This window comes from Melospiza georgiana, chromosome 22 (genome assembly GCF_028018845.1).
Source record: "Melospiza georgiana isolate bMelGeo1 chromosome 22, bMelGeo1.pri, whole genome shotgun sequence".
NCBI classification, from domain to species: domain Eukaryota; kingdom Metazoa; phylum Chordata; class Aves; order Passeriformes; family Passerellidae; genus Melospiza; species Melospiza georgiana.
In genome coordinates, this window is record NC_080451.1 from 3,862,265 (window position 1) to 3,999,996 (window position 137,732).

General features: G+C 49.4%; 8 protein-coding genes across 13 annotated transcripts; 4 read left to right on the forward strand and 4 right to left on the reverse strand.

Moving 5' to 3' along the window:
* Window positions 1-598: 598 nt before the first annotated feature.
* PPIH (peptidylprolyl isomerase H) lies at window positions 599-11,422 on the forward strand. The gene is made up of 10 exons (XM_058039483.1): window positions 599-708; window positions 1,057-1,121; window positions 1,721-1,744; window positions 2,250-2,294; window positions 2,622-2,664; window positions 4,121-4,213; window positions 6,359-6,446; window positions 7,686-7,726; window positions 9,525-9,613; window positions 11,190-11,422. Exons 1-9 carry the CDS (start codon window positions 643-645, stop codon window positions 9,591-9,593), a joined length of 534 nt encoding a protein of 177 aa, XP_057895466.1. The 5' UTR covers window positions 599-642; the 3' UTR covers window positions 9,594-9,613; window positions 11,190-11,422.
* A 3,907-nt stretch (window positions 11,423-15,329) lies between these two features.
* YBX1 (Y-box binding protein 1) lies at window positions 15,330-24,492 on the forward strand. 2 transcript variants are annotated; one of them, XM_058039484.1, is made up of 8 exons: window positions 15,330-15,636; window positions 15,979-16,042; window positions 19,316-19,349; window positions 21,370-21,459; window positions 21,677-21,979; window positions 22,309-22,388; window positions 22,479-22,756; window positions 24,122-24,492. In XM_058039484.1, the coding sequence occupies exons 1-7, from the start codon at window positions 15,480-15,482 to the stop codon at window positions 22,723-22,725; spliced, it is 975 nt and encodes a 324-aa protein (XP_057895467.1). In that variant the 5' UTR covers window positions 15,330-15,479; the 3' UTR covers window positions 22,726-22,756; window positions 24,122-24,492. The 2 variants fall into 2 exon arrangements, with proteins under 2 accessions (XP_057895467.1, XP_057895468.1); XM_058039485.1 differs by having other exon boundaries at window positions 15,331-15,636; window positions 22,491-22,756.
* A 2,008-nt stretch (window positions 24,493-26,500) lies between these two features.
* LOC131092463 (claudin-16-like) lies at window positions 26,501-32,213 on the reverse strand. The gene is made up of 7 exons (XM_058039142.1): window positions 32,057-32,213; window positions 30,564-30,685; window positions 29,734-29,781; window positions 28,609-28,711; window positions 27,503-27,667; window positions 27,162-27,353; window positions 26,501-26,592 (listed from the first exon to the last, which is right to left on the reverse strand). The coding sequence occupies exons 2-7, from the start codon at window positions 30,675-30,677 to the stop codon at window positions 26,501-26,503; spliced, it is 714 nt and encodes a 237-aa protein (XP_057895125.1). The 5' UTR covers window positions 30,678-30,685; window positions 32,057-32,213.
* Window positions 32,214-37,886: 5,673 nt separating this feature from the next.
* On the reverse strand, window positions 37,887-41,254 carry CLDN19 (claudin 19). The gene is made up of 4 exons (XM_058039486.1): window positions 41,032-41,254; window positions 39,947-40,111; window positions 39,627-39,714; window positions 37,887-38,605 (listed from the first exon to the last, which is right to left on the reverse strand). The coding sequence occupies exons 1-4, from the start codon at window positions 41,252-41,254 to the stop codon at window positions 38,449-38,451; spliced, it is 633 nt and encodes a 210-aa protein (XP_057895469.1). The 3' UTR covers window positions 37,887-38,448.
* Window positions 41,255-42,600: 1,346 nt separating this feature from the next.
* On the reverse strand, window positions 42,601-50,569 carry P3H1 (prolyl 3-hydroxylase 1). 3 transcript variants are annotated; one of them, XM_058039487.1, is made up of 15 exons: window positions 50,087-50,569; window positions 49,536-49,688; window positions 49,178-49,367; window positions 48,578-48,709; window positions 46,517-46,656; window positions 45,734-45,823; window positions 45,571-45,623; window positions 45,088-45,209; window positions 44,784-44,911; window positions 44,572-44,667; window positions 44,307-44,457; window positions 43,714-43,831; window positions 43,449-43,524; window positions 43,143-43,283; window positions 42,601-43,065 (listed from the first exon to the last, which is right to left on the reverse strand). In XM_058039487.1, the coding sequence occupies exons 1-15, from the start codon at window positions 50,567-50,569 to the stop codon at window positions 42,952-42,954; spliced, it is 2,187 nt and encodes a 728-aa protein (XP_057895470.1). In that variant the 3' UTR covers window positions 42,601-42,951. The 3 variants fall into 3 exon arrangements, with proteins under 3 accessions (XP_057895470.1, XP_057895471.1, XP_057895472.1); XM_058039488.1 differs by lacking the exons at window positions 42,601-43,065; window positions 43,143-43,283; window positions 43,449-43,524 and having other exon boundaries at window positions 43,742-43,831; window positions 44,532-44,667; XM_058039489.1 differs by lacking the exons at window positions 42,601-43,065; window positions 43,143-43,283; window positions 43,449-43,524 and having other exon boundaries at window positions 43,742-43,831; window positions 44,768-44,911.
* On the forward strand, window positions 50,568-56,235 carry C22H1orf50 (chromosome 22 C1orf50 homolog). The gene is given in 5 exon segments (XM_058039490.1): window positions 50,568-50,628; window positions 50,631-50,917; window positions 51,806-51,892; window positions 54,178-54,309; window positions 54,961-56,235. Coding segments are annotated over 5 exon segments (759 nt in total). The 3' UTR covers window positions 55,153-56,235.
* On the forward strand, window positions 54,289-86,692 carry CDC42 (cell division cycle 42). 3 transcript variants are annotated; one of them, XM_058039493.1, is made up of 6 exons: window positions 54,289-54,309; window positions 71,619-71,759; window positions 76,309-76,381; window positions 79,245-79,354; window positions 79,450-79,647; window positions 83,822-85,234. In XM_058039493.1, the coding sequence occupies exons 2-6, from the start codon at window positions 71,655-71,657 to the stop codon at window positions 83,909-83,911; spliced, it is 576 nt and encodes a 191-aa protein (XP_057895476.1). In that variant the 5' UTR covers window positions 54,289-54,309; window positions 71,619-71,654; the 3' UTR covers window positions 83,912-85,234. The 3 variants fall into 3 exon arrangements, with proteins under 3 accessions (XP_057895476.1, XP_057895475.1, XP_057895474.1); XM_058039492.1 differs by lacking the exons at window positions 54,289-54,309; window positions 83,822-85,234 and adding exons at window positions 58,353-58,435; window positions 85,286-86,692; XM_058039491.1 differs by lacking the exon at window positions 54,289-54,309 and adding an exon at window positions 58,353-58,435.
* A 28,459-nt stretch (window positions 86,693-115,151) lies between these two features.
* On the reverse strand, window positions 115,152-130,619 carry WNT4 (Wnt family member 4). The gene is made up of 5 exons (XM_058039495.1): window positions 130,483-130,619; window positions 118,658-118,893; window positions 116,518-116,649; window positions 116,007-116,149; window positions 115,152-115,802 (listed from the first exon to the last, which is right to left on the reverse strand). The coding sequence occupies exons 1-5, from the start codon at window positions 130,557-130,559 to the stop codon at window positions 115,335-115,337; spliced, it is 1,056 nt and encodes a 351-aa protein (XP_057895478.1). The 5' UTR covers window positions 130,560-130,619; the 3' UTR covers window positions 115,152-115,334.
* Window positions 130,620-137,732: the final 7,113 nt, after the last annotated feature.

A 137,732-nucleotide genomic window follows, 5' to 3' on the forward strand; every position in this document is an offset into this window, starting at 1 on the left:
TTCCACAGAGATTCTTACTGATGTCCAACCTGAACCTCCCCTGCAACAACTTGAGGCCAGTGCCTCTTGTCCTGTCCTTTGTTCCCTGGGAGCAGAGCCTGACCTTCACATGACTGCATCCTCCTGCCAGAGGGTTGTGGAAAGCAAGAAAGTCCTCTCAACCCTCCTTTTCTCCAGGCTGAGTCCTCCCAGCTCCCTCAGCTGCTCCTTGTGCTCCAGACCCTTCCACAGTTCCATTCTCTTTTCCAGACATACTCCTGCCCCGCGATGTCTTTTTTTGTAGAGAAGCACCAAGAACTGACCCCAGGACTAGAGGTGCCTCACCACAGCTGGGGGCTGACTGCCCTGGTTGCACTGGCCGCGCTGTGGCTGGTACACCCCATGTGCTTTTGGCCTCCTTGCCCGTCTGGGCTCATGTTCACGGGCAAGCCTTCCCAACCGAGCAGCGGTCTACTCTGGGCAGTCCGAGCTGCCCCAGCAGGATGGAGCTCCGGACGCCACCCGGGTACCACGGACGCGGTCCGGACACACAGCACACACCCCACACGTCCCGGCCAACCTCAGCCCGTCTCCCGCCCGTCCCGCCTTCCGTCGCCGTTTCCACTTCCGCCGCCATTTCCGCTTCCTGCAGCGGCGGTCGCGATGTCGGCGCTGGCCGCGAATCCCAACAACCCCGTGGTTTTCTTCGATGTAACCATCGGCGGGCAGGTGGGGGTGCTCCAGGACGGGGAGCGGCCCGGGGAGGGGCTGTGGGGATAACTGGGGATGTCGGAGCGCTGTGGGGATGAGAGAGCACGGGCGGGGTTCAGCGTGGGGCGTGCGGGGCCGCGCCTGGAAGCGCTGGCAGGGGCGGTACCGGGAGCCGGGTGCGGCCCTGTCGGTCACCGGGCCCGTCGGGCCGGGGAGAGGGGAAGGACTGCGTCAGGGGGAGCCTGCAGGGCTGGGGGTGAATGGGGGTGAATGAGGTGACCGGATTTGTGGGAGTGCCTGGGGTCGGGCGGCGGGCGTCTGTGTGTGAGGGAACCTGGAAGACTCACCTGGCCCTCCTCTCCTCAGGAGGTCGGCCGCATGAAGATTGAGCTGTTCGCAGATGTTGTACCCAAAACAGCAGAGAACTTCAGGTAACAAGCAGCTGCCGTTCCTGCAGCTCAGCCTGCACTGGAACTGCAAAGGCTTTCTGGTGCAAGAATAGCTTTTTGTGGCAAACTGATTAGCTGACACCCACCCCAAACTGCTTCACCTACTTTCCGTCTGTCTATTCTCAGAGATGCTGTGTGGCATCCTGGTCTCTCAGGGGACCCTGTCTGGCTGGAAGGGGTCCTCCTCTGCTTCTTCTGTGAAGCCTCCTGATTTGCTCCGTGCGAGGCAGTGCCTTGTGCCGTGCTGGAGGTCTCCTGGCCACCCAGTTCTCCTGCCAGCAACTGAGGGATGCACCATGTGAAATCCCACTTCCATTGGAGGCATGGACATACCCTGGTCTCTGTCAAACACAGTGCCTGCCCCACATTCAGTTTCTTACAACCTTGGTGTTAACTCTCTGACTTCCTCGCTACAAAGAGTACAGAATATCTTTTGAAATGTCAGGGGGAAGGAGTTACCATTTCCTGTTCCTGTTTCTCTGGGAACATCTCTGATGCAATAAGGAAAATTCTGTGCACCTGTTGGTGCAGCCCTCAGAGTTCATATGCACCTAACACTCTGCTCTCTTTTTGTTTGCCAGGCAGTTTTGTACAGGTGAATTCAGGTAAGTAGATTAAGTGTCCCGCTTTAAGTGTCCTTTAAGTGTCCCACTGGAGAAACAGGGCTGGGTGAGGTAGGAAGCGTTTCTTTTGAACTTCTTCATGTTGTACTAGTACAAAATGGAAGAGAAATCTGCTCTGAGGAAATTGTGAGGGGCTGGAAACTCACAGAGATGGCAGGTTTCTCTTTCTGATATGACTTTTTGTGCTCAGGTGGCTCTAAAAAGCCCTATCTGCGAAGGCCACCTGCTCATGCTGCACATTGCAGTGGGATCCTGTGAAGGTGATGGTGTGGGTGTTGCAGGGAACAGAGTCATTTCATGTGCAGAGCTCACTTGAGGGTTTTTTTTTTGCCTCCAACAGCAGCAGCTGAGAGGCTGCAGTACTTGGCTGTATTTCAAGGCAGCTGCTAATGTGTACAGCAACCCTTTGGGACTCTGAATTGCTGAGACAATTTTGTGTTGGGATATCTAGCAGGTTGCAATAATTCTCCTTTTCACTTCCCCGCAGGAAAGATGGTGTCCCTATAGGTTATAAAGGAAGCACTTTCCACAGGTAAATCATCTACTCTTGTTTTGGCACTGAATGGCAGCCTGAGACATACGGGGTTTTGTGACCTGCCACGAGCTATTTGGTGGTGTTGGAGGCATCTGTGGATCATGGCTAATGTAATTGTGTGGCTTTGGGGACCTGGGGGTGCTGGGAGGAATCCCCTGCTTCTCGTGTGCCACGTCAGGTACGGCGTCTGTGACGTAACCACTGTCCCTGTTCCAAAGCCATGAGTCCTAAATAACCTCGTACCAACCATTCATTGATATTTGTTGTAGATTTTAGGCTGCAGCATTCACAGACTGTTAACTAAGTGTTGTTTTACTTCTTTAGGGTAATAAAGGATTTCATGATCCAAGGAGGTGACTTCGTAAATGTATGTACTCCTGTGCTCTTTTTGTGCTTTTCCTCTGTGGTGTAACATGCTACTGTTTCCAAGGGTCTGTGCTGATTTGTGGGCTCTCTTTCTTTTTTGAGTAGTAACTGGAGGTATCCTCATAGCATTGCTGCCATCCTGCTGCAACGGACAATAATCCGCTTCAAAACAAATCTGGAGCCTTGGGTGAACACACATTCTTCCCAAAATATTTTCTCTCTGCAATAACCTGCCAAAACCCTGGAAGCTTTCAAAACTTGGAAAATTTTGTTTGCCCTGTTTTCCTTCCCCTTTCTGTGGACCTCCTCCAGACAAAACACCTCTGTGAATTTCAATTCACATTGTTGATAAACCCTAAGTACAAAACCCAGTGCGTAATGTAAGAGGTCATTTAAATCAAAACTAGCCTTTTCTTACTAAATTTTCTCAAAATAGAAAAGTCTTTGCACCCACAATGGTGGTCGTGCTCTGACATGGGGATAAGCAGAACATATGAGTAAGGCTGATGGGCCACAGGATCTCTTCACTGTTCTAGGATCCAGTAAAATGATTTTATTTTTGGAAGTGTTTCAAAATATGAGGGAAGTAATAAAACTTTTTTAATGTAAAACTTGGTGGTATGAAAGTCTCTTAGAGAAATGACCACACAGCAGGTGTTTCAGCAACACCAGACTCTGTGGTAGTTGCTTCACACTGCTCAGGTGTCCCAGTGCACTGTATTACTTCCACTACATCTCAACAAGCTTTACACATTGTTCCAAATATAAATTTGGAATTTATATGTTATATTTATTACAAAGCCACCTGGGGAGCAAGCACAGTCACACTGACCCCTGAAACAGGGTGCAGGTTTCTTTCTCAGAGCCAAAAGTTTAAGTAAACTGCAGAGAGCAGGAGGGAAGCAAACAAGGGCTGGGCAAGTAGAGCAAAAGGACTTAGTAGAAAGTACAACATAAACAGAAGATCTTTATTTTAGAAACTGTCCTTGTGGAACAGAAAGATTGCTTTCCTATTTCCAATCAAGTCACAGAAAATAAGGTGAAATATATAAAACCACTGTAAGCCAACTTTTGCCATGCAACCACTTCTGCTTTCTTTGTCACACCATCCCATACTTCTGTGTCTCCTGCTTTTTCCCTTCCAAGTCCTGATGGGTCTGTACCAAGCAATCTGTAGCCTCCACTTCACTCTGGGAGGCTTAAACTTACCATCTGCATGGGCTTCTGCCAATATATGAATGATGAACAATGAACTGTGTAGTTAGAAACTGGTTCCTGTTCTTGTTCTGAAATGAAACACTGAACGTGTTCACTGCTGGTGTGTGTAAATGGCAATACAAAGTCCATTTTGTCCTTTCCTCTTGCTTAGAGATTTTAAATTAATTTTAATTTGAATTGTTCTGTAGCAGTTGCTACGGAACAAATGCTGTAGCTGACTGCGTGCCTCTGTCGTGCAGGGAGATGGCACTGGAGTAGCCAGCATATACAGAGGTCCTTTTGCAGACGAGAACTTCAAGCTGAAACATTCTGCTCCTGGCCTGCTTTCTATGGTGAGTATAAAATAATGACCTTACAGACTAAAATCTTTTGGAACTTTCTCTGTGCCCTTTTCCTAAGTGTATATAGTATTTGCTTGGCAGCAGAATCTCTGCCGTTGGGTACAAGGTCTGCTTTGTAGCTGCTAGTCAAGCAGCTACTTTTAGGTCAATATGTTGAGTAACACAACAGTCCTGTTCCTGCATCATCTTTCTTTGCTGCCTGTTGGAGCGCTGGGACAGGCTCAGCTTGATTGCTTTCAGAAGAGCTTAATTCTTGCAGTTTTCATACAGTGGTGAGTTGGTGGTGTTTCCTTCTTTCCTGATACTGCTATCAAACACTGACCTTGGTAAGGATGAAGCAGAGACATTTGGGAGTTCCAAAGCCACAGCAGTGTTACCATGGTATCTTTTAAAACAGACCTTCCTATTCAACATAGTAGGAGAAACTGCAACCATTGCACATTGTCTGGTAGGAACAATACCCGGACTTTTGGAATAGAAAGCAAATGGAGTCAGTGCTTCAGTGTTCCTATCCACAACTGCTTCTTCCTCAGCTCTTTCAGCTGCTCTGCCCTTAGAACCACTTGCTTAGGACATTGAGTAGTTTGGGTTAGTTATTCATCCACGTTGAAAACATGGCCCAAAAAGATGTCATGGCACAGCTAAGCAGCTAGTGTGCTGTGGTGTGAGAGAAGGGATTCACTCCAGTATTGCCAGTTTTGTGTTAAAGTGGCATGGCTCTGAAGTCATTATACTGGGTCAAACCTGGGATCCCAGGAACCGTGGATCCCAGCTGGATTCTTTTGAAGCTGGCTAGCATTAACTAGAAAGCCAAAATGACCCTGTCCTTTGCAGTCCTGCAACTGGAGAACTTGACCAGGTCACTCATCAGGACAGAAAGTTGCTTTAGTAGCTCCTGGTTGTCAATATGACAAGTGGCATTCAGTGTTCCAGAGATGTTTTCTTAACAGAGTGCAAATGCTCTGGGGTTTTGTACTTGGGTGAGAATAAAATTTCACATCTGCATCCCAAGGTTCCTGTGAGTCCTGTGCCAATACAGTTGTTACTTTTCTCATCATGATCATTGAAAGTTTTTTATTTGTATTCTGAGGAAACCTCACAAAAACCAGAAATCAGCTGGGTTCTTTTCTTGCCCTGGTTTCTGGTGTTCAGTTTTCCTCAGGGTAATGCTGCAGCCAATAAATACTCGTCACCAAAACGTTCAGCCTTTTTTCAGGAGTCTGCTCTAAAGCCTGGACTTGGGCACAGTTTTGTATTGAACACGCCTTTATAGAAGTATAATAAATAGTTAGTGACATGGCGCTTGTGCGCTCTGGTGTGACCGGGTGTGGTGACGTGCTGCATCCCAGCACAGGGTCTCCTGCAGATATGTGTTGTTTCCTTTGGTTTGTCTAGCAATAAGCTAAAAATAATACATACTTAAATAACACCTTGTTGGTTTCTCGGCTGTTTAGGTGGCCTGGAAAGGCCTGGGGTGGCCTTGGACAGCCCGCGCTTCAAAGGACGAGAAGAGCCTTCAGGTTTTTTCTCGATCTTCAGTGTTTATTAATTTTTTATCTAAAAGATTTTCTCTCGGCCCGACAGAGGTCTGCACAGCAGCCAGCCATGAGCACACTGAGAGCCCCCGGGGCGGTCACCTATCTTTATACTCAAAATTACGTATACAATATTTATCATTTTTCCCCAATACCTTTTACCCTTATTAACCAGTGCACTTTTAGTAATAACCAATCCCAAAGTGCCACCACCACCACAGAAGATGGAGGCCAAGAAGAAGAAGAAGAAGAAGAAGGACAGGACACGCCCCAATTCCTCCATCTTACTTCTTTAGACCCCCCTGTACAGAAATCTTAAACCCTGTGTCTTACACTCTAATTAACTTATCCCTTCACCATTCACCCCAGTGAAATCCTCCCATCCTCATACAGGTGTTGTCTCCTGTGCAGGATCAAAGTCCAGCCACCAGACACTTCTGGCAACATTCCAGGACTCCCGAGCCCCCAAGGGTGGTCTCGGTCACTCTCCACATCAGTCCTGAGGTGCTGAGATCCCACAACACCTCTTCCTTATGTGTCTGCCTTCAGTTTTGTTCAGTCTGAAATAGCACACTTGTATTTTGCTGTTCTCAACCCCCAGGCAAACAGCGGCCCGAGTACCAACGGCTGCCAGTTCTTCATCACGTGCTCCAAGTGTGACTGGTTGGATGGGAAACATGTTGTGTTCGGTGAGTACCTGCAGTAACAGTCCTGGAGTGGCAGCACACAGACATCCCTGCAGGGAAGCTGTTAAAAGAAATACTGAGAATCACAATCTTCTGAATTGGGAGGAACCCAGAGGGATCATCAAGACCAACTCCTGACCCTGCATAGGTCACCCAAAAAATCCCAGTCTGTGCCTAAGAACTCTGTCAAAATTCTCCTGGAGCTCTGGCAGCCTTGGGACTGTAATCATTCCCTGGGGTGCCTGTTCAGTGCCCAGCCACCTCTGGGTATCGACTGCTCATTCTTCCCTCCTCTCTTGTGCTGTCTGAGGGATCTGTGCTACCTGTTGGATCACTGTTGAAATGAATCCCTTTTTCACAGGTTAGCCTTTATCCAGATCAGTGTTCAGTGTACTATATTTGGGCACAAATCATTGTGCATGTGCTGAGGGCACAGATTGTTAGCCTTCAAAAACACATAATCACGGAGCAATTATATGCAGTGCTTTTTATTAAGAGCTCTGGGAATCGGGGTATATTCAACCCAAATCTGACTCCGACCATACATCCCAAATGATCGTGTTTTATACTCTATCGTTACATAACTTTCATGTTAATTATTAAACTTATATTGTTCTATTGTATACATAAATTTAGCACCTCTCTGAATTTCCAACATAGTTTCTCACTATTCTTAATGGTTATATAATAATTACATTTAATTACTAAACAATCATCACATCTAACAATTATATAATTTATCATACTGCTTGCGCAGGTGCAGTTGATCTGGGAAAGTACAAAGCCTAACATTTTAGATTCTATCTTTAACTTTTTCCAGGGTTCCACTATCAAGATGAGCGGAAGGATTCCTTTCTTCTCCACTATCAGAGAGGGCTGAGCTTTCCCCAGAGTTTTGGACAGTAATTCTGTGAAACCGTAACTGCTAACTTGCATTTACTGCTGGTTGAACTGTAGGAGTTCCAGACCAGTCTTAAGCTGGTGGTCTCAACCCCCAAATTTCTAGACACACTACCCCTGTGATGGGAAGAGGCACTTAATCTGTGCTGAATGTGGAGAATGTTTGAAGAGGGATTGTTTCCTTTATGAGTTTAGAGATCAGTAACAAATCCTGAAGTGCCCAGTAGCTACACACTGCCCAGGGCTTTTCAGGAAGGACAAAAATTTGTGTACCTGTGAGGAGTGGTGGGGAACAAAGGTAAAAATTAGCCATATTGAAGTGGATACATTTTCTCATTCTAGGTAAAATTGTCGATGGGCTGTTGGTCATGAGAAAAATTGAAGTAAGTTTGAATATGGCTACTTCCTTGTGAATGTCTGCATTGGAAAGTTATGTACATGATTAAGTAGAGTTGTCCTGCTGTCTGTTTACAGGATACCAGTGAATACCAGTGTTGATAACTGGCATTATTGGTTGTCATCATTATAATGTAGCAGGAAATCTGTTGAAGCACAGGCTGTCATATGAGTTGGCTTTGAAAATGCTAGGATCTTGTGACTGTGATAGTCTTTGAGCGGGGATTGTGCCCTTGGCTTTATTTGCTTTGCATTTGTTCAGAGGCTGAATTAAAAAGTTGTTCCATCAGCAGCTCAGACAAGAGCGTAAAGCATCTCACTTCTTTGCCATTGACTGGGATTATTCAGTGGATGCAAAATCATCAGTTCTGCTGATCTATGATCATGTTTCATGAGAAAAATTTAAGCTAATCTCCTGGTAGGCTTCCCGGAGCTGAAGATAAATACAGTCCAGGTGATGATTGCTGCCAACATCAGGCCTGGGTGTCACGGCAGGATAATGAGTAGATTTAACAAACAGCAGCAAGTTCTCTGAGACAGCCAGCATTGACTCCATGACACGTGTGGGATAATGTGCATAAGGGTCTCTAATCTAGAAAATGGGGCAGAACACAGAGCTGTTGGGTGTGGGATCTCAGCACCTCAGGACTGATGTGCAGAGTGACTGAGACCACCCTTGGGGGGCTCGGAGGTCCTGGAATGTTGCCAGAAGTGTCTGGTGGCTGGACTTTGATCCTGCACAGGAGACAACACCTGTATGAGGATGGGAGGATTTCACTGGGTGAATGGTGAAGGGATAAGTTAATTAGAGTGTGAAACACAGGGTTTAGGATTTCTGTACAGGGGGGTCTAAAGAAGTAAGATGGAGGAATTGGGGCGTGTCCTGTCCTTCTTCTTCTTCTTGGCCTCCATCTTCTGTGGTGATGTTGGCACTTTGGGATTGGTTATTACTAAAAGTGCACTGGTTAATAAGGATAAAAGGTATTGGGGAAAAATGATAAATATTGTATACGTAGTTTTGAGTATAAAGATAGGTGACCGCCCCGGGGGCTCTCAGTGTGCTCATGTCTGGCTGCTGTGCAGACCTCTGTTGGGCCAAGAGAAAATCTTTTAGATAAACAATTAATAAACACCGAGACCGAGAAAAGATCTGAAGCCTCTTCTCGTCCTTTGAAGCGCGGGCTGTCCAAGGCCACCCCGGGCCTTTCCAGGTCACCAAACAGCCGAGAAACTGACAGTTGGGCTTTGAGACAAGGTTACACAGAAGGAGTAGTACCCTGGTATAATCTGCTGGAGCACTGTGGTGAGCCTGCTTTGGCTATCGGTACAGTGAGACCAAAGTAAAGAAAATTAGAGATTCAGAGAACAGCTGAGTCCAGCACATCAGGAGGTTCAGAATGAGGGTTTCTTTGCCACGGTCTCTTTCGTTTCTGTGTGAGCACAGGTTTGTTTTGCTTGTGGCAGCTGCTTTTAGTATCAAAGCCAGAGCAGCCTCAAGTATGTCCATGAGGGGCTCTCCAATTCTTACTCTATTCCTCCCCTCAATTCAAAGGACCAGCATCTGGTCTACGTTCCAAACCTCTGCTTACAGAGGGAATTCACCAGCTTATGGCTGGGCCTGTTGCCAAATGTGTAATGGTGCTTTTCTGCTCCTCAGAGCTGTGTCTGGAATTCCCTGTTCCTCGTGTTACAGAGATCTCTCTTAGCCAATCTTCCAGTACCTGTCACTGCCTGAGTTTGCTGTGCTTTTATAAGTTTTAATGTTCTGTATTTGTTTGTCCCCAGAACGTGCCTACAGGTCCCAATAACAAACCCAAGTTGCCAGTTGTGATCTCTCAGTGTGGGGAAATGTGAAGCGATGAAGAAGCAATGTGGTAAGTCTCAATCTTCGCAGGCACAGTGCCATGAACTCTGGGCTGCTCTGCTTCTTACTTTTCTCTTGATTTATTTTCACATTTCTTTGAACCTGCAGAGAGCTGTGTCAGCTCGTTGAAAGACCAAGAAAGTGCTTCTCTAACAGCATTTGTTTTTTGTCAGCTGAAGTCCCAGAACTGGCTTCCCTCCAAGCTGCACAAACACCAGAGGCAGCACAGCAGGGATAAGATTTTGCAGCTGCAGTTGAGGAGAAGATGGGTTTGTGGGAGCTTTTTCTTGGATTGGGCTAGGCTGCCTTGTAGAAGGTGGATGAAAGGGAATTACAGCAGTAATCCCTCTGGCATTACCCAGGCAGTCTAGCTGGTGGGAAGCCTCACTTTGACCTGCATATTGGAGAACTTTCCAACAGCTACAAAAAGCAGATTATCCATGGGTGGGACAGGCAGGGATCAAGAAAAGGAGAAGAGAAAGGGAGGACTTAAGCCTCCTTGCTCAATATAGCTGTAGGACCAACATTACTGAAGGACCAAGGAATACCATTTTGCATAGTCTAACCATGACTTGAAAAGAGTACCACTGTCTTTATCTGAAGAGAGATGTTCCCACTATTTACTGTTATTCAGGCTTCATTTTGGTTAAACCAATAGTCTCAGGCTAACATACAGTAAGTATTCTGTTTCCATTTGTCTGCTCGATTTACTGTAAAAACTACAGGTATTTAAACAAATCTGTCTAGATTTCAGTGTGTTGGGCTTCAGCTTGTCAAAAATCTGCTGTATTAGCCTTTTGGTTGCTGATTTTTTCCACATTTCAGGAGGCTGTTTGGACAAAAGCACATACTCACAGTTTTTGACCTTCCATTAAATGATATCTAAAGGCAACTGGAATTGCCCACAATATTCCTTCTTTTGTAATAATGTCTTAGAGACCTGCAGCACTTCAAACTCTTTGGAGCTCTTGCTAATTGTTGAAGTGACAACAGGGAATGTAATCATTCTTCCATTCCCCTGGTACTTCTGGTGGCATTTACAGGCTTTTGAAAAACGCCTGCTAGCAAGGCTGTTCCTTTTCTTGCAGAGCTGTGCTGAGGGGTCGGGTTCCCTTTAGGGCTGTACTCAGTCCCAGACTTTCTTGTCATTTTGGTTTGGAGTACCCAATCTCTGGCCAATGTCCAGCTTGAGCCTGGACGCTTTTCACTCACAGGTGCAAGGCTGGTGCCACCTTGCTTACTTGCAGCCTTGCTGTGCTCTCCTGTCTCTCATCTGACTGGAGATGAGAACAGCTTTTGCATTGCCTGATGTCACACAGCTACATCAGCTACTTGTCAGGATCCTTGAAAATCAGCTGGGAGAAACAGGCACTGTTGCTTTTAACTTCAGAAGTAGATGGGTTGCCTAGCAGGCAGACTTAGGAGAGCTCCTGAGTTCTCTGGATGATGGAAGCTGGTGTGTGTAGCAGCTGGCATGCACTGAAATCACTGTGTGGCCCCAGCGTCACTGCACAGCCTGGCTGCTGTAGGATCTGTTGGGAATGGCTGTCCAGCATTTACACTTACCTGTTTCTTCTTCTTTTCAGTGTTCCTTTACTGGTGATCAGACCTGTGCTGGCTCTGTGCAATTCTAATTCCAGCCAGCTCACCTACTGCCCCAGACTTCTGCACAGGCCAGATCCATCCTCTTGAGGTTCTCCTGAAATTATTTAATAATGGGCATTTTTTTTTTCTTTTTTTTTTCCTTTTCTTTTTGTTTTTTTTTTTACATTTTGAAATGTAAATAAAGAATTGTTTAAACATGTGCAGTGCACATCAATTAACATTAGTGGGAATGGATTCCTTTCTGGGTGAGAAGGCTGTAACATCTTCAGCAACCTGTATTATCCCTGGCTGGTTCAGTCAGGAACATTTACTGCGTGGAATTGAGAGAAAGAAGGGGTGAAAGGAGCTTGTCAGAGCTGTGATGCACCAGCTCTTTCACTCGGCAGGTAACTACAGGTGCCTGGCTGGCAGAAAGGTGTGGGATCTCAGCCCCTCAGGACTGATGTGCAGAGAGACCGAGACCACCCTTGGGGGGCTCGGGAGTCCTGGAATGTTGCCAGAAGTGTCTGGTGGCTGGACTTTGATCCTACACAGGGGACGACACCGTATGAGGATGGGAGGATTTCACTGGGTGAATGGTGAAGGGATAAGTTAATTAGAGTGTGAAACACAGGGTTTAAGATTTCTGTACAGGGGGGTCTAAAGAAGTAAGATGGAGGAATTGGGGTGTGTCCTGTCCTTCTTCTTCTTCTTGGCCTCCATCTTCTGTGGTGACGTTGGCACTTTGGGATTGGTTATTACTAAAAGTGCACTGGTTAATAAGGGTAAAAGGTATTGGGGAAAAATGATAAATATTGTATACGTAATTTTGAGTATAAAGATAGGTGACCGCCCCGGGGGCTCTCAGTGTGCTCATGGCTGGCTGCTGTGCAGACCTCTGTCAGGCCAAGAGAAAATCTTTTAGATAAACAACTAATAAATACTGAAGATCGAGAAAAAACCTGAAGCCTCTTCTCGTCCTTTGAGGCACGGGCTGTCCAAGGCTATCTTCGGCCATAAATCAGCCGGGAGGAATCCGGCAGAAAGGTTCTTGGCATCTTGTGAATCTCCAGAACCTTTGTGTGTACAGCCCTTCTGAGTCCTGAGGAATTGGTATGGCACAGATTCCACCACCACGAGTGCTGTGCTCTGAGGACAGTTCTGATGTACGCGGGTGTCTTTCAGCCTGCCCCCAGCACGGGGTAGCACCAGGCCATTGAGGTGTTGGAGGAGGGCTTCACCTGGGTGCTTACAGAGGTGTTGGAGCAGGCTTGTCATATGGGAAAAGCAGAATGGTGATGCTATAGGAATGGAACTGGGGCTGCTTGTCCTGTGTGTCGAGGAGAGTGCAGCTGAGGCTGCCTTTCTGCTCCCAGAACAGGGCTGAGAGCTCGCCCTCCTGGCAGGGGACAGGCCAGCACCCTGCCCAGGGCTGGGCTCCAGCAGGAGCTTTTCATCCAGCTGTTTAAAGGTGAAGCACCTGATGAGAGTTAGGACAGAGCCTGTTCTGGCACATGAGGGTGCTTCCACAGGCTTGGCTGTGCTCTTTTCTCTCATGGCTCTTTGGAATCGTGGCAGCAGGCTCTGGCTGTCAGGATTCCCATGTCCTCATTGCTAGGATTGCACAGCAGCTGGGAACACTCACTTCTCTCCAGCCTGAGGCATATCACTGTGTACCTGCAGCACATCAGGTGATAAAAGAGACACAGACACCCCAGTCCTTTCTTCCCCAGCCCCACACATGCTTTGCAGAAGGCTCTCCTGTGAGAGGAGGGTTGAAGATTCTCAGCAGGCTGGCTCAGGTGCCTCAGAGAGCTAGGCCTGGCAGTGCTGTGCTGGGGTTTGCACTGGCTGCTGGTACCCCAATTCACCATTTTTTCACCAGGGGAACCAGTTTATTTCTGATCCAGGCTTAGCAGCACTTTTTCAGCCTGATATATTTATACCACTGCCATCAGCTGGACTCACTTCCTGCATACAGGGGTCACAGAGCTTCCCCAGATTAATTAAGAGTGGCAAATCCATTACCATCTCTTTGTTGTTACAATGGCTAATTACATCCCATTATATTTCCCTTCAGCATGGAGTGTGCAGGATTCCAGCTTCTGTGCCATGTTCCTTACCTGCTGGCTGAAAGTCTTCTCAAAAACCACATTTTCTGTTTGAATTCTCCCATGAAGATGTCGCCCTTGTGTTGTACGTAGCAAATCCTGGAATGTCCTGCAGAGGAGATGATGGACCTCCTCTCAGCTCCAGCATCTTCCTGCAGCTGTGGATGCTGCAGCTGGAGATGGTGTTTCTGATGGCCTGTGCATTTCCCTGAGGGTCTGAGGTGCCTCTGGATCCCACAGTGTTACCCCCCAAAGACATTGTTGGGGTTTCAGCTGGAGGTGCACGGCCCTGAGACATCCCCACAGATTTCCCCCCTCATGGGGGACTGCCTGGTGGATTCCCTAATTCTGATTCTATAGTAAGACTATTTTTCAGGTGATTCACTGTACTGGTTTTGGTTTGTTAATTTAAGATTTAATGTTGAAATTTTTTTAATTAACATGTTGGTGAGTGTGATGGGTTTTAGTGTTGGCTAATTACTTACATACTTATTTCTTGTGACATAGGAAGATAGGATTAGGAGAAGGGTAAAGTAGGCTTAAAATTTTAAAAGGGTATAAAGAAAATTTTAGTAACAGTAATTAAGAGAAAAAAAGTAGTAAGAATTAAAACAAACTCTTTAGAATATTCTTTCATAACTTTTTTTTTTACTGATAATGTAAAGAAATGAAATTTAAATTTTTTCTTAGTTTATTACTTTTAAAAGAGTGTTTAGTTGTTTGGTTTTTTTTTCTCATACAAAACTGTGACAGTCACCAAGCAGCATCCAATTTTTACATCATTCTAGCTTCTTTATCCAGGTCATCATCCTGGCGCAGATCCTTGTGGGATTGTGTTATTGTTTTCAAGCCCTTCTCTTCATTAACTGATTTGAAGATGAGGTGAAAGAGTTCCCAAGAGAGCGGGATGAGGTTGATGTAGTGGGTTGAGCTTGGAGAGCCTCCCCTGGCTAGGGTGGAATGTGGGGAACGGGGATGGCCACCGGCAGTGATTTGTGTGCAGTGCTGAGAGCGCTGGTCCCAAGGGGACACACGTTGGTGGCAGAAATGCTGGAGTGGTGGCTCATCTCCCGGAGATACTCTGGGTGGTTGCTGATGACCTTTCCCTCCTGCCATGTTAGACCAATGATATAGCCAAAGCAGGGCTAGCAATCTGGCCACCAACCACATTCTTCAACTGCCTAAGAAAAATTTAATTGGTGGACAAGGACAGGGTTTTCCTCTCGGCCTTCCCTCTGGGGAATGCAGCAAGAGATGTCGCGCATCTCCGGTGCGCTGTAAGGTGAAGACACAGGGGTAAGGAGGCAAAGAGGAGCTGGGAGGTGGTGGTTGGAGAAAGGCTCCGGCAGAGCAAAGCACCCAGCGGTAATGCTTTCCCGACAGCTGGGTGGGTACGAGGGCTCAGGGTGAGGAGCTGCCCCCGCCCCTCCGGGAAGTGAAGCAGGGCATGCTTAGGGACAAGCTGAATCCGCGCGGGTCAGCTCAGTGCTGTAACCGCATGTCCGTACGTGGATTGGGGAGCTCTGACACGGCTCCAAATCCGTCATTTTCCGCTGGAATTTAACGTTCCCGGGCCCTTTGTGGCAATCACTAACGGGAGCGGGCGCCCCTGGAGCGCTGGGGCCGGAGCCGCCCGCAGGATCGCTGCCCTGGCTCTTGGCGGCGAGCGGAAGCGGGCTCGGAGCCGCCGGGGGACGGGAGCCGCCGCCACATGGGCGCGCGCACTTCCCCGTTCGTGCCCGTTGAGGGCGGGAGCGGCGGCCGGAACGGCCAATCGGGGGCGGGGGCGGGGAGCCCGGCTCGGCCGGTGAGAAAAGCTAGCTTGGCTGCCGCGGGCGAAGCAGCCAATGGGCGCGCGCTCTTGAGGAAAGGCAGGTGTCATCGCCAATAGGTTTTCGGTGGGGGGCGGGGGCGGGTTGAGGAAAGGCCAATAGGGTCGCTCTCCGTTTAACGGGCGGCCCGGGTGGCGAATTGCGGCGCGTGCGGGCGGGGCGCGCGGGGTGGCTAGCCGGTGCGCGCCGCCATTGTGGCCAGTTCGATCGGTATCGGGAGCGGAGAGCGGAGCTCAGCGAGCCCGGAGCAGGGAGCAGCCCCCCCACGGCCGGCCTCAGTCACCATCACACCGCGGGAGGCGGCGCAAACAGCAGTCACCACCACCGTCCGCACCGAACAGCCGCCGCCATGAGCAGCGAGGCCGAGACCCAGCCGCCCGCCGCCCCCGTCCCCGCGACGGCCCCCGCCGCCCCCGCCGACTCCAAGCCAAACGGTGGGACCGGGAACGGGAGCAGCGGCCTGGCCTCGGCGGCGCCTCCCGCTGGCGGGGACAAGAAGGTCATCGGTGAGGGCAGCCTGGGGTCCCGGAGCGGGGTGGGAAGCCCCGATCCCCTGCCCCTCCCCCGCCACGGCTGAGGGTGGCGCGCGCTCCCTTCCCCCCCGAGGGGCGGCGCGCGCCCCCTCCCCGCCCCCGGCGCGTGTCCCCGCTCGCTCCCCCGCGCGCGCGGGGCCGTTGCTCGCCCCCCTCTCCCTCGCTCCCCGCGCGCCGCCGGCCCCGCGTGCCGGGTGGGGGCGGGGCGGCGCAAGATGTCCGCCACGCGGGGCCTTTGTGCGCGCGCCCCGCCACGTGCCCCTGACGCGCCGCTCCCCCCCCTCCTTCCCCGCTTCACTCTGCCCCTTCCCGCAGCAACGAAGGTTTTGGGAACAGTGAAATGGTTCAACGTGAGGAACGGTTACGGCTTCATCAACAGGTGAGCGCCTGGACGCGGGGGCCTCGTTACGGGGAGGCCCGGGGAGGGGGCGCGGCCGTGACAGCGGGGCGGGGGGCGGCGGTGCCTTTGCCGCCTCTCGCCCTTGTTGGTAGAAGGAGCCGGTGAGATGCGCCCTTTCTCCACCCCGCGGGTTCTGACCTGCTCGGGGCTTGCCTGGCTGGCTTTTGACTTCTTTAACCTAGGCAAGGGCTGCGCTCTCGAAGCAAGTCTGTTTTCACGGCGATGTGTCTTACATTATGGTCCATCCTTTTATGATGTTTGGGTTTTTTTTTTTTTCCCTTAAGGATATAAAAGTACACTGACTGTCAGCACACACAGTATTTGTTTAAACTGCTGCATGAAGTTCAGTCAATGCAAGCAAAAATTGCTTTTAGCACTTGGTAGTTAAAACACGCTCTAATGAGGACACCCCCAGCAAGCAGGAAAATGAGCGAAAGGAGCACAGTTCACACAGTCTACTGCCACACTCGAGTGTATGGGCTGGTCTCATGAAACAAGTGCCTAGAAGATTCTTTTTATGACAGTGGTTGATGTGAAAGAATAATTTGAACGCTGTGGGAATTAAATAAGTACCTGAAGTAGGCCTGTCAAGGAGAGGAAGTGCTCTGCAAACAAGTTTCTTAAAAATGGGCAATTCTTGGCCCCATTAGTTGGGGGGGCCTGCCCAGAGTGTTGCCAGAGCTGTTTCCCTTAATTCGTGGTACTTAAACTTCCCAGTCTCAGAATGAGGCTGCATACTGGAAAATCTCCCTTTAGGCAAGTAAGTATAGTGTTATTATTGGAACTTTAATTTACGTTTGGTTTAAACACTGCCTTTTTGAACTGCCTGTTACTTTATGAACTAGCCTAAATTGTCTGTCGAGCTCCTGAATTGGTGTTGTGTCTGCAGCTTTACAAACTTGCCTCCCAGTCTGCCCAGTTGGCATTGTTCATCGTGCCATGCTTCAGCTCCTAGCGTTGAGGAGTCCCCAGTGCTGAGAGCTGCTGTGTCGCTGGCCTTGGGAACGCCTCCCACATCCCAGCCACAAACCCCACCTCGAGGGAAGGCTTTTCCTGTTTCCTCGGCAGGGAAAATGTTCTGTGATGTCGGTCAAGCAAGGAAGCAGCAGCAGCTAGTTGAGACATCCGAGCAGCTTCCCCAGTCATTACTTTGGCAGCTGTTTAATCCCTGAGGTTGCCATTTGTAATGAGAAACCCAGCATGATCTGGTATTATCAAGAGATTAGAGCCTGGTAACTGAAGGGGAGGACATTTCCTCAGCTCTGGAATCTTTGCTTGGCCGTAGGGAAGCTGTGGGGAGCTCCTGCCCTTGCATGGCTCTGTTTGAGCCAGGTCTGCTTTCAGATAAAATGAGGCTGTGGAACTGAAATGAGCTTTGATGTAGTTGCATGCTCACTTCAGGTGTTTCCTGTGTGTTCTTAGTGTTAGAGGTGTGATCCTGTTTCAAAATAGGAAGGAGTTTGAATTCTGGGTCTCTGGTCGTTTCTTGTGTTTGCCAAAGTAACAGGTGGATGTGCAAAGGCTTGGTCTGTGCCATAGCTGGGGCTGCACAGTCTGGCACGGTGTTTGGTGCTGGGCTTGGCATCTTCTTAGTCTGTCTGCTTGCCTGTTTCCCTTTTTCTAATACATTTTAGTGGATAAAAGATGTGAATGGAAGAGTGGCATAGTTTTAAAGATCAGTTAAATTATTTGTTTGCCCTTCAAAATGGATGTTTCTCTTGTACCCTTCCAAATTGTCTTTGAAAAAGTGGTGGTCCTGTTGTTCCATCATCCACCTGTGACAGCATGCTTGCTGGAAACAGCACTGGGACTGATGTTGCCAGTGGCATGAGGCTGTAAAAATGACATGGTGTATGTTTCACTTGATTCACCGAGCTCTGTGTGACCTTGTTAGTTGTCCAGCCAAAACTCCGATGTCCTCTTGAATGGAAACTGCTTTGCAAATGGATTTTAAAAACAAGTATTTGGTCTGGTTGTCCAAAATTGAACCTGTACAAAAGTACAAGGCGTCCATGTTGTGGATGAGCACTTGCTACCACCGTTTTTCAGCTGAGGATGAAAGGAGGTGCTCAGCATTTTTACTAGAAGCATGTTACCATTCTCTTGTGAAGGTTTTCAGTATTTTGGGCATTTTATTTTGAAGAAGAGTCATTCAGCTGTGGGTTTGCAAGGGCTTCTTAGTGCTGCTTTCTTGGGGCTTTGGAGATGACAGAGGAATGGCTGTGCTTTTTGGCTGCCTTTTCCCAGTAACCTTTTTGGTCTGTAGGCATCAATTTCAAGAGGAAACAAGGGGACTTATTTTTACTGGTGATGTCTGATGGAAAAGCTGTAGCTTGGATGGAGTTTCTGGAAGGAGTTTAATTGTCAAATCTCACTTTTTAAAGCCAGGGGTAAGGAGCACCTGGCTTTATCTCACTAAAAACCATCCCGAGTATTCTGTTACCACTAGCCATGAGCACTTCAGAGCATGTTTTCACACAAGCTTACTTGTGTCTTTACCTAGGAAATAAAAACCACTTTGCTGTTGGTTCAGGCTGTTCCATGCTGTAATGAAACTTAACCCTGCAGCGAGGGTGGGTTGGTGTGGTGGGAGCTGGAATGCTTTGGGAGTGGGGGAGATGGCTTGTGCAGCCCTCACCAGCGCAGGGTTGTCTCTGTTGTAGCTCTGCAGAGCAGAAAAGAAACTTCTGAGTGAAGCTGGCACTGAGCTGTGGCAGGGTCACGCTGAGGGATGGGTGCTCTTGGGTCCTTATAGACAGAGACCTGAGCTCTTTTCTGTTCATTGAGAGGGGAGACTGAGGCTTGACCAAGTGTGCTGCCTGCACGGGCAGCTGGTGTTGCTGCTCCTCAGGTAAGTGGAACGCTGAGGCTGAGGGGTTGCAAGTGAGGCTGCAGTGGCAAGGGCAGAGCTGCTGCCAAAAGCTGCAGCAGGCAGTCTCTGTCCAGAGAGCACTGCTGGAAGGAGTGAGTGGTCACTGTCAGGTGTTAAGACATGTCTGGTGATGGGATGTGAAGGATGGAGGGGTGCAGCAGTGAGGAGGAGTGTGCCTTCAGCATGTGCTCCGTGCTTTGTGTAAGCTGATCTCTTTCCTACACACAGGAAGCTCATAGGAACTAGTGGAGAGCAGGTTGAGGAGTAATGCTGAAAGCCTGTTACGATAGATCTGCATATTTTGCCTTTGTACCAAACAACTGAATTTTTAATTTACTGTGCATTTTATTAATGAAGTTCAATTTCCTGTTGTCTTGCAGGAACGACACCAAGGAAGATGTGTTTGTCCATCAGGTAAGATTTCCTTGAAACTGAAAGATATTCTCTCTCAGAAGTTGCCTGTTCCTGACCCATTTCAGTAGGATTGAAGCTGTGGAAGAGCCTTGCCTTTTCACTGTCACTTGAACACAAACAGCTGATTCTTGGTTGCATTGCAAGAAGAGCCTGCTTGCACTTTGGGGTTTTGCACATCAGCCAAGTGGGCTGAGGTTGTACAGTGATGAGAATTGCACTCAGTGCTAGTATGGGCTTGGGGGGGTAACTGCTTGGAGCTCAGTCACCTTGTGGATTCATACAGTGGTTAAGTAAGCACCTGGAGATAAAGTTAAATGAATAGCTTGCAGCAGGGAGAGAATTGAACTTAGGGATGAAGTGACAATGAAACTTTTTTTTTCCTAGGCAGAATTACAGATTTTATTGCTCTAGGCTTTCCGTGGAAGTCTACCAACATTTTAGTACAGGCTTTTCAATTTAACTGATATGTATCTGTAGATATAATGTGTGGCAAATAGGTAAGCTTCTGGAAAATAGAGCAGGAGTGCACACACCACACCTGTGTCTTACTTTATGGAGCAGGTTTGCCTTGGTTTAGTTCTTTGTCTAATTGAGAGGCTGTGATCAGCAATTTGCTTTTTGCCCTTTCTGGCTCAGGGTCTCCTTGGTAAGCAGACCACAAAGAATTCTTAGTGGAGCCTGCTTTACTCTGGCATTTAGGAATCATTCTTTTGTCTCAAGGATGTGCTGCTGATGTTAACACAAAGGAAGGGAAAAACAATGCCTGGAAAGTGTTTTGTTTTTTAATCTCTCAGCTTCATGCTTGTTGTTTGTATGAATTAGTAGCTTTTGGAGGCACTGGTTTGTGAGAGGTTATACATACCCTGAGCGGAGGCTTTCAGACCCAATGGGCAAGTAGGGCCACCTGTAAGTGACCTTGACTTACTAGTTGTGTTACAGGGCTTGTCATGTAGCTGGTATCTATGTTTCTGAAATAACAGTTTGGTAATGATTTGTTTTAGTGTAATATTTTTACAATTAAACCATTATAGGGCTCTAATCAGAAGGAAATCAGGTTGTTTGAGAAGTCTAGCTGTGTATGCTTTTCTCCATCCCTGTTACATACTTCAGGTGTCACAGAAAGCTGTTGGATTGACTGCTTATTGTAATAAGGCTTTCCTTAAAGTTACTGAGACTTGTGGGCATGTTTTTCCATTGATTTTGTACAATTTGGGCAGAAGAAATCCAATCAAATTGTGTGGCAGGTGTTTATATTAAAGTTGTTACACTGTTAGTGCCCTTCATTTAAAGTGTTTGATAAGCAGGACATTCCTGAGCAAGGTGTGCATTAAGGATTAACCTGTCTGCTGGAGATGTCATCCAGTGCAGCAGAGCACTGAAAACTGAGTCTGTTCTAGTAATGTTGTACAGAGCATATCTGGTGCTGGTGCATGGAAAAGAACAATCCTTGCTGTGCAATACACAACTGGAGTAGATTTAGGATTAATTGGTTAGACCTGTAGTAGAAACTATGGTGTTGGAATCTCTTGATACCTGGCCATTTTTATGTTTACAGAGTATGGAACACAGAAGCTGCTGTGTCCTGTGATGTGTAGGAAATAATGGAGGGCTGGAAATCCAAGAGGGTGATTGGAAGGGTTGTGATATATTGATGTATAGGCATCAGAGGAATGTATAACTATCATACTGGTATTGAATTTTAAACTCTGATTATAGGAGTGCTTTAGCCAGTGTGTGGTGTGAGAGTTCTCCTCTTTGTTTTCAAACTGTCTTTTTAGCCAGCAGACAGCATGTTGACAGGTGCTTCCAGTTAATGGTAAAACTGTTGCACATTTCAAATAGTCCAGAGCATAATACAGGTACATTTTATGACTTCCTGGATTTTCCCAATTATTCAATTCCTTTTTCAGAAGTACAGGTCTTTCTCCTCAGATAAAGAAACTTGAATATTTAGTAATCTAAAAAAAAAAAAAGTCTTCCTTTGTATTCTTATGCTGTGCCTGCACTGTTGTGTTGTTAGACTGCCATAAAGAAGAATAACCCCAGGAAGTACCTCCGCAGCGTAGGAGATGGAGAGACCGTGGAGTTTGATGTGGTTGAGGGAGAAAAGGTAAACACATCTCTCGGGGGTCAGAGCACATGGCAAACTCAGGCTGCAGGCTTGGTGTGGTGCCTGTGGTTTGAGTCGATGCCTGATGACATCCAAGGAGGTGAATGGTTTTTCATTTCTTCACACTGTGGATGTAATAAATCTTTGCTCAGTTCTAGATTTATGCTGTAGCTGGTGGGATGGTGACTGTTTCCCTAACGCTGTTTCCACTCTTCAGGGTGCGGAGGCAGCCAATGTCACAGGACCTGGTGGAGTTCCAGTGCAGGGCAGTAAATACGCAGCAGACCGTAACCATTACAGACGATATCCACGTCGTAGGGGTCCTCCACGCAACTATCAGCAGAACTACCAGAACAGTGAGAGTGGGGAAAAGAATGAAGGAGGAGAGAACATACCAGAAGGCCAAGCCCAGCAACGCCGTCCCTATCGCAGGCGGCGGTACCCACCTTACTACATGCGTAGGCCCTACGGGCGTCGTCCACAGTACACCAACCCTCCCGTGCAGGGAGAGATAGTGGAGGTAAACGGGCTTGGTTGCTTTGGAGCAGGGTGATGGGAGGCAGCATTTGACACTTCTTGTAGGTACTCCAGCTGATTTTGGTAAGGTTTGGCAGTAGCGTGAGATGAAGTAGCTGAAGGTCTTCATGTTATAGCTACTAAAAACCAGAGTGTTCCAGTTTGTGTGATTAAGTGGAGGATTCTCCATCATGTGTGCACCTCTTCCCTAGAACTGCTGTCCACCTTGACTGAACTGACGACCTTCCAGCTCCTTTCTCACAAAGTGACAAGCTGTGGAGTTAGCACAGTTCTGGTTGGGGCTGAGGAGGTCTGTGGCCTGATGTCTTGCAGGGTGCTGACAACCAGGGTGCAGGAGACGGCAGACCAGTCAGGCAAAACATGTACCGGGGTTACAGACCGAGATTTCGCAGGTATGCTGCAGATCAGCTGCTGGCTTTAGCCTTGCTCAGCCACAGAGCCGGGACACGGCGATGCTCAGGTGCTGCATAGTTAAAGCCTAGCTTGACTTTCAGGGGTCCTCCTCGTCAAAGACAGCCTAGAGAGGATGGAAACGAAGAAGATAAAGAGAACCAAGGGGATGAAACCCAAAGTCAGCAGCCACCTCAACGTCGGTACCGCCGTAATTTCAACTACCGACGCAGACGCCCAGAGAACCCTAAACCACAAGATGGCAAAGAGACGAAGACAGCCGAGCCACCAGCTGAGAACACGTCCGCTCCCGAGGCTGAGCAGGGCGGGGCTGAGTAAATACCGGCTTAACATCTCTACCATCATCCGGGTGCGTGGCAGGGGCCTGGGGGTGCCGTTTGTTGACTTCTTTTCATTTGTGCCTTACGGTGTTTGGACTCTTCTTGCTCACGCGTGCTGTAACTGATCTGTGATTGTGTCTGCAGAACTGAATTGCGAGGCTTTGTTGCATCAATGCTGACTAATTAGGAAGACTTAGTTACAAGCTTCAATTGTTATTGATGGAATACTGTTACGCTTAAAATCTTAGCTGTGTGCAGTAGTTCAGGTGTACAGCAGTCTCTGCTTGCCCAGAAATTCAAGCAGTGCAAATGTAAAGACTTGAAAGTAGTCAGGAGAAGCTGGGAATTACATGCTGGGATTTACCTAGCTCCACCAGTGCCTGAGCTGAGTCCCTACAGGGAGATGGATGGCATTGAGACCTTGGCATCCATTTCTACAAAGGTGATGCAGAATTAGCAGGAGTGTCTCAGGAGCAGCTTTTTATCTAATCAAAGTGCTGAAAAAACTGGTAGAGATTGTGGCTTTGTCAGAGCATGTGGGAGTTGTGTTGCAGTACTGAGATGTGGACTCTGGAAGGGTTGTGTGCAGGGCAGGGGCCAGAGGCTGGGTCAGTTGCAAGGGAACCTGTTTGTGTTTGAGGCTTGTTTGGTGCTGACTCCTGAGAGACAGTTCTGCTAATTTGGGAATATTTTCATTGCCAAGACTCTACTTGTTCTGCATTTCTTGTCACCCATGTGTGTATCCTGTTCGTTTTGTTCCTTGCTTATTGGAGGGCGGGAAAGTGAAAGAAGCATTTGGGCTGTAGTGGGAGCAGTCTGGGTGGTCACACTGATGGGATGGACAGGGCTGGAGGAGCTGGGCTGCGAGGTGGCTCAGTGTTGGGAGCTCGGGGGCTTGATCTGCATGGGCTCTACTGCTTCATGGTCTGCTTGCAGATGGGTCATTCCCTCACTGTCCAGACTGTGCTGCAGTGATCTCTGTGCACTTCTGGTGAACATTTGTTGTATCCTAGTATTCATCTTTGTGGTCAGCACCTCCTGGATGAATTCTTAAATGTAGGCTTCAGAAGAATATGACAAAGTCACCTTTGTTCCTCTTGCTTTCTGGTATCATTGGAGAACATTGGGTTTAGTTTCTTGCTTTGAGCAGTGGCTGAGTGTTGGCAGAGCCTGGGGGAAGCAGCGTTCCCCGTGAGTCGTTGGCATTGTTCCTTTGCAAAGGTGGCTGCTGTGGCTGTGGGGGATAAGGAGTTGCAGTGAGTGTTGGCTGTGAGCTCGTGTCAGGCAGCTTAGGGTGAATGTTTGAGTTGCAGGTGAGCCTTGGTATAAAAAGCACCCCTTTAACCCTTTGACACCTGTCTGATCAGCCTTTCTTTCCCTCTTTTTCAGTTTAGTCATCAAAGAAAAGACTTCAAGAAATGAAGAAGAAAATGAAATTCCAGCAATAAGAAATGAACAAAAGAATTGGAACTGAAGACCTTAAGTGCTTGCTTTTTGCTGTTGACCAGATTACTAGAACTATCTGCATTATCTATGCAGCATGGGGTTTTTATTATTTTTACCTAAAGAATTCTCTTTTTGGAAATGATAAACGCGTTTTTTAAAAGCCTGGTTTTTCTCAATATACCTTTAAAAGTTTGTAAATTGTTTCATATCTGGTCACGTTGAGATTTTTAAGAACCTCATTTTTAATTTGTATGAAATATACGCCTGATTTTTTCAAGTCAAACTGCAAGCATCTGTTAATAAAGGTCTTAAAGAGTTACCATACGTGCTTAGGTGTTTTAAAGGTTTTCAGTATTCGTAGAAGGTTTGGCAAAAAAATGACTGCTTTACTCTTTGGGCATACAGGCTGGTGGGGTAAAGCCAGAAAAGTTGAAGTAAAAAAACCAGTGAGGGTGCAGTTGAGTCACATTGGAGAACGATGGGCAGCCTCAGAGGGGTGGGAGTTTCTAGTGCTGGCCCAGTGTGTTTCCAGGAGCTGTTTGCTGGTACAGCTTGGCTGTGCCCTTGCTGGAATACAGCACTTACAGACCTGACTTGGTGTGATGGTGCTTAAAAAAAAAGGGGGAATCCCTCCCCCAAAAATGGTAAAATCACACGTTGGTTTGGGTTGGAGGAATGAGGAGCTTAAAGCTCGCCCCATCCCGTACCTTGTCAGTGGGGCAGGGACACCTTCTGCTTGCAGCTTGGGTTGCTCCAATCCCTGTCCGAGCTGGCCTTGAATACTTGGAGGGATGGGACAGCCATGGTTTCTCTGGGCAGCCTGTGCCAGGTTCTGGATACCAAAAACGTCCCAGCCTTGCCCCTGGGGCTGTGCTATAGCGCTGTTGCTCCATGAATGCACTGCAGAGCCCCGGGTGCAGGAGCAGGGAGATGAGGCTGTGCCTTGTGACAAAGCTTTGGCTGCACCCCACTGCCATGGTGAGAACTGGGTGAATGGGGGCTGCTCCCTCAGCATGGAGCTCACACTGTGCCATGGTGAGAGCTCGGTGAGTGGGGGCTGCTCCCTCAGCATGGAGCTCTCACAGCTCCATGCTCACACAGCTCCACACTGTGCCGTGGTCTGACAGCACCCGTCAGAGCCACTGCAGAGACCTGCACGAGGGGGTCCCTGTCCAGTGGCAGTTTTTGGGACCCTTCTGCACACCAGTGAGCTCTGTGCCCTTAATAATTTTCTTGTGGGCTCCAGTGTCCCACTCATGCCAGGTGTCCCAACAATCCTAGTGCTCCAGGCTCTGCTCTCTACCCCTGCTAATGCTTACACGTGCTCATCCCCTGGCTGTGCCATTTGTGAGCATCCTGCCCTCCAGACACTGCTGTTTGACTGCACAATCTCATCTCTGCTCTTTCCTGCCACTCAGCGTTTGGATTTTCTCCTTTCCCTGGTTCCTGGGGTCCTGGGAAACAGGACAGACTTGCCCCAGACTTGAAGAAGTGTGAGAAGCAGCACTAAAAAACAGCTTTGCTGCTTTTTGACTTCATGTGAGGGGGCAGATGGCTCAAGAAGACCCTTGCAGCTCTCTAGGTTTTGGATGCCGGTGCTTTGCAGCCTGGCGGGGCTGCGGGAGTGGGACTGCGAGTCTTCACACCCATCTGCTTTGGGGGCTGACTGTGTCCCTGCAGCACCATCTGCTTGGGCCTGGAGCTTGACTTTCCTCCTCTCAGGGTGACAATGCCAAGGAGATTCTGCTTGGTTTTCCTGTGCTGCAGAGGTGTCTGTGTGCTTAGCTTGGCGTGAGAAATACTTCAGACTGACTCACCTCCTTGTGTGTATGGCTTCGGTGTTCCTTCATGATTCCCCATGAAAACATGGGTAACTAAGTATTCCAGACTCCTGGTTTTACCCAGTTTTTGAGCCCAAGCCTCATACTGCCCTGAGTCCGAGCCCAGGGAAGGTTTCCAGTGGGGCCTGTGTGGGAAGGCTGCCAGCCACATGGAGTCAGTGCTGCTCCGTGTGGAAAAGACTTCCCAAAGCATGGGCTGAGCAATGTCAGAGGAGCTACTCTGCCCTCAGTGTCCTGACAGCTTTCCCAGGAACAGGGGCATCTCTCCTTAAAGCAATACTTTTCTGGGATTCATCTTCATGAAACCTGGCTGGAAGTGGGGAAAAAACCCTTCCCTGGCTGACTGCTGCAGTGCCTTTGCTTTTAGCAGTCAGCCAGCTACATCATTACCTGGAAGCAGCTGCAGAAATGTCTCAGTACAGGTGCCAGTGCTTTAATGGGGTCGGATTGGCAGGGAGGAGGTCCCGTATCAGGGAGGTGCTGCCATCACACGCGGGAGTCCATGGAGTACATCTTGCTGGTGGCTGCTCGGCCCCGGGGCCGGGGATGCCTCTGGGGTTGACAGCGGCTGCTGGGGGCTACCAGGAAAGAGTTGGGCTTGTGTCATGGCTGGCAGTTGCAGGGTGACTTGGGACTGCCACAGCATGGGGACACAGCAGGAGAAATTAACTGAGACAGCCAGCAGGGTTAACTTCCACCCCATGGGACCGGGCATAAAGATTGGAGATGACGTCTGGAGAAGCATCATCTGCCCAATGTCCCTGGTGGGAGGGCTGAATTTCAACCAGCACATCCCTGCAGCCATTGTCTCAGGCTTTGGCTGATGACAGGGATTCAACTTCAGCACAGCTACTGCTTTGAGTAAACATCAGCACACCTTCATCAGGACCTGCAGGCCCACAGGTGTGGATGGATCCCTGCACCCTCTTCACGCCCTTATAGGGTTTATGGGGCCCCTCACTCAGCCCTGTTCTGCCTTGTGTAGCCTTCCCAGCCAAGGGGCACAGGTTGGGCACAGAGGAGTCCCCCTTGGTTAGGCTGGGCCCTGCAAGAAGCCTCTGTGCTCTCTGAGCTGGTCCTTTACCCCTTGGATCTGCCGGGCAAAAAGCTGCTTGAGATAGGATGGGGTGGAATGAGACAGACTGACCTGTGCAGGCATAGAGGCAGCAGGTCAGCAGGACAGATGCCACAAAGCAGCCCATGGAGCCAGCCATCCCCAGCCAGCATGACCACCCAAAGTCATAGTGGACTCCCAGGAATATATTGTGTGACACCAGCATGGCCCTCTCCACGTAGACATCCACTGCATACCACACAGAGCCTATGAGACCCAGGATGCCTAGGAGAAAAGGGGCTTGTTAAAAACAACCATACAACACCCCACGCTCCCCAAGCCCCGCTGAGCGGGTGCCACCAGCTCCCAGCATGGTCCCCAGCTCCCTGTGGGACACGAAGTCTGTTTGCTCCAAAGCTCTCCCAGCCACGCACTCCCAGCGCAGAGTATGACTCCAGCTCCATAGCACAGCTTCAGTTTGACACAAGGATCTTCCTTGAGGAAGGTGATGCAGTCAAGCCCAAGGAGCAGTGTGGCCAAAGCCAGGCCAGCCAGGAGATCTGCTGTGATCATCAGGGTCCGTGTCACCACAATCTTCACTGGGTAGAAAAGTTAAAAACAACCAGAATCAGGAATGAGGAATTACCAGAGGAACAGGGGTCTCCAGATTTCTGCCCATGTCCTTTTTGAGTCACCCAGCTCACCAGTGGCCATCACACTGGAATCCACCAACTCCATCCCTGCCATAGGCCAAGGGAAGGTGCTCAAAAAGCTCATCAGAAACTTAATAAGGACTTAAACCCATGATTAGACCACCTCAAGAAACCAAACAACTCAAGGTATACCCATCACCACCTGGTATGTAGTTGCCTGCTCAAGCCATTCTTGAGCAGAAGACACTGCCTCTCACACTGTTTTTTCCTCCAAGTTGTGTAGCAGGTGTTTTAAACAGCAAATGTCAATATACCAGTGAAAAACTAGAGCTGGCATGGATCATATCAGTAGCTGTGATGGGACTGCCCTGCAAAGCTCGCTTCTCCCCCAGAGCACGGTGGCAGTCCCCCTTAGTCCATACCAACATCTTTCCTTCTCCACTGCCTGAATCTGTGTTGTTCCATGTCACGACCCAGTACAAAGGTTCTCTCTCTTGGTAGGCCCTGTGCAGGCCAGAAGAAATGTCCCTACCCTGATGTGACTGTCCCTGAGCTGTGGGCATGAGTCCTTGGCCAGTGGGAATGGTCCTTGCTCTGCCTGCAGCACAGTGGGTAGCAAACCCTAGGCTCTACATGCTGGAGCATGTTTGTCGTGAGGTGGCACAGCTTCACAGCATCTTTCCTGCCTGATGACCCCATGGCAGGTCTAACTGCTGAGTTTCTGCCAAGACCAGGCTATTGGGGCAGGAGATCAAGAGATCAAGACAGGCTGGTGTGGCTGACTGACAAAGGGCAGCTTGGTGCAATGAAAATCACTTTCCCTCTTGCCTTTCAAGAAGACTCTGAGCTGTGAACTTAATAAATGCCTCCAGGGCAGGTCAGCTCACCTGGGTGGTCAGCCAGAATTGAGTCATACTGGTCGCAGGTCCTGACCCCGTCCTGCATGTTGGTGACACACTCCCTCCAAAGGCCCCGGCATCTGTGACTTACCTGGAAGCAGGAGAAAGGCATTCACGCAAAAAGCACCAGAGTCTCCCCAGCTTCCCATGGATCCCCCAACCCAGCAAGGCAGATTTCAGGCTCCCACTACTACACCTGGATATGTCCTGGTGACTCCCTGCCCATACCTGCTCTCTGTTTTCTCCTGCTCCATTCCTCTGCCTCCATAATCATCTAATCCTTCCATTTACAAAGCAGTGGCTTTGCCCCATCATGTCCCTTTTCCAAGCCTGTGGAGCCATCGTGCAACCTCATGTGTTGGGGAGGATGAAACAAGAAAGCCTTTTAAATATGACTGCCTGGCAAAAGATTTTGAGAATATAGAAACTATAAGTGAGATTGAAATGAAAGCAACCTTTGAGACACCTTAGTTGTGACCAGTTGAATGTATTCCCCCCTGGAGGAAACAATTCCCTCTGCAAGCAGGCAGGCCTAAGAGTCAGAGCAGGCCTTGCAGTTTGGCAGATGGGACCCAAAGAATAAGATTTAGGGTTTAACACGTAAACATAGTACGGTAATGTAGTGATTCTTATAGGTTGTGTGGAAATGTTATAAGATATGCATGCTGTAGTAGATTGGTTAATGAGAATCTGCATATTCAACACTGAAGACGATTTATTGTATTGTAACGGGAACTTTGCTCTCTTTTGGCGTTTTCTTATCTCTCTTCTCCCTTATCTCTTTGCCCACTCTCATGCTCCTCTTCGCGCCCTTTTCTTTCTTTGTCTCTTTGTCTCCCCTCTGCACTCCTTCACCCCCTCCTTTCCACATGCTCTCCGCTCTTAAACCTTTGCCGTTGACTCTCTTCACTTTAGGCCGTTCTTCTCTCGGCCCTGCTCCGAGCTGCGGCTGGCAGCTCCCAGCAGGGCCCTGCACCCAGGCCTGTTGTAATAAACAAGTTATACGGCTTGGCTTCAAAGAGATCTTGTCTCTGTCCGTCCCTACCGTGCGTGACCCCCGTCACTCCTACACTCACAGATGGCAAGGCACCCACCTTGCTCTCAGCTGCTCACCTTGAGGATGATGGTTGCTTTGCTCACCTTAAAGGTGGCTGAGGGCTTCTAAATGGTAGACTTCAGGATGGGGAGATGAGCTTGAAATTAACTTGAGCACCATGTGTTTGATTAGTCCAAAAACAATGCTAAAAACTACAATAACTATAACTAAAATAAACAGCACTAAAAACACAGTTTTCAGAATAGATCCCAACCAGCCCGAGAGTCCCCAGCCTTTGAACAGTCCCTCAGCCCAAACCACATATGGACTACCTTGACAAAGGCTCTCGGACATCAACAGAGAAACTGACAACTGACTGGATGGACTGTTCAAAGGCTGGGGACTCTCGGGCTGGTTGGGATCTATTCTGAAAACTGTGTTTTTAGTGCTGTTTATTTTAGTTATAGTTATTGTAGTTTTTAGCATTGTTTTTGGACTAATCAAACACATGGTGCTCAAGTTAATTTCAAGCTCATCTCCCCATCCTGAAGTCTACCATTTAGAAGCCCTCAGTGCTCCAACAGAATCCCGACCGCATGGTCTGATCACCTTTTAAGCTCAGGGACAGGGGGAGGGGAGGTACAGGTGAGCCACCAACCAGGTGAGAGGGGCAGAGTCTCAGGGGAAGATGACACCCAGACAGGCCAATGACCTCTGGGCACAGGGGCATCCTTTGAACTTGACCAACCACACGACACCTTGCTGGAATGTTCAGCCTGATTGACAGGACTCACTCAGCATGGGGGCAAGGGGGAAGGGAGAGAGGTATAGGCACACCTGGGGGAATGACCTGGAAGGCCAAAATGGGACATTACAGCACACCACAACAGGTGGCTACTCTGCTCACCTCCAAGCTGTCATCAGCATTGACCATCCAGCAGTCGGTGCATGTGGCCAGGAGTAGGAAGAGTGTTGAGAGAAGAGCAAGCCCGAATGCTGTCACCTGTAGGGCTGCACTCATGGGGAGACCTGCAAGGGCACAGAGATGTTCACCAGCTCTGCTCTGGCTACTGCCAGACACCCAATCTTACAAGGACAAGGTGCCACCGAGGCCAGGCATCCTCTGGATACCTAAGAGTCATCTGGGTCCTGTCTCACAGTGCTCACTTGCTGTCAAAACGCTCTAATATCCTCAGCCAAGGTTGGGCCACAAGGTTTACATGTAGAGAGAGCTTTTAGACACACAGTAATTTTGTAGTGGATACATTCCCACATCGGTTCCCTTTCTTCCAAATGGAAAATGCCAACCATCATTACTTGCCCTTTGGCAATCAATCGATGCTGGAAACCACTGTCAAATAACTGCTGCTAGGAAAACCTGTGACCTAAAGCATGTTTCCAGAGAACCTCTAGAGACCCATCCCTGCCATGTGACTTGGTGGGTACATCTTCTGCCTTTTCTTGCTTTTGCTTTTCACTCCAAGAAAAGCTATGAGGTGTTAAACATCCAGATTGGAGTACAAACAAGTGTCCCATGGAGGTGTTCTAATCTTAAGCACAAGCCCAAAGACACATCTCCCATTCCAAGGGGGACAAAGGCTGCTGGGGCATGATGTGGGTGTCCTGAGGAGCTGCCAAGACTTTCCACAGAGGAGAAGGGAGGGCACCATTTGTTTTCCATCCTAGATGGATGTTTTCCATGCCTAGGTGAAGGGACTCTGGAGAGAAGAGAGCTGTGCCCAGGGTATGAGCTGGGGACATTGTGTCTGCAAACCCGGGACAGGAACCCTATTTTGTCATGTTTTGCAACCCAAAAAGCCAAATATTTTACTGCCTGAATTTGCAACCACTGCAACAACCCTTTGGACAGGGATTCATACAAATGAGTTAATTAGCAGCACCAGATGAGTTTCTGAGCTACATGAGTTAATTACCATGAAATGATAACCCATCCTTGTTGAGTACCTCCAGCCAGAGGGCGCCCACCCTGGCATGGCACAGGCTCCCTGAGGGGCAAAGACGGAGGGAGGGTTGTCCCCACACCCAATGTGCCCCACGTCCCCCCACATCCCCTCTTGGCATCTCACTGGCAGTAAATGCATCACTCTCCCATCATCTCTGAGCATGGCCATCAGCTTCACTCCGAGTGGGCAGTCTCTTAGACCCCAATTTACAGTAAGTTTTTTTAATTCCCCAGGCTCTCTTCTGAGCTCATTCCCCAGAGCATTATTTGTTTCTGCTAGAGCCTAGCTGTTTTGGAGCCTTTGAAGAAAATCTGTTCAACCACTTCAGTTATATAATCAAGAAAAAGGAAGAGAAAGAAAATCTCCATGCTAGGAAAAATCAGCTCTAAACCTTGTTAATGATAAAAGGTGTTCATGGAGAGCATGAACTATTTACCTTCACTGCAGGCTCATCCTTGTTGCAGAGGGGATGATGACAGAATCTCTTTGTTGCTGATGATTTGGGATAAGGGATGTAAGTCTGGAAGGCTCTTAAGTGCTGGTGGGATTGGATCCTGACTTATCTAACGGAGTCAGGGACACGCAGCAACAGCTGGAGCTTGTGCTGGGCTCTTTAGGGTTTGTCCAAGGTATGTCAGCTGGGTTTTGTGCTCTGAGACATGATGGGCATCCCTGCAGTGAGAGCAGCCATAGGCTGGGAATGGAGCCTCCCCAAAAATGTCACATGAGGAAACCAGTGGAAACCTGCTGGGAACTCTCCCCAGGTGGGGGACTATGTGTGCTGGACAAATTATTGTTTTTTTATTAGACCTTTCAATTACTGCCTAAGAATGAGCGGCCTAAGATGCTGGAATGGAGTAAGATCCAGGAGCGACACCTGAGTTCAGAGGGTTGGAAGTGGCCAAAGAAAGGAGCTGGAATGCCAGGGTGGTAATGAACCTCTTTGGTAATTAAGACCTTTCTTTTTTTCCCATTAAGCAGAAAACAAGTGAAAACCCCTGCAGCAGCGATGGCTCAGGTGCCTGTCTGGTCAGCCCCCAGGGAGGTGCCTGTGAACCTGAGCAGCAGCACCCAACCCGTCGGGCACTTGGAGCGGCCCTAAAAGCTTCAGGTTTGTTCTCTAATCCCCTCCTGTTTGGGGATTACACAGGATCTGTGCCACAGCATCCTCCGAGCATCCCTGGGCTCAGCTGCGCCTCATGGCTCTGCCACCGCTCACCCTCATCTCTCATTTCCATTCGTCGGTCATAGGTGAGGTGCGTTTGGGTTTTTAGGGTGGGTTTTGCTTTCTTTTGTTGTGTGGGTTTTGTGGGTTTTTTGGGGTTTTTTTGGTTTTTTTTTTTTTTTTTTTTTTTTGGGGGGGGGGGTTTTTTGGTTTTTTTTTCCCTCTAGATAATCCTCTGCAGCATTTTACTGTGGGCATTTCGGCAAAACACCAATCTTGGCAAATCCTTCAGCCCTGCAGAGATGCCCAGGTGCCTGATGTGTGACATTCCTGGGGCTTTGAGTTATTCTATTTTCCCAGAATTCTGGCACATGGCAAGCCTAATGCTTTGGAATGCAGCAGTGAATTAAGGCCAAAAATGTTCAGAAGGGTTTGTGAACCTTCATTTTCCAACCTTTACAGATCAAGAATGGTTCTTGGACATCTATGACGCATGAAATACTGTGTGACCCCAAGTGATACAAAACTGTACCTCCATGGTCTTGGCAACACCTATAGAATAGGTGTATTTGTATTTTCTGCTCTGTCTAAACACTCAGTTTATGTTATATCAAACTAATCCACTTTGTTAATCCCCAACTGAAACCTTACTGGGGGTGAAAAGAGGCAGGTGGAGGAGCAGAACTAGGAGCAGTCTGTCACAGCACAGCTAGTCTGTGGCTGAACAAGGTAAATCTGGCCATAACAAATCCAATTCGTCTGGCCGGGCTCATTCTAGAAAAGAGATTACAAAGGCCTCAGCCAACCCTGTTCAAGCTCAGATGCAGATATACCCTATTGGAAAAAGGCTCCCAATATTACCAGTTAGATTGTGCCTGGGCCAGTCTGACCCTCGCTGCCGGGCCAAAGGCAGCAACTGCGGTGTATCACCCCAGAGATACCTTGGCTTGCTGGAGATTGCAGCTGGGCACTGAACAAGTCCAGGCTTGTTAGGACCCCGTTTACCTCAGGAGGAATAGCTTCAGGCGATGGTGAAGAGAAAAAGGAGAGGATTCTGCTGGAGGGTTTAATGTCCAGAGGTTTATTCCATGGTTACAGAGCTCTGAACGTGAGCAACTGCTCCAACAGAACCTGACCGCATGGTGTGATCACCTTTTTAAGCTCAGGGACAGGGGGAGGGGAGGGACAGGTGAGCCACCAACCAGGTGAGAGGGGCAGGGTCTCAGGGGAAGATGACACCCAGACAGGCCAATGACCCCTGGGCACAGGGGCATCCTTTGAACTTGACCAACCACACGACGCCTTGCTGGAATGTTCAGCCTGATTGACAGGACTCACTCAGCATGGGGGCAAGGGGGAAGGGAGAGAGGTACAGGCACACCTGGGGAAGGAAGTTTACAACACACTGCAACAATACCCCTGGCCAGAGAGCTGGGGGAGAGGTCCCATCCAGTCAGCTCTCTAAGCTGGGAGGTTCAGACGCCCCACAGAAAGGGCAGCGCATTCAGCTCAATGCTCAATGACTCTGCCTTGTGTCCTGTGTCTGTCTCCCACCCACGACTCCACATAACAGTGGTCCAATGATTAAGCTCCTTTCCCGGGTTAATGGCAGTGAAAATCGGATCTTGGGTTTGTCAAAAAAAATTTCGGCTTGTCAAAACGATGAGGTTTGTCGCAACCACGTGTTAAAAGCGTGCTGGCAAGACCCAAACCTTGAACTTCAGCAAATATTTTACTAAAAAAACCTGCTGTGGCTGGAAGGGGGAAAAAAAAGAAAGATGTTTTCTGAGATGGGATGATCTCAGAGGACTAGAGAGGACTCAGCAGATGTTGTAGGGGCAGGACAGTGAATAAGAATTATTAAAATCACCACCAAATTCAAACAACCATGTCTCAGATGTGTGAGAAAAGCCCTTCTGCATGCCTATGTGTGGGGGTAATTTTCCCTTTTCCCTCATTTCTGCCTATTTAAAAAATGACTGTTATTTCACAGGGCTTTGGCTGAAAGCAAGAGGTATGACCCAAAACCTCAATACTACTCATTAATTGGGTGTGTTTGTTTGAAAGACAGGTGTCTGCCAGGGAAGGCAGGAGCCTCCCTTGGAATGGAGAATGTAAACCCCCGACCCCTGGATTATTATAATTTTGAAATCAAGGGGCTCTCAGGCAGATATGAGGACAGGAATAACAATTCTTTACTAGTATGTATAACAAGGCAAACAAAACAATAACATTAACAACAAGCAGAACCAGGGACGCAGCAAAAGCCTTCTGGGCTGCTGGCACTTTCCACTTCGGTGCAGTTACCGTCACAGCTGGCAGAAATGAGCAAAAAAAATCTGGGGGTGGTGGACTAGATGTATTAGGAGTTCCACAGCGGTAGCTGGAACTCAGGGTTGGCCACAGCGTGGAGAAACCGAAAAAGCAGCGGGGCCAGGGCAGCGGGGCCCAGAGGTGAGGCTCGGGACTGCCAGGGCACACGGGCAGATGGTGATCGGTTCCTCGGTGCCGGCAATTCTCTCTTGCAGGAAGGGAGAGCCCGGCTGTCCTCCTCCGATGCCAATGAGCGAGCGCACCCAGCTGCCTCCAACCCCGTCTGTTTTACCTGGCGGCATCTCCGTCCCCCGGAGAGAAACTCCCCGAGGGAAAAAAGCTACACCCAGATGCTCCACTCCTCACCCGACTTCAGACACAGTCTTTTGTCTTTCTTAAGCACCCCTAAGTGTCCGTAAGTCCCCAGTAGTTAGTTTCCTAGCAATTTATGGGAAAAGAAAAATCTGTAAGTAAAAGAAAAAGGAAAAAAAATCCCAACTCCCAACAACTGGTTTAATGACTAAGTGCGTTGGAGGGGGGGAAAGTGCTTCAGCCTGCCTGTGCTGTGAGCAAAGGCAGATCCCTGTCGCAGACATTTCTCTACAGAAATCTTTTCTTTCGGATTTCTGTGTCTTCTGGAGGCCAGAGGCTTCAGAAGACAAGGTAAATAATTATTATTAGTTGCTGTGGAATGCAACAGGGATACTTTGATTGGCTCATTTCTTATGTTTATAATTAAGGGCCAATCACTAGTGCAAGCTAGGGGACTGAGTTTTTAGCTACAACTTTGTTATAGATTCTTTCTTTCTATTCTTAGCTTAGCTTAGCTGCTTTGCAAATTTCTCTCTATATTCTATTAGTATAGTCATAATGTATTATATGTAATATCTTAATAAATCAAGCCTTCTGATCAAAATACAAGATTCACCGTCTCTCTATCACCAGCTGCGACCCACTCAGGCGCAGTAATAGATCCCCCTCTCTGATGTGCTTCCAGCCTGGGTGTCCATCCCCAGGAAGCCTTCAGGTGACTACTGGAGATGTCGCAGCAGCCCCCAAGGACAGCAAATCCCTGGGTCTGAGGTGGGATGGGATGTATTTCTGGACTAGATGCAGGAGGCAAGACGAGGATGCTAAGACGACACAGCAGCCATGCAAAAAACTGGATGGAAAACATGACCTCTAAAGAAAAACATGCACAGCAGGGGCCACGTCCCACATAGGGGAATAAAAATCGGCTTAAATTAGTAAATACCCAATTAGGCACAAGTCAGCTCTGAATTAATGGCAAAAGGGAGAAAACAGGAAGACTTCAGCTATGAGGGTTCCTAAGAGGGCCTGTAAGTGGAAGATGCTGGTGGCGTTTCAGCCTTGGGAAGAGACTTGTGGAGGGGTCAAGCTGGATTCCCAAGGATTTAATCTGAAGAAATTTGTAAGAGCACATCCCCACCTTTGAGAGCAACACGTGGCAAAAGATGCAATATATTTAGCCAGGAGGGCAAGAACTGTTGAGGATGGGGGAAAGGCTCCTGCCACGCTGCAGAAGTGGCTCTGAACCAGCACTGGAGGGGACTGGTCCAGATGGGGAGTGAGGGGAGGTCAAAGAGACAGTTCCAGAAAGATGCTCATGATTTAAAGTATTGTAATACCACCAAGTCACAATTTTAAGTACAAAAAATCCAAGGCCATGCATCCCAAGGGAAAGTTAATGAAATTTATATTAATAGAATAAAAAACATTCTTTACACTGAAATATAAAAAGGCCTTTTTGATGTGTGGGGTTGTTTGTTTTTGCTTTCTTTTTTTTTTTTTTGGGGGGGGGGGGTTGTTTGTTTCTTTTAAAGCATAAGATTCCTTTTCAATCCTTACTGCAGTGGCTTTGGTTGTTGTTTTTCGAACCCCAAAATCTGGGTTCAGCACCTGATGGGTGATGCCAGCCTAGAAGCACTGCTCTCCCATGAGGTGTGCAGGATAGCTTTGCAGGGGGACTGCAGCTTAAAAGAGACAAAGGCAGTTCATGCCAGGGAGAAAGAGAGAAATCACGCGCCCCCTCGGGGAAAAAACAGCATTGTTTCTCCTCCAGCACAGCCAGGGACCCAGACCCGAGCGTGGGCATAACATCAAATAGAGGGAAAGGAAATAAAACAGAAGGAAAGAAAATAAAAAATGAGAAAAGTAGAATAAAACAAAATAGAGCAAAATAAAATAAACAAAATAAAATAGAGCAACCCAAAATTTTTTAAAAATCAGCTTTCTCTTCATATTTGGGTTTAAAGATAAAATTAAAAAATAGATTATGAAGCTGTTTGGATAATTTTCAGTGTCCTTCCCTGTGGGTTGGTTGGTACAACACCTGCAGCAGGGCTGGAGGGATGGAGTACAGAGAGTTTGGAGGATTTACAGATGAAATTGGAGCTTTGGCAGTTGCAAAACAATTAGTAGCAGTAGAATAGAGGTACAAAGTGGTGGAGGCAATTAGCAGGTTGTATTTGGAACCTTCACTGTCTGCTCTAGGGGATCTTGGCAGGGGAAGAGGGATTTGGACCCAGCAGGGAGGCACCAAAATTCAGGGCTCTGTCCATCTGTAACCAAAAACAAGTAATTTATGTTCAGACCCTCTTTTTGCTGCTTTAATTTGCCCAAACCGATTCATTGTTTAACAAGGCACAGCCTGGTCCTGGACAGGAATGAGTCCAAGGCAGGTTTGGGCTGGCAGAGCTCAGCTGGAGCAACTGGCCTCCAGGAAGGAATCAATAATAATTAATAATAATTTTAAACTGTTGCTTTTCAGTAGCAATGAGGAAGGGCAATGCTGCATCCTAAAAGCATCCCTCTGCCAAGAACGGGGCTTAGGGATGCTTGAACCCCAAGCTGGGCTGGTGCTGTTAGAAGTAAAAACCTCATCCAAGGAAAACCAAACACTGGCTTTCCTCCCCACTTGCTCCTGAAAACAGGATGTGAGAAAGGGGTGGCCATGGTACAAACCCCTTCTGTGTGGCACACCCCTGTGGGATTGGCCAATTGGCTCTGTGCCCCTTTGCCACTGGCATCAGCCTCCCTGCAGCACCCCCAGAGAATCCCTGTGACACACAGAGATGGTGTGGCCACAATGTGGGGCTGGGGGCAGCACCCCCCCCAGCTGAGAACACAGCAATGATGGATATGACAGGTGTGACACTTAAAACCTCTGCTTTGGAGGCTGGCACTGAAAATGGTGCTGAAACCCGGAAGATAAGAAGGAGAAAGGTCTCACAGGGCATTCAGGGTCCAGGCAGGGTGGGAACACCAGGGTCTTGCCTCTTTTTGGGAGGGCAGAGAGGCACTGGGCAGCAGGAGCGTAGGGCAAGGGCTCAGACATAGTCCTGGGCTGCGGAGGGCTGTGACTGCTGCTGGTACCGCTGTCCTCGGCGCTCCTTGGCGGGGCAGGAGCAGCACAGGAGGGACCCCCCCAGCATGGAGAGGCTGGCAGCCCCCCAGCCCACGAAGAGAGCAGAGCCGAACTCGTACCTGTGACGAAAGGGGTAAGGGCGCATCAGGGAGGGGCAGAGAGGCACAGGTGCAAACTTGTTGTGGTGTGCTGTAATGTCCCATTTTAGACTTCCAGGTCATTCCCCCAGGTGTGCCTATACCTCTCTCCCTTCCCCCTTGCCCCCATGCTGAGTGAGTCCTTTCAATCAGGCTGAACATTCCAGCAAGGCGTCGTGTGGTTGGTCAAGTTCAAAGGATGCCCCTATGCCCAGAGGTCATTGGCCTGACTGGGTGTCATCTTCCCCTGAGACCCTGCCCCTCTCACCTGGTTGGTGGCTCACCTGTACCTCCCCTCCCCCTGTCCCTGAGCTTAAAAGGTGATCAGACCATGCAGTCGATTATTCTGTTGGAGCAGTTGCTCACGTTCAGACCTCTGTAACCATGGAATAAACCTCTGGACATTAAACCCTCCAGCAGAATCCATCTCCTTTTTCTCTTCACCATCGCCTGAAGCTATTCCTCCTGAGGTAAACGGGGTTCCTAACAAGCCTGGACTTGTTCAGTGCCCAGCTGCAACCACCAGCAAGCCAAGGTATCTCTGGGGTGATACACCGCAGTTGCTGCCTTTGGCCCGGCAGCGAGGGTCAGACTGGCCCAGGCACAATTTAACTGGTAATATTGGGAGCCTTTTTCCAATACAAACTGAGATGGGCAACAGGATGCTTGAAGCTCCGATGAGGTGATCAAGGTGATGTCAAGGCAGATTTTAGTTCTTCCCTCTCCATCCTCATCTTTCCTGTTGGCTGTATCCAGCTACCACATGTCCCCAGCTTCTAATCCTCCCCTGGGCTGAAATTCCACACGTGCACCACTACCCAGTCCCAGCTTTAGCATCAGCGACATCTTCTGCAAGGTGGCAGCGAGGGCTGGCAGAGGTCCCACCCGTGGGGCACACTGGGCCACAATGCTGTGCCCCACCAAAACCAGAAAGGAAAGGTCCAATGGGAAGTGCAGGGACAAGACAGGATTCAGAAGGGCACCTCCTGAGCCAGGGTCTTACCTGGTGTTGATGGGGATGGTGCTCTCTCTGAAGAACTCATAGGTCACCTGTGTTGCATACAACGACACGGCAGCCAGTGTGCACAGACCTGGGCACAGAATCGTGGAATCACAGAATGTTTTGGGTTGGAAGGGACCTTTAAAGATCACCTAGTCCAAAGCCCATGCAGTGAGATGGTTGCCTAGCTGTTCCACTAGACATCAAACGTTGGCTGTCAATGACATCCAGCCCTCACCAAACTGCTCCCCTTCCTCTATCAGCGTTGAAAGGTGTTTGAGGATTTCTGCACTAGTGATGTATGAAGGCTAGAGCTGCCTTACCAGAGAGAACGAAGAGAACACCTCCAGCAACAGCTATGCGGCTTTTGGTGACAGGATCCTCCTCCCCAACTTTAGTGCATTTCATGCCCACCACGCTCACGATGATGCCAAAGAAGCCCAGGAGGAGAGAAATGACCATGAGAGCCCGGCATGTCTGGATGTGAACTGCAAGGGGGGAAGAAAAACTGCTCCCAGCAGGTGCCTTTGACCACAGCCGGGCACTGGAAGCAAGGTCACTGTGTTCCATGCTGGTGATGGATCTGTCCTTAACCCTGACCTTGCTGTGTAGCTCCTGTGTCATATCCTCCCCACTTGGTAGATATGGGGACCTCAGCTCAGCTCAAGGCACTGCTCCCAATGCCTTCCCTGACCTTCCTCCCTTCCACCCTCATCCTGGTCATGACTGTGCTGGGCTAGGAAACTACCTTGCCAGGAGCAGCACCACAGTCACCAAATGCCAAAAGGGTGATGCACGGTCGTGGAGCAGGGGTGGGGGGGAGTGTTCGATGTCCCCATGGGGCACTGTTGGTATCTAAATGTGACGCCCACATTGGGGCTCAGACCTGCTGGGGCCAGGAGCATCCCAGCCACACAAATGGGCTCAAACCCACAGCGCCAAGAGAGGCTCAGTCCTGAGAGGGGGCCCAAGATTCACAGATGGAGAGGGAAGCTTGGACCCACATCAAGGCTCAGCTCAGTGGATGAGTGGACTCAGACCCTTCTGAGGGGGGGTCAGATCTACAATAGGAGTGGGGGCAAGAAGGACTTGGACCTGAAGGTGACTCAGGCTCCAGGAAGAGCCAGGGGAGCTCAGATGCATAGGAGAAGGAGGCATCCAGACGTGAAGAGGGTACAGACCTGTTCGGGATGTGTGTTCAAACTCATACAGGTGGGTTCAAACACAGAGAAGGGCTCGGAGCCATATGGGGGAGGGTCAAACCCACAGCGGGACTCAGACTTACAAAGGGGCAAGGGCATCTCAGGATCCCAGGGGAGCTCAGACCAAGGCAGAGTCGGGGAGCGGAGACTGCACCCAGGAAAGGAAGCGGGGCTCATCCTACGGGGCCCCGGGCCCCCATACGCACCTTCGAGGGAGAGCAGCGAGTCGTGCAGGCGGCACTGCACCTGCCCGGTGCTCTGGGCGGCGCAACTCATCCACAGCCCCTCGTGGAGACCCACGGCCGTGATGATGGCGTCCCCGGCGTACGAGCTCTGCCGCCACTGCGGCAGCACGGCGGCCGCCAGCCCCGCCACCCAGCCGGCCAGCGCCGCCAGGAACCCGGCCAGCTCCCGCGCCCCGCCGCCCATCGCCGCCGCCGCGCCCGGGCCCGCCCCGGCGGACGGAGAGCGGCCGCGGGAGGAGGGACAAGGCCCGAGGGGCGGCTCTGAGGGGGAACACGGGTCGGGGCGGGGGGAGGAGGGCAATGTCGGGGAGGATTTGAGGTGAAGGGAGAGACGTGGGTCTTGCGCGGGGAGATTTAGGTCCCAGAGGGGATTTTTTGAGTTTCGAGTGGGAGAGTTGGGGCCAAGGGGGTGGGTTACTTGGAGCTTAGGGGGAATTGGGTACCGGGAAGCGGGAATTAGAGGCCTGGAGGGGCACTGGGGCCCAGGGAAGAGCATTAGGTCTGAGGGGGAGAGATTTGAATCTGAGGAGAGTGATTTGGGGTTGGAGGCAAGGGATTTGAATCCTAGACGGAAGAATGTGGTCTTAGAGGAAAGATTTGGGGCATGGAAGATATTTGGGTCCTACAAAAGAGATTTGGGTCTGGAGAGAGATGGAAACCACTCAATGACAGTGTTGGGACATGCGAAAATGGGGCTCCCTGACAGGAGGAGCAAGGGGGTGAGTGGGAAATTTCCATCCTTGACCCCCTGCCGTGGACGGGGAGCCCCCAGAGGCCCCAGGGGTCACTCCAGGAATTCAGCAGGGAGCAGGGAAACAGTTCATTCAGTGAGGGAATTCAGGCACACCATGCCACCATGGCACCAACAAGAGAAGCCATTGTCAGTGGTGTTTGCCTGCGGGGGTGTGGGGAACATGTGTCACCACCCTGGTGACACCAAGCCCATTGCAGCCCCAGGACCTGGCAATCGTTAACTGCCATGGCCTCATCAGCAGTCTGCTCACGAACTCAGGCAGCTGGGGGTGGACACTGGGACGGTGGGCAGCCTACACTGGGACTGTATGTTCATCCTGGAGAAAACATCCTCCAGATCCCCCCTTGCCCACCCCAATGCTGAATGGCCCTCCAAATGAAATAGGGGTGCTGGGTGGCTGCACATGGGGCAGGATTTTTTTGCCCACATTCCCGGGATGGTTATGGTAATGGCGAGACATCTGCAGGAACAATTGAATGCCCTGTCCGGGAGTGCCAGGGTGCTCAATGTCCTTCTTGTTCAAGGACGGTTCCCTCCTCACTGGAATGGTGGGTTCCTTCCCACGTTATGGGAGCGAGGTCCAGGGGATGCTCAGCCAGAGATTGCATTGCTGCTACTGCCCCTGGGACACCTTGTCTCCCATAAACACCTTTGTGAGGCTTACAGGGCTACAATGCTCCTGGGTAGATACTTGCCAGGAGGGAAGGTTGTACCCCAACACTGACAACAGCCAAAGGGTGACACCAGCCTTCAGTCCCCACCTGGAAAGCAACAGCTTAGAAAAAAAATACCTTTATTCACCCATTTTCTGCAGAAGGCACTTACATACCTCCAAGTTCAGGAAAGGCACACATCTGCACCCATTGGCACCAGGACCCCACCCCTAACAGAGCATCCCTCCCCTGTCCCCATGTCACCCACCCCTGAGCCTCCATCACACACCCCAGGTCAGCTCCACAGGGGAATACTGGATGCTGCAGGGGTAGTACACAGCACTCCCCAAAGCCCCACTCCAACTGGGTTGGGGGCAGAGGGGATCCCCTATGTTACCCTTGTGACTATGCAGCTTGAAGCCACAATGCTGACATGACTAGACCCAGCAAAGACGTCCTGGTCCCTGTAGGATGTCACAGCTCATCCTTCCCGACCGCAATGGCAGCTGGCGATTCCTTCTCTGGCTCCAAATCCCCCTCTTCCACACTGAAAAGCATCTTCACCAGGTCATCTGCCTGCACACGCTCCTGTGGGCAGACCCATAGTGGTAAGCACAGCCACCGTCCCAGCCAAAACCCCTACGCACTGCTGGCAGGGAGCTTACCCGCTCACTGTGCCGAGGGTCCAGGGTGAACCAGAGGGCAATAGCGCAGCGCTGACCCTTGGTCACAGCTTTCACCCCGTGGGGGTTCTCTGAGCCAGAGGAGAAGCCCACAGCACGGCCACACTGCGGCTGGACCTCTGCCTGTCAAGGGTGCGAGACCAGGAGACCCCAGTCAGGGGTGAGTTGGTTCCCCTCAACCCAAGCTCATCTTTTGCAGTGGCTCAGGGGATGTTCCCAGGGCACCGGGCCAACAGGCAGGGGCTAGATTTGGTGCTGCACATGGATCCTTGGAGCTGAGCTACTCACGGTCTCAGTCTTGGCATCCAGCTCGGTGAAGTAGAAAGCTCCTCCTTCAAAGTCCCCATTGAGGTAGAGGATTGCACTAAAGGGAGCAGGGGACAAGTGGAGGTGACAAGTAACCATCACCAGAGCTCTCCAGCACCATGGCAAGAGCCAGAGGCAAGAAAGCCCAGGTCTGGTGTACCTCCTACCTTGCTCCTCCCAACTCAGGTGCCACCAAATCGTGGTACCCTTAGGTGGGGAAGCTGCAGCTGACAGCCACCACCAGTACCTGTAATCCCGGAAAGTGTAGGCGGGGGGTTCCTTCACGCACAACAGTGCCTCTGCATTGAGAATGCAGTTGTCCACATGCACCTCATGGCTGTTGTCACTCCGGCCTTCTTGCTTCTCTAGGGTAGAACAGGGCACGTCAGGAGCCCTCTGTGCAAGAACAGGGTCCATCCCCAAGTATCCCGTGCTTGTAGATGACAAGAAAGTCATGTGTTAGCCTACAGCACTTCCACTTGCTGGAGCGTGGATCGTGCAAGGCCATTTGGGTGGCATAAAACACTGTTGACTGTCCCATGGCACTTCCATGGCCCTCCAGGTACAACCTCTCTCAGCGCCCATCCCAAAATGCCTCAGAATGATGAAATCCTGTATGGCATGAGGCCATCTGCCCTGTTAGAGGCAACCAGCAGAGCTGCTGCTCATCTTCCCAAACTGGGCTTAGGGACAAGCTTCCTACACCCTCCTGGGAAGAAGAGTGGGTTAGGGAGCAGCAAGGAGGTCTCCAAAGAAAGGTCCAAGACTACACCACTCCAGCTGTTAGAGGAGATCCAGACAGGAAAAGACAAAAGACTCGTTCCTCTGGGCCACACTCACCATCAATGGCTGTGCGGCACACCAGGTGGGAGTAGGAGAAGTGGAGTGGGACCTCCAGGCGGAAGTAGGACGCAATCATGTGCCGCACCTTCTCTGTCACGTTGTAGTACAAGTAGGCACTGTGCAGGGGCACCTTCCCCTCCTGCCCCAGCTGTGGAGGACAGACAGGACAGGGACTCAGCCCCATATGGGCATGGGCAACCATCTCGCCCAGAACTACCCTACCGTGTCCCCACAGCCTGTTTCTCCACACAGCCACCCCAACCTTGAGGGCCTTGAGGACAGTCACGCCATAGAAGGTCTCGCTGGGAGTGTGAGGAGAGGTCTTCCCCCGATAGCCATCTCCAGCCGAGGCAGCTGCCTGTAAAACCCGATTCGTGTTACTGGTCTGATGTGTGAGCTGCAGGATGGGACCCCTTGATGGACAGATGGGATCATCTATCCATCCCTGCCTTCTCTACCTGTTCTTGCACTCACGTTAGTGAGTCTCTGCAGTTCTCGGCACTCCTCAGCAGACAGGATTCCATCCACCACGACACGCTGGGAGCCATTCAGGGCCTTGGAGTTCATGGTGACACTGGCTCCTTCGTACACCAAAGGGCCACCTGTGGCACAAGTGGCATTGGTGGATGTGGGGAGAGATGCCACCAGCTCTGGTAGGGCTGGGGGAAGCTGTGGTCCCTCCACCTGCTCCTGCTGCCACCCATGTGTAGAGGGACTGTGAACTAGCAGCAGGGGTCACAAAGGTCTCCATCCCACCTCCCCTCCTGGCCTTCTCCACCTTCTCGGATGAACTTGCTCATGTCGGCAGACTCTTTGGCCTTCTCCTCCACCAGTGTCTCAATCTCCTTCATGAGGTTGCCGATTTCCTCAGAGATGCGTGCTGCAGTCTCCCGCTCCACCCTGGGCATGCGGCAGCCATCAGCACCACCACCCCACTGTCCCCACACCAGAAATGAGGGCCACTAAGACAAGGGCAGGGCAAGCTGTCTCAGGTGCTCGTAACAAAGCTCGCACCTAGACTGGAGAGTCACCTCAATGCATCCCTCACTCTGAGGTGTCTGGGGTGACCTACACATGCCCATCATCCCATGGGCTGATGGCAAATACAGTTCTGCCCTCCAGCAGCCTCTTCCAGTCCCAGCATCAAAACATCCCCTGCCAGGAGCTCTATGCTATGTCCTTTGGCCCTCAGCCCACACTGGAAGAAAGGTTTGTCCTGTCAGACCCCCATTGGGTGAGCTTGGCTGGGGACAGCACTCACTTCTGTTTCTCTCGCAGTCTTTTTGGTATCACCTCTTCAGGTGTCCATGTGTCCTGCCACCAGAAGAACAACATCAGGAGCTGGACAAAGATCTGGCCAGGACACAGATCCCTCATCTGCATTCCATCTGGCCACTGCATCACCCTGGTCTCACATCACCCACCGGGTCCACAAAAGGGATGCCAAAGACGTCATAGCTGAAGAAGAGCAGCTCCTTCTCCATCAGACTCTGCTGGTAATATGCCTGGATCTCCTGTGGCAAGGGGCAGAGGGATGGGGTGAGGTAGAGCAGGAGGATTCTGAAAAACCCCGAATGTGGACAGGAAGATGCAGGTTTACACCATTCCTGTGGTCCTTGCTCCAGACCCGCAGCCTTGTTTCCTGCTCTGTCTGGCAGCTGGGCAGCAAGTGGCATTCCCCATCCTGTCTGAACTTCCCTGTGGACAAGCCCTGGGGAGATGACAGTTGAGCAGAGGCACATGTGTGTCCCTTATGCAGGAAGCTCTTTAGGAGCAGTTTCCCTTCCCCTACTCCAACTGGTGTGGGGCAGATACTCCCATCCATGCCTATCACATCCCAGGCAGGACCTGGCCATCCAGATTTGGCCATTTTGAAGCCAAATCCTCTCCTTTTTAAGCAATTTCACTTCAGCTGTGGAAAAGTGCAACAGAGGTAGCCTCAGATCCTCCTAAAAAGATTGTCCACCTGCCTCTCACAGCCCCCTCTACCAAGAAAGGGTCCATGTGTGCCTGTCATCCAACTTCACTTGGCCTAAGACATTTTGCCAGTGATGTTTTTCAGCTACTTTCCAGGCTGTCTGACCTTAAATCCACCCATTCCTGTCCACCTTAGGTATCTGGTACGGAAGAGAACCTACAGCTTCTGCAAAGGTCCCCAGTGAGAGGAGAAGATGTCCCTGCAATCATTCCTCCTTCTGACTGCTCACCTTCCGCGGCTGGATGGGTCTGGCCAGGTTTTCCCCCAGGACAGCAGTGTAATAGGCCAAATTCTGGTTCATCACCTCGTCATGTGGGAAGAAGAGCAAATAGGTCTTGGCGCATTCAATGGCTTTTTCATAATTCCCATCTGCAATGAGAAATGGGCTGTTAATGGCACGTCCAAGGACACTGGAGGCAGAACAAAGACAGATATGGAGGAGAGATGAAAGACATAGTCCTTGTGTTCCAAACTGTGTCACAAGTAGGGCAGATCCCCTGGGGCAAGGATAACTGCTGCCACAAAGGCAAAATTCAGACTCTGTGGTGCTCTCCTCTCTCCAGAAACCATCACAGCAGAAACCAGGGGTACTTGTACAGCTTGGGTACTTTTCTCACTTGGAAAACATGACAAAGCCTTTTAGAGGAGCCAGACCCAACCATTTACTGGCAAACCTGCAGTTTCTAGCCACTGAAACATCCTACCCCAATTTCATGTGGTCTTTTGCAGCATCACAAAATCACAGAATGAGTCAGATTGGAAGGGACCACAGTGGGTCATCTGGCCCAACCTCTCTGCTCAAGCAGGGTCCTCCGAGAGCATACAGCACAGGACTGTGTCCAGATTGCCTGGAATATCCCCAGTGAGAGAGATGTAACACCCTCTCTGGACAAGCTCTTCAGTGCTCAGTCGCTGCAAACATCCTCATATCCAGATGGAACTTCCTAGCCATGAGTTTCTGGCTCTTGTCCTATTGCTCAGCACCACGGAGCAGAGCCTGATCACATCCTCCAGCGTTACCCTGCAGATACTGACAAACATTGATGAGGTCCCCTCACAGCTGTCTCTTCTTGAGGATTTGTATTTTCTTGGACTTCGTATTTTTCCCCTCCTTTTGGAGAAATTCACACAGAAACATCTTATACTTTTCTAAAGAAGTATAAAATATGAAATATTTTATATTTCGTATATAAAAATGAATATATATGAAATAAAATGATATCAAATCAGGTGTATTTTCCTGGGTTGTAACTCTTCTGCAGTGGGAGTGTGCTGCTGTGATTTGAGGCAAGAGGTGGACAGCTGGCAAGGAGGAAAAAAAATGTTTCTCTCGGCTGTTGTTTCACTTGAAAAGTGAAGCTGCCCAGTAATAAAGCAACGTGGACAGGGACTGCAGCCAAGCACAGAGTGATCTAATCTCCTGGAAAATGTTTCAGGCAGGAGGAACATGCCTGTTGAACCTCATGAAGTACAAGGCCTAGTGGAAGGCTCTCCAGCAGTGTCAGTGAAGATGGGGGTATGGATGGGATTAGAGCACCCAGAGGAGAAGGACATGGAGTTAATAGTGGATGAAAAATTGCACAGGACCCATCCATGTGCACTAGCAGCTCAGAAGCCCCCCCTCCCCAGGCTGATCCCTGGCAGCATGGGCAACAGGTGAGGGAAGGATTCTGCCCCTCTGCTCCACTCTGGTGACATGCCACTTGCAGTGCTGCGTCCCAGCAGCTCTGGGTTCCCCAGCATAAGGATATGGACTCATTAGTGCGGGTCCAGAGGAGGCCACCACAACGCTCAGAGGACTGGAGCCTCTCTGTGAAGAAAGGCTGAGAGAATTTGGCTTGTTGAACCTGGACATGAGAAGGCTCCTGAGAGGTCTTGATGGCCTTCCCGTACCAAGAGTGGCCACAAGAGAGATGAAGACAACTTTTGTAGTTTATAAGGTTTATAGTGACTGGACAAGGGGAATTGTCTTAAACTGAACAAGGGCAGCATGAGGTTGGCCATAAAGAAGGAATTTTAGGTCTGGGCAGTCTGTGCCAGGGAAGGAATCAGGTTGGCCATAAGGAAGGAATTTTAGTCTGGGCAGTCTGTGCCCAGAGTGTTAGAGACTGGGTTGGATGGGGCTCTGGGAGATTTGAGTGACCAGTGCTGGATGTCCCTTCATCTTCAGTTGTACTGATGAGATCATCTTTGAAGGCCCTTTCCCCACCAAACCACTCTAAGGATCTATGATTTCAGGCAGAGTGCTGAGTGCTGACAACCACAGAGGATGAGGTGAGGAGCTGCTTACTGTTGTAGTAGGCAAACTGCAGATAGTTGAAGTGCGAGGGCAGGAAATCCTCCAGAGGCTTCTCCTGGCCGGGCTGGGAGGCCAGCTCTGTGACACAGCCCTGCTTGCAGCTTAGCACTTGCATGGAGTGATCTGGAAGAGAAAAACACCATGCTCACAGTCACCCACGGGCTGATGGGCAGGACCCTGAGGGGTATTCAATCTCCTGCTCATACTGGGGTTGTTGCAAGCTTTTTGGTAGTGGAAAACCCTCAGGGATGGGGGTCGTCCACCTCAGAGTTGACCAGTGTGGGGTTGTGGTGCTCTCTCAAGACGGACTAGCCATCATCAGCCTCCCTTCACATCCTGGTGACCCTCTACTGGTCTCTCTTCTGTCTTTCCATGTTCCTCTGGAATTAGGAGAATTCCTGGGCATCAGTCCCAGTGCTAAGTGCAGGTAAACACCTCCTGCCATTTACTAGCCACACCTTCCCTAGTGAAAGCTAGGATGGGGTTTCCACTCTTCAGGGACCCCCTACCCCCACCCCAGGTCTTTGTGGACCAACCTCCTGAGAATTGTACTCAACTCTTGTGACAGGACACAGAAGGCATGGCTCCCACCTGTAATGGCCTGGAAAAGGTCTGCATTGTACTCAAGGTAGTTGTAACCCTCGTAGTCATAGGGTCCCTCGCAGAGAGCGCGGCATTCAGCGTCTGCCACAAAATACTCCTCCAGCGCCTTCTCCAGGTGCAGGATGGCAGCAGCTGGCTGCTCCTCTGTGTAAAACCGGACGCCCAGCTGAAATTCGCTCTGCGGAAGGATGAGAAACGATGAGGGGATCTCAGTGCTTCACCCCCCTGTGATGGGTCGTCTCATCCCCTCCACAGTGGCACCTCACGAGCTCTCTGAGCTAGCAGCTGTGGTGGGATTGCCCCGGGTTGCACAGCGGACAGGGACTTTGGGAAGGGAGGTTCTCACCAGGTGGGGTTTGGCCTCCAGGTCAGTGAAGTCATCCTCGTGGACTCCCACCATGGCCTGGTAGTACTCCAGGTTTTGCCTCATCTCCTGGTGCCCGGGGTTGGCCACGAAGAAAGTGTGAGCGGCCGCCGCCGCCTGCGCCGGCCGGTTCATCTGGGTGGGACGAGGGTGAGACAGCGCGGCTCCCGTGCAGAGCGGAGCGGACACCCGTCCCCGGGGCATCCCGGCAGCCGGGCCGGAGGGCGGTGACGGGGGCGGCTCCGGCGAGCTCCGACGTGGCACTGGTGGGGGGGCGCGAAGGCGGGGGGCAAGGCCGAGACTGCCAGCCGGCAACCTCACTCCGCCGGGGCAGACACCGAACCCTCCCGGCGGCCCGGGACCGGGATCGCCACTGGCCGGTTCACCCGCTCCCACCCATCCATCCTCCCGCCCGATTCCGGGATCCTCCGCGCATCCCGTCCGTCCCAAAACCCGTCGTAGCGGGACACCCCTTTCCTTTCCTTCCCTTCCCCTCCCCCTTTCGCTTTCCTTCCCCGCCGCCGGTGCCGCACCTTGAAATAGGCGACCTGGAGGTAGTTGTAGGGGCTGCGCCGGCTGAACTCCCGGTCCAGCTCCTCGCTCAGGCGGTATCGGGAGGGCGCAGCGGGCCCGCAGTCCCGCAGGCAGGCGGCGCGGCGAAGCAGCGCACGAAAGAACCACAAGTCCCGGAGCACCGGGTCGGGCTGGGACTCGGTCGCCTCCGCCGGCCCCGCTGTGGCGTTGGCGCAGCGCAGGCGGCACCGCATCAGACGGGAGCGCACGGCGGCCCGCGCCCGCAGCGCCCGCTCCATCTGCAGCACCACGGTGGGCCAGTCCCCCCGCGCGTACGCCTCGGCACCGGCGGCGAACAGCGCGTCCGGGGACTGGGCGGGCAACGGCGGGTCGCCCGGTGCTAGGGTCGGCACCGGGACCAGGACCGGTTCCGGTGGCGTGGCCGCCCGCGCCAGCAGCACCATCAGCAGCGGCAGCAGCAGAAGCGGCGGCGACAGCGCCATGTCCGAACGCCGGCCGAACCGCGGCACCAGCCAGGCCGGGCGCCGGAGCGATCCTAACTCCGCCCCTCCGCCCCGCCGCCGGCCAGTCAGCGCCAGCAGAGCCCCGCCATGGTCGCGCCTCTCACGGTGCGTGCTGACGCCTCGGCGGAAGCCTCTCCACCGGGCGGAAGCGGTGGGTCGTGGCTGTGCATGGCGGAGGGCGGCTCGGAGCCTGGGGATGACGGCCCCGGCCCCGGCCCCGGCCCGGGTCCCGGCCCCGAGCTGGCCCTGGTCGAGGGCAGCGCAGGCCGCGCCGGCCGCGTCGGGGACCCCGGTGACCTAGTGGCCCTGGCCCAGCAGGTGCAGCAGGTGAGGGCCGGGTCCCAGCGACGGGGCTGCGGGGGCAGGGCTGGGCTCGCTGTCCGCTGCTTCCCGGACGTCTCCGGGCCTTCTCAGGCGGCGGCGGCGGCCTTGGCGACTCCCAGCACGTCCCACTGCTTTCCGGTGACCCCGGCGGCCTCCTGGTGTGTCCTGTGCTGATTCCCACAATCTCCCACTGTCCCCTCCCAGTATGCTGCAGGGCCCCGCCGGCATCGTCCCGACTTCCCACCTTGTTGGTGTCTCCAGAACCTCTCATTGCACTTCAGTGCTTCCCACTGTGCCTTGCTGCCCCACAGTGACTCAGAGCATCCCACTGAAGTCCCATTCCAGTATGCCCTGCTGCCTCCCAGTATGTCCCCCTATATATAGTTCACAGCAGCATGTACAGATGCCTCCCACTACCATGCTGCCAGTCCATCCTAGCACCCCTGATGTGTTCTATGACTGCTTCAGTGATTCTCAGTCCATCCTGCCTCTCAGTCCTCCCCAGGTTTTCCTGATATGTTCTACTGGTCCTCCCAGTGCGCTCCAGTATGTTACACTATTTCTCCAGTGCCTCATAGTACATCCTACTGATCTCTGGTGATGTTCCTCAGAGCTTCACCTTAAAGCTCAGTGTATGTCCTACTGCCTGCTCCCTGTGTAGCCCACTACCTCCCAGTCCAACCCATTGCCTCCCAGTATGTCCTGCTGCTCCCTCTCACTGCCCCTCAGCCTATGCAGACAGCTCCTGGTCCTTGCTCCTGCCCAGGGGTGCCAGGACAGCTCCTGCACCCCCCAACTCTGTGGATGCCTTGAGCTTGACCACAGCTGGCTCAGCACAGTCCAGAGGGCTGTCGTTCTTCCTGTTCTCACCTGCCCAATTTTCTCTCCCAGGCCGATGACTTTGTCCGAGCAAATGCCTGCAGCAAACTGACAGTCATCGCTGAGCAGATCCGGCACCTGCAGGAGCAGGCGCGGAAGGTGAGCAAGGATGGGCAGAAGGCTCATTGCCTTGGGAGATGAGCATCTGCTGCCGCTGCTGGGCGTTTGGGAAGGGCTGTGGCCTACATGTGAATTGGAGCTAGGAGCTGAGCAGAGAAGATTTAGTGGAAAAATAAGGAGATTTATTGTCCAGTGTCAAGGGGGATGGGGGAGGGTTGATTTTTGTGCTTTCCCTGTGTCCTCACCAAACCAGGAAGGACATTATGAATAAAGTAGGGGGGCAAGGGCAGGTGGTCCAAAACAGCTCGCGGGTATCAGGACAGAAAGAGATGAGTGGTTTTGGAACTGGCGATTTGTGTGTGCACTATGCTCTTGGAAGGATCTGCTGAAGCGATGATGTGGCCCTAGCTGGATCTGAGGCCCTGGGGTAAAGTGTTGCACTTCAGTGGATTCCTCTGTGAGCGACTAGCGCTTCCAGGGCCTGGAGCACGCTCGCTGTGAGAGCTGACAACAGATGCAAAGGACAGGTCTTTGTATGGAAGTTCAGGGACAGTCTACGGAGCCTGAAAGGGAATCCAGGGACAAGGATAAACTTGGACTGAGGGCACAGGGTTTCATATGGTGAAAAAGGGGTGGCTCTGAGGGTTAAGGTCCGATGGGAACAAGTGAAAATGGTGCAGAGGAGGGGCAGCCAACCAGGGGAACCAATAGGGTAACAGGGGTGGAACACTGAATCAAACTGAGACCAATGGGGATCAGGAGAGGGAAGAACTTTCTAGGGAACATACAAATATGGTGAATAGGGACTGAACTGGGTGGAGCAACTGTATGAACCAATGGAACTTAAGATATTAACATGTGCCTGCAAAGGCTTATGGGAGTGAGGTACTTCTCACCCTAACCTCGGAAGGGTGTTTCTCCTTGCCTGCTTCTACCTCCCACCTGCTTCCAGGGTGATAGTTCTAGTGGTTTCTCAGGCCTCCCTACTGGGAAAGATGAGTTCTCTATCTAGTGATAAGCTTGGTTTCCTGTTTATCTGGATGGGTTTGCTGGAGTGGGTGGTCCCAGGAGTACACAGCAGCGCTTGGCTGTGTTCATCAGTCTAGCTTTCCATTCTTCATAGTAAAATCAGGAGCCCGAGTGAGGAAGGATCTGCCAGTCATTGCAACTGGCCCACTGCCATTGAGGCCATTGCATCATGTAATCATTAACTGGTGGAGCTGGAGCAGTCAGGTGGTGGAACTGGGGAGATGAATTCTCCTTTGTTTGCTGCCCCTTCCCTTTCGGGGCACAGCAGGAAGGCCTGTCTTTGGTTGCAAATGCAAGTTGTGGCTGAGGGTGTGTGTTCTATTACCATCTGTTAGAGGTGGGGCACTTATCGTCTGTTAATTGGGCCACCTGTTAAAACCAGGTGGGGCAGTTTTCCTTATCTCTGCCATGACCCATCCTCCTTCCCCGGAGATATCTTCTGTCAATGGGCATTGAGTGTCGCTGCATGACTGATAAAGTTATCATCATCCCATTGGGAGATGCTCTGCCCAGGGGGAGGAGCCAAGCATTCCTACCTGAATATAATCTGAGATTTGGAACACCACAGTCAGCCTTTTCCCACTTGATTCCCAGAGGAGCAGCTTTCTTTTCCACTGGATTTCCAGAGAAATACCAGGCCCATTTACATCACCCCTGGACCTTCAGAGGAAAACTCCACCCTTCTACAGGATCACTGCTTCAACAGAACCACAGCTGGCACTGCAGGAGGACTGCAGCTATTATTTAATCAGACTGCTACCAACAGCCTGACCAACAGGGCGTGAGGTCATATTTCTGACTCTGTCAGTGTTGTTTTGTATTACTGCATTTTTGTTTTTATTTTTTTTTTCTTAATAAAGAACTGTTATTCCTACTTCCGTATCTTTGCCTCAGAGCCCCCTTAATTTCAAAACTATAACAGTTTGGAGGGAGGAGGTTTACATTTTCGATTTCAAGAGAGGCTCCTGCCTTCCTTAGCAGACACCGGTCTTTTCAAACCAAGACAAGGCCCCAGTCCAGCAGCTGTGTGTGGAGATGAGGAATAAGCCCAACATGTGGTGGCATCAAGTATAGAGATGAATCTGGGGTGAGATGCAGAGGTATCTCCACCTCTGTGGAGGTGTTCTCTGAAGTCCTACTGACAGGGCAGAATTGGAAAAAACTTTATCTCTGGAAAACGTCTCCTTCCTGTGTGGCAGGGAGATCAAGGCCTTGTGATGTGTCTTGGGCTATGGCTGGGAGGCAATGGCATGTTGTTATTTTATTTCAAGTGTAAAGATGTTTTGTTATTCCAGGTCTTAGATGAAGCTAACAGGGATGCTGATCTGCACCACGTAGCCTGCAACATTGTGAAGAAGCCGGGAAACGTTTACTACATGTACAGGCGGGAGAGTGGGCAGCGGTATTTCTCCATTCTGTCTCCTAAGGTGGGTGGTTACAGGCCATGAAAAAGTAGGGAGGGGAAAAAAGTGGTGTTTCTGGTGCTTGGGAACATATGAAGCTCAGGCAAAAGCACCAGCTGGATGGGGGCATTTGTTTGTCCCTACTCAGGTTTGGTGTTTGCCGTTGCTCTGGGTTAGTCTGCTGGAGCCAGAGTCATCTTACAGAGTTCTCTGGCTCTTGATGAAGAGTGGCAAGAAGCCCTTTGGAGCATGGATCTGAATTTTGTCTTTTGGTACCTGTGGTTCTTTGTCTGGGAGGGAAGAGCTGCCAACGTGCCCTGAGCCTTCGCTGGCTGGTAGGACAGTCTCTTAGGAACTTCAGCCCAGGAACTGACTTTGCCTGCAGCTGAGGTGATGCTCTTAGAGATCTCCTCCTTCCAGACTACCCATATTCTTACATACAGGGTGAAGGCTTCAGGGCAGGTCAGGGAGATCTTGTGTCCACAAGCCTTCCTCTGTCAGTAGTGCTGGAGCTCAGCACTGATCTTAGACTTGGGGTAGCTGAGCTTATTTTTAGGTTAGGGAATGGTATGGTTGTGTAGCTGGGACTGCTTCAAAGGTAGTAGGGCTTAAGGACAGCACAGCCCACCTCCAAGGGAAACTGAACACTGATGGAATCTCTCTTTTCTCCACCAGGAATGGGGTACCACTCCCCATGAATTTCTTGGTGCCTATAAGCTCCAGCATGACATGTCCTGGACTCCGTTTGAGGACATAGAGAGACGAGATGCTGAAATAACTGTCCTGGAGAAGCTGCTGAACCAGCAGGCAGCACTGCCCCTGTGCACGGAGCCCAACTTCCAGGGCCTGACCAAGCCACACAAGTGACCCCACAGGATCCCCTGAGCAGAGTCCCTGAGTGAGGGGACACAGTGCCTGTATGCTGCCAAAGGCAAGGTGCAAAGAGACCAAGAAACAAAAATACTGATTGTTTTTGTGCTTTAAGGAGACTAATTCTGCATTCAGTCTTACTGGATTTTATAGTAATTGAATAATTTACTTTATTGACCTATGCCAATAATTTACTTTATTGACCTGTACCAGGAGTTGTCAGTTCCAAGAGTGCTTGGAGCAAAAAGCAGAAATGCTTGGGGTAGATGTGCTAATGCTGTAAAATAATATCTCCTATCTGCCTGGCTCTGGTGTACCTCACTGTGAGTGCGTCAGGTAACAATCTCAGGGCTGGATTTTCCCCCTTAATAAAATCCACGTTTAAAGAGCTCTGTGGCCTGGGAAGAGTAGTCAAAAGCCTGTGCAAAGGGTCTGCTGTGGTGAGTCTCTGTCCTAGCTGGTCTGAATCCCTGAGCTGGGAACACAGGGTGACCCGAAGCTCTTTTCTCTGCAAAGAGCATTCTCAAAAGCGCCATGCAGGCTTCAGGTGCTCTTCAGATGATGTGTGTTTGACATCTGTGACCGTGTTCACAGGGGTTTTCAGGGTGAGGGAAGAGACGTAGATCTGACTCTATATTTCAGAAGGCTTGATTTATTATTTTATGATATATATATTACATTATAACTATACTAAAGAATAGAAGGAAGTTTCTTCTCAGAAGGCTAGCTAAGCTAAGAATAGAAAGGAATGAATAACAAAAGTTTGTGGCTCAGACAGAGAGTCCAAGCTAACTGGTCTGTGGTTGGGCATTAATTGCAAACATTCAAGATGGGCCAATCACAGTCACACCTGATGCGTTCCACAGCAGCAGATAACTTGTTTACATTTTGTTGCTGTAGCTTCTCAGCAGGAAAAAATCCTAAGAAAAGGATTTTCATAAAAAGATGTCTGCGACACACATCCTCATGCACTCCCCTTGGATGCGAGTGCATGAGCTGCCAGGTAGAGGCAGGATACTGGATGACTTTATGCCAGAGCAGTGGGGAGAGTAAAATAAATCAACTGTTATCTCACAGGTACCACCAAGACGGGCCCGGTGTTTTTCCTGCGTGGCAGAAATACCTTTAGCTTTGTCAGGAGGACTTAGTGGCACGTGGAGCTGGTAGGACACTTCCAGCATGTTTTTTCCACCTAGGAAAACCAAGGAGAAGTAAAGATCAGAGCTGCTGAGGAGATATCCTCTCTCTGCTCAGCCACACGGGGCTTCTTCAGGAAGTTGCCTGCTTTTCTGTGAGGAGCCAAAGTTGTAATTTACTGACAGAGAGGATGTCCAGGTTGGATCCTGGTATGTAACATTAGATCTGGTTGGATTCTCCCATGACTTGCTCACTTTCCTGACATTACAAGATGATCTTACATGCTGCTCCAGGCATTACATGTACACAACCGCCTTGCCATCTCTGTGGGCAACGTGGGAGGGTTGGTGTCCCCTTGTAGGAGCTGAATTCTGACCTTCGGGTCCGGGCTGGCTATGGATGGAGTTGGTGCTTCCTGGTGGAGCCCAGCTGTGAGGGCATCTGCAGAAACGAGACCCTTGGGGACCAGCACTGTCACTGTGTTTTGTCACTGCTGGAGTTTATCCCCCTTTGCAGGACACAGCCGCACCTCAAGTGTCCCTCTGTCCTCATCCCACGCACTGGGAGATGCTCGAGGCTGCTGGCAGTGACAGTTCATCATGGGAAGAGCTGTTCCCTGCTGGTGTTACAGAGGATTGGGAGGTTTGGGGCAGCTCCCTAGCAGCCCAGGATTTTTTTTTGTCCCAGATTTTCTTCTAGCTGTGTCCAGTGCAGTAGCTCACCTACATCCCACCATGGCATCCCACCTCTGTTTGACAGAAACCTGTTCCTTGGATTCAATATGGGACGTTTTTCTCAATATCTTTCCTCACTTGGAGCACAAGGGCATATTAACACCAATTTATTATTATTATTATTAGTAGTAGTAGTATTAGACCAGGCTATAATTAATTCCTTATCAAGTTACAGGTGCCAAATTTGACAGGGTTTTTCTCTGCTTGTTTCATTGCCTTGGGTTTGATTTTACTGCATGCTATTATATCTTGATTTGGAAGGGAGAAAGTTAATTACTGCATGGACTTTGTGTGCTGCTAATTATAGCAACAGCAGATTTTCATGTGTGCTGATTTATGCTCCTCTGAGAAGTGGGGATTCCTGCCCTGGTCTCATCTGTTTCCATCATTAATATCTGTACCATGGCGTGCACAAGAGGACGGGGGTGGTGGCTGTGAGCCTCTGTAGCCTTGAAATTCATCTGGAAGAGACACTGAGACACTGATACCTATTCATGATTTCATCTTGAAAATTCTTTTGAAAAGATTCCTCTTCCTTTGCTCTTTTGTGAGTGCTCAGGGCAGCAATGAGCATATTCAGAAGGAATGGCTCTTTCCAAAATCCCCCGTGATGTCCCATATTTGCAGAAGGCACAGATGTGCTTCTGACACCATTACATTGGGCAGAGTGGGTTTTGTTTTGTTTTTGGCCATGCAGATGAACCAGGGCTCATTTAAGAGGTCCACCACAAAGATGCTCTGAGGGTTTGACCCATTCCAGGTGATTCTCAGAGCCAATGTTTGGTAACTTGAGGCTGCCGGCACTGGTACTTGCAGCTCTTCCCAGCTTTTAAAATTTGAATTAGCCTGGAGTTTTCTGTTTCAGGCCAGATTTTTGCTTTGCTTCTGAAAGTAGCCATGCCTGGAGATTTTCTTTCTAGCCTCTTATTCCTGAACGATGTGGGTGGTTAGGGGGATTGAACCTGCCATGAGTGCCCTCTGCTCTGGGGTGTCATCTCTCAGCCACCAAGTGTCCCAGCAGGAGGAATTGTGGGTCTCTGGCCCTTCTTATGTCAGCCTCGGGTCCAGGGGGAAAAGACAAAAGTAAAAAACAAACCCAAACAAAACAAAACGACAAACCAAACTAAAAAACAACAACAACAACAAAACTAAAAAACCACAAAAAAAAACAAAAAAAAAAAAAAAAACCAAAAAACAAACAAAAAAACCCTCATGGGGCAGGCCGTGCCCGCGCGCGCCCCCTGGCGGTGCGGGCAGCGCCCTGCGAGCGGCGGCGCGTGGCCGCCAGGGGGCGCTGTAGCGGGCACGCCCCTCGCCAGCGCGCTGCGCGGTGACGTCAATCGGCTGCCCCTGTGCCTTCGCCGAGGAGACCCCGCAGCGAGCTGCCAACGCCCGGCGGAGCGTCCGAGGTGAGAGTGGGGGGGGGGGAGGGGGGCGGAGACGGGACCGGGACCCCCGGCCGAGCGCGGGGACCCCCGGCACCACCGACTGCTCCCGATCCCCGCGCAGCACCCGCCGGCGCGGCCCCGGCCTTCACCGCGGGCGGAGCGCCCGCTGTGTGGGAGCCGCCCTGCCGGGCCCGCTGTGTGTGCGGAACCTCCCCGGCAGCCGCCTGCCGGGGGGAAGGGCGGCCTCGTCCCGGCGGGTCTCGGTGGCTGCTGGCGGGCGCTTGCCTTTGTGGGCCTGGTCTGTTGAGACGGTGGGCATGGCCGCCGCTTCTCCTGCCCACCCCCCCTCCTGGCGGCGGACGGGCTGGACCCTCGGAGCGGCGCAGGAAGCGTTTCCGCGGCCATGGCGGGGCCCGCCCGTGCTCCCTTGGCCCTGCCCGTCCCGGCCCCGCCCTGCCCGTCCCGGTTTCAGCCGCGGCCCTCCGCGCTTGGTGCCGCCCGGCTGCGCCCGGGGCTGTGCGAGAAGCCCCAGGGGGCTGCGGGTTGAGCGAGGTGTGCCGTGCCGCAGGAGCCCTGAACCGCAGCAGGGTGCGGGCATGGTGAGGGATGGAGCTCCAGCTACGTGCCCTGCACAGACAGCGCTCAGGCGAGAAGTCGCAGACTCTTCTGGGCATCTGCCTCACGAGCTCCGGTGCTGTGGGTTACCCAGAGCCGTCCCGCAGCTCTCGTTACAGCGTGATGCCCCTGGCTGTAGCTAGGGCAGCAGCTAACACTGCTTCGAGGGTTCGTGTTGTCATGTGTTCTTCATTCTCCTTGGGAATCTCATAAAATGTATGTACTGCAGCAACATAACACTTGCCTGTGTTTTAAAGGTCTGTTTTAGTGATCTAGACTTCAGTTGTGTGTTTTTAAGTAGATAGAACTTGCCGCTGGTGACAGCAGTAGGAGACAGTCACAGGTAGCTGTGAACGCAACAGCCAGCCTTGGAAACCTGTGCTTAACAAAGAACATTCTCGTGCTCAGGATTCCTGGTGTCCTTTCTGTGTGGATGCTGTGGCCGGGGCAGCCAGAGATCCCATCTTGGCAGCAGCATGAGGATGAAAAGCTCTGGCGAAGAGGCCATGTTAGATGGCAACTGGGCGATCAGAAGTGGATTGCTTGGTCTGGCCATCTGTGATTGTCTTTGTCTCGTATTCATCTGTGCTTCTCTCCCAGGAAGGAGGTGTGGGTTGCTCAAAGTATTGAGTTGCAGTGCCCCAAACACTTTTTTTTTTTTTTTTTTTTTTTTTTTGGAAGGGGGCATTTAAAACCTGGATCAAGCTCTTTGTATTGCTGATTGGGATAACTCAGTAAAGCATTACAGCTTCTCTTTTTCAGTAAGCAAATTATATTCAGCTGGTTGTATGTGGGGAAGCTGTTGTAAACTTCCCTTCTGTTGTAAACTTCTGCTTTGTAAACTCCTGTTGTTAATGTAAGGTTCTGAGGAAGATAGTATAGGCAAGTGTTATTTGAGTCGGGTCTTAGACATGCATGTAAGGTTTGAATGAGTATATTGCTGACTGTAAAAATGATTTGGTGTTTAAACAGTTCTCATTTATGCTTCAGTAACAAAAAAAAAAAAAAAAAAGTCTTGGCAAGGAATAAAAAATTACTGGGGTGCAAGATAAAACATGTTTTCACTTCGGTAACATATCCTAGGCAGAAATTTTAATCACTAGATTTGCATACTTTGAACTTGGTTATTCATGACCTGCAACTGATGCTCTGAATTCATTAACTGCTCTGCTTTAGAATTGTTTGTTTGCCCAAAACTGATGGTCGGGCTGGGGAGTTCGTGATGTTTTTACTGTTTAAATAGAAAAGCTCTGGAAGCTCTAGAGCGTGAAGTACCTAAAAGGGAAATTGTCGGAAACTGTCGTTCTGCTTAAAACCAACAGTAAACAGAAATGGAGCCCCTGTGAAACTCCCAGGGATTTCTCTTGTAAGTGTGCAGTGGGCTTTCCTTGCTCTAAACCGTGTGTGTGGCTGATGGAAGGTGTAGCATGAAGCTGGCCACTAATCTTGATGTAAAGTTTGACTTTTTGGTTAAAATGGTGCTGTAGTACTAAAATAATTTTCCATGTCTTGCGAGCATAAATAGCTTTTTTTACAATTAAAACCTTTCCAGCCACTCTTGTTACCAGGGAGGGGTTGGTGTAGCTGGGTTCCAGCTCTGCTGTTAGCTCCAGAAGACTTGGACAATGAACAAACGTGCAGCACTGCAGCTGGAGTTCATGTAAGGTGTTGCAGGTGAGGTGTGTGTGTAATCTGCTCAGTGCCCGTGTGAGGCTCTCAGCTTTGGAAGTTGTCTGTGGGCTTGTGTGTGCTCGTTCCTCTGCCTGCCCTTTGTGGCCAGCCGAGCTCTCCTGCTGGCCTTTGACACCATCATGAATTTATCATACTGGTTTCTGGAACAAGGGACAGGAGGAATTGTAGGGGGTGTAGTTATCTTTGTCCTTTAGGAAAATATTCTTTGCTAAGAAAAGAATGACATCTTTTTAATTTCAGAAGATGAAAGTTGTGTCAAATCAAATGGAGGTAAAATTGGTTTCTGGTGCTTCAGGTAGCAAGAGCCCTCTTTAACCACTTAGTCTTCTTCCTTGGCTCCTTTCACTCCCTTACATTAAATGTAGGTGAAAGCACCTTTGTTAATATATGACAACTTATTGACCAGATAAGCTTTTATGCAAAATTTTAAAAGAAATTCTAAGTATCTTTGCATTTCTGCAGCCTGTCACCATTTAATTATCTGGCTTCCCCCAGACCCTACACTTTACACTTTATTACACTGTACAAACTAAGTGTATATCCATCAGGAAGGACTGCCATTAGGAGTGGGAGGTAAAGAAATCCCTTTCTCCAGAGTTTGTGCAGGGGTTGAAGGCTGGCACAAACGCTCTCCCTCCCTGAGGGTGCTGGGCCACCCCAGCACAGTGTGTGTCAGTGCTTGAGGTGAGTGACAGGAATGGCATCAAGGCAGGTAATTTCCAGCTTCTTGGGGGGGATCCTTCAGGTTGCTTTTGAGTGGATGAACTGGGTTTGGTCACCTGGTCCTGGGTGTGCAGAAAACTGCAAACAGTGAGAACAAGAAGCAGAGTTTGTGTAATTAATCTTTGTAATCTCCCCTTGGAGTTTCAGAGAATGACTCTGACCTAAAGAGTTGTAAAACTTCAAAATACTAATTGGCCTGTTTTCAGTAGAGCAGCTGTTCTTTCCTTGAAAATGTTGATTTTTCTTCCAAACAAGTGATATTTTATAAAGAGAAAACAAAGAATTTGTTTTGAAAAGCTTTTAAAAGCTGTTATTATGTTTTAAGCTCTTGTGCTGCCAGTTCACCCCATTACTTTAGAGTGTTATGGCATAATTCCTACCAGGAGAGTTGGTCCATGCACCATTTTCTTGTCTCATGAGAAAATACAGAAGCTTTTTTAGTGAAGTGACATGGGGGCTTCCTTGGGGCCTTTGTCTGGCGAGATACTGCCTGTATCTTGTAGGTGCTTCCAGCTACATTTTTGCCAAGTTGTCCATGGCTGTGATGAGATTGCATGGGAAGACACATCCGCGTGTGTTTTCCAGCATAGACCAGACTCTGGCAGGTGAAGGTTTTCTCCAAGGTGAGGTGGTGTTAGAGCAAGCCTTAGGCTGCTGTGGGTTGGGGAGCTGCAGAGGATTGCTGTGGCGTGTGTTGCTGGACTCACAGCAGTAGCTGAGACTGCCAGAACTGTCTTGCTTTGGAGCAAGCTGGTTTGAGTTGCTCCTCAGCTCGTCACAAGTTGAAGGATGCTGTGCTGTGTTTCTGGCCAATGATGAGTGTTCACTTTGGGGAAATAATGACAAAAATGCTCCTGCAGCTTTGCATGCAGGTCAGGAAGGCCTCTGCCACTCCATGAGCTGGATGACTGTGTGCACCAAAGAGCAGCTGGGGAACAGCTGAATGCTGGGGGGCTTGTGTGGGGCCTGGATGTGACTGCATCAGTGTGGTGGAGCAGTTACCTTGAATTCAGTGGTACTTTGGGGTTTAGTGCATGGGAATGTTGCTGAGTCTCCCGTGTCTGGAGCACTGTTACTTTGAGCCACTTGTGCATCTGGTGATAGCTGAATAAGTGCCAGCTGCCCAGCAGGTCCTGAGTGAGGACAGGGCTGCTGGGGCTCATCTTGGTGAAGTGGGCTGGTTCCAGCTGCTCTGGTTCCTTCTGTTGGTTAGGTGAAGGAAGGGCAGCTCCCCTGCTGCTGTCATGGTGTTGGTGAGCCTTCCAGCTACTTTATTTTAACAGCCATCCAGGATAGCTCAGTATCTGGATAAAGTTGCTTTTGCAGTGTTTTTTAACCAGGCTTTATCTTTGGAGTCTTCAAGCAGCATGTTGGTACACAGCCTGAGCTGTTCTCCCTGAACACAGTGTGTCTTCCTGGGAACTGTCTGTTTGTGTGCAGGAGGAGCTGCAGCTGTCCTGTTCCCTGAGCATAGCAGGCGTGAGCAGGATCTGCTGCAGTGTGCAAGACAGGGTGCTTCTCATGAAGGAAAACGTGCCTCAAAATACAGGAACTTCTCCCAGTATCTTTTCCAACTCTGTTGAATGTAGCTGGCCACGGGAAAGTGGGGAGAACCATCAGGGCCACGTGGGCCTTGGTTGGATGCTGTGTTCAAATAAGAGTGTAGGTGCAGTTTGTATTTTTAAATAGTATCAGTATGCAACAAAGTTAGTGAAAATAGGGGGTTTTAAGTGGTAATAAAATACTGAACGGGATTTTGTTGCCTGGTTGATGAATACAGCTTCCTGTAGAGTGTGGAAGTGAAGAGTAATAAGATAAGATTAAAATGCCTTTGGCAGAAAAGGACTTAATGTAACCCCACACACATCCCAGTGCTTAATCTGGGGCAGATTTTTCCTGTGGTGATGCTGCTTTTGACAGCGTAACCGTAACCAGAGTGATAATGGGAAAGTTGTCACTTTTTTTCTGTGGAGTTTATGTTGAGTTGAAGGTGGTTGCTTGGAGCCTTGAAGTGGGATAATGGGCAGAACCTGTGGCTGAGGAGGTGCAGGCACAGCTGCGCTGCAGTGTAACTGATACAGCAGCAGAGCCTGCTGAGTCACACTATCTAGCTGGTCAGCTTTCTGGTTTTGAATTTAGGGCTAAAATGGGATTACATGTTTTTCCTCTTCTTTTTTTTTGAAGTTGCAAAACTTGGAATGTGTGTTACAGTGCTGCTGGTAGTTTGGGCTCAGGCTATTCAAATTCCCCTGCCCAACTGTCTTCACTTCCTGTTTTGTGTGTGTGTACCAGGCGGTTGGGAGGAGTCTTTAGGAAGATGTGCAAAGTAGCTCTCAAATATTGCAGAATTAGAGAGAGAAAATTGCATTAAGTATAGAAAATATCAATTGACCTCAAACAGTGAAGTCCCTTCCAACTCAGCATATTCTGTTCTGTTCTATGATAGCTCTATGATAGTTGCCTTTTGAGAAGAGATCTCTTAATGCTTCTTTGGCAATTCACAGTAATTTATCCAGAAAGGGGACTTCAAACCTGCAGAGGTGCTGGGGTATTCAGGCTCTGTTGAGTCCATTAATCTGCAGATGAAGGGATGCTCGAGGACCTCAGACACATGATTTATGTTCCAACAGGGATTCCTGTGAGGATAGCAAACTTTGTGGGTTTCAAGACCACCAGGAAATTGTGAGATAAACCAGGGCTGTCATGGTATTGATCCAGCTCTGTTGGTGATGGTGATCCTGTGGCTCTTCCCACTGCTTGCTTTTGTGTGCCTGCCCACAAATTTCTCATGCTGACATCCAACACCAGGTTGAGACTGTTGATGTGAGCAGGCATGTAGATGGAGCCATGCAGTATGCCCTGCTGCTGTTGTTCTCTTCAACTTCAGATAAAAACCCACCCGCTGCAGATCCAGGTCTTCACCTGAATTCTTGTGTTTATCTTGACAAAGCTTCTAGTGCAACTGAACTTTTGTGCCTCTGTCTTGTAATTAGACACACTTATAAGGTAAACAGCAGCACTGGTTTTTGGAGACAGAGTTTGTACTCTGCAAGGAGAACTGGTAGTATTTAAAGGATTGTGTCTGATCTGTTAGCGATAGTTAATCCCAAAACAGTGCTTAAAGCAGGATAGCCTTTTCAAGATCCTGCAGTAATGGAGTACAAGATTGTGTCTCAAGTCCGTCCCTTGTGCTTTTGCAGGTTTTAGCTTGGATTTCATGATTCCCTTGTTCTAGAGGAGTGGAACTCCAGTTCTGTGCTGGTTTGTAGTTCAACAAGCTGCCTTAAGCCTCACCTAAGAAACTAAAGACCCAGGTGATAAGCTTGACTTGGAACCCCTGGTAACAAGTGTGTTTGTGTATAGAGATTGTGTGCAGCAGCCTAAGCTCTGGGCAGGATGGGCAGTTGAGCTTGGGCACCAGGTAGTTTAGAACCTAATATATTCCTTTATGTGTCATTTTACTAGCATTGACCACTTTACTAGCATAAAAGTGGCAGATGTGTTTAGTTCTGGGGTGAGATCTTCATGAAGAAGATGATTCCTAGCAAGCTGGAAGGGGTGGGCTTTGGGTTGGAGGATTTTCATTGTGTCTGTAGATAGATGTTGCTGCACATGTGCACATGTGCAGAGGAGAATTCTGGCCATGGTGATACTACTCTTAAAACTGTGCCCAGTTCATCCTTCTATAGTTAACTCTTGAACAGAGTGTGGCTTCTGTTTGTGTTTTACATCACAGGTTTGTGACTGTACCAAGAGGTCCAAGGTCTTCTCCCTGTGTGGTTGGCAGCTGAGCTCATGTGGTCCCTTCGTTAATGGCTTGGGATCTCTGCAGGGAAGCAGTGTGTTGTTCATGGTAACCTTTGTCATGTAGTGTTTGTGATATAGGCATAGAGTGCCTCTTCCGTGTCATGCTGGTAGGTATCTCTGGTGAGGCAAATCAGGTTGCTGGGATTGTAGCAGCCAAGTATTGGAAAAATGCTCCCAATATTACCAGTTAGATTGTGCCTGGGCCGGTCTGACCCTCGCTGCTGGGCCAAAGGCAGCAACTGCGGTGTGTCACCCCAGAGATACCTTGGCTTGCTGGTGGTTGCAGCTGGGCACTGAATAAGTCCAGGCTTGTTAGGACCCCGTTTACCTCAGGAGGAATAGCTTCAGGCGATGGTGAAGAGAAAAAGGAGAGGATTCTGCTGGAGGGTTTAATGTCCAGAGGTTTATTCCATGGTTACAGAGGTCTGAACGTGAGGAACTGCTCCAACAGAACCCGGCCGCATGGTCTGATCACCTTTTTAAGCTCAGGGACAGGGGGAGGGGAGGCACAGGTGAGCCACCAACCAGGTGAGAGGGGCAGGGTCTCAGGGGAAGATGACACCCAGTCAGGCCAATGACCTCTGGGCATAGGGGCATCCTTTGAACTTGACCAACCACACGACGCCTTGCTGGAATGTTCAGCCTGATTGACAGGACTCACTCAGCATGGGGGCAAGGGGGAAGGGAGAGAGGTATAGGCACACCTGGGGAAGTGACCTGGAAGGCCAAAATGGGACATGACAGCACACCACAACAGCCAAGTACCTCTCCTTGGTGCCCCTGTGACTGCAGAGATTTGTCACTTTGAAAAGCAAAAGTGTTTGTAGTAGGGCTAGAAGAAGTGGCTGAGGGTAAGGACCTTGAAATGGATTAGATGGATTTGGGAAGAAATTATCAAGTACAAAGGAGGACTTTGTTTAGAACTGTGTGGTTTTACAGGATATGAAATGAAACTACCATGGAAGGGCAAAAGTAGTTACCTGAGATCATGAATAAAATCCTGTGAATATTGTTCCTGTCATTGTGGACTCCTTGAGTGCTTTGAGTTGGATGAATAAACTGTTAACTGTAAAATGACATTGGATGGGGGAAAAAAAAAATCTTAGTTTTCATAAATGGCTGCTTGTTTTCTTTGAATGAGGAGCAGGTGCTCAAACAGGATCTGGAAGCTGTGATTGACTGGTTAAGGTTCAACTCTTATGCTAATGGTCTATCCCAGAGGGCACCACAGATTGGTTCTTAGTTGGCAGCAGCTTGCAGTGAGCCAAGGTAGCCAGTCCTGGTGGTGAAATGGCAGCAGTTTCAGTCCTGCCTGGTAGAGGAAGTGGTGGTGCTGCCCAGGCAGGAAGTGAGTTCAGTGTCAGATCTGACAGCACAGTTTCCTTTAGCTGGGAGAATGTGCACATTTTAACCTGAGAACAAACTTCAGTAGCTTAAAAGTTAGAGAAATTTTAACACGCTTGAAGGCTTGTGATTTCTTCTTCAGATTACATGGGAAGCAAGAGTGAAGGTGAGATCGTGGGAATTCTGAGTTTAGTTGGGAACACTGATTGTGTACAAAACTTCACTTAATTCTCCAGTTAATAGTGCACATAGGTGCTGGAACAGATTGGAGCTACTCTTAAGTTACAGAAAGTTTGTGAAAGCCAAGTGCTCCCATAGTACCGCCATGTTTCATATGCTTGCCTTTAGGATGGGAAAGTCAGGCTTGCACAGGAGATGCAAGTGTGTTTGGGAAGGTATGGCTAGTGCTTAGTCAGGGGGAACCTGCCTTAGGTACCATGGATTTCTTCAGCCTCTTGTGATCGGTCAGTGTCTTGGTGCTTGAAGGCCTGTGTGACCAAAGTGCGTCCCTCCTGGATTTCCTTTGCTCCAGGAAGGATTACCGGGCTCCAGAATGTCCCCCTGGAGACTTCCGTTCCTTGTTTGCTGTATTACTCACATCTCTGTGAACACTTCTGGAATTAATCCTAAATGCAGATCAGCTGTCTTCCACAAAAGTGTAATTGAGCTTTAAAGCAAAATTGTGTAAAACGTGCCTATGAATTTGACAGAGTTTACATGGCTGTGTAATCCACAGTTTCCAGATGCCAGGTCTCCGTTCTCTAGGACAGTGTTGAGTTCTCTGAAATCCTGCTGTTGTGGTCACATGCTGAGCAGGTTAAAATCCAGCAAATACTGCAAGTGTCATTAGTTAACATGTACTTTACTGAATTGCTGAAGGTTTTGATTACACTACAGAGAGATCAAATCAGTGCAATGCTCTGTTTCTTTTTTTAAATTTTTTTTTTATGTTTTTAAGAAGTCTTTAGAGCTCCTTGAACAGAACTAAGTCATATTGACCTGCATTGCATTCCTGGTCTTTATCAGCTCTTCTCTCTGGGCTTGACCAGATGGCACACAATTACATGGCTCAAAATCCACTCACTGCCCTCAGGCTGGGATGACTTCAATGCTTTCCAGTCTCTTTCAATTCTTTCAGATATTTAAAACTGCTTGGAGTGCTCTCTCTGCTGGGTGTTGTACATACAGACTGTGGTGACTTCTGGGGGGCAGCAAGCCCAAAGCCTCTGTAACTTCTTTGTTTCTATTGCCCTTGTCGTTGCACTCTGGGGATGAGTTATTCTGTGGTTAATCTTAAATTGGATTAAATTACTTTTATACCACAAGTCAATGATGTATGTATCCTTAAAGCTATTCCTGTGGAAGAGGAGGTCCCAGGATTGTGAATCTAAGCTCCTTAGAAATGAGCTTGTTTTCAGCTGTGGACTTCTTACAAGTGCAAAACATTAGCTCATCCAGCTACTTTGCCACTGCTAAGACTTTGGAGGCCTGTGCTGAACACTCTAATCTATTTAAAACTTACACCATTTTATTTCAGTATTTAAGCATAAAGTTATGCATCCATTTAAAAAATGTAGGGGGATCTCTTTACCTAAGGGATGTGCCCAAATTTTTGTTTCTTTTAATGTGTAATTTTGAAGCGTCTTATTGTGGTGGGGGCAATCAGAATTGAACAACTTGTGTGAGAGCAGTGGTACTTGCTTGTTTCATAGAGAATTTCCAATGATCCAGTTCAATTGTTTTCATGGTAAATGCTATTAGTTTTGTGTTTTAGAAAGGAGGAAAAAACAAAAAAAGAAAGAAAACAGCCCTGCCTGGGCTTTTCCAGACCCCTGTAGTGCCATTCCGAGTCTACTTTAGGCTCCAGAGCAAGGCTTTGGGTTATAAGGATCAGGTCAGCTGGTAGAAAACAGTAGTGCCTGCTGCCTCAGCCCGTGCAGTGGCTTGTGTGTTTGAGTGGTTGATGTGCACCACACCAGTGCTGTGCTTCAGGAGGGCATTGGGGGTGCAGAGAGAATGAATGAGCAGCTCCTGCAGATGCTTTTGATTTGCAGTGCTGGTGTTTGTTGGAGAGGAGCTGTGTGGGATAGGGCTGACAGCTCGCTGCCGTATCGGAGCTGCAGGCATGATGTGAGATGCGTGCAGCTGGTGCTGTGTCAGCCCCAGACTCTGACCTGAGCCCTTGCCAGAGAACAGCATCTTCTCTCCCAGTGTCACTGTGGGGGACTTGCCTGTGTCCAAGGACAGGGAAGAAGTAGAGGCTTGCAGCACACTCTGTGACCTGAGACACTTTCTGGTACTGTGGCTTGCTTGATGCTCTCTGGAGTAATGAGCTGTAAAATGCTTTTTCTTTTTACAAAGGTGTATATGAGGTTTTTTGGTAATACACAATATCTGAGTTTATGGAGAGTCATGGATTGGTCTGTTGCAGTGAGCACAGGGAATGCTTCAGAGTCAGGATTTTACCTCTTGGGTGTTTTCTGGGCTCTGGACAGATGGTCTGAAGCAGATGTGTAACCTGCAAATTACAGGTAGAACAGGAAGGGAGGATTGCAGCATGGAGGAGTTCTGGTCTGCCAAGGAGAGAGCTGCTTGGAAAGAGTGCTTCTCTAGAGGTTTGACTGTAAGTGCTGTTTTGTGAGAGGGAAACTGAGAGAGGGAAACAGAGAGAAACATCTCCTCTTGTGCCAGCCCTGGGGTGAGGAAGGACAGCTGGAGCAGGGGTTCCGGGGAGTGGCTGGGCAGTGTAACAAATTCGAGTGGAAATTGGAAAAACATATGAGAAGTGGCTGGGAAACCCAGTCTGGAGATTTGTTTTGTACTTCATTTACTAACTCTGAGAGGAATTCTTGGAGGCAGCAGCTTACCTGCATTGAGCAGCGGCAGAGCTGAATGCTTTGGGCTTTGCCCAAACCCAAAGGTGGATGGATGGTAGAATTGTACTGCGTGTGTGAGCAGGGCACACTGCTGCCTGTGTCTGGATGAGCTGCAATGCTTTTGGGTTCGTTTGCTCTGCCTGAGTTTTGGCATGTTTTCCTTTTGAAATCACCTTAATGAGTGGCTCATCCCTTTGCACTTTTTCTCTGAGCATGAAACCTTTCTTAATATGGGCCTGAGCTGTGCTGCTCCACTGCCTGCTTTCTGTCTGGTTGTTTTTGTTTTTTTTTTTTTTCTTCTGAAATGGGACTTTCTCTGGGGTCAGTCAGTGCTGACAGCACGGCAAGGCAGAACTGTGGGAGCCCTTTGCAACGGAGGCAATATTGAATAATAGTATTTGGGTGTAAACAGTTGAACTGGCCTGAACACAGAAGATGTCTTTTGAAATGTAAATAGTTACTTTTTCCTTCTGAGTAAATATGTGCTTGCTTCAGGGCCAAATTGCAGAGCTTTTTGTTGTATTAATGAAGGGCCTGTTGATACGTCTGCACAGTGCATCCTTCTGGATGTCTGCTGGGAAACTGAGATCTGCATAAATCAATAGATTCTGTTGATATTGAAATGGGGTACTGGTGGCAACACCTGATGCTTACACATATAATTTATTATCTCTGTGCTTGCTGAAAGAAGAATTACAGGTGAGGATGGCAATGTGAGTGCCTGGTGTACCAGGTGCTCACTAATGGCCTGCCCTGAGAATCTTTGCTGCCATTTCCTAAAACTGCTTATGGTTTTGTCCAGGTCTTGTGGGAATGGCTGTAGCTAGTATTCCCCTACAAGCACTGTTCTTAGGAACTTTTGAGGATGTTTATTATGAAGGTAGCTGTCTTTCTTGAAACTAGAGCAACCCTGTGGTGTCTAAAGAAGAGCTGGGGGTGGTATGTGTCTTTTGAGTCCCTAGCAATGTTCCTTTCCTTGCAGGCACGATGGTATGATACACAGTATCAAATCATGTTGCTGGCTGTGACTAAAGCCTCAAAAATTTGGATTTGCATATTTACATTACTGTAAGAAGTGAAATCTTCAGGAAGTGACTGAATGAATAGTTCAGGAGGGATTGATTTGGATTTTTTAATGCAGTTACCCAGACCTGAGAACCGTGGCAACATCCTTGCTTGCTAAAGCTTTGCTGTTCCTGTGATGGCAAATTTGCTGCTTGCAACACCTCCTGCTCCCCTCAGGACTTTACAGAGACTTTGCGGCAAGTCTTTGTTGCTGTAAATAAAAGTGCTTTGGATGATATTATGCTGACAGTCAGTGAGAGCTTTGCCACTAATTTCCTGGGGTCAGGATTTCACACATCTATGTGAAGGCATGACCAGAGGCCTGGTACACCTCTAATTAAAGTAATACACAAATGAAAGTAATACACAGCTGTACAACACTGGAGATAGCCAGCAAGTGTTTGGAGGAGATATTGGTGATGCATACTGGTTTAGTTCATGTACTAAAGTTTTTGCTGAGACTGTGTTGGAGTAACTGGGTGCATTTAGATTTTGTGATGTCAGAAGTCCCCTTGGGATCTGAATGCCCTGCTGAGCTCTCAGTGCTGTAAACACTTCACAGTGGGCATAAAGGTATGTGTTAACTAGCAACTTTAACCAGAAAATTGTAAAATGATGCTTAGGTCCTAAAAAAGGCAGGGAGAGAAGAAAAGAATCATGTTTATTTCTGTCTGTATGTGTTAATTTCTATTCCACAAACACTTCTGGTGTGTCTTACGCTGAGCTGCTCTCCGGCGGGCGCTCTCTGGAAGGCAGGTGTGTTCCTGAGCAGATCTCCAGACCAGAGCTTACGCTTCCAGCTTCCACTGCATGTGAGGCTACATACTTCCATGCATAAAAATCGAGTCTGGAAAAGCCAAAAGATGTTTTTGCCCATCTCTAGGCAAAAATTCTTCTGCTTATGAATGTGAGCTGCTTTGTGTGTGTGGTGGAGGGAAAGGATCTACCAACTCATTTAGGAATGTCATGTTTTCATATCTCACATGTGCTATAGTGGTTTGGGCTCATGTCAAAGGGGATATGCATGGCTGTCTAGTGCATCTGGGAACCATCTAAATATATGTATCTTTTTTTTCTTCTAGGTTCTCTTTGGATTGATATTCTAGTAGATTTCAGCAATGCAGACGATCAAGTGTGTAGTAGTGGGTGATGGTGCTGTTGGTAAAACCTGTCTCTTAATTTCTTATACAACAAATAAATTCCCATCGGAATACGTACCAACGGTAAGTGTGAGAATGGCTCAAACTCTTCTTTGGGCTTGCTGGGGCGGGGTAGCATGAGTTCCTTTTTGAGCTAACCTTGATGGCTTGCATTCCCTGATACGTGTTCTTACAGCCTCTTGGAGACTGACTAATAGAGCATGGAAGAGTGAGAATCAGTCTGACACCATGCTGTTCCCTTCCATGTCACCTGGTAGTGCTAGTCAGTTCACCTGTGTACGGTCAGTTCTTGCTACTTGACTGCTGTGCAGATTCTGTGTTTTCTTTGTGGATGGACTCTGTGAGTGAGATAAGCAGTGTGAGCAACTGCAGATCAGTGGAGAGTAAGCAGTAGGAACACCTGCTCTCCTGGTTGTGCTCTCACTTCCTGCTACATCTTTGTTTTTAGGGAAGGGAGTGTTTCATGTTGCTAGAATAGTCAGTGACAACAGTTAACATTTTCTGAAGCGCATTTTCTCACCCTCACTATGGAGGGTGATTTGTCAACTTCAGCTAAGTATGAGGAGCGTGTTTGGATGCAGACACATTCTTTTGTACTTCCAAATGTATGCATAGTCCTTAACTACGTTGAAGTAACTGTTTTGAGTTTCACAGGCTCAGTTTTCTGAAATACCAAATCCCTTGACTTATCCAAAGTTCAGAGTGAGAGCGGTTTGACTGCCTGTGAGGCACGTGCACAGTCTTCCTGTTAGAAAAGTGCTTTTCCACTTGATATTGTGCATGCAAGATCGCTGTACAGCCACTGAGGTGGGTCAGTTTTTAGTGAGGTTGCTGCAAGAGACTGGCAGCTGGATGTTGTAACCATATTGTTGTTATAATATTTCTGGAGTCCGTACCTTCTGGGTGGTTTCCTCACGTGCAGCTCTTCTCAGCAGTGCCGTTCCTTGTGGCTTCATCAGGGCTCCTTCCAGGGCTCTCAGCCCACCCCCTTTTATCCCAGTAACCTTCACGAGCCACAGCTGCTGCCCAACTAAGGACTTGACAGCTGTGGCTCATTTAGAATAACTAGAACTGGGGCAAGGCCACTTATACAGTACCTAGATTTTACAGGGACTCCTACTACACTACTATAGCTGGATGCTCTTTTTACTAATTTTCTCTGTTATGGTCTGAAAAGGCCATCTTCTGTTAATATACAAGTTGAAGAGTTTATCTATGTATCCCAAACAAATTTGGATGTGGAAATGCATCACAGAGAACATCTGCCAGTAAAAGCGTTGGTAATGTTCTCTGTGTTACAAAGTCATTCAGAAGACGAGGTAGCTCCTCTGAGGTGGCCAGTGGCTCAGCCTGATAGCTCTTTTGGAATAGGACTTCATGAAAATGTCTTCTCTTTGTGGGAAAGAAGTTGCAGTAGACATCATCATGTCTCTTTGAGATACTGGCTTTATATGCTATCCAGAATTTTTCAACTTAACCAGATACGAGGTTTGTTCTGGGTAGGACAGACTTCCACAAAATAAAAATGTTTGTCTTTAGTTGTAGATCAGGAGCTGATCATGAAAGGACTCCCAAACCTCCTAGTGTTCAGGGCAGATGCAGTGGTCACTAGTGGGAACTTGTGGATTGTGCTGTAGGCACAGACCCAGGATCAGCCTCTCTTATGGGCTCTGTTATGGATTGGTAGAGAAGTGGCATTTGAAACTGTTTCGCCATTCTTAAGTTTTTCAGTGGTGTCAGATATCCTGATGTGATGCTTGTAGGGCAGCTACATTCTGTGCTGAACCTGTGAAAGGCTGCTTGTCCTATTTAAGCTCTTCTTTATAGTCAAGGCAAAATGAAATTGATCAGTGAATTCAGCAGTGAGTGTTTCTATACATATCCCTTAAGGGAAGTGATAGAGCTGAAAAATGTTATAATCTTAAAATGTATGTTTTGAAAGCCTTCAAGTTGGCATCCTGTCCTGCACACAGTAGTGCTGCCTGTAAATCTCTGCTAGAAAGGAATGTGGAAAACATGCAAAAAGGTTAGTTGCCAGTGAATTGTGTTCAAGGTGTGCTAAGGCTTCTCTATAGTGCCTTTTAAATCTGTCTCATGTTTCCAAAATATTATTTACCTCTGAACTTCATGGCTTGAGGAACTCACTGTTCTGGAGATACCAGAGGCCCATTCCTAATTCTGTGAACAGCCTAGAGGCATACTTCAGACTCTGGAAACTGGTACATCACCTCTGATATTCCACCTAATGCTTCTGATAATAAATGGACAGAGAAAGAGAACGGACACTTCAGTTCCTGTTGCAGTGGCCTGGCTGCAGTATGGATGGAGAGCACACCATTTCAGTCCTGCAGATAGTTCTGTTCAGTCGGTGCTGTGTTTTGCAATCCTTTCTCTTCATGGAGGATGTTTCCCAGTGGAGGATGGATTTCATGGTGGTACTGCACATAGTTTGTTACCTGTATGTTTTTGATTTTGTTGCCATTCTCAAAAATCAAGGCAGTGAAGGGCACGTCTTTGGAAAGGCACTGGCAATGTTTGGGTTGTGACAGCTCAAGTGAGAGCTCATGCCAGTTGCTGTAGTGAGCTGCCTGGCATTGGCAGGAACTGCTTTGGGCTCTGTTTTTTAGCCATTTTGGCACAACTGAGGATGAAATTGTCTGTGAATTGTACTATGAGACTATAGTTGCCTGGTTTCTGTGAAGGCCAGCCTCATAACCCTGGCCTTCTTAGGGCTCTACCCCAAACATTTCAATAGAAACTATACCTTAACACAAAAATTGAAATTAAAAAATCCCATTTTGCAGATAGGGAGCTTTAAAAACAAAAAACAAGATGAGAAAGGAGACGTGCTAATTGCCCCGAAAGGGCAGCTGCAGGTGGTAGCTGAACAAAAATGGGGGGATATTGCTGGGGGATTGAGCTGCCGACCATCTTCTGACATGTGGAAGAGGAAATGCTCTGACCTTCATCACTCTGGCTCCTTGTTCTGTTCCTAGGAACAGAGGAGTTTCATCCTGATAAGTCTTTTGGGGTCTTGAAGTAGTACAGTCCTGGAATGTTGAATGTGCCCTGTGAAAATACTTTCAACCATCCCTCAACCTCACGGTGTGATTTGGAGCTAGACCCTTTCTTGTGTGTTCAGTAAGGTAAACCCAGTGCAGTGTTTGATGGATTGAGTTGCAGGTAGTGGGGACGAGTGGTGATGTCTCTTGCAGTTCTTTAAAATCCTGAATGTGCTAATTCAAAATAGTGTGAGAAGTGGATTTCTGCTTCTGGATGATGTTCTGGGGATATGCAGTGTGCAGTGGCCATAGTTGCTTTCTCAGTCATTGTAAGTTTTGAAAAGCTGAAAAAAATAGGATAGTGTTGGGTGTGTCTTTAACCAGGGCAGTCAGGTGGGAAGGAGACATTTGAACTCTGGGGAGTACAGCTTTGAAGTGCAGTTTCACTGCTCTTCAATTTTTGTTGTTTTTTTCTTTTTCCAAGGACCTAAGCTCTTACTGTATTGACAACAGATGCATGTGACTACTTGTTTCCCACATCCCTCCCTGCTCACTTCCGTGAAAAGCCTTTGAGGTGGCTGCTGACATCTTTCCTGTTGGGATTTACTGTGAGAGCTGCTCAGGCTGCAGTTCTGTGAGGAAGCAGAATTTCCTCATCATTCTTTGGAGATCCTGACTTGCCCCAAGTGACCATGCAGCACCTTGCAGGGGCAGGTGGTGGGTTTTTGGTTTTCTTTATGCAGTGGGGAGGATCTTTTGCCATAGGTTGTTTCTGCAGTATTGTCTGTTGTGGTTCTGAAGATAACATCATTATTGAAATGAAGGATGCTGACCTCAGACAGTGCTCTCCTGAGTGGATGGGTGGAGGAGTTGAGCATTTGGGTAGGTTGTTGTGCTCAGTTGTACTGTAAGTCACTTTGTGGGTGAAACACTCGTGGGTAGTGCTGGTTTTGATCTGGAGGGCAGTACTGTTGTACCAGGTTCTGTTGCAGAGGCAGTAGAGCTTGGTATCTGGAACCAGACTCTCCTTTCAGATTGGATTTGACACAGATTGATTTTTTTACCAGATACTGCTTCCTTCAAAGATGGAGGATAAATCTCTCTTGAAAGGATGGACTCTATAATAGAGTTCCCTAGATACTCAGAAATTTGGACTTGAGAGGATTTAGGTACTGTGAGATACAGCCCCATCACTCCGTGCCCTTGAATGGCAGGGCTGACTTTACCTGTTCTGTCCTTGTGAGGATGTGTTTACTGTGTCTAAGACTAAGGTTGAAGTTTAGAATTCCTTTGGCAGCGTGGGAAACCTCCTTGCAGTAGTAACAGGCAAACACTGTTGTAGGTGTTTGCTCAGTGGTTTTTACTGTGTGTTAGTCAGTGGTGTACCTTGTATGCCTTTGCTTGACTGTGTTGTGGAAACAGTTGGGGTATCACTATTACATGTGGAATTGTTCTGTTAATAGTATTAGTGGTAATAGCACTGTAAGCCTGATGGTTCTGTTTTCCTCTAGAGGTGTCTCTTATTCAAATTAGATGTGCTCTGGCAAGGTGGGTGGGATGATGGTTTGAGAATCATGTCTCCTTGAAACATGTGTCTCTTTTCTTGCCAGGTTTTCGATAACTATGCTGTAACAGTGATGATTGGAGGAGAGCCTTACACCCTTGGCCTCTTTGATACTGCAGGTGAGAAACCAAGTGTGTCATTGTACTTGACCAAGATTTACCTGAGGTGATGTTGAACATGAAGACACACAGTTGGGGTTTTTTTGTTGAGATTTTCTTCTAATAGAAGGGGAGAATCTCTCTTGATTCTGGCAAGACAGAATGACTAATATTAGAACCTCTTAAATGTGTTGTATGTCTCTGCATCCTTAATGTGGATGAAGTCAGGGTGTGGATTTCATAAGCCCTCTCACTGCTTGCTTTTAAAAATTAAAAATCTGCTGGCCTCTTGTTTAAGCTGCATCTCAGTTTTAGGCTGGAGAAATGTGCAGTGATGAAACAGCTAAACATGGCTTTGCATGTGTGAAAAGAAATGGTAGAAACTGGTTCAGCTGCTGGATACTTGTCCCTACCACCTAATAATACTGAAGTGATGTGGCAACAACTGGTGTTGTAAACTCTTCTTCAAAAGAGCCCTTCTGGAGAGCTTAGTCCATAAGCATTCATGTAAAATTGTCTGATAAAATTTAATCTGTTTCCAGCTGTGTTCTTACATGCATCATTAATGTCTAATTTTATTAGTGAAACAATCTTAGGTTTCCAGTTAAACACTATAGCTGTTAGAGGAACTTTCCTTTTTGGCCATCCAGTCACACTTCAACCCCTGAGCTGGGACTGGAGCCTGTTCACAGTGGCAGCTCCAGTGAGGCAGTGGGGCCTCGCTTGATTCTCAGCGTGCCCCACACTCCACAGTCAGACAAGGTCTCCTTACTGCCTCAGCCCCAGATTCCCCATAGATGTCTCAGGCAGCCAGGGCCTTCAAATTTAATTGCGGTGCAAAACCAAAATAACAGCTTGAGCTAGTGCCTCTGGGAAGAGATACTGAACAAAGCAAACCATGGGCTTTTATGTCCCTCACAGCATGTGTTTGAAAGTCTGGGAGCTTCCAGCTGAGTCCTTGGTTCCTGCTGTATCTCTGATAATGTGCATCAGCTGGCTGTGCCACAGGTCCCTGGGCCCTTCATTGTGCAGAGGGTCAGTGCCAGCTCCTCTGGAGCTGCTGGACACCCAGAGCTCAACCTGCAGCTAGCACTGCATCTGTACCTTGAGCTGTCTGCACTGAATGTATTCTTCAGCGTGGCTTCACTTAGCTCTCCATGTTCTCCTCCCAAATGTGATTTGTGTTCCCATTGTGGTAAGCTCCCTAGTTCATGGATGAGGAGTTAGGTGGAGAAGAGAGACTCTTTCCTGACATATGTTGTGTGGTCTGCTGTAGGCATCTTGGTGGTCCTACAGCAGTTCTGGTATTGCATGGTCCCTGTGTGGGTGATTGTGTTGGTCCTTCTCTGCCTATTTTCTGGCTGAGGGTTCAGAGAAGTGTGTGTAGTTACGCACATTTTCTGTTATCAACATGAGCAGTGATCCAGCTAGTAATTTTGAGAAGTTACCAAATTACTTTAATGCATGTTAGGTGACTCTGTGCACTTGTGAATGTAAAGGCTTTCTTTCCTGAGCAGGACTGCTGAGGGGAAAGTATGTGTTCTTAATGGTTGCCTGCTTTTTCTAAGCACCAGCCAGCACAGGTGACAAAATTTAACGATGCATGAAGCCCCTATTGCTGGTTCTCAGATTAAAATCCAAGTGTTTGTTTTGAGCGTGTTTGTTTGGAAGATAGACTTTTGGAGCAGTTTGTTAATTGCAACATGTTATTTTAGATTTAGATTAGATGCTCGGAAGAAATTCTTCCCTATGAGGATGATGAGGCCCTGGCACAGGTTGCCCAGAGAAGCTGTGGCTGCCCCTGGATCCCTGGAAGTGTCCAAGGCCAGATTGACTGGGGCTTGGAGCAACCTGATCCTAGTGGAAGGTGTCCCTGCCCATGGCAGGTGGTTGGAATGAGCTTCAGGATTCTTTTCACCCCAAACCATGAGACTATGATTCTGGTCAGTGCTCACTCCTCTCTGTCCAGCCAAGCACAGTAGACAGGACGAGATGTCTAGATTTCCATCTTCAAACTGTAGGTCTTCTCCATTGAGGTGTCCCAGCTGCTGTGTTGACTCCTTCAAGATCTTGTAGGTCTTTGTCCTGTCGGATGAGTGAGACAGCATTAGTTGGAATCTGAGACATCTTAAACAACTGTCTTGGATTTTGTTGCCAGTAAGTGCAGCAGCTTCATTGCCAAATTGGGTTTCTGAAAGTAGTGCAGCTGAATTATGCAGGAGGAGGTTTAAGAATGAAATTTGACAGTCAGGCTGGTGGATCAGTGCTAGTGGTGCCTTGCAGAGACTCCATGCACATAGGGACTCAAAGGGAGGAGGCTGGCTTCTTCCAAAGCACAGCCCATGCTGGGACTTCGGTGAGGTTTTAGGGGAATGCTGCTGGGTGGCCTGGTTGCAGTCATGTGTACCAGCAACATTCTCCTCCTCATGCCTGGAGACACTTCAGTGAGTCACAGCATAAGTCAGAACAAAACTAATTTTTTCTCCCTTCTTGAGAGGAGGGGATTTTTTGCAGGGTAATGAAATTTGATGGCATAATACTTGTAATGAATGGTCACCTATAACTGGAGCGACGTTCTGCAACTGTCCTTCATAACTGAGGAGAGTGTTGTGCAGTCCGAGGGTGTTTGATCTCAAAATGTATTGGAGGCTTCCCAGCTTTCCTGTGACTCTCAGCAGCTCACTGTTACATAGCAACTGAATGAATTCTGGATTTGAAACATAGATTTTTCAAATGTTTGAGTTCACTATGTGCTTGGCTATTTGCTTCAGAGTTAGGATTAATCACAGCCATGTTATTGTGATGAAATGTGAATTCTGACTCCCTGTAAAGGGCAGGATTTTGTCGTCTGGGTCTAATACAGTGTTAATTTCCTCCTTTCTAGGTCAGGAAGATTACGATAGATTACGACCCCTCAGCTATCCACAGACAGATGTATTTCTGGTCTGTTTCTCAGTGGTCTCTCCTTCTTCATTTGAAAATGTGAAAGAAAAGGTTGGTTGAACTCTGCATGAAAACGGAGCTGCTGAAGTATGTCAGGAGTTATCTTAGGTAGTTAGTAACAAATGCTGTGTCTCTTCTGTCTTTAGTGGGTACCTGAAATTACTCACCACTGTCCAAAGACTCCTTTTCTGCTTGTTGGGACCCAGATTGATTTAAGAGATGATCCCTCAACAATTGAGAAACTTGCCAAGAACAAGCAGAAGCCCATAACTCCAGAGACTGCTGAAAAGCTGGCCCGGGACCTGAAGGCTGTAAAATACGTGGAATGCTCTGCACTTACGCAGGTAAGGGTTGGTCTTTGACCATTTTTGCTTGCTTTTATTCCATGCTTTTTTTCAGTTCCAGGGAAAAAACAACTTAGTTTGGATGTGAAGGGATGTAAGCTCTGGGTCTGCTATTTACAGTGTAGCTTTCTCTTTGTCATGTTGTTCTAAGGCACAGAGAGTTGGCAGTGGTACAAAGAAAATCAGCCTATGTGGTTTAGGCCTAATGTGGGTGATGGAGGAGGATGTGCTTACTGTGTTTACTTCTGTGCTGGAGAAAAGTAACCGTTGATAACTTAGAAGGTACATTTTGGACAATAATTGGGTTGGGACACAGTGTGCACGTCACTGCTGAAACAAGCAGGCAAACAAAAAAATGCCTCTCGATAAAGTCAGTGCTGGTACTTTGAAGACTGGAAACTTTCATAGTTGATAGCTGCCTTCTCTTCCTGTGCAGCTGGTGGTCGGCTGTTTCCTGTGTCCTTCCTTCAGATAGAAGTTCTGTTAAAACAGAAAGTAACAGTTAAATAGTTCTTAAGACAGTTCTTACATCATGCTTATAACTTGTGAATGTGAATCAAATGCCAACTAAAGTAGCTGATTTGAGAGCAAGAAACTCAATTATCTTTTCCCTTTCAGTTAGGAATACTAGAGTGGGAGCCATTTTCTGGCTAGCTGACCTGTTGCCTTGACTTTAGATGCTCTGAGAACTTAATCCTAGGTTCTTACTCTTGCAGAATTGACTATAACACTTTGAACAGCTTCCTTAATGCTGGTCTGTAAAGAATTTGTTCATCTCTGATGTGCATGGAACCAGGGGTGCACAGTATCAAGCTCCTCACTCTTTCCAGTTATGTTGTTCATTGATCTCCTTGAGCACAAAGCTATTACCAAACTTCACAAATCCTGAAGTTCTACTTATCTTGCCCCTTTTTTTTCAGATTGCATGTTTACTCTTCCATTTAAAATCCTCACGCTTTTTTTGTAACAAAGCTTTGCCTGGGTGTCTCCTGTGAAGGAACTTTGCTGGAGTTGTGCAGGACACTGACCCTGGAGGTGATGTGGTGAGGCGTGCTGCTGTTCATCCTGGGGATCCCTGACCAGAAGGTGGTCTTGGCCATGCTTCGTAACTGCCCGCAGGCAAGCTGAGGGCTGTTTATGCTTGAGCTGTAGTTTTTTCTTGGGTCTGTTCAGCCCCAAAATATTGTTTTAGATGGTATCTGGCACAGCCTGAATGCTGCTGCTAACTAGGTTGTAGAACCTGCTAATTGGGTAAATACCTGCCAGGGCCTTTGTCCTGTATTGCTCTCTGAGACCCTTTCCTCTGTAGCTTTGGACTTGCTTTGGACTTGAGCTTGTGTCTGCTCAAATTGCATGGAATCACTTAGAATTACTACAGCAAGAGTTGATATGACAAAAAATGTTGGTGTTTATCCATTCTTTCTATTTCCCAGTAGACTAATCTGTATCTGTTGCAGTGAACAACTTCATGCACTTGGAAGCTCAGCCTGAATTTTCTTCCAGAGCGTTAGTGCTTGTATACCAAGTGATGATTTTAGTGGTCAGGAGTGACCTGGGAGGAGGATTCAGAAGCCTTCTCACCTGGACAACTAGTTGGTTTGCATCTGCTCCATTTTTCTCCCTTTGTTGTTGACTCACCAAACACTTTTTTCCTGGGTGTGTCATCAGTAGCTGGTGAACAGCATTGTAACTGATCCTGCAGTGATCTCACTGGCAGCTTGCTGAACACAGAAGGCAGCTTCCCTGGCCTGGAGGGTTATTTTCCTACCTGCAAGGTGATGCTGAAGTAGCTGATTTTAGCTGAAGTGAGACTCAGCTGGGCATTCAGTCTCTCTTTGCCTTGGATGCTGTCTGTGTGGTTCACTTCAGCAGTGCAGGGTGGTTTTTTTCTTCCCAACTAATCTACAAATTACTTTGACACCACAGTAGCTAATACTCATAGAATCATGGAGCTGGCATTATTTGTTTTTGTACTGTGTGAGTCATGAGAGGCTGAGTTTTGAGTTTTTTCTGTAAAGACAGAGTTTCTCCCCAAGTTTGGATAAGTGCTCTATTGGAGAGCCAGTTCTATCCCCCTTTCCTCAGATTGTGGAATCCCTTTTTGTGATGAAGGCATTTTCAGTGTCTGTCTCCAGCCTTTCTTTACAAGATCACCCAGTGCTACTGTGACAAGTAGGTGAGGTTTTTGCTGTTAGGAAAGGGTGGCTGACAGATTGCAACTACAGTGATTGTTACTTCTGTTACTCTTGGGTGTGGATGTCTACACTTTCTGAAGCCCAATCTTAGTACCTCACATCAGAGAGAATGCTGAATTTGATTTCTTTTTCTCCTGATGGTGGGTTGCCAGTTTTGACACAGATATATAAAGTGCTTTAAGCTGTCCATAAACAGAGGAAGCCTGATCTCAGCCTGTTTCCAGTGTAACACAAAAGTCATGATTTTAACAGGCCTGTGTGTCTGTGGTATTGAACACAATTTCTTCCCTTCATGTTGTTACTCATGGTCATCCAAGCTTTTAACCCTGGTCCATTTTCACAACAATTTTGTCCCAGTCATTTTTTTTATCCTCTTCCCTTTTTTGCTAGGTCCTTCAAAACAAATCCCAAATTCTGCACTGCTGAACAAATTTCTTGCAGGTGATACAAAAACAAGAGGAATCCCTGAATAGGAGAATTTAAGTAAAATTGTTTTCTTGACTCTTGCCCTGCCTGGGTTCTTAATCTGTTTAACAGTACATAATTGATTTTATGTTGCAGCCTTATTCTCACAGAGAAATTAAATCTAATTACTATTTGGACTTCAGAGGCATTATTTATCGGAAGTATTTAGCTCTTTTGTGAGCATGAGTTGCAACTCACTCAAAGAAAAAGAAAAATTTCTGGGGAGGATGTACAGAATGGACATTGTAGTTTCCTTAAACTATTGTTCTTTCAAGTATAATCTTGCATGTTATGTGATGGCCTTAAATGCTTCCAGATGGCACTGCCTTAGAGGTCTCCTATGTATGTGCTTTAGTAAAATAAGATTAAAGACCTTCTAAAAGGGATATATCCAGTATAACTTGTAAGGGAAAAACCAGTTACATTTGAATGATCAGAAAAGAAATTAATTTTTGCACAGATTGCAGTTGTTTACAGGATGTAATTGAAGCCTTTCTGTTTGCTTTCAGCTATCATAAAGCAGTTCTCCTGAATTTTTGAAGGGTGCACTCATGACAGTAGATTTAGGCGAGTCCAGTTAGTCTAAACCGAGCCAGGTTTCCCTTGTGGTGTGGTGTGTGACCTGGCAGACGTGGGTGGGATGGTAACGCCCTGCCCTGTTCCTGTTGTGCTTACAGCAAATGCAGCGCGTACTTTGTGCTCTGATGTGACCCCTGCAGAGTCCTGCAGCTCTGTGACTGCTTTTCTGCCGTTGGATCCCAATCGTTGCACTCATAAAGCTGTTCCTGTCTTTCTGTGGTTACACTTGCTTTGGCAACTAAACTGAATAACTGAAATGCACCATTTCCATGCTGGCTCCCAGTGTCAGAGTAGCACTGGTAAGGTATTGCATCACTTCTAAAGACTTGAGAGTTAGTGACTGCCAGTGATGATGGCTTACCAGGGTGGTCCTGCTTCCCTCCCAGAATGTGTGTTCCCAGCCATTTGGAGACCTTCAGTTATTCAGGGGCTGAATTCACAAAGCAGAGGAATTGTTTGGAGCCTTTGCTCTGGACCTGGGGAGTTGGGAGAAATACTCTGCATCCGAGGTGTTCACTTACCCACAGTGGGTGTCGACAAAAGGTTTAACTGACCTTTTGGGTCTCCCTGCTGGGGCAAGCTGCTGTGTGCTTGATTTATTCCCCTGTAAGCTCCCTCAGTGTAGTACAGCAGTGGAGCGGAAACCGTCACCGTTTGTGTGGCCCACTCCCCCATGTTCCTGCTGTGTTTGTGCCTCTGCCCTTCTGAGTGTTGATTTTGTTCCACTTGGCCTGTCACTTGTTCTGTCTCTGTCATTGACTTCTGGGTTATCTAAATGAGATTTTCTCCTGGGATCTACTTTGTTTTTTTTGCAAAGTAAATCTGTTTACTGCCTCTGTGAATTCAGCCTGCTCCTGAATGCTCTTTGTATCTGCTTGTTTTTCTCTAATCCTCTAACCTGGCTGCTGTTTTTTCTCCTCCCCTCTGTCTTGTAGAGAGGTCTGAAGAATGTGTTTGATGAGGCTATCCTAGCTGCCCTCGAGCCTCCGGAAACTCAGCCCAAAAGGAAGTGCTGTATATTCTAAACTTTCTTCTTCCCCTCTTGCTGCTGCTTCCTCTGTCCCACTACTGTAGAAACCCGGTTAAAAATGAATCAAACCATCTTGATTGAAAGCTGTTGTGCCTGCTTGCCATCTTAGAGCAACCTCTGTATTAGCTCTTGGACTGAAAACAGTACTTGAGATCTTTAGTAAAACATTGTGACTGTGGAACATGAACTGGACTCGCTTAACTCCCTGCTGCTTGGGTTGCCAGGTGTGGCTAGCTTTACAATTCAGGCTGTTGGGGGAAAGGATTTGGTTACACTGTTATTTAAAGAACAACCAAAAAAATGAGAGATGTTTGATCTTCCTGAATCCAACTGGAAGAAACAATGGGTGTGTTTTCCATTTCTGCTTGTGACTTAACTGTATTTGCATGACAAAAGTACCTGAATTGGTGATCTGCAAATGATGATGTAAAGTGAAGGGTTTTCTGGTTCTCCTGTGTGCAGTGAGATGTTTGCTGTTGCTTTGGCTGTCTGTGCTTTAGTGGAGTATCTGTCAGTCCTTGGGGGGAAGGAAATATCAATGTACTTGCTACTGCTTTATGAACTGTTAAAATTATTGCTTTCATTAACATGGTAGAGCTCTTCATTTCAATAATAGATTCTTAAAGCCTGTTACTGTAAGATGTAAAGCTGCTGCTTACTATCGTGCTTCTGATTTTTATTGTTTTAAGGAAAAAACATCGATTGTAGCTTGTCTTTAAATTTTGAAATTAAAAATTGCAGTTGTTTGTATAAATGACTGATGAAACTTTATTCAAGTTGCATTTCCTGGCTCCAGTTTAATCCTCAACAGAGTGTATGATACCCCTCTGTACTCCTCCCAGCTTGACTTCTCTGTTACCATGGCAGCTTTCTGGGCTCTGCCTGTCTGCTTCTAACCCTGAGGTGTTTAGGGCTGGATACCCGAGCAGAGCATGTACTGGATAAGGCTATAATTGCATCCTTACCTTGTCTCTGACACACGGGGCTGTGTTGTCACAGGTGTGCTCCAGGTTAAGTTCTTCCATCTGAATGCAGCACTTTCTACTTTGTTATTAGCATGTGAAATATAAGTAGCCAGTTAGTCATAAAAGTTGCCTTAAGGAAATTACTTTTGGTGCGCGTGTTTTGCTCCTTGTGAAGCACCCTGGTCCGTTCTCTGAGGATTACTTTTCTTGTTCTGAAAATGAGATGCTCTGCTGAGAAACTGCCGAGAGCAGTGGTACGGAGCTTCGCTGGGCAGGCAGGCTTTAGGGATGGCAAACCTCCATGTGTCCTTAGAGGGGTGTGGCTGCCACTTGGCTTTCTGGGGTTTTGTATGTGTGAAAAATCAAAAATGAAACTGCCCCTTTCTCTCTTTGCCCCTTTTCAGAAAGGCCTAAAGAATGTATTTGACGAAGCGATATTGGCTGCCCTGGAGCCCCCGGAGCCGAAGAAGACTCGCAGGTGTGTGCTGCTATGAACGTCCCTCCACAGCCCCTTCTGCAAAGCTGGTGTTTGATGTCATACTAAAAGCAATGTTAAAATCAAACTAAAGATAAAATTTTAAAATTTGTTTTTGCAATAATGACAAATTCCCTGCACTCCCATCTCCCCCACACGATACCTGTGTGAGATGAGAATGTTAGTGTTTATTCCCCAGTGCCCCCTCAATTCACTTAAACTAGTTAATTTTGAGTAATTATGTATTATCAGAAGACACTGATCATTACTAGTTTTTTTTATTTTGTTTATTGTTTCTAATTTTTTTTTTTGTTTAACATCAAGGCATGCTCAATGACTTTTTCTATAACAGACTAATTTTAGGCTGTTTAACTGAAGTCTTGCCCCTTACGCTGGTGTGGCAAGACTTGGTTCTGGTTTCTAGACCTTGTAGGGCTGTTCTGCAGCCAGCCAGCAGCCTGGGTATGAGCAGACTTTAGTCAGGAAAGCAAAATGTCCCAAGCTGGTGCTCCTCTAAGAAGGATTGTAGAAAATACATCTTCTCTGAAGTTGCCTTGTATCTTTTTGCCCTGGCTTTTTAACTGTGCAGGTAATAAATTTGTACCCCATCCTCTAAGTTACGAAGCCTTAGGAACAGGAGAATGATTTTCTCTCGATGCACCATCAGACTTGAGACTAACTTGCCGGTCTCTTCCTTAATCTTTGCCATCACATTCTTTTGGCTCGTGCTGAAGAAATAACTGCCCCATTGGAAGTACCCCTAGCTGGGTCAGTTGGCTTTTATTGAATCTACCTTCTGGCAATCCTTAATTATTAGAGAAATGCTTACAATGACCAGCACATACACGGCTGCTTGGACACCCTAAAGGGACCTGGGATGTGCTACAATGGGTTTTGGAGCTGGCTCTGATGGTGCATCTCTTGCTGGATGGCTTGGCATCCTTCAGGGAGAGGTGGAAAGATAGACAGACCTGTGTCAGTTGAAAAGAAGTGCAGGGAGGGGCTTCTGGTGTTTGGTGTGACACCATATTGGGACCAGTTGAGGGAACCCCTTTTTCTGCATTTTGCTCATGAGTAACCTTGAACCTGGAAGAGGGGCTCCAAGCCCTGAGGATCATGTGCAGTGTCTCTACATAGACCATCTGGAGTATCATAAGAATTTTACCAAAAATGTATTTTGGTTTGCAAATTCAAAAAATTTTAAAAGTTAGGGAATCTTCTTTATCTTCCACAATTTAAATTTCTTGTAGACTCATTAGTGTTGAACCAATGCTTTTTCATGTCTAAGTTCTTTGTATATGCATTCTTTTCAGATGTATTAAAGTATCTTCACAAGCCTGCCTGAGGGTAGTTATTTCCTTTGCCTTTCTTCTGAGTGTGAAGGACTTGTAAATATGGCTTTTATCCTTTGTGAGTCCCCCTTTCCTTCTTGTGAGCTAGCCTTTCCTTAATGTTTAATCCTTGTCAGTCTGCTTCTGGCCTCAGTCCTGTCAAAATCGCTCTGATCTTTAATGCAGCATCTTTCCTGTCAGACCCCATGAAGAAGAGGGTTTGGTAGTTCTCAAACAAAGAAATACTCAGTGTGCATGTTCCTAAATAGTAAAAGCTGTCTTCTGGGGCTTATTGGGTTCCAGAATCTCTTCTGTCAAGAAATTTCCTGTTGTTCCCTGCTCATGGGCAGATAGCAGAAAGCCTAAAGGGACAAATGATGTCATACCTATCCCAAAACTGCATGCACTTCATCACACCTTTTTGTTCATGCTTGAGAAGAATAGCGAAGTCTTAACACTGTTGATAATAACTTTTATTTATTATTAAATCACATTAGAAAGAACCTCACTTTTCTTTTAAGAAGCTGATTTTTGGGCACTCTAATCCTGAATCTTAGTGTAAAATGTGTGGTTTTTCATTTTTCATAGTGATTAGTGCTGCTGTTCAACTTTGCAGTTCAGTTTTAATTGCTGCCTTCTGTGGGGAGATTTGGCTGGAACTCTGGGCTTGCTGGAGAAGGTTATGCTGGTATGTGTTGGTGGCTGTTCTTACAGCTTCTTCACCTTGTAACAGCTAATCCTAATTCCTGTGTCTAAAGCCAGCAGCAAGACCAAGGGATTGCCTGCAGGAAACTGCCTTTGGAGTGGAGGGAGAACCCTTATGACTTCTTCAGGGTTACCCTGTAAAGCCTTTTCTGTCTTGGATATGTTCTTAAGTGGTCCCTCTGCATGCATCTTCATGGCAGTGTTCTGTGCCAGCCCTTTTGGCCAAGCAATCAAGTCTATTCTGTTGAATCAAGGCCACGAGGTTAAACTTCACTCTGGAGGGAATCCAGGAAGTGCTAGATGGAAAAACATACTTTTCAAGGAGTGGTGGTGCTGTTTCCTTCTTCCTAGTGTTCATTAGCTTTGCAGAAGTCTGATAGCTCCCTGGATCTGCTAGGATATAGCTGTCCCAGGCCTGTGACTGGTTAAACAAGCTCAAACAGCTCTCATGCCGTTTCACACTATGCCTGGCTTTCTCTGGAGTGTGGTGGAGAGGTTTGTCTGAGGCTAGATGTGTGAGATGTGCTCTCTCTTGCCAGGTTCTTGAATGAGCTCTGTGGTGACTGTCTCCCTTCCCGTATAAAAGCATGAAAAGCTGTCAAAAGCAGGCAAATCCACCACTTGCTTCCCCTTCTGGAACTGCCACTTTCAGCTACTGGGTTTGAGAGCACAGGGCTTGGAGGCAGGTGGGAATATGTGGCACATTTTTTGTCCTAGAATGGCAGACCAGTCTGTAGTGTGAGCTGGGATTTCCTCATGTTACTGACAGAGGATTTGCTTCTGCAGATATACTTGTGGCTAATGGCTCTTGTCCTCTCACTTGTGAGGGCTGCTGAGGCACCTGCAGCAGCTCATGAGTACAAATAGGAATGAGGTTTTGACTGGCTGCTTAACCAGCTGCCACATAAAATCCCAGAATCCCAAACTGGTGTGGGTTGGAAGGGACTTGAAAGCCCATCTCTTTCCACCCCCTCCCATGGGCAGGGACACCTTCTACTAGACTTGGTAGCTGCAAGTCCTGTACAGTTTGGCCCTACCTGTGCTAATGGGGTCCTGTGTAAAGGGCCAAACATCTCTGATGGGAAGATTCCTGAGAATTGTATCAGGCTTGGGCTGAGGGTTACATGGAGGCTGAAGAGCAGCTTTGTGTTTTATTGGCCGAGACACTCCAATTTCTTATTAAATTTTTTGGGTTATTCGTATAAGTCTTTTACTAAACAGCCACTTCTTCCTGCACAAGGATTAAGTTTGTGATTTGAGGGTTTTGGTTGGCGCTCATTGTGAGCTACTAGTTTCCAATCAGGTTCTTGCTTCTGTTGGCTACTCAAAACAAGTGGCACTGGATCAGCTGGTTGTTGTCTCTGAAGCAGGAATCATCTCTTTTCTCTGTCTGGGCTGTGTGTTCCCACACATCCTTCACATCAGTTCCATCAGCTCCTGTGCAGGGAGACAGTTACATTCATTGCATGGAAATTTGACATCTTGCACAATATTTTCTTGATGAACTAGTGGACCCTGTTTTTCAGGGTCAAGCTGATACCAAAAAGAGTGCAAGGTAGGAGAGCAAATCTGCTGTAGAGGGTTAGGGAGTAGGTGGGAGCATGCCCACAGTGTGACCACTGCAGCTGTGCCAGGTAAACTCCTGTGTGCTGTGGTGACAAACAGCATGAATCAGTTTGTTTTCCCACTGTGCTGTTGTCAGTGGAGTTGACATATGGAAATTGAGGACTAAATAGGGAAGTAGTTAATGTGGAGAAAAACCTTGCCTCTTGTAGGGGACGTGCTTGCACCTGAAATCCAAACCAGGACACTGGACTCCAAGGTTGATTACTGTTGGGAAGAGTGCTCCAGGGCAGCAGTTGCTTTCCTGAGCAGAAGATAATTTTAAGCATACCCTAAGCTTAGTCCTTCCCTTGCTGATTTAGATGGTATATGGAAATTTTCGACTATATATAAAGATGATTCAGCTAATCTTGCTGTTCCTGTACCTTTTGGTGCAGACATAGAGTCTGCATAACTGCTGTAATGCTGACTGGTGCTAAGATTGTATTAAACTAGTGGCCATTTTTTCTCTCCAAGCTTTCCTGTGCTCTACTATCATGTTGGAGTCATGTGCCTTTTCTTGCTCTCCCTTGCCCGTTTCCCTGTGGGGCAATGGGAAACTGTTATGCCATGGAAGAAATGGTACTGTTGAGCATCAGATGCAGTGAGGGTCATCTTTACTGAGGTGTTAGGGAGATCAGTGAGACAGGCTGAGCTCTGCAACTTTCCCAGAAGGCAGCTTCTTTGATCAGCTGTGTTCTTCACTCCTCTCCTCTCTCTCTTTCCCAGTAATGTGCTGGGCATTATACATAGTGTGGCCCTAATTAAAGTATGGGGAGGGTATCAGGTAAGGAGAGATGGGCATATTTGATAGGACCTCTAAGAGAAGAGCTTTCAGGAGCAATGGCATCCTCCCCAACACAACTGAGTCACTCAGGCTTCTGAGCAGTTGGTTTCATGGCATTACACAAACCTGTCATGCACCCCCAGTTAGCTGTTGCCTGTGGCCTTGAAGGCTTTCTGAGGAATGTGTTAGTTCATCTGACCTGGGATGGTTCCCTTTGTGCTTCGCTGTCTCTGCCTTGGTTATGTGTCTGCCCTTCCTGTCCTAAGGGGTTCTCAAAAAGGAGATTTGATCTTGGAATGCAGCTGTGAAGCTCCTTTAGTGTTACATTAGATTGATGTACAAATCTCCTGAGTTTTCTGTCCCTTATGTGCTCTGTTTCACATCCTAGAGTGGTTTTGGAGTGTGGTATTGAGATTTGCACTAGGTGAAATGTAAGTGGATATTGCCATTCAGTGGAGAATGGAATTTGGGTCATTGGGCCCTGACTGGAGAGAGTTTGAAGGGCTCCCAAAATCTCAGTTTTGCTTTTGGGTTGGTTTTGCTTGGTGGATCTGTTCCTGTTGCCTCTGCTGCTTGCTGCTGCTGAAGCTAAAAACAGACCAATGATTTTCTCATGTTTCCAAGAGACAGCAGTGTCCTCTGGTACTTCGCCACCATCTAGGTCTCGATTTGCAGATGGCAGCAGCTGCCTCCTTTTAAAAGTCTGAGTGGTACTTGCAAAAGCATTGTCACACTGACCTGACCCAGCCTTCCTGCTGCCTTATCTTGTGTTAACCAGCCTTCTCACTCTTCCTGTCCAACTCTTCCATGGGGTGCTTCTGGGGTGCTGTGCTTGGAAGGTGTCTTACTTTGCTTCCCCTGGCTGCCCACACTCTGCATCCTCTGAAGAATATTCCTCAGTGTTGTTGCTCTTTAAAAAGGTCAAGCATGACAGAGGAAATTACTGCTTCAAAAACTGCAAAGAATAATCCTGAACTGATTAAACTATAAATAAACAAGTTCTAGCTACTGAAGTGCACTCGTGAATTTCTGCTAGTTTTGTCACCTTGGTCCCAGTGGTGATCTGTCCGTTTCATGGACTGAATCAGTTCCCGAAATTGAGCCTGGAATAAAGCAACCATGATTTGGGAGTTGGCTGGAGCTCTCTGTGAACTTCTGCCCTAAATGACTTGTCCAGGATTGCACAAGAACCTGGCAGCATTGGTTTGGGCTGGAGCTCAACAACAAGGTTATTTTAGCTAGAGATCCTGCTGCCCTGCCACAAACACACCAGCAAGTCCAGAGCTCCTCCCTCTTTTTCCTTTGGAAGCTGATGCTGACTGACCAATTCCTCGGTACAGTAAGGTGAGATGAAAATACGGCTTATCATGGGCTTAGGAAAAAAGCCCCTGAATGCAAAATAAATTGACTGTAGAAGAGATGGAGGAGCTTGAATGAGGGGCAGGGGAAATCCTGATCTGCATCTGAACTTCTGTCTGTGTATTTTTTTTCAACCCATCCTGATGCTGCTACCCTCTGCTTACTGCTCAGCTTTGGAAGAGCAAGCAAGGGGGTATATTTATCGTATCACCCCCTAATGCAGCGGTCCCTGGAAGTTAGTAATTTTTTTAAGTTATGCCAGGGAGGTTTTTGGCTTGAATTGTTAATGTGAGCCCTGTGAGCTGTGGACCAGCTGAACACGGGCCCTGTGCGATGTGTTCTGTCAGGTTCCTGGCACCTGGCAGAGTGCTTCCCCGAGGCATGGATGGGAGGGCAGCTCCTGGCCCCTGGAGGGCAGCGTGTGTGCCTGGCTCTTGTCAGTTCCTGTGGTGCGGTAGCTGGGCAAGGGGAATGCTCAGCAGTGGAACTTTTCACCCTGTGTGCTTGTCTGTGGTGCGTTTCCAGCTGCCCTCTGGTGGTCTGCGACAGGAGGGCTGAGATTGGGACTTGGCCCGTGTTCCTGGCGTCGCGTGCTCGCGAGAGCCTCCGCGGCCAGCGGGACCTTCCGGAGCTGAGCGACCCTTGGAGCGGGAGCCTGCAGGGTGGGACGTGGTGGGCCCGACTCCTGCAGCCATCCAGGCCTCCTGGGTGACCTGCAGTGATGCCTGGGTCACAGCTGCTAATAAAGCCTGACGAGGTGCTAAACGAATCGACTATAAGGGTCATACAAGTTGGTTCCTGCACGGGAGTTGTTCTCATGTTCCAAGGTGAGGGGATGGAGTTCTCGAGCAGGAAAACGAAGACTAAAGTCTCTACGGGGGAGACGTCTCCATGGGCTCTGGTGAGAAATGGGGTGATCTCTGACACACAGATTTGCCATCACCTTTAATCTTGCCATCAGTATTAGTGCTGGAATAAACTACATAAAATTAAACTAGATACATACTGAGTTCCTGACCTTTTGTCTTAATGTGTGTGTGAAAATACTTCTGTTAGTTTTGAATTTCCAGCTCTTGCTTGGTTTTGAAGAAATGGGGACCCTGCTGAGGGTTGCATAGGGCAGCTTGGGGTGGCTGCCTGCACGTACTGGAAGTGTATGTGCATCTGCTCACCTCCCCATATAGTGGATACTTTTGCCCCCGACGAAGGAGGAAGGATGAGGAAGACTCCATCTTATCAGAAGGCTAATTAATTACTTTATTATACTATATTATTCTATACTATGTTATATTACATCGAAACTGAATCTGCCAAGCACCCAACTGCACTCCAACTGCACAGCATCTCGTGACTGTCAGCTCACGGTCCCGACACGCACACACGCTCGGCCCTGATAGGCCAAGAAACAAAACACTGTCACTTTGGGAAACAGTCTCCATATTGCATTCTACTTTTGCACAAACACAGGCACAGCAAATGAGATAAGAATTGTTTTTCCTTTCTCTGAGGTTCAGAGAATGTGAAACCCAGAAATATTCTTGGGAAGAATTGTGCCTCGCTTTTCTCTGTGAAGAGAAATGTGGTGACACCCCTGTGCCTCTTTGTGGTGCAACTCTCAGCCTGAAGTGGCTGTGTAAATGGTGTTTTCAGTGCATGAGGGAGAAGCCTAAACTCCATAATACAAGAGCTTTACTGGTCCTGTCTGTACAGTCCCTGGAAATCCTATACGGAGTTGGACATGTACTGTGTAGGGTTAATGTTGCTTATTTTGGGGTGGTGGTGCTCACCAAAGTCTGCCTGTAATTGTATGAGGAGGAGAGAGGATTTCTTTCCACAGCAGGGAAAGGTTGGTTACTTAATCCAACACCCAGCTCTGGAAGGATGGGGGTGTTGGAAGCAGAGTGCTGCATACGCCTTCCTTGAATTCAGTGTAGGACCTAGGTCTAGGCTGCTGTCCCATGCTAACTGTGACACCCTCCCTGTGCTCCCAGTGACAGTTACACTGGAGGGAGCTCACCCCAGGAGAAACACACCTCTTGGCCCTTCCAGAATGTTTTGGGAGGATAAGATTGGAGTAGAGGTTCCCTTGCCAGGTGCTGTGGCAGTGGTGAAGCCCATGGGAATCTTGCCTCCTCCTTTATAGTTCTCTGCTGATTTGGTTCCCATCAGGTGGGAACCGTCAGAAAGTCCCGTGCTCCTGATCTGTAGCTAGTCCTAACTTGGATCATATGTTTCCCAAATCTCCTCCCTCCTACCTTCCACTGTTGGCTATCCAAGGGGAACTGGAGATGCTAGCACAATGCTGCCCACTTCCCAGAGCTCATAGTGGGCTGGACTCCTCCTTGATGGTTTCTGAGTTGTTGGCTGTCTGTCACCTGCTTATGCCATTCTGGGCTGTGGACCTTATATCCCAGGGTCAGCGTAGGGTGAGAAGCAATTCCTTTTAAATGCAGCTGAGGCTAGTGAGGGCAAAACTCAAATGATTGGAAGCTTGCAAGAGTCGAGACCTGATACATTCCAGGCAAGGTAAGTGACTGCTTTGGACCTTAAGGAGTGTTTCAGCCCCCTTGGCCATGGCCTGGCAATGCAACCAACTTCTTCCTTCCAGCCTGTGTGTGCTGCAGAGGTGCAGGGCTGTGCTGAGTCCATGGAAGATGCTTGGATATATGTGGGAACTTAGAGCATGAAAAGGGCTTGTCTAGGAAACCTGCTCTAGCTTCTTCCCTTCTCTTGTGGAGAGTCTGAACTGGGCATCACTTTCAGAAACTGCTGCAGAATCATCCTGGCAGCCAAGAGGTTTGGTTCCTGTGAACCTGGTGAGCTCTGAGATCTGGCCATGTCTGAGTGGTTCTGCCGCAGAGAAGCCACTTTGTTTTCTGGAAAGCAGAGCAGGCAGAGGCAGGAGAGCAGGGCGATGGGCTGGGGGGGCTCTGATGGGGCTGTGATGGGGCTGTGTGGTTGTTCTCTGCTTTTATCCAACATGTGGCTTTAAGAGATGTTGGCAGCCCACTCTAGAGCACAGCATCCCTGGCTCATTGCTGGTGGTGACAGTGCTGGGATATGTAGGTGGCCGGTGAAGTCACTGTTCATGGCAGGGGATACTCAGGAACTGAGGACATTGTTATGGCAGATCACAGAACCCTAAAATTGTTTGGGTTTGAAGAAACCTTAAAGATAATTTAGTTCCAATTCTCTGCCAGGGACAGGAATACCTTCCACTAGACCAGGTTTCTCCTGTCCAGCCTGGCCTTGAACACTTGCAGGAATGGGGCAGCCACAGCTTGTCCAGATCCCTGGAGGCATTCAGCCCTGCTTCAGGGCTGGAGTCTCTTGAGCCAGCAAAGGCTGAGGTAATGAATGCTGATTCAGCCATGACTGTCTGGGGTTGGATCCTGGTGGAAGGTAAGGCCTGCTCAGTTTGCCAGGATTGCTGTGTGACAGGAACTGGAGCTCAGTGGCTCCTGTAGAGTGAATCAGAGATTTGTGAGCACAACTGGTATGACATGGGATCCTTTACTCCCTGTCAGGGTTTACTGTGGGTGGGACAGTCTTGTCCTGTGTTGCCTCTGTTCAGCTCAGCTCACAGAAGTGTGCACCAGTAACTTGCAGCTTTCCAGGGAATTGCCTCTGAAGCACAAGGAAAAAGCCTTTTCCATGAAGCTGCATTTCCCATCTCATCTTCTGCACCAGGAGCAGAGCTCCAGCAGTAAACCAGGTAGGTATTGGTAGAGGCATGGTATTTGCAGGGCTGGGGTTCTCTTTTGGATTTCATGACAAAGAAATGAGTCCACCAAGCCCTAGTGAGGCTGGCTGGCTGTATGTTTTGCCTCAGGCAGACAAATCTAGGCTTCTTGCACAGATTCTGGTGGTGGTACCCAAGCTCCAGGGATGCTGTGAGGCTGCAGGCCTTTTTTTACTTCCTTTGAAATAAGGAAAAGAAAAAGGGAAAACTAAAGAAAAATAAGTCTATGGCAAACAAGGGTAAACCAAAAGATGCTGGCTGATAGCTAAAGCCTGTTTAAAATAAACCTGAAAATGTTTTGCACAGCATCTTCTTCTTTCCTGCTTTGATTTACTGATCACTGGTTTGGGATGTGTTTGGATAACATGAAGATTTGTCACTTTTGTGCGGTGGGCGAACAGGTGGAGATGGAGTTGGCTGCAGGAAGTCTGGAATTTCTCACTGCTGCTCAGCATGTGTGTCTCTGGGGCCTGTGCAGACAACCTTATCGTGGGGTCCCCTCCTCTGGTCATGGGGCTTTACCTAGTATCAAATCCAGCATTTGGGTTGGTAGTTTTCCATTTCCTGTCACATGCAGGATGACTGCGCCACCCCTGAACTCCTTTTCTACAGGCTGAGAGCCCTCAGCTCCCTCAGCTGCTCCTGGTGTCCCAGACCCTTCCCCAGCTCTGTTCCCTTCTCTGGACACACTCCAGCCCCTCAGGGTCTTTCCTGTCATGAGGGGCCCAGAACTGACCCCAGGATTTGAGGTGGGGCCTCGCCAGTGCTCAGCACAGGGGACAATCACTGCCCTGGTCCTGCTTTGCCTTGGCCCCTTGCCCACCTGGGCACACACTGGCTCATGTTGGGCACCCCCAGGTCCTTTTCTGCCCAGCAGCTTTCCAGACTTTTCTGCATGCCTGGAGCACTGCCTGGGTTTGGTGTGACCCGAGTTCAGGACCTGGCACTTGGCCTTGTGCAGTTGGCCTCGGCCCATCACTGCAGCCTGTCCTGATACCTCTGCAGAGCCTTCCTGCCCTCCAGCAGATCCCACTCCCACCCAGCTTGTTGTGTCGGCTGTGACAGCACCACTCTGGCTGCCTGGGGTGGATTTTTGGCTCACACCACATAAGCACAGCCCCCTTGCCCTGATGGATGTTGTCCTCAGCCATGTTCTCCCAGAGCTGGGCTCTCATTGGCAGGATGCTTTGCAAGGTGCTGCTCCACCTCACTGTCCAGAGCGTCAGGGGGCTGAACTGGGACCCCGCCGTGCCTCAGGCAGAGGTGAGTGCCGGCTGTCTCAGGACAGCCCATGTCAGGTTGTTCCCAGCCCACTAGATGGCAAACATGTAAAGGCTTTGCTCGTTCCTGGCCAGCCCGGTCCTTGGCTCCAGTGCCAAGAGGAGTTGAATTTCTTTTTGCTGGTGCCGTCTGCACCAGCAGCCACCGGCTGTGAGTCCAGTGCAGTCATTTACATTTCCAGCTCCTTTGTGTAACATCAATACTGGGGCGTGCACTAACTGCTGAGCTGTTTACAGCTGTGCCAGAGCTGCAGCATCGGCTGAGCAAGCCACATCCAGCTGTGCTCCCATTGCTGCTGGTGTTGGTTTTGGCTTCCTCCGGATGAACCCAGCCCTGGTTAACAGAGGACCAGGAGGAAGAGGACAGAGGCTTGGGGGTTTAGTGGGATAGTTTGTTCCACTGAGTATCCTGAGCAGTTTGGGTTTCCCTGAGTCTCCCTGGCTGCTAAGCAAGCATATCCTCGGCTGCCCTGACACTGTCCCCATTGAGTGCTTTACGGGCACAGTCCCTCTCTGGTACCCCAATCCGGGACGTTCCTGCAGTCCGCAGCTTCCTCACAAGGGGCAGTGGAGAGGCAAGGCCTGATTTCTGCTCTCTGGTGACCAGTGACAGGTCCTGAGGGAATGGCATGAAGCTCTGTCAGGGGAGGTTAAGGCTGGATGTTAGGAAAAGATTCTTCCCCCAGAGGGTGGTGAGGCACTGAACAGGCTTGCCAGGGAGTGGTCATGGCCCCAAGGCTGCCAGAGGTCCAGGAGTGTTTGAACAATGCCTTCAGGCACAGGGTGGGATTGTTGGGGATGTCCTGTGCAGACTCGGGCTGAACTCGAGGATCCTTGTGGATGCCTTCCTGCTTAGGGTGTCCCATGGTCCAGGGTGGGTAGAATGCTTCCCAGACACCCTCTCTCTTTAGATGTCCCTTCAGTGCTGTCTCCTCTTGTCTTTAGCACTGGTCAACCTAGGGCATTTTGGCCTCTTTGGTCAAAGAAACTGCTGCAAGTTGGGTAGGACAAACCTGTCTGAGAGAGACACTGCCAGTAGACCAGTTCCTCTGCCCAGCTTTGGCTCCTGGGCCTTTTGCCTTTCTCGCATGAGCGGAAGGTGCCGCTTGAGCTTCCAGGCTGGGGCTTTTCCTTTGCGGTTCAGTGAAAGAGTGGGAGCATCTTCTGTCTGCTGAGAGTGATGAAGCTGGAGTCTGCTAAGGTATTGTGGGATATGGAAGAGCTGCTGCCAGTTACAGATACTGGCCAGGGAATGTGGGGACATGGCTGTTGCTGCAGCAGAGCAGGAGACTTCTGAGATGCCTGAATAATTCAGGAACTTGATGGATACATGTACTGAGGTGCCTCTGAAAATCCCTCCAGACTGTAATCTGTATGATGAGGAACTGAAATACCTTAAACGTGGCTGTGGTGTCTGGTTGGAGCTCAGCTGCCATGATTAGAGAGCAGTATTACTTTGAAGATGGGACTGTGTTGCTTGATGGGCCTTTAGAAGTGTGAGCTTTGACCTCATGCCCTGATCAAGCCTGTCCTGTTCCTCGGTCCTGTATGGAGACAGAACAGGGCATAATTTGCCTGGGATGACCTGGTCTGACTGAAGTGTATGTTCAGATACATTTGTAACCCTGGTAGGAAAGAGGAAGGGTCTGGTCCCTGTGGTGTGTCCACAGTGCTAGGGGGACCTGTGGAGTGCATATAGCACTTGTGCCATCCTTCAGTGATGAACTTGACAATGGATGTGAAAAGCCTTCACATAGTGCTATGACCATCTGCTTTTTCACAGTAATCCAGACTAATTTGGACTGGAAGGGGCCTTAAACCTCATCTTGTTTCACTCCCCTGCCATGTGCAGGAACACCCTCCACTAGACCAGGTTGCTCCAATCCCCGTCCAACCTGGCCTTGAGCATTTTCAGGGATGGGACAGCCACAGCTTCTCTGGGCAGCCTGTGCCAGGGCCTCACCACTCTTGTGGGGAAGAATTTCTCGCTAATGCCTTATCTAAACCTACTGTCTTTCCGTTTAAAGCCATTTTCACCCAGCCCACTGCATGGTGCAGGCTCTGCCTCTGCAGTTTGATTCCTGGCTCAACCTTCCTTCCTTCAATGTCTTCCCCTTACTCTGCTCCCCTCTAGTTTCATCCTGCCTTGGCTTCAGCCTGGCTCCAACATGGGTTAATCTGTCAAACTGTTTCTAACAAGCCCAGGCAGACAATGGATGATCATGGATCTCTGCCTCCTCTACCCTCCTATGACCTACAGCAGTTTAGGTTAGAAAACAATAGTCCTGGTCTAACAGACCTGATTTCATTCTCAGGAAGATTGCAGCTTTGGTTGTAAAGATAACCAAGTTTGCATAGGGGGCTCCAGATCTGCAGAAGGTGCAATTTACGGTTGTGATATTTAAAACTTCCCACAGCACACCATGAGCTGAGGGTGCTTGCTTGCTCAGCCTGCTGCTCCTGTCCTGTGGAGGGCCATCCTGATGAAGAGAGCAGGAAATGGCAGACACCCTGCTGTGTTACCGAGGGTTAGCTGAGGCTGTGGCCTCCCTTCTCGAAGCACAGAGACTCAGGACACTGCTTCTAAGGCAGAGTTTTAGGGTTGGAAGGGGATGGGGCACTGACCATCTCTGTTGAGGGGAGTTCCAGGGTGATGGCAGCTGCTGAAAACATTCTGAGCCAACTACAATGCCATCCATTACAGCCAAGCATGATGTCCAATGCCCTTTCCCAGCTTTGAATCTGTGAAAGGACTTGTTTGTGTACTTAGAGGTTCATTGCTAATGCAGTGATGCCAAGATGGTGGTTGTGTTGGAGATGGAGGTAAGTCTGACTCCCATCTTTGCCTTGCCTGGTAGAATCACAGCTCAGCCCCAGTGCCCTGGTTTTATTTCCAGGTGTGCTCTCCATAGGTATCATGAGTGAAGCCAGATATTTACAGGCTATTTCTTGCCTGCCCCCTGCTTCTGAGGGGGACATCTATTTGCGTACTGATAATGGAGCCCATGAGCTACAGCCATGTTATTCCTTTTCTTTGTGTGCTGGTTTTGGCTGGGGTGGAGTTAACTGCTGTCATAGTGGCTGATGTGGGGCTGTGTTTTGAATTTGTGCTGAACACAAGGTTGATAATATAGAGGTGCTTTTGTTATTGCTCAGTGGGGTTTACACAGGGCCAGGGCCTTTTCTGCTTTTCCTAAGGCCATGCTGGGGAAGAAGTTGGGGATGCAGGGGAGGTTGGGAGGAGGCACAGCCAGGACAGGTGACTCAAACTGACCAAAGGGGTATTTCAGACCACACGACATCATGCTCAGTATGTAAAGCTGGAGGGAAGAAGGAGGAAGGAGGGGACATTTGGAGTTACGGCGCTTGCCTTCCCAAGCTGCTGTTCCATGGGATGGGGCCTTGCTCTCCTGGAGGTGCTGAATACCTGCCTGCCCATGGGAAGCAGGGAATTAATTCTGTTTTTCTTTGCTTGTGTGTGTAGCTTTTGGTTTCCCTGTTGAGCTGTCTTTATCTCAACCCACAAGTTCTCCAGCTTTTGCCCTTCAAACTCTCTCTCCGATACCACTGGTGGGGAGTGAGCGAGTGGCTGCAAGGGGTTTGGCTGCTGGCTGGGGTTAAACCAGGACAATGTGCCAGATGCCTTTTATTACTGTCTTGGGTGGAGTTAGGAACTGCTGGAAAAGCAATCCAGGAAGTGCTGGAAAGCACAGTGCACCCTGCAGGTCCTGCCACAGCTGGAGCGGCAGGGGAGACACATACACCTGCTCTATGTTCATTGCCACACCCCCTGGTCTCTCAGTATCCACCCCCAAGGCACCCCGAGAAAGCTGGGGGGACCTAGGCTCCCTCCTGGGTGCCAGAGCAATTCTACAGCTTTGCATCAGTGATGCGTGTATCCAAAGACCAACACTGCGTCCTGGAGTCTTGGAAAATGAGGATTAATAAGGGGGGAACATGAAAGCAAGTGACACTGGAGGAGCTACTGCTGACTCCAGTGACCCATGGACATGTCTTGGGACCAGGATGCTGATTTGGGAAGGTCTGTGTTGTATTTTCATTCTTTGGAACAGTTCAGGGAACCAAACCTCTAGTATGCAGCTGGTCTGTCAGTCTTTTGACACTGTCCTATCCAAAAAGCCCCTGAATCTGCTTGTTGAGCTTGCCAGCTCTGGCTCCTTGCACGCTTCCCTCCTGAAGGCTGGTTGGAAGGCATGAGTGTGGGCAGAAGGAATCTGTCCTGATGTCACTGCAGTGACAACAAGGATCATTTTGGTCACTACAGGTGCTGTCAAAGCTTGAAGGACCAGACACTCCCAACACATCCAGCACCAGAGGTTGACACCCAGCTCGCTGGTTGGCTGTATATTGGCATCTCTGGCTGGGAGGTTCTCGTCTGTTTTGGGGAGGAGCAGGCAGCTGGGGAACCGAGACAAAACGGAAACACTGTTTTTTCTAAGCTCTCATGAGCCTGAGCAATGGTTGCAGTAGGGCCCTAATTCCAAGGGAATCATTCTGTCTGCAGCTGTGGCAATGCTGGTCAGTCTGCTCTGTGGCACCGCTGCTGCCATGGTGTGCTGGGTCAGTCCCAGCTGGCTTGGAGTTTGGGGCAGATTCTGTTCAGTCATGGCTTTTGGAGGTTTATTCCTCTGCGTTCCTTGCTTTTTCCTTGTCTTTGAAGACCTTGCATGGGAAGGGTGAGAATCTGAAAGGTAGATGTCCTAGGAGTTCAGCTGCCTACACAACATTCCCAAAATAAGCTGCCACTGCTGTGGCATTTGTATACACAATCTTTGGTCATGTATTGTACGTATGGCTTCCTTCCTTCTCCTGTCTGGGGATATGGCAGCAGCCATTGTGCACACTGGAATACACTGAGAAGACACTGAACCACAGAATCAATTAGAAAGACCTCTGAGATCATTGAGTCCAACCTATGAAAGCCATCATGTCAACTGGACCATTGCACTGAGTGCCTTAAACGTCTCCAGGGACAGTGACTCCACCACCTTCCTGGGCTGGCTGCCTAGGAGCAGAGCCTGACCCCCCATCTGGCTACACCTTCCTGTCAGGGAGTTGTAGAGAGCAAGAAGGTCCCCTCTGAGCCTCCTTTTCTCCAGGTCGAGCCCCGCCAGATCCCTCAGCTGCTCCTCACAGGGCATGTGCTCCAGACTCTTCACCAGCTTTGCTACTCTTCTCTGGGCCTACTCCAGCTCTTCAATGTCCTTTCTGAATTGAGGTACCAGAACTGGAGACAGCACTTGAGGTTTGACTTCCCAGTGCCCAGTACAGGGGGAGAATCACTTCCCTGGTCCTCCTGGCCACACTATTCCTGATACAGGCCAGGATGTTGTTGGCTTTCTTGGCCACCTTGGTCTTCTTGGGCACATGCTGACTCACGTTTATCTGCTGTTGACCAGCACCCCGATGTCTGTTCCACTGGGCCACTTTCAAGCCCCTCTGCCCCAGCCTGTAGTGCTGCATGTGGTTATTGTGGCCAAGGTGTGGGACTCAGCACCTGGCCTCATGCCAGTGATCTGAGCCCATTTATCCAGCATGTTCAGGTCCCTCTGCAGGCCCCTCCTACCTTCCAGTAGATAAACACTCTGACCCAACTTGGTTTTGTCCATGAATTTACTGAGGGTACACTCGATCACCTCATCCAGATCATCAGTAAATATATTAAACAGGGCTGGGCCGAGCACTGATCCCTGGTGTACTCCATTAGTGGCTGGCCACCAACTGGACGCAGCACCATTCACCACCACTCTCTGTCAGCCAGTTCACCTTCCCCCAGTGAAGATGTACCTGTCCAAGCTGTGGGCTGCCAGCTTTTCCAGGAGTATGCCATGGAAGATCATGTCAGAGGCTGATGTCAGTCTCATGTCAGAGACTTTGCTAAAGTCCAGGTAGACATCTACAGCCTTCCCCTCACTCCCTAGGTGGGTCACCTGGTCATAAAAAGAAGAAAGGTTGGTTAAGCAGGACCTGCCCTTCCTAAACCCCTGCTGGCTGGGTCTGATCCCTTAGTTGTCCTGTATGTGCTGTGTGACAGCACTCAAGATGATTTGCTCCATGGTCAGGCTGGCAGGCCTGTCGTTTTCCAGATCCTCTTTCCGGCTCTTCTTCCCAGCCCATCTGCCTCGGGTAAGTGCTCAGGAAGAGCTTGGTCTTGCCAGGTATAGTGGTCTGGCTCTCCCACTGTCAAATCTTCAGCCCCTGATCCATCTGCCAGCTTATGCCCTGGTTGCTTCACATTTCCCTCTTCTGTGTCTTTGCAGATGCGTTATGGGGCTGGAAGCTTCTGGGTACCCACAGGCACAATAGGAGGGAGCCCAAGGGCTAGGCAGGGGTGGTAAAGGGGCTGCTTTGTGCCTGCTGGCAGCCTTTGGGTCCTCCTGATGCTAGAACCCCCATTCCTTGAGATGCTTGCACTGAGGCACAGTTTGCTGAATGCCACCAAGTGCTCCGGCATGGGGACTCCTCGCCAGGATGACACGACAGCATGATCCTGCCCGTGTCCTGCCATGGATACTGGGTGGGCTAAGTACAGCTCCAATATAGTGAAAGGGGAGGAGGATGGCACACTGGGGTTACAGCTTCTCTGATGCCATCTGGGATCCCCAGTACCTGCTGATTGCAGGCAGGACACAGTTCTCAGCATCACCATAAGCCCACCGACTTCTCTCCCGACACATCTCCTGGTGTGCCAGCTCTGGTGTGTGCTGGCTGCTGCCATGTGGCTGTCTCAGCACACTTGGTCACACAGGCAGCTCTGACCTGCTGGGGATGCATGAATGGCATGTTGGCCTGGCAGCAGCTGCACAGTGCCTGGTGCCAAACAGCTCCAAGCAGAGCTGGCCTGATGCAGGCTGGCATGCCAAGGGGCACGGTTTGCTGCCATTGTGCCTCCTGTCCTCATCTGTCAGTCTCCTGGAGAGCAGCCTGGGTCCCTTTGTTGTCACATGATGTCCTTGGAGAGGAGGGGCCTGGTTTTAACCTGTTTCATCCAAAATTGTGATGTGCCTCAGAAAAGCCTGTCCACCCTGCTTGCGCTGCTGCTTCCAGTGATTCTAACATGAGCAGGAGGTCTTGGCTGAGTCCCAAAACCCTGCCAGGGACTGTCACCAAGCCCAGGAACATCCCTGGCTCCAGAGGGGATGCGTTGATCTTTGTGGTGACCCACTGGCCTGCATCCCAGCAGTGCCTAGCCAAGCAGGGCTGAGGCAAGGGGGCCCAGCAGTGTTTTCCCCCTTTCCCCAAGTTGTTATTTCAGCTGCTGGAGCCTTGGCAGGGCTGATAAACACCCTGCAGGTGCCGTTTGCAAGTACCTTCTCTATGAAATACCCCCGTGCCCTGGCTCGGGGTTCCCTTGCTGCCTGCCCCCCGCCCTCACGCCTCTTCCCCAGGCTCCTGGGACAGGCACTGCATACATGGACCCTTGTACTTGCCTCCCTCCTCACCCACCCGTTAACAGAGGCTGCTTTTCTGTGGGCGTAGAAGCCGGCAGCAGAGTTCAGCCTCAGCCATCGTGCTCCAGTCCTCCAGGGCCACTTCTTAACCTGGAGAAGCAGTGGGTTATTTGTGTTGCTCTTGGCAGGCACACCCAGGCCCTCCAAAATGCATGGAGGTGTGGGGCATGGGCCAGCCTGTGCTGTTTGTGTTGGACCCAGCATGCTAGGAATTAATTCAGTTCAGCTGCTAATTGCTTCAGAAGTGTGGGGCTGTGTCAAACAGATGCATGATAGGGACAGCAAGCACGGCTGAGGAGGAAGGCTGGCCCCATGCTGTTTTTGCTCAGCACTCTCAGGACTTTGGTATCTCACCTCTCCTGGCTGCACCAGCGCCGGTGAATCTGCAGGGAGTGGAGGTGTTTGGGCTGTGACCCTGTTTCTCAGAAACCTCAGTATGGTGATGTGATGCTCTTTTTCTGGTGGAGAGAGAGCAACCCCCTTCCCTACTGCACATCATCTCTTCTAGGATGGAGAGGAGAACTGGTGGGCAAGAGGCTTTCCCAGCCCCAAATCCCTATGCAAAGCCCGGCTGATTCTTCCTGCACTGGCTCACCCAGGTTTGCTCTCATGTTTGTTTGTAAGTTCCACAGTGCTCACACTGGTGGGAGGGGAGGATTTTGCACCACAGAAGGGTTCTCCCTTGCCCAAGCATGAGCTCATTCCCTCCATTCCTGTCCTTCCACTGCACCAGGTCCCTGCCATAGCTTCAGTGCAGGGGTGGTGGTGGAGTTCACTACCTTGATATGAGCACAGCTGATAGGGCAAGGAGGAGTGGAGAGGCCTTGAAAGCACCACCCTGTGTGTAGTACAGAGCGTTTCTGGGACCTCTAGACATGCTAGCATCCAAACCCTGGATGCTGGCTGTGGGCTGCTCAGCATTTGCCTTTGCACGCTGGACACACCACCATTCCCCTTTGAGCAGGTCAGCTTCACCACTGTTTCCTGCAGCATCAGCTGTCCATCCAGGCAGGAGAGGATGTCCTTTCCCAGAGCTGGGTGGGATCTAGGGCAGGAGGAGGTGCTACCAGGTGCTATCCTGGCCTTGGAGGAGGCTACCAACCCTACCACCATCTTTCATTCAGCCATGACCATGCTGCTGACTCAAGGCATGTTGACCCCAGGGCAGTGTCCGGGGAGAGGGCTCTGTGCCAGGTCAAGGACTGAAACCCCAGGCAGACTCAGGGCTTTGGGGTGGGCATGGTCCCTTGGTCTTCATGCCTCTGAGATTTAGCATTGACTGTTGCTTTTGAGCCTCTGTGGGCTAAACCAGGATGCCTGTCCTGTGGCTTCATCTCTCATGGATGTTTAGCCCTGCCTGGCTTGCTGGCCCACTGGCCTGCATCCTGTCATCCTACCTGTGCCCTCTCCCACCCTTCTCTCCTTGCCCCTGCTTTCCTTCAGTAATTGTCCTTTAAAAGTCCAAACACCTATTGTCCAAATGGGGATTAAGCACCATCTGTACAAACTTTGAGGCCATTTTCAGTGACTGGAAGGAAGCAGATGACTCAGAGAGGCATTGTGGCACAGATCATCAGTGACCCTGGCTGAGCCAGAGGATCTCAATGGAGCAGCCCTGTTAACCCAGGAACCTCCCAGCAGACTTTTAAGGCTCATGGCAAAGCAGCCAGCAGCAGTTTTCAGAGTGCTGTGGGATCTCCCCTGATTTGTGAGCTGTTTCCAAACAGCCATCCTTCATGGCACAGCTGTAGTCCATCTGGTCCTACTGTTAGACCCTGAGATCAGGTTTGGAGTGGTGCTGGTGAGAAGGTGATGCAGCATGTGGGCTTCATGGCAGAGCGGTCAGGCTGGAAGGTTCATGGTTAGTGTGGGACCTCCCAAGACCTTAATGCTGTGATCCTTTTCCTCAAAATGGTGACAAAAGATGGGTGGCGGTAGCCCTGGGAGAAGGTGACAGCATCCACTGATGGATGTTGGGAGATGTCTCTCATGGGAGCAGAAAAGTGCTCAAGTCCCTTCTCTCCACACCACCCCACCTGCCTTGTACATGACACGTTTCTGTAGCCCCTTGGGACTGCGATGGCATCCAAACTGAGGACATGGTAGTGGTGCATGGGAGGCAGAGGACCAGGCTGCTGGCTGTGGTGGCCCAGCAGTGAGGAGCACTTGGTCAAAGTAGGACATGCAGCAGGATGTTTTGCAGGCAAAAGCAAAACCCCGCTTTAGCAAAGTCCAGCAAAAACCCCCTTTGATCCTGTGTCCTGAAGAAAGTTAGGTGAAACAAAACAGATTAAGGTTGGGAAGACTGAGTGGATTCGATGTTTTGAAGAATTTGAGCTGATTTAGCTGATCCCATGGTTACAGGAGGTGGATCTAGGTCCTGAGGAGTGCAGGCACAACTAAGCCCAAGGAACGAAACAGGGATCCCTGGGTGATGGATGTGAGGATGAGGAGTGAAATGCTCCTGTTTTTTGTTTGTAGGAAAACTGTAGCTTGCAACTTTTTCCCTTTGCTTGCTGTGTTTGTCATTCTCCAGCTCCACCACAGCTTGTTTGTAGCTTGCCCTAACTCTGCTGATTTGCAAGATGTGATGCTGGAGCATCTTTGAGCTCAGATCCAACAGCAAGGATGAGGCAGGCCTGGACTTCAGGTGATGGCAGTGGTGTGGGAGGAGCATCAGGAAAATGCTCCTCATTTGGGAGTGTTTTGCCCAGCTCCTCGTGGTGCTGTCCATGCTCACTGCATTGGCATGGCAAACTGGTGTGATATATACTGGGGGTGTGCATGTATCTGAATCTCATCTCCTGTGCACAGCTCAGTGCCTTCCCATCCTGAGAGGTGATGGCTGGGACAAGAAACAAGTAGGTCTCAACAAGGAGCTGTGATGAAGACAGCTTTACCACATGTGAGGCCTAGACAGATACAATAGGGCCAGAAGTTAGTAAAACTATTAGGCAGAGTTTAAGTAAAATTATCTGAAGACACTGCTAAGACAACTAAGATTTTTCTTGGCTTAACACACAAAATAGAGAAGAAAAGGAGAAGAAAGAATTTCCCCTGTGAAAGTCTCAGCTGGTTCAATTTCTAGTGACAGTCAAAGAGTTAAAGTGATACGTTGGGAGTTATGAGTGTTTATCTAAAAGAAAAGTGGCAGGTGAAAGGGATAAAATAACACAGTTTGTACAGCAATGCAATATGTTTGAATTATCCAAGGATCAGAATAGGAATTTGGAAGGTAATATTGGATAGAAGGAAATGAGAGATGGAGACAGAAATAGGATGTGGCAAAACCAGCTTGAGGTGGCTTTCCCATTGGTTAGTGCAAAGGAAAAAAAAAAGGGGTTGGTATCATTAGGACCATTGTGAATTTGTCTGTTAGAAGGGCTTTTTATTATACTTTTAGAGTTAAGCTCAGGGTCTCTGCTGTATCAGGATGCAGAACAGACCCTCCTGAGCTGGGTTTGGCTTGAAAAACATGTGCAGTCTGTTGCTGTGCTCAGAACATCCCTGAACAGCCCTTGTTCTCAGATGACCTGTGGAACACCCAGTGCCGTTCCTGACTGAGTGCTGCATCCTTTGCTTCCTCCTCGGGGTGCTGTGAGTGCTCAGCCTCATGGCAGAATTGGGTTTCCCCCAAATCTCCGGTGGCTGAGCACTTCTTCAGCAGTGCTGAAACAACTGCTTTCCATCTGCCCAACCAGGTGCTTCTGCTCTTGCCTGCATAGTACCAGGAGGTTTTCTTCATGGGGAAGCATGTGGGTGAAAGAGTGATGGCACCATGGGAAGATGCGTGGGATGCAGCTGGGAAAGTGCTCTGCTAGGAGAGATTGGGCACTTCCAAAGGGCTGTTCTTAAACTGTGGCAGAGCCATGCCGGAGGATTTAAAATAAGTGTATCCCACTGCCCTCACTCTTAATTGCCTTCTACAACTTTGTCTTCACCTGCTTTTCAGGCACCATCCCCACTAGCCCAAAGATCAATTTTTCCTGGGCTGTTTGCTTGGTTCTGGGACGTTTCCAGCTCAGGCTGGCTGAGAAACTCAGAGAGTGCTTGAGGAAGTTGCAACACCTCCACCATTGCCTCTGCCTTGGAGCCTTCTGCCTGGATAGCTCTGAAATCTCTCCCTCTTCAGCCACATCTTCATCCTCACCTCTGCTGCCGTAAATGGTATGGTGTTGCCTCCAGCATCTTCATCTGACAAAGCCCTTGGATGGCAGCTCACAGCTGTGATGTTGGAAGATGCTTTCCTATTCCATAAGTGGATTTTCTTATCATGGCACTTATGATTTTGCACTTTGGCACTCACCAAGGAGACCAGGACTGTATTCCAACCTTTGTGAGGTTTACAGGTACAGTGACAGACACCAGCCTTCTCTAACCAAGAGAATGTAAAACTAAAAATCTAACGAGAATGAGTAATTGATGCCTTGACTCCCTGAACCTGCAGGCTCCCCAGAGCAGGGACTTCAAGGTCACCATAACCCCAGTGACATTTCTTATCAGCCTGACATTTCCTAGCTATGTCACATGGAAAATTGAGATGATGAAGTGACTTTATTGAGAAAAAATGTCACAAAGGACCGATTTAATTTGCATCTAACTCAGCTCTAAGGCCCTCCCAGATTTGCTAGGTTTCTTGATGGAAATTAAATGGTGGCATATATTTCATCTGGTCAGGTAGCAGAGTACTCACCCCAGGCCAGGTCTCAGATGAGCTATCTGCAGGGCTTCCACTCCTGCTTCTTTACTTTGGTTGTTCTGCCTTTTCCCATAGTCATCTCAAAGTTCACTGTTCTTCACAGCATCCTGGAGGTCTGGTCTGTCCCACTCTTCCCTTGTGGTCCCAGACCTCTTGAGAGTGTCATCGTTCTGCAAGGTTGTCCAGAGAAGCTGTGGCTGCCCCATCCCTGGAAATGTTCAATGCTAGGTTGGATGGGGCTTGGAGCAACTTGGTCTAGTGGAAGGTGTCCCTGCCATGGCAGGTGGTGGAACTGGATCAGCTTTAAGGTCTCTTCCTGCCCAAACCACAGTGATTCTGTGATCTTCATGGTGTCCTTGAAAGTGGCTGCAGGCAGACCATCACTTTGTATTGGTCTCATAGAGGTTGTCTGTGCAAGGTCTGTTACCCCGGTAATTCTGAGATGCCACATGAATACTGATTCCTTTTTATTTTTCCTCCAGAGTATCATGTTTTTTCACACTTCAAATTAAGCTACATAGTAACTACAGTGCCTAGACCCTCTGCTCCGTTCTGAACATATTCTATATTTCTGTGGTCATTCTTGTACATCTTGTTTTACAGCCAAGGCCTCTATAACCCTGCTACATTAAATTTTCTGCAACAACTTCCTTCCTGGACAGTAGCTTAACAAGAAATTCTGAAGTACAACAGGATTCCTGGACTGTCTTTTTTCAGAAGCAGCCTGAAAACTCCCTTTTGAAAGTTCTAATTCTTGGGTTCATGAGCTATTTTCTGATAAACTTCTATACACCATCTTCCTGTCCTTCAGAAAAGTGGAGACTTTGAGGCTATACATTTGATGATGTCAGGTGCTGCTGTCCTGGCTGTCTTTGGTGGAAGCTGTAGATAAGAGGGAAGACGCAGCAGCACTTTTGGTTCCTACATCCTTTCCTGGCCACAGCAATTTTTCTGACAGTTCCTTGGCATGGTGTGGGGTTGTGCATCTCTTGGTTCTTAACCAGCAAAACAATGATGTACATGAAGGCAGTTGAAATGATCTTGCAGACCAAAGGATGGGAGCTGGAGAAGCTGATGGCCTCTCAGATTATGCTGTAGGGAAGAAGTCACAGTCCATCGTGCTCTGACCTGGTGAGCAAACAGCAGGTACATTGTTCTGGCAGCGGTTTATGTAGCTCTATGAGATCACTTATGGGCACCTAGGGATGATAAGATAGGTGAGAGGTGACCAGCCATCATAGTTTCAGTTCCTATACTATAGAATAGTCACCAATGAAGGCAGATTACCTACCTGCTGGTTGGCTGCTTTGCCACCCTGCTTGATAGTCTTCCTTTGGAAAGGGCTTGAGGTGGTGGTGAGACTTTCTCATGGGCTGCGTTTGGCCACCCCCAGCTCAGGAACCTGAGACACCTGAAGATACAGGCTATTGCATTTTCCCACTTCTTCTTAGTAAGCCTTGCTGTAATAGCCTCACAACCCTCTGGGTAAAGAATTTTTTCCTGACACCCAATCTAATCTCACCTCTTTTAGCTTAAAATAGTTTCCCATGGTCCCATCACTATCTGCCCATGTTAATTATGGGAGCAAAGCTGTGCTAATGCAACAACTGTCTTAGACCAGAACCAAGAGGGACAAATAGGCTCAACAGCCACTGAGGGGTTTGGGGTAGGTTATTTTTTTGTACTGCTGAGCAAATGACTCTAATTAAGGCTTGCCATTTGTGATTTCATTTGTGGTGATGAAGATCTGGAAGGAGAGGATCCTGGTGGATCATTTAGCTCCTTTGGACCAAACATCTAGCATTGAGGCGCTGCCAGAGCAGTCTGGGGATCCACAATGGTATGGAGCTCACCTAGGCAACACTCCTTGCACATGCACTTGAGAAAATACTGATGGTCAGATCTGGGATTGGAGAAGGAATGTGTCGCCAAGTCTGGAAGCCAGCCTAGGAGAGATCATAGGTCCTGAGGACTTAACACAGGCACAAGGATGGGACTTGCATGTGGCTGCATCTCTGGATCCCTGGTAAGGAGTTTGGTGGCTTGGTGGCTGCAGAAACACCCTGGGCATACCTGTGAGGGATGAGAAGGGCAGAGCCCAGTGCAGGTGCTGCTCGAGCTCCAGGTGTTAGTGTGGTCCAGCCTAAACGCTGTGAGGCAGGACCTAATCCTCAGCCCAGCTCCTGCCCCTTTCTCCCCTCCACCCACATTGAGTGTTACAACTCAGTCCAAGGTAGGTTGCACAATTTATTTTCCTGTGCTTAAAGCAGGATTTTGGCAGTCAGGGTTGGGAGGCCTCTCTGAGGAGCGCTGGCTGGGCGCCCTCCTGTTGTCACGGTATCATGCTGCTGTCAAAGGCTCTGCTTCTGCTGAGTGCCTGTCCTTCAGCATGGCCTTGTACTGCAGCCTAGTGCTGCTGAAGGACACGCTGCATGGCCAAGGCACCACTGGCATCTTCAGCAAGTGCATGTGGAAGTGATGGTTGCCCCAGTGTGGGTTCTCCTGTGCCAGACTGATGTGAGGCCCATCATGCCCAATTACAAGTGGCATGATGTGTATGGTGTGGCAACTCTAAGGAGGACTGATCCTCTTCTTTACCTGCCCATGCAGTAAGACACCATTCTGTCCTTGAAGTATCTCTTTGGTAGTCCTAGACACTTCTTTCCTACTGTCTCCATTACCTTGCTTCCCTACAGCCAGCTGGTAAAGTCATGTGGATAAAGGGAGAGAAGGATATGCAGGAGAATTACTGTGCTCATTGCTGAAGGAATATGCTAAGGGATTTGCCGTAATGTTCACTGATGGTGTGAGGGAGGGAAAGGATGTGAGCGCTAACTTGTGCTCTGTCAGCATCATTAATGTCACCCACAGTGATTTAATTGCTTTGCAAGGAGCAGTGGGTGAGGCTGAACATGCCCAGGGAGGGAGAATGAGATAGTTGGGAGTGATGGAAGTGTCCTTGCCTAGTACAGGGCATAAGCGTGATGTGGTCAAAACAGCTGGAGAAAAATACCAGCTCTGCACATGTGCTTGGCTGTGCTGGGCTTGGACTGGATCTGGGATGGAGAGTTGGGAAATGTGAATCCCAGAGTTTCAAATAGCTGAGACTGAAGGTACCTGACACCTAGGTGGATTTTCCAGTAGAAAAGGCAAAGAAAACAGAAGAAGCAGATCATGGTGGTAAAGTTGTGAGTTTGGGGAATGGGGAAAAAAAAATGAATTTACCCTTTGGAGCAGGGTGGAGAGGACTTGGAGGTGATGTCCTATTTTTGCTATGATGATCTCGAGTTGGCAGTGGGACATCCAGAAGGTTTATGAGGGGGAGAGGCTGGGTGGAGATGTCAGCCTGTGAGTTCTCAGAGGAGGGATGAGCTTACTAAGGAGAAGGTGTTGGGGGACTGAGGATGAGGACCCAGTGCTGGGCCTGTGGGGCAGGAATGGGGCTGAGCGTGTGGCAGGATGCAGTGGTGGGGAGAGCATAGTGTGATGTGGTCTGATGCATGTGGGATTCAGGGGACAGACGGAGTAGGTGGAGGGCCTTGGAAGAGGAGAACACAGATATCTTGCTCTGTGGTCACAGAGAAGCTAGTGTCTCCATACACCTTGTTTCAGGAGAAGAGTGAGGCATCTTTTTTTTCGTTGGAGACAATTCCTTACCTGAGGCTGAAGCTGGAGTGGGGAAAAGAAGTGCTGGAGGAGTGGGATCCATCAGGGGAAGAGAGAAGCTGTTGGAAATAAGGGTTTTTCAGAGGCTCAGGCACCATTTTCTCCCATCCTACCATGGGAGGCCTTTCTGCAACAAGTTAAAGTTAACAACATATCCCTCAAGCCCTGCCAGCACAGAGGCCAAAGGGAGAGAAGACATTGGTTTTACCATGAGCCTATGAAAAGGTGAGCTTTGAGAGCACACAAATGGAGAGCCACAGCTAAAGAAAGGAGACGAGGCAGGGTGCACAGCTGGATCCAGCAGCAGCACCTGCTGAAGCAAGAAGCTCCAGACTGTAGGGAAGTGTGAAAAGGATGCAGCCAATGCTTCTGGCTTGGAGGAAGGACAAGGGACAAGCAAAATGCACTTTGTGGGCAGCTTGGAGCACACCTGGGTATCAGGCACTGCATCCACTCCAAATCCAGCAAACTGCATCACAGCGATGGAGGCAAAACGCAGCAAGTCCCTGACTTGGCATGTATGGGCAGTTCTTGCCCCCTCCCAGCTCAAATGCACCTCAAGGCCACTGGCAGGATGCTTCCAGCAGCACACGAGGCAGCTGTGGCTCCTTGGCTGTGGGCAGGACAGGGGAGCACTGTTCTAAGCAGATGGATATTGATGCCCTTTCTACAGGAGGAAGGCACAGACTTACTGAGATCTAAAATAAGTTGCCTCTTAAGCCAGTGGTGTGTCAAGTGGTTAAGGCAGAAGCAGGCTATACTTCCACTGATGGGAAAGCAGGGATGCCATCCGTGGTCCAAACACCAGCATCTCCTGAGGAGAGACTGGAGGAGGGACAAAGAGAGCTTTAGTGTTCTTTTTGCATTGCCAGGAGGCACCGTGTGGGCACCTCTCTTCCCAGCTAAGGACTCTCGGGAGGAGACCAGTGACCATGAGGTGTCTGCAGCACATTATGGTTTTACTCAGCCCAGGGGAGCTGATTTCAGGACAGGAAAATCCCATGGCTTGTTCAGCACAAACTTATTATTTAATAGACAAAGTAAATATGAAAACGCATTTCTAAACCCCCCTGTGGTGTTGAAACTTAGTTATGAGAAGAACCAGAGCGCTGCAGAGCCAAACTAACCTTGGGTGGCATTTGCAGGGCTTAGCTTTCATTGCAGTCTGAAAAAAATCCCATGTGCAGAGATTATCTCTATGCTGTTTTGAATTGTCTTGTTCAGCTTTGGCCCTCATCCTAGATGGACAAGGAGCAGAAGGCTTGGCCAATGGCCTGAGGTCTGTGACCTCCTCTGCATTAACTGGAAAGGGAAGAACTGTCTCTAAGGTATTTGAGGATTTGCAGCCTTGGGGTTCCATGAGATGCAACCATGGGAGGCAAACCTTAGATTCCCCCCCACCCCCTTTCCCAGGGATTTAATGCTGTACCCTTGGCCAACTGAGAGAAGCAAACCTTGCTCTGGTGAGGAGATGTCTGGTTTGCACTGAAATGGATCAACCCAACCCACAGTGCTCCACCTCAGGACCCCACCATCTGTCACATTTTGCTGGAGGTTTATTGGAACTGGTGCTGAGCAGGCAGGAGAGAGGCAGCTGGGCTGTGCTGGGGTTTGCCCTAATGCAAACCTCCCTCACCATGCACTGCTTCAAGTCAGTTGTCAGCAGATGGTGTCTGGAGACCTTCCAGTGACCACAGGCTCTCCCCCAGCCCATAGCTGCCATGGCACAGATGGGATTTCACATATGCCTGTGCATTCCCCCAACCTCTTCCCTCTCAGGGAAGAGCAGGAAGACTGCAGGTTTTGCAGAGACCCCCTCCTTCAGCTGGGAGGGTGATGGCCACAGCTCTGGGCTTTCCTGGGCCATGCAGGGAGCTCCCTCCTGCACTGGAGGGCTTGGCAATGCTGAGCCCCATCTGTTGGCTTGAGGTGTCATTCTGAGGTTTTCCTCTGCTTCCCTTTTACTTTTTGACTCATATACCAGTGGGTAAGGGAGAGGGGAACTGGTTCACTTTCCACCTTCCCTCATAACGTCCCTCTGCTTATTAGTTCTCCAAATATTTCATACTACAGCCCAAGAGCAAGGACCCTGCACTAACCCAGTCCTAGGCAGAGGGAAGCCAGAGCAGGCAGGACAGCACCTTATCTTCATGGCAATGTCCCAGGGAGAAGGACAGGACTGCTGCAGCCCTGTTGCACTAAATCTCTGTCATCTCAGGGCACACATGTCAGCATTCCTTTGGCTGAGTCCTTCTCTTGTGGCTTCCTAAGGGTGACACAGCAACAGGGGCAGAGCACCAGCATTCCTTCAACCCCAATTGCTCCACTTTATACTTTTGCTTTTCCCAGCGTTCCTAAGGATAGGAACTGTCCCCCAGTGTCTTCCTGAGTGAGGAGAACAGGCACATGGAGGAGAAAGAGGAGACCTGTTGTGGGATGCCTGTGAGGTGGGGGCAATAGTGGGACAGAGGAGAAGAAATCAACTTCGTTTTTCTCCCATCAGCTCTCAGCTCCATTAAATGTCAGTGGATTGCAGGTATCACTGCCCTTCACTGTCTCCAGTGGAACCAGGTACTGGAGAAGAGATGGGGAAAGGGAGCATGGTGGGACCATTGTGTCTTCCAATAGCCCTAGGCAGCCACTGAGGAGCTTCTGTAAATCAGAGCAGTCCCTGGAGCTGCTCCAAAATCCATCCATTCCCAGGCCTTCGAGCACCCCACAACAAGGGGGTGCAGGAGTGTCTCACATTGCCCTCATGAACTGATCACCCCGGCTGAGCTCCACATGGACTTAACTCTTGGAGGACAGTGCCAGCCTGTCACCACCTGCCTGTCCCTTGCCGTGCACCTGGCTGCACAGGCTGGCTGTGCTCCTTCCCTTCCTGAGGCTTAGCCAGGCCAGTGGCACTCCAGGATGCGCAGCACATGCCTTTATACAATAGAAGATTTCAAATGCTGTACTACCCTTGCCTCAAACACTTCTTGTCTGCAGCACTCCAAAAGCAGCAGGAGCCCACCCGACAGGAGCTGGCATCACACAGGTCCCCAGACAGCCAGAGAGCAAACATATCTGCCAGCACGGGACACCAAGGGGCTCTGGCTTCAGCAATACATACAGCAAAGCAGATAAAACAAAATAAAAAAAGCCAACAATGATCAGTTTTTTAAAACTTTAAATATTTTTTTCTTTAAAATCTGTTTTTCTCTGTGGTTCTGTCTCTGTAAAGAGCTGTGCTCTCCCTGCAGCATCTGGGTCACTTCCTCAGTCCTGGCTGTGGGGCAAGGGAGAAGCAGGGTCAGTTAAAGAGGATACAGGTGGGTGCCCTCCCCCGTGCATCACCGGCATGTGTGGATCTCCACCACCCGGTGGCAGGGTTTGCACTTGACGGAGCAGCACCAGTGGAATTTGCAGCTGCACCTTTCCACAACCTCCACTTCGTCCGTGTGAAAGCCACGGCCACAACACATCAGCTCGCAGCCATCAATGGCCTTGGAGGTCTTGTTGCACTGCCGTCCACTGGTGCCCAGGACCCCGTTCTTGAGGTCGTGGTCACAGAAGTCAGGACTGGAGTCTAGGTAGACGAGGTCCTCGTCTGTATGTGGCTTGAACTGGGAGTTTTTGGGCACCAGCACTTTGGTGGATCCAATCTCGCTCTGTTCGACCTCTGTGGCACCGTCGAATTTCTCCTTGAGGACGTTGCCCACTTTGCGGAAGGGGGGCATGGCTTTCCAGCACGTCTTGAACTCGCACGAGCCTGACACACCATGGCACTTACATTCCACCCGCATGTTGTTCAGGATCGCCTGCAGGAACAGACCCAAGGAACAAGATGGGGTGATCAGTGTGGGATGGACATAGCAGGGAGGGTGCAATGGACAGGGCCTGGGAGGGCTGTGCAGAAAACACTGCTGGGTGGGTATGGGATTAAAAGAAGCCCAAATGGCTCACGCCATGGCTGGGATGCTGCAGAGCGGTGCCAGCTGCCTAGGTTCTCTCCTTGCCATTACCTTCCTCCCTGCCTCGTTGTTGTGGAGGTTCATTAATGCTCTGTTGGAAGAGGCCCCTTTGCTCCTCTCACGGATGTCAACGAAGGACTGCGAGAAGGCCACACCGTAGGCGATGTTATCGGAGCAGCCTGACCACTGGAAGCCTGAGGCAGAGAGCACAGATGAGACAGGTACTGCCACCCCGTAGTGCTTGAACTCTCCAGCCCTACTCTTCCTAAAATCCAGCTGGCCTGCCCTCTCTCTGTCTTGCTGCCTACTAGTCTGTGCCACACGGGAACAGGGGAAGCTAGGGAGTGTGGCCCTAGGGAACACACGGACAAGATGTTTTCAGTCCAGTGGGTGATGCATTCAGGTGTCTTTCTGAGGCAGTCACGTGAACTAACCAGCATTTTGGTTTTTTTAAACTTTTCCCTCTTTTCTGGATGGCTTCAGAGAGTGGGTTTGAATTGCAGGTATTTTGGCTACTTTGCGTCTCCATTCAGCTGCAGCTGCTCCCTGTTCAAACACTCACCCTGTGGACTGCCCCCCTGCACTGTGCGGTCACAGCCACACTTGTCCAGCTCGCCACTGCTGCAGGCGCGGGTCACGGCGAAGGCCACCCCTGCTGAAGAGATGGCGTAGACGAACGCTGCCTCTCGTGTCCCTGCAATGGCACAAACCACGGTGGGAAAGGTGGCAGAAAGTCTGAGGCAACATGAGCGGGAATTCTGGAGGCAATGCAGCCCGGTGGCCAAAGGCTCTTGGTAGACTGCCACATGTATCTCTTCTCCTCTTCCCTCTTAACTATGCTGTGGCACATAAACTCCCCTGAAAATCTGGTCTGAAAGACAGGTCTTGGCAAAACACTTCCTCCCAAGATAGAGGCAGCACATGCAGGACCCTCATTGTCCCCACCCCCGGGGATGCTGTTTGCTTAGTGCCAAGCCTGGACCTGACTCATCAGAGACCCCTGGGTGCTGGGAGATGTTTTGCAGAAGTGAGAGCCCATTCTGCAATAGTGAAGAAGCTGGGAACTGCCCCACAACATTAAAAACATGAATGACGGATGAATGATAAAACCGAGTACTAGGAGAGACAGAGGCTGCACTGCTAATGTGGGCAGAGCTCTAGCTTATAGGGGAAGACTGTCTTGCCTTGTGCTTGCAGGGCAGCTCTGCCATGAAATCTTTCCTGCATCCAGAATAGATGGATGCAGGAAAGGTTTCATGGCAGAGTTGCCCTGTCTGCTTTCCACATCCAGGAACATTCCCTGCAGCTGCAGATCCTTGCCATCCTCTTTCACAGGGTTGTGTAGCTCGCAATGCCTCCCAAACTACCATGCAAAACCCTGTTCTGCTCCCAAAGCACCTCACAGAACCCCACTAGTGTCCAGGGTGCAGTGCAGTCCGAGTTTTTGTGTCTACCTGTGGTGCCACATGGTTGAGAAAAACTTGTTTGGGAAGTTGGGCGCATTCCTGGGCATGAACACACAGAGTAGCAGGGGCAGGGATCAGCTTTAGCAACACACAATGCCCACTATCCTCTGAGGCTGGTTGAGGGCACAAACCCTCCATTTCTGAGCAAGGAGGGCTGGCATTTGGGGTGGTCCCATGTTTGGTACAGAGGGGCAATGGCTTGTGAGCAGGCATCGCTCAGCTTGCCAGTCAGAGAGAGGGCAGCTACTTTGGTGGTCGCATCCCAGACTTTGGTGGCCCAGTTGGCAGTGGCTGGGGAGGACCCAGCCAGTGTGGGACTGAACTGCCTCCAAGTTAATCGAGGTTAATAGTAGGATCATGTTGGTCGGTTTGTGCTGTGGCTGCCTAAAAAGAGACGACTTTTAGTTTCTGGTATTTCTGGTATTTCCAGTCCCTGAACCTTCACGAGAAGAGATCTTCACCCCTGCATGGAGGGGAGGAAAGTCAAAAAAGGAGCCAGGGGGATGCTTTGGTTTAGGAGTCCTGGGATGGGAGGTGAGATAGTGCTTGAGGGGAGGCAGAGATAGCACCTGAGGGGAGGCAAGCAGTGCTTCAGCGATCTTAAGGGGTTGCAGAGGGGTTTTCCCCTCTGTATCCTCACTCCACAGCATTACAGTCCTGTGCTTCTGGGAAGTCAGGGTGCAGCTGGGGGCTGCCCTGGCCATATCCAGCCCTGAAGGCTGGTGGTGGGGGATGATGCTGCCACATGTTCTCCCCATGCCAGGCAGCACCAACCCATCCTCCTGACGGCGCCCCCATTGATACTCTGCTCAAGAGTGGCCATGTGCCAGTCTGGCAGCAGTCACTGCTTCAGCACTGCTCAGAAAGAGACTGAGTAAATGCACCCATGGCTTTATGGAGTGGAGCTCCTAGTTTGGTGGGAAAGAGATGGGACCAAGGTGACTTTAGGACCTTTGTTCAAACTTGGCATGTCCTTGTCAATTGGTGTGGAAAAAGTTCAGGAGAGCTGAGAAGCAGCAGGAGCCTGAATATGCTGTACCCAGCATACTGAATAGAGCCCCACTGAAGTGCACAGGGACCCATCCACCCCGAGATCCAACACTGGATGGGCCATTCCTGACGCTATACAGCCACTGGTGCAGGGGCAAGCAGGCAAAATCCCACCTGCAGCCCACCAAGCTGCTTTTATAGCCATTCCCCCAGCAGCATCACCCCGGACACGTCCTTCCAGCTCACCTTGTGTCACCACCTTGCCGAAGACAGGCAGGGTATCCAGCGTGGAGCAGTTCCAGCGGCGGTTGCGGAATTGGTACTGGCACTCCTCAATGGCCAGCTGGGCTCCGCGTCGCACCGAGTCCATCACCTCCAGGTTCCTCTTGCACATCTGCACCTGGCGCTGGATCAAGCCCTTCAGCTTCTCGCAGGTCTCCTCCTCAGAGATGCTCCCTACTGAAGACAGCTTCGCCAGGTACCTGCCAGGACACCAGCACAACAGGTTAGGAGGCAAGGGCTGGGGGAGCCCATATTCATCTGGGACCCATGTTCAGCCTTCCAGAAAGCAAGGAGACTGAACCTAGTACCCCCTCCACAGCTGAGACCTGCTGCCCCTCTGGGTCACCTTTAAATGTATCACAGCAGTGACTCTGCAGGATGCATTTCTGGCTGAGAGAGAACAAGCCCAAGCAAAACGACCGTCCCTCTTGCAGCCTAGCTCCTGTCTCTTGGGGAGTCCAGCTGTTGGCTCCCCTTTGCCTCTGTTGCCTGCAAGGAAGATATTTTCAGCGCTGTCTGAATGTGCCTGGTCAGGTCTCCTGAGTATTGGCATATCCAAGTGCTACTAGGAAAAGCCAGAGGTCTCCAAAGTCAGCCAAAACAAGCAGGACAGGCACTTGGCTGCCAGCTCCATCTGCCACAGTGCTCCCACAGCGTGTCTGTGTGCTCATGACTGGCAAACATTGCCCCCCAAACCACTTCCCTCCTGGAGGCTGCTTTTAGCTGCCCCAGACCCCAACAGGCAGGGATGGCCTCTGGGAGCTGCCAGGTTTCCTGTCACTTGGGATTCAAGCAGGATTTGAAGCAAGGAAGCAGAATCAGGAGCCTACCAGGGCAAAATTTCACAGGCTGGGCACTTCCTCCACCAGCCCAGCTTGTGAATAGGGCCATGAGGTCTTTGCTGATCTGGAAAAGACTGGCCCTGTGTGGAGGGGACCATGTGTTCTGCTTTCCATAGTGCCATCCTCAGCAGTAAGAGTCACAGAGCTGCTCTTGGGTGTCAGTATTAGGGGAATGAGGGAGCAAACTCCTTGAGGAGCAAGCACCTCAATACCTCTCAGCATTTCCTTGTCCAGTGTGTGGGTATGATGGTCCCTGCTGCACATCCTAGTAACTCAACCTCCCACCCCTTGTTGTGTTGTGGGCATGGTGTCCATGCTTGCCCATTTCCCAGTTCCATCCTCCTGCCCCAAACTCTGGAACACAGAAGGAGCTTAAGATAGTCCCAGTCAGATTTTCCAACGAGGCTGTGTGAGAATTCAATATCCTCTACAACCATTGGTGACTGTGTTGGCAGGTGTATATATGAGACTCCCTCCTTCCTGTGGCTGCTGGCAGCCACTTGAGATGACGCTGCCAGAGTGGAGCCCTGACCTGTTGTGGACATGGAGGGTCCCCTGCGTGGGACAGGTGTGACTCACGCTTGCATCCATCCACTGTCCACACTGAGCTTTAGTGTCCTTGGGAATTGCCAGCATTGTCTCACACTGCTACTTCTCTGCACCAAGAGCTGCAACTACTGAGCTTTTTTAGAAACTTCATTCCTTGACTCTGCATTTCCCAGCCCTACACAACTTGTGGGTTTGTTTGTGTGTTTTTTTAACTCCTCCTCCCAAGTTGCAACATCCTGCAAAGGATTTTTCTTTTGAAGCCCTGCTTGTCTCCGAGAAGTGACTGTGCAAAAGTGGCTCCTGCTCCCTGCCTGTTCCCATGTGTCCCAGGAGCCAGATCTGCTGACTTAAGCCACAAAATCAAGTTGTCACAGCCTCTTCCTCCCATTAACCCTGCCAGTCTGCCCCAGGAGGGGAAAACAAGATTTTCTCTGCTGTGCATCAGCAGAATTATTCACCAGCTTGGTTTTATGCTCACAACTGGGGGGGCCGTGGGAGCCAGGGAGAAAGCTGTCTTGGCTCATGGTGTCCGTGGGGAGTCTGCATGGCGAGATGTCAAAAGTATTCAGTTTTCCCTGCGTGTGATCATGGAGGCAATGCTTCTCTGACAGTGGGAAGAGGCAGGCTGCTGGGGTTTCAGATTCAAGTGCTGTTAGAGCCTTTATAGCAGCAAATCATCTTTGCCCAAGGCTTCCTGTTCCTCCAAGGGGACAGCCCTGCTTGCAGAAGACAGGACCCGATGTAAACAGGTGGCTTGAAAAACCCACTGTGGCGAAACTCAGGACTGTCACCTTTCTGCTGGCCCCCACACCATGCAATGGGTGTCCCCAGCCCTGTGGGGCAGTCCCAGACATGGAGTGCAACAACTGTTCTCCCATCTTGCTGCACTTGGCTGACCTGGTGTGATGGCACCAAACCACCTCTGGGAGCCTTGAGGATGCTGAATGCTGAGCACACACAGGGTGCCTGTAACAGCTGTCCCCTCCCAGGTCCAGCCATCATTCCAGTTTGGGCGTGGGGAAGATGACACACAGCCGAGTGCTAAGATTCAGCTCCAGACAGTGTGGGTTATTGATCAGCTTTGAGCCTGGAAGCCAAGAAAATCAGAATCTATCTCCAGCACCAACTCCTTGTGCTGATTTGGCTTCCCCCTCTGCCTGGCATTTATCATGTCAGGCAAGCAGCTCCTTCAAAGCCAGTGAGACTGGTCCTACAGATGAGTCAGTGCCTGCTTTGAGTGCAGACACATTGGTGGAAGAGTTTTGTGACACACATGTAGCATCTGCATTATTATCAGCTCTGCTCAGGATGGGGCATAATCTCCTTTTCTAATACATTTCCCAGCTTGAGATTCTCTGGGCAATGTGCAGTAATAAATTCAAAGCATGCATAAAGTGTGACAAAAGCCTTTCAAGCTTTTCCAAGGAGATGCACCTGATAAGGTGCCTCCCCAACTCACACTTAATGCTATTTAGGATTATAAAACAAAGGCCAAGGATGCTTCAAAGATAGGTACAGCTCTCAAGAACAGGTCTGGTAATTTGTTTTGCAATGCAGACAAATAAGATGAAACTATCCAGAGCAGTGCTCTGGCCTCTCTCCTCCTTGACAGGTCCTGTGTCCTATCACCCCTCCTTGGCCTATGTTTGCCAGCCCCTCTGCGGAGATGGAGACAACTGTGCCTAAAATGCCGTGGCCCTATAATGCTACTAGTTTGTTACTCATCCAGGAGAACTATCACTGCTTTCCAAAAGACAAGGGTTTTCATGGGGAGGAGGCTCACATCCTGATCCCCGATTCAGGATCCAGCTGCTGAGGCAAGGATTTAAGGAAGGACCTTTGACTGAAGGACCTCAGCTTTGAGGCTCTCACATGGCATCTCATCACAGCACATTCAGGAGCACCAGGTAGGAATTACCCTATCCCCTTCCCCTCTCTGGGGCAGATGAAGAGTTAGGTAAGAACTGGGAAACATGCTCTGCCCTTGTCAGCACTCAGAGGTGCTTCCATCTCCTGTTTCTCAGGGCTGTGGAGCACCAAGGCTGTCAGGAACCAAACACATCTGCAGCATCCCACGGTCCCCATGGAAACCTGGCTGGAGCGCTTTGTCTGGTCGTTAACAAGAACTTTGCTCCAAACTTTGTTTCCCTGGGCTGAAGTGGTAGAATCTGCAGCCAAAGCCTTTGTCTACCTGCACAGAGAGATAGACAGGCACAGCAGGAGGAAGGCAACAAACAGCTCCTGCCCTCTACAAAGTCTCACTGCAGATCCTCCATCATGACATCACATCTCGATTGCTATGCAGAGCTCTGGATTATAATTTAAGTCTCACATACAGCCTCAAAACAGCCCTGTTTGTGGAAAACAAACTAAAGCAATGGCGTATTTTCTTCCTTTTCCAAGACTGGGCAAAGAATGTTTCTGGGCAAAGAGGAGAGCTGTTGCCCACACCATTTTTTGAAGTTCTGTCTTCTTGCTTCATCGTGGCCTTGTATATTTCTTTTCTCCCGCCTTTAAATCCAGGCAAGTCACTTGCACAACAGACTCCCTCTTAAGAGTCATTGATTTAGGAGAAAACTGACTGAAAGCCCTTTCTTTTTTCCCATCTGAAGTATTGAGACCAGGATTGAAGCCCATAATTTAAGCAGCTGCAGCTGATGCACTCTGCAAGATGGCAAATAAGTAAATCTCAAATCCAGCGAGCTTTGGAAAGGTGGGGGATGTCAGAAAGCCCTGCTTAAATAAAAATTATGATAATACTTTCATGAGGAAGAATAATTAGTGAAATGACAAGGAGACATTGAAAGAGCCATAGCATCTGTCAGATAGAGCGAGGAGGAGAGGGGAGAAGATTCCCTGCCATGGACAGGTGTGGGAATTTCAGTCACTGACAAATGCTCATTTGAAGTGCATCAGAGAGGGTACCTTGGAGAAAGCAGAGATCTCTAGTGTTTCCTTTTTCCAAACAAATGAGTTTCAAGTGTGAACTCTTTGTATTGTCTCATTTTGGGAATATTTTCCTGAAGATGATAATTTTCAGACCCAGGCCAGTAGCATCCCTGATAAACCACTCAATACATGTTCTGAAATCAGGCTCAGAAGCTTCACCCTGCCCAGCGAATACCCAACCTTCCCACAAGGTTGAGTGGCCAAGGCCACAAAAAGCTTGTCCAAACCCTAAACTGTGAAGATGATTCAGCTCTGCTCCTGTCTGAGAGGCAGCAAACACCCCTGTGCTTGTGGAGGGGTCAGCAAGGACATATCTGTGCCTCCTGAGGGTGCAAGGACAGTCAGCACTTGGGACTGTCCTAAGGATTGAGACAGCTCATGCAGGCAAGCTTCTTCTGGGGTAGGACTAGGATTGTTTATAATGTGAAAAATCCATGGAAAAACCCCATGCATCCCTGCATGCATCTATCTGTCTCCATAGATATATCCATGCAGGGAGAGTTACTGACCAGTGCTATGGCTCCTTACAAGGAGCCATCCTGCAGATACAGAGGAGTGTTTTATCTTTGCCTTGTTGCTTTCTCCTAGCAGGCAGGGTGAGTGGAGCCATGGGAAGATGTCTCAGTCTGGCAGGCCAGATGATGCTCTATGCAGGCCATACAGCTCCCATGATTTCTCATGGTGTCCCACACTGGGCTTAGTGCCAGTCTCTGTGTTCCAACAGCTCCAGGCCAGTAGGGCCCACCACATCCATGGTTCCTCAAGCCTGCCAGCTTGGGAATGTTCCTGTCAGGATTTGCAGGAGACCTGCAAGGTTGCCCTTGTCCAGCTGCTGGCTCTGTAGCAGACTTGGCCCTCCTAGGGACCAGGCATTCCCCTCCTGGGATTACACATCCTGCTTTTCCAAGTGTAAACTATGATTTACAAGTCATCACCTGAGAACCTGTCTGGTTGTCTTCCTTGGAAAAAATACAGCGGTCTGCCTCAGTCCTTCCTGTCACAGTTAGGGCACCATCTCTTGGCTGAAACCTGGTTTTCACACCTACTCTTCACCTGCAATTACCAGCTGCAGAGAGTGACCCAGGAGGAGGCAGGGCTATGCCTATACCTCCATCCCTCAGCTCAAGGGTGAGTCTACACCTCCTGTCCCCCATTCCTTGGACCCTACATCCACCACCGCGTGCACCCAGCAAACACCCATGTCCCAGCCCCTGGTGGTGGCTCACCTCCTGTCGGTTTCTCGGCTGTTTGGGTGGCCTGGAAAGGCCCGGGGTGGCCTTGGACAGCCCGTGCTTCAAAGGACGAGAAGAGGCTTCAGATCTTTTCTCGGTCTCGATGTTTATTAATTGTTTATCTAAAAGATTTTCTCTTTTCTCAAAATTACGTATACAATATTTATCATTTTTCCCCAATACCTTTTACCCTTATTAACCAGTGCACTTTTAGTAATAACCAATCCCAAAGTGCCAACATCACCACAGAAGATGGAGGCCAAGAAGAAGAAGAAGGAGGACAGGACACGCCCCAATTCCTCCATCTTACTTCTTTAGACCCCCCTGTACAGAAATCCTAAACCCTGTGTTTCACACTCTAATTAACTTATCCCTTCACCATTCACCCAGTGAAATCCTCCCATCCTCATACAGGTGTCATCTCCCGTGCAGGATCAAAGTGCAGCCACCAGACACTTCTGGCAACATTCCAGGACTCCCGAGCCCCCCAAGGGTGGTCTCGGTCACTCTGCACATCAGTCCTGAGGGGCTGAGATCCCACAACCTCCCCCCTCACAAGTCTTTGGGGACTGGGCACAGTGAGATGGCCAGCTGCTGGTCCCGAGCCAGTGCTGCTTTTTGGCTTTCTGAGCACACGGGGGCAAAATCTCCACTTCTTAATGGGGGAGAGCAGGATGGAAGCTAGGAAGAGCCTGAACAGCATCTCTTTTGGAAATCTGCTTTCAGTGTGTAAGAAATTTCCTTTACTTCCTTTATAAGACAATAGAAGATACTCCTGGATTCAGGTACAACACCTAGGCCTTGCTGCAAGGGGAGGCAAGTGCAGACCAACTTCTGCAGTGCTTCAGGCCAGACCTCTGCAGGAAATCTGATGAGTTTAAGGTTTTGATCAGAATTTGCAAATACGTGACACAAAAAGCCTTCGACACTATTAGTTTGATCTCACCCAACTTTCAACAGACCCCAGGCTGCTCTCCATTGGCCAAGAGACTCAATTACTTTTCCCCAAGTAATTTCATGAAAGCACAATACTGGCTCTAGTTCTGCTGAGCCAGCCAGATCCTGCAAGGCAGCTTCCTGGCTGTGAAGTGCAGCAGCCCATGGCAGCAGCTCCAGGAGAGCCTGGAGGATGCTGCCAGGGCTCACCCACAGGTGTTGGGGACAGACACCCCTGGGCAGGGAAAGCAGAGGTGACCTGCACTCAATATGCAGAGCAGAGTCTACCATTCAAGCAGCCTTGGATGACTGCAAGTTTTCAAGCTTTAAGAAAAAAATCACCAATTATTGTAAGAGCCAGTGTCATTGCACTTGTAAGGAAATACAGAAGAATCTCCTAGAAACTGTTAACCTCCAGGATCGTTCAGCAATTTCATAATTTTAAGAGAGTGGCTGTAATGCATTTCTCTACATCTACAAGGATGAATTAATCAAGCAGACAGTAGCTCTCAGCAAAGTAACATAAACACTTTTTTGCTTCAGTGCAAAAGTCCAGTTTCGATTCATGGAGTCACATCAAGCCATTGCAAAAAAGAAACCTGCCTCTTGCTGTTGCTCATTTTTGGAGCTTATCCAGTTCTTCACAGCCTGGCATGCAGAGTGGTTTTATCTCCTTCCTGTCCATCCTCCCTAGAGTTAGGTTCTGAAAGACCGGGGTATAATTTTACTTGAAGCTTTCTTAGGAAAAGACAGAAATGCCCATCACCACCGAGGAGCTAGAGAGCACGGGGCCCTTCTGGCAAACACAGCCCTGAAGGGTGTCTGCCAGGCAGGACCATTGCTCAGAGACAAGCCAAACTTGTTTGGAAGTCCAGTGCCAGGACTACTGGGGGCAACCTGCAGGGTGCAACCCACAGCTAGTCCATTTTCATCACTGAGATAAAATTAGCTGGTATTGTCAGAAGTGGCGAGACTTACAAATAAATAAAAATTAAAATATATATCCAGCAGTTTCAATTTCCTACCTCACAGCCTTGGAAACAGGTTCCATTGGTTCATGCTCCGACCTTGTGGATCTGACAGGATTCCCAGAGCAATGCAAAGGAGCCCTGAGCATCTCAGAAGTGGAGAGCCATTTGTCCAACCCACAGCACCCCTCAAAGTAAGGAAATTCCTCATCAAACCCAAACGGTGCAACCCACCACCCTGGCTGCTGGGACCAGCTCAGATGTGACCAGGGAACCTTCCTGACACCGTCCTCCCAGCAGAAACCATGGAGCATGGAGAAGGGAGTGCAGACTGGCAGGAACAGCTCTGTGTTAGAGCACCTGCCAAATCTGTGCCATGGCAGCATGGCATCTGAGGAAGGGAAAATACTGAACCGGTTCCTCACCACGTGAAAGACGGAGCATTGCAATGACAATGCAAAGAATGTTGAACAAAACTAAACTATGTCAGGCTCCAGGTGAAGTGATCTGTCCCCACTATCAAAGCTGTGGAGACTCACCTGAAAAAAATAAAGCCTGGTTTAAAACCAGAAGGATGCAATGCAGGACCCAGGCATGCTTCCTCTCAAATCTTCTGCATTGCATAATGACCCAAACAAAACAAGCATTCCGGCTGCTCTTGCGACATCCCCACTCCTAAGCTGGCAGAGATGGGCACAGAGAATTGGGCCGCCTGTCTGAAAGCACTTTGTGATGTTCTGATGAAAGGAGGCCAGGGAAATCCAAACTCCTTTTATCTCTTCCTCACCAGCCCTTGAAAGTGGTTAGAAAGCAGCTGCTTAGCCAGGCTTGTTTGGACCTTCACAATGTCTTCAAGCTTTCCCAGAGCACTCATATTTTTTTTTAAGGTTTTAAAAGCCCATCTGTGCTCCTGGCCCTTTAAGCCAAGTTCCAAGCCCAGATGGAGATTTTAAATCCCTGTAAAGAATGGGTAGACAGAGCTGCTGGTGGTACACCCTGCTCTAAAATGGCATGACCATATCTCAGACCAAGCATGTCCATATGGAGAGCCTCTTCCAGAGCCAGTTTTAGCTACAAGAAAATGGAGAGAGGCTGTAATGATTCCCAGATAGTTTGATAACCAGGGGTCTCACCCCTAAAGGACCCTACCCTGTTGTATCTGCTGTTTTCTGTTTCTGTTCTCTCATCATTCAGACCCTCTGAACAGCTAGAGAGCAAGGCTGTGGGCCCCAGTGCCTCATGCATTTAGTGGATGCTTACATCCATAACCCACTTTGCACACTTTCTAGTTCACTTTTTCACATGGACTTCCTTCTCTCCAAAATAGGTAAATAAATTAATAACTAACTAACTAAACAACTGGACTAAAACCAAAGCCTGGCACTCCTGTGCCAGCTGTGGAATGCTGCTTGTTTGGCTAGAAGTCTCTATGAAACACTCTCAGCATCAGGATGAGTTTGGAGCAGAAGAGGCCTTGCTTCCAAATTCAACCACATCCCTGCACATGTGGGTTCAAGTGTCTACGAAGTGCAAGTTGTTTTGAAAAGTAACTCATCTGCTTCCCCTGTAAAAAGCACAGCCCCGGACTCCTTAAGAGATAAAGCAGAAGCCAGAGGGACCTTCCTGCGCACAGCCAACAAGATGTAAAAGGCTCTGTCTACAGCCCTTTATTTAATTTACAAACCTCTGCCTGAAGAGGTGTGAAGCAAATCAGAGCCTCCAAAGGCAGAAGGAAGAGCAAGCCTGAGGCTTTCACAAAAAGTGGGAACAGAGTATCTCTTCAGATTTGGAGAACAGAGGCTTTCTGGATAGGCAACAAGGCAAGCGGCAACTCCCCAGACTCAAAACACTGATAAAAATCACCTGAGGTTTGCTTCCTAACCAGGGAGAAAGTAGGTTGGTTTGTTTCATGAAAAGACTTGGGAAATCCCTTCCAGCACAATGGCCTCTGTAGCAGAGCGATCCCTTTGAGAGATCCCTACATCATCTCCTTTTTATACTGGATGGGGCAGCTCATTGCATGGCCAAAACAAGTGCTTTCCCCACAAAGTCAGGCTGACAGAAACCCTTAGCTCAAGCACTGCAAGCAGCGTATCTCCAAAGCACTGGGGGAATGCGAGTCTGTACAGGTCGAAAGAAGCTTTAGAGCTTTAGGAGGAGAGAAAAAAAAAAACCTCACAACTGAGCTTAATCTCTAATCCAGCAGGTTTCTGAAAAAGCAAACTTCACTGCATGCTGCCATTCCGTGCACACACCTCTGTGCAGAACTATGTGCCCGGCGAGGCTGGATCCATCCCGTGTGCTGGGCACAAGCTGGCAGCGCCCTGGGATAACGCCGAGCACGCTGAGCCCACACACGTGAAGACATACGAGGCACACTCATTCCTCGAATATCTGATAATTCCTGGGATCCTTCTAACTCTGTTTATTGCCTCCGGCAGTCTTTGTTTCTGATGTGAGAAGATAAACAATGGGAATTGTCTTAATCCTAAAGGCAAAGAATAAAAAGCACTGAGCGGGGGACGATCCTTTTATCATGATACATTTGCAACATCAAAAAAAGTTGACCCCCTTCCTTTGAAACGCACTGAAATGTATCTGCTTTTCCTCCCCTGTTGGCAGGAATGAGCCCCCCGCGCCCACCCTTGCTCTGCCAGCACGGACGGCTGCACACAGCCCTCCCTGACTAGTGCGGCGAATCACCGCTCCGCCTCGCCTCCCAAATCCCATTCCAGCTGCGTGCGGCGCCGGGGACCGAGGGGAGTCCCACCTCTGCACATCCGTGCGGGGCGGCTTGCCGACCTTACTCTGAAATCCCCACTTTCCGCCGTGCCCGTCCCAGGGCAGCCGAAGCTGCTCCTCTCCAGAGATCTGCCATCATCTCACAGAGCTTCCTCAGCAGGACTTTCCTCCTGCAGGAAAAACACTCCCACAGTTCCCAATATACCTTCACCAGAACCATGACAGCTTAAAAGACCACCTTGATAGCTGCTATGATCCACCCACCAGTTGCTAGAGACGTGCGGCATGCAAATCGCTCCATCTGGCAAAGAAGGAGGACAGAAGGACTAAGCACTAACGCATCCCAGGCAGGCACCTTTTCCCACAGGCAGGACACTTGGAGAGTGCGGCTGACCTGGCACTTTCCCCAGGCATTGCTGAGCATCCTCCAAAAAACACCTACATCCCACAGCCTCCAGCAAGCCAAAATGTAAAGGCAGGAGCTGCATCCGGATGCAGAGAGGACTCTTTGCACAGGGGATGTGTGCCCATCTGAGCACCTGTGTTTGGGATACACGACACTCAGGATCCTTCATGCTGACAATCCTGGGAACTCCTTAACCTGTGTGGTGCGCTTGCCCCTGCCGAGAGAAATCCATGAAGGTGAGATGGAGGCGGCCCACGCTCCTCAGCCGGAGAGCGGGTCTGCTGGGTGCGTGCACGGGAACTAATTAGTTCCCGTCAGCCGGCAACACGGCAAAGCGGGGGAAGCACCATCTCCCACCAAAGCAGATTTATCAGGAAGAACCGATGCCTTCCTTCAAAGTTAGGTGGGAAAGTGTTGTCATGCTCCATCCCCTCTGACCCGGGAAGGGGGAAAGGGGGGGTGTCCTCTTCAGAAAGTAGTCCCACCGCCTTGGCAAACACGTAGGAATTTTCCAGAACGATTTCCGCCCCTGTTTACCTTACACATTATTTCAGTGTTTGTTCAGCGGGTTCCCGATGTCATCGGGCTCCTCTGCGGCGTGCAACAGCCCCACGACACCCGTGCTCTTACCGGGAATGGGGAGCCGAGGCGTGGGCAGCCCTGCTCGCTGCAGATCCCCGGGCCCAGCACGTTTGGCCGCTCCCGCTCTGCCAAATCCTCCCCTGGACCGCTGGCCCTCGCGTGGCATCTCGCCAACACCCAGGCCCCGCTCCGACCCGACGTCCTGACCTCCACCCGTGATCCCGGTGTGATCCGGATTCATAACTTAAGGACAAAAAATGGGACGGGGCTAGATAACCAGCCCCATTCCCATCAACCGCGATAACACTCCGCCGCTGAGCGGCTGGGGAGAGCCGGCATCCCCTGCCGCCCACCTGCCCGCGGATGAGGGCTGCAAGCCCACCGCCCCGGTGGCAAGGGTCACCGGGGACAGGGCACGGGCGCGATGGCGACGGGCGCCCTGTGCCCGGCCGGGACCGAGCAGCATCGCTGCCGGGGGTCGCGCCCGGCGCTGCCCGACCCCGCGGCACCTGCTCCGCGCCCCCGGGGCTACCAACAAGTGGCGGCGTGTCCGCGTTCCCCCTCTCGCCCCGCGGCTACTCACAGCCAGTTGCTGGCGTTGGCCGAGAAGGTGGCGAGGATGATGAGCAGCAAGGAGCGCAGAGAATACTCAGGGCTCATCCTGGAGGGCAGGCGGGGTGGGACTACGCGGAGCCGGCGGCGGCAGCGCCCCCGCCGCCCCGCGCCCAGGGCAGCCGCCGCCGCAGGTGGGCGCGGGCAGGAGCGCCGGGCGCTGCCCGGCTGATGCTCCCGCGGCGGCCGCCGAGCCCGACTGTCAGCGCGGCCGGCCCGTCCCGGGATGGAGCGGCGGGGCCGGAGGCGGGCCGGGGGCGGAGGCAGCCCCGGGGGCCGCCCCGGCTCCGCCGCTCCCTGGGCGGGACTCACTGCCGGGGACATCCCCGGGGCGGGCCGGTGGCGGGGAGGGCACCGGAGAGGGCACCAGGGGCTCCCCCGGCAGGGAGGGCGTTGGGAGTTTCTCCGGCGACGTGGAGGACAGCGGGGAATCCGCCAGCGTCCCCCACCTTGCTGCTGCACCCGCCAAGCGGCGCCTCTGGGTGGGTTCTCTGTGTGCGGGGAGAGACGAGGGAGCCTCGCAAAGGGGAGGGGCGGGGGTTTCCGCGTTTGATGTTTTTGGGGTAATTTCCTGGTCGCTATGAAGCAGCAGAGCCCTGAGATGTCCTGGCGCTGCCTGGAGTGCATGGCCCAGGCTGCCTTCTTCATCAAGCACCCCTTTGACTTGGAGTGATTTCCGAAATTCCAGTTTCTGAAAATTCACTGTAAATACCAAAGTGCATCTGAAAATTGCAACTAAGGAGAGGGGTCTGGGTGGGTTCTTTCTGGGGGTTCTCTCAGGAGAACAGCATTTGGAGATGGAACAGGGACAAGTTTGCAAACCCTCTTGGCATCTCAATAAGGGCTGCCCCGTGGAGAGCTGCCAGTGGGCGGTGGCGGGCTCTAGAATGTGCAGATGGAGGGTGATGCTTGAACAAATATCAAGGTTTAAATTCACCTCTGGAAAGGTCAACTCTTGAGTAATCCCAAGAGCTCCTAACAGCATGTCTTAACCACCCCGAGAACAAGAGATGTGGTAGGGATCCCTATCTCTGCTCCATCCACTATGCCCCTGTCTATCCATATCTGCATAAATGACTTAATTTAAAGCCAGGAGCAACATGAGCTGGCTGCTTGGTGTGAAATCCAAGATCCCAGGCAGCCACAACTGTGCACCAAATCTCCTCTTGACAATGTTGTTACTTAGGTCCATTACTAAAACCTCTTGCTACCATCTCTAAAATCTTGCCAAGCTGGTTTGGAGCTATTCAAGATTCCCTTTGTCTTTTCAAACTCCGTTTTCCTGTAGCTGGGGCACACTTATTCAAAGCACGGCAACTTGCGCTAGGCTGCATATGCCTGTCTAACTTTATTACACCTACTTTAAAATCTCTGCATTAGTTCCCTGTCAAAGTGAGGATTTAATTTCAAAGTGCTTTGACTTATATTCCCACTCCTGACAGGCAGCAGCCCACCCTCACCTAGTCATTCATCTGGCTTTCACATCCTTGCTGATTATCCTGGATGAAAATGGGATTCTGGCTGCTTTGCTGGTGAATTGAAGGTTGTTGCCGTGAGCCCTGTCTGGGTAATTCAGTGCAACTGGAGCTGATTAATCTGGCTCATCATTTGAGACAAAGCTGATGCCTTCTGGCTTCTAATTGCTCAGGGTGTTGAGTGAACTTGTCACGAAGGCAAGAACTAATTGAGAGGCTAAGGGGAATGAGAGGTTAGAGGGCTGTGGCTGTCTGGCCAGAGCCACGTGGGTCTATGGGAATGTCATACTTGTGGGCCTCTCATGTGTTATTCCCCTCCAAGGAGAAACATCAGACAGAAGCCAGAAGGGTGGGCATGAATCCTGGGGTCCTGTCTGGCATGGACGTCTGCGGCCCACGGAGCGCTGCTGGCAGAAATGTTCCTGGTGCCAGGGCTGGCGGTGCTGCGGGCAGGCTCAGGGCACCCTGCTGCTCTTTTTGGGGTAGCTGTGGTGGCAGGATGGTGCAGTGGGTGCTTGACATTGATCTGGAGGATCTCTTGAGACTTCTCTTGGCCCGGGTGAGGAGTTGTAGATCATGTCCACCTAGTTCTGCAGCAGCTTCAGGTCCTGTTTCCATTGTAGCAGGTGGAACAGAGGGGACTGTCCTGACTTAACCAGCAGGAGAACAGGAAAGCCAGACCATTGCAGCAGTCACAGTGTGCACTGGGGATAGAGTGTCACATCCACAGGATGCACTGAGGATAGTGTCCGTGGACTGATGAGTGGTACCCCCGTGCCACAGGGGAGGCAGATGCAAACACCTCTGGAGTAAGTCACTCCAACAGGAAGGGCAGTGTGAGCTGCCTGTGGAGATGGTAACAGTGCACCAGGGCACGAGGGGTGTTTATTTTACAGTCTCTGGGGTGGAGGAGGTGATGAGTGTGAATGGAGGACAGAATATGGAAATGGGCACTCACTTCAAGGGTGTGGGTTCCTTGATCTTTTCAAAGATGCCCATGAAACACTGCTTGGTCATTACCTACCACTTTCTGGAAGCTGGATTCTTTTGGCCTCTGATTCAGAGGGTGCTAAGGTTCTTTAAAAACCTAAAGCCCAGCTGATTTGGAAGAGAGAGAGACCCAATTCCAAGGGAATGTTTAAGGGACACAGCAGGTCTCCTGGCCTGTGCGTTGCTGCAGAGGCCTCTTGGCCAGCAGGGCCCCTTCTGTGTCCTCCTCTCAGGACAGCAGCTGGTGATGAAGGCCTCTTGCCACTGCCAGTGTGGGTTGGAGCTCAGTGCCTGCTGGCTACCCCAGGCTGCACGGCAACACTCTTTGTGACTGACTGTGTGTTGCTTAATGAACGTCTAACTCCCATTAGATAAGGAGACTCCCTTTGATGTGTAAATATTTCAGTGATGGGAAGAGGAATGAAATGCACCCCAAGGCTTGCCCAGGTGGGTATTTGTTCAAAGAGAAATTACCATCACCATATCACAGGCAAGGCAAAGGGCAAGCAGTGGTAACAGGAAGGGGTTTTCAACTCAGAGACCAATATGAAAACAACAAAGCATGCAAAAATCCATGCAAAATTGTAGCCAGGCTCTGGATATAAGTATGTAAATACAAACTACACTGAAGAGTAAGTGCAGGCAGGTAGCACTCTTCCTCATTTTCTGGATCTGACCAGTGCTATCAGTCATGGAGGTTATGAGAGGTATTTTACAGGTTTTTTTCAGGTTTCTGATTCCCCATGGGCTTACCAAATGGGATTGAAAGTAGAGTACTCTAAAATTTAGAGAATAGTCTCTACCATGTGGTGGGGAGAAGAGCTGCAAGAAAAAGTTCTCCTTAAGTCATGGGTGAATCTGAGGCTGTGGGAGTTGGCTCTGAATAGAAATAAATTCCATTTTGGATTTAATGGAACATACCTATTGGACACTTTAGCAACAGTACATGTAATAATCCTGTCCTGGAGAAAGGAGAAGTTGTTCTGGGAGCCTCCATGCCAGAAAATACAGGACAGTTGTACTCCTTTACAGAAACCTGTATTTTTTTCTGATGAAATTTATTTCAAACTACACAAACATTTCTGAGTGGCACTGATGACTGGTTAGAGTGGGGACTGTATGGGACTGCAGTTCACAATCAGAAGCAGCCTTGCAAGCATGAAGGTTGCTCTGACAAAAGAGCTGTGTCCAGTCCATTACAGTCAGGGAGCGAGCAGTTGCTGTAACCCATGCTCAGCTCGACTCATCACAGTGGCCACTGGAACATCAAGACCAGCCTTGTTTTTAGCTGCAGCAGGATGCCTTTAGCCCCATACCTATTCCAGAGCCTGCTTGGGAATGTGCATATATTTGTATGAGTCTTCAGAAGCAGGTGTTCAGTTAAAATAAATCTTCAGTGGCATCGCCTGAAATCTGGCACTGAGGCTGGTAAGACTCACTCCTCCAATTTTATTGTCAAATAGGGCACTGAAAAAAATACAGTGGCTTGGGATTTAGGGACTTTTCTTTTGGATGTTGTCTCTGAACACACCATCAAAATTTCTCTGGGAAAAATGAGTGGCTATGGTGATCTTGTGGGTGCTGTCCATGCGGGAAGTTAAGAGCATCCCCAAATATTGTGAATGCCTTCAAACCATAAAATTGCAGAGAGAGCCAACTTTTCCACTGCTCAGATAGATCCTTTTTCACAGGTCTGTGAACGAACTGTCCCCTGGGTTGTACTATTTTCAGAGGAGATTGTTATCACAGTTCCAGATTCTGGCATTTAAAACATATCCCAGCCGATTTCCCCACTCACTTGGGTGCCATCCACACCAAGCAGTGCTAACAAACCTTGATCCAGGTGCCGGCCTGGCAGTGCACACGTAGACAGCTGACACTGGAGTGACAGCTCACGACTACATTGGCCCTACTCATTCTGCCCAGGAAGAAAATGAGATTTCAGGCTGGTTGGATTTATAACACCCTGATTCACTCCTTTGCAGTGCTCATTATACCTCCAGGCATTTAAGAGCCCTGAGACTTCATCCCCCACCGTGGGAGCTGGGAGAGCCCTGCTCAGCCGAGCAGAATGAAAGGAGGGATGGAAGCCACCAGGACCGCAAAGGGTCTTCAGGCTAGGGATGGTCAGGAGAGGACAGGGCGTGGGTGAACACCTTGGACTGTTCATGACTTGTGGTGGAGTTATCTTCAGCTTATCTTCACATTCAGCAGATGTGGCAGATGATGGAATTCCAGACTGGTTTGGGCTGGAAAGGACATTAAAGATCATCTCATTCCACCCCGTGCCATGGGTAGAGACACCTTCCATTATCCCAGGTTGCTCCAAGCCCCATCCAACCTGGCCTTTAACACCTCCAGGGATGGGGCAGCCACAGCTTCTCTGGACAATCAGTTCCAGGCTTCACCACCCTCTTAGTAAAGAATTTCTACCTAATTCATAAACTAGTCTCTTCTCCTTTAGTTTAAAACTGTTCCCCCTTGTCATGTCACTATCTGCTGTGTTAAAAGGTTATTCTTCCTCTTTTTTTATAAGCCCCTGTAAGGACTGGAAGGCTGCAATGATGTTTCCCCAGAGCGATGAGACCTACAACCCCCCCGGTTGGCGTTACCATTGCCAAGGTGCTCAGCCTAAGTAATGCCCACATCTTTCTTCCCGTGTGTGACCAAGGAGGCCATAGGGCTGTGTCTTGCTCCATCTCTCTCCTTGCACCATTGCTGGTGTGCTTTTGGCCCTGCCAACATGTACGTTGCAGACAGTGGCTAGGCAAAGAGCAAGGGATATCTTGTCCTAAGCCACAGGAGAGGTAAGGCCAGTTTATTTTAGGCTTTGCTATATGTTCCCCAACAACTCCATGCCATTTCACCCTCGGTGCCACGATTCCCTTGCCTGCTTTTGTAATGCAGACATGGCTTTTTGGGGATACAAACCAGAGGTGTGAAAGAGCAGAAGAAAATCATTGAAAAGACAGGTGCTGATTTAGGTTATTTGGTCTACTGGTGGTGAATAAAATACTGATGGAGGAAATCTTCTGAATCTCTGAAAACAATAAAAACTATGCCTGGAAAGAAATTCCAAGCTTTGTCCCAGGACAAGGGCTGACAGAGACAAATGAACTTGTCTGGGCCAGTGGAGAACTCCAGGACCAAATTCTTCTGCTGCTTGTCACCCAAGGTTTCTGCTTGTCCATGTGTAAATTCCTCCTCTTTCATTTGGCAAAGAGGATGAAGAGTTGCATTGGCCAAGCCATTTGAAAGCCATGTGAAATATCAATAAGGACAGAGTTTTTCCTGTATTTGGCTATCAGATAAATCTCAAGACACTGGCATTAGAGCAGAGCATGGCTATGTTTGGAGGAAATCAAGCTGCATTTCCCTGCCCTGACTGATGAATGTTTTAAATGGAGACAGCATTCTCCCTCCATACCCATCTTCAAGAGGTCCTAGTGTTTCTGTAGAACCATCTTTTCCCTTGGCTCAGTTTGCATCCACCAAGTGGAGGAAACGGGAGGCTGAAATATGAACAGCATCTTTGGGAGGTCTGTTCCTTTTGTGAGGATGTGTGTGGAGCAAAGTGCTGGCTGTACAACTTTTCATGCTGGTGTCAGATAGGTGATGCAGGTGTGTGGATAGGGAATTCTCTCCTGACTGGGAGGAAGCAGAGCTGGGCTTTGGGAGATACCCAAGGGACAGGTTGCTGCACTCATACCAAGTTTGAGCCTGCTGCTTTGCCAAAATGCAATTGATAATTGAACCTGATTCCTGAACCAAGTCCTTGTTGCTCCTGAAACACATCAAGAATGAAGCTCCTGCAGAAGTGTTTGGCTGTCTGGGGCTCATCTATTTAATTTTCTCTTGTGGTGGGAAATCTCCTATTTTAAGTGAAGTTCTTTTCAGAAATGACTAATTAAACTACAAAACAGGAAAAGTAAGAGACAGTAAAATCCCCTCAGCTGTCCAGTGCATTTCTACGTAAATATGGTGGCAAAATGATGAAAACAAAACCTTTTGGAGACAAAGGCGTATGAGAGACCTGGTGAGGCAGCGTTGAAAAATCTATTGTTTGTTATAATAAAGTGAAACCACTGTGTTTATCTTGTGTCTTGGAGGATTTGGCACAATTATTCTTAGGAAGGTAGGGAAGCCACATAGAAATCAGAATAGCCCAGATTTTTTGCTAAAATCTTTTTACAAATCAGGTTATTCAACTACAGAAAAGGATTTCTTTGGGGCTGTTGCTTCTGAAATTATCCTGCAAAACTGGAAGGACTGTAAATGTTTGGCTTTAATAGCTACATACAATGCAAACCTAATCAGTGAAGCTTGAAATGTCCATAGCAGGGAAGAAAGGTAGAGTTTTATGGCTCTATGGAGGTGTGCAGAAGACCAGACACAAAAGCTGCCTAACACCCATGTAGGAAGGCAGCCGCTGCTCTCCCATCTGACAAAAGTCGCTCTGTGATCAGAGACAACTGGACAAATTTTCCACGCCAACATGATCTGCTTGTTTGCCTGAGCTGGTTGTGAAGGCTGGGAGGAGGTATCGCACAGACTCTTCTTGCAACCAGCCTCCTCCCCCAGGGCGTTCAGCAGCCTCATTACCCCAGCCCCAGCTCCCACCCAGGCTGCGTGGCTGTGGGGCAAGGACCTGGCAGAAACCATCCCAGCAATTTGGGGAGGAATTACGGTTGTGCTGTCTAACTTTCAGTTTTTGCCTCCAGCAGAGGCTAAAAATGTTCCACATTGCTTAGAGGTG

Bases quoted from the DNA above. Each gene is read 5' to 3' on its own strand.
- PPIH (XM_058039483.1), top strand. From the start codon at position 643: ATGTCGGCGCTGGCCGCGAATCCCAACAACCCCGTGGTTTTCTTCGAT. The intron at 2,665-4,120 runs GTATGTACTCCT...TCTGTCGTGCAG, and splicing joins AAGGAGGTGACTTCGTAAAT to GGAGATGGCACTGGAGTAGC. The intron at 6,447-7,685 runs GTGAGTACCTGC...TTCTCATTCTAG, and splicing joins TGGGAAACATGTTGTGTTCG to GTAAAATTGTCGATGGGCTG.
- YBX1 (XM_058039484.1), top strand. From the start codon at position 15,480: ATGAGCAGCGAGGCCGAGACCCAGCCGCCCGCCGCCCCCGTCCCCGCG. The intron at 16,043-19,315 runs GTGAGCGCCTGG...GTTGTCTTGCAG, and splicing joins GGTTACGGCTTCATCAACAG to GAACGACACCAAGGAAGATG. The intron at 21,460-21,676 runs GTAAACACATCT...TCCACTCTTCAG, and splicing joins ATGTGGTTGAGGGAGAAAAG to GGTGCGGAGGCAGCCAATGT.
- LOC131092463 (XM_058039142.1), bottom strand. From the start codon at position 30,677: ATGAGTGCAGCCCTACAGGTGACAGCATTCGGGCTTGCTCTTCTCTCA. The intron at 29,782-30,563 runs GTGAGCAGAGTA...TCTACCATTTAG, and splicing joins ATGCTGATGACAGCTTGGAG to AAGCCCTCAGCCACCTTTAA. The intron at 27,668-28,608 runs GTGAGCTGACCT...TTTTCTACCCAG, and splicing joins AATTCTGGCTGACCACCCAG to TGAAGATTGTGGTGACACGG.
- CLDN19 (XM_058039486.1), bottom strand. From the start codon at position 41,254: ATGGGCGGCGGGGCGCGGGAGCTGGCCGGGTTCCTGGCGGCGCTGGCC. The intron at 40,112-41,031 runs GTGCGTATGGGG...CCCCCCTTGCAG, and splicing joins CTCGCTGCTCTCCCTCGAAG to TTCACATCCAGACATGCCGG. The intron at 39,715-39,946 runs GTAAGGCAGCTC...TTCTGTGCCCAG, and splicing joins TGTTCTCTTCGTTCTCTCTG to GTCTGTGCACACTGGCTGCC.
- P3H1 (XM_058039487.1), bottom strand. From the start codon at position 50,569: ATGGCGCTGTCGCCGCCGCTTCTGCTGCTGCCGCTGCTGATGGTGCTG. The intron at 45,824-46,516 runs GTGAGCAGTCAG...CCCTTGCCACAG, and splicing joins GACCCATCCAGCCGCGGAAG to GAGATCCAGGCATATTACCA. The intron at 44,668-44,783 runs GTGAGTGCAAGA...CGGGTTTTACAG, and splicing joins AACTGCAGAGACTCACTAAC to GCAGCTGCCTCGGCTGGAGA.
- CDC42 (XM_058039493.1), top strand. From the start codon at position 71,655: ATGCAGACGATCAAGTGTGTAGTAGTGGGTGATGGTGCTGTTGGTAAA. The intron at 76,382-79,244 runs GTGAGAAACCAA...CCTCCTTTCTAG, and splicing joins TGGCCTCTTTGATACTGCAG to GTCAGGAAGATTACGATAGA. The intron at 79,648-83,821 runs GTAAGGGTTGGT...TCTGTCTTGTAG, and splicing joins AATGCTCTGCACTTACGCAG to AGAGGTCTGAAGAATGTGTT.
- WNT4 (XM_058039495.1), bottom strand. From the start codon at position 130,559: ATGAGCCCTGAGTATTCTCTGCGCTCCTTGCTGCTCATCATCCTCGCC. The intron at 118,894-130,482 runs GTGAGTAGCCGC...GTGTCCTGGCAG, and splicing joins GCCAACGCCAGCAACTGGCT to GTACCTGGCGAAGCTGTCTT. The intron at 116,650-118,657 runs GTGAGCTGGAAG...GTGCCATTGCAG, and splicing joins CGGCAAGGTGGTGACACAAG to GGACACGAGAGGCAGCGTTC.